The following is a 144,179-nucleotide window of genomic DNA, read 5'->3' as shown; positions in this document are numbered from 1 at the left end:
CTAGCCAGACTACCCTGGAACATTTCACCCAACATGAATGAGAACCCCTGAGTACTCAACAATGTCTTCAAAATGTTCCTTATAAAGGGACCACAACTCAAATACTGGGGGAATATATCTGCCATCCTGGACACATTCCTGGTGTCCTGTACACCCCCCATCCTTACTACCAGCAAACCCATAGACATCTTCACCACTTTAGCCCTTCTCTTATCTACTCTGCAACCAAATACCTTTTATTACCAAATTGTACCCCTATTCTGGCCTGACCTTGCCAATTCTGTCTCCAATAGCTCAGTCTCACCATCCCTGGAAACACTGCCTCCCTCCCCCCCACCACCACATACAGAATTAGTGGTAGTATCACTACCACCACCACTCAATGACAAACGTGTGACAGCTTGTTTTAAATTGTCAACAAGTCAGTGGGGATTCTCATGTTGTTGGTCAAATGGTTTCATCATCATATTTGGCTCTCTGTGACAAAAGACTATCCAAGTCCAGAGACAGGAAAGAAGCCCCAAACCAAGATATTACCTTCACCATGCTTCACAGAAAAGTTTTGGTAGTGATATGCTTTGTTTTTTGAAAAAGCATTTCATGTTCTATTATACTGTCCTTTATTACATTCATTCATAGAATAGTGCTCTGTGGTCATTGTGACCATTTGAAAACTTTAGGAACAGTTGTTAAGTTGCTCTTAAAGTAGAACTAGAAGCAAAACTTTCTTTTTCCATTTTGGATAAAGTAAGGGAGGATTCTAACTCCTGTCATATTTTTTTTGCCATCTGTGTCCCATTGTGGAGATTTCCCTTCACTTCCTGTCTTATAGCCAAACAGTAAGTGAGAGGAAATCCCTGCAAATTAAATTAATTCCTTGGGGAACCCCAGGTCACCAGAACTAGTGTCCCCTTTGGAAAATTCCCCTTCTATTACTTTTCTGGGGACAACCCAAAAATGTGAGATTTTCTATTACTTTCACTTTCAATGATAATGGTAAACAGGACAAATAGAGAGGGGGAATCTCCCTAATCGGGGCACAGACAGTAATAAAAACTGACAAGCATTCTAATCCCTCTCCACTCTATCCAAAACTAAAAAAATAGTTTTTCCTTTAGTTATACCTTAAGACATCTCTACAGGTCTTTTACTGACATCCTATGTTTTGCTGTGAACTTTGCAGCAAATTTCCTGTATCTTCATTTTAACATCAAGGCCTTCAGATATGCTTTTGTGGCCCTTTTGTCTTCATGTATCTTTACAATTCTTCATCCAAAATCCTCTCCTACGTCCTTTGATTATGGCTTGAGTCACATGAACAGAACCTTCTTTAGTAGACTAGACTCTACCAGACATTGATTTGTCTTTTTAATTGGGCAGCACAGCATTAAGCCACACCTCCAGCTTCTCAATGATTGGGGTAATGGAGACTAATTGCTATCTAAGAGGTTCAGACATACCAAATATTTTTCTATGAAGGACTTTGATTGCTTCAACTAGTTGATCAACAGTATATATGACCATGTAAAAAGCAATGAGTGATATTTTGTTCGTAGATTTTTTTATTTTTATTTGACCACATTTTAGGAGTCACTTATACAGAAATCCAGGTAGCTAAATGTTTTTTTTTGGGTTTTTAATGTATATAGAGTAACTGCAAATTTCTGATCAGGGGAATTACTACTCAACATTGTTTTTCTTTCTCTTTTTACAGTCAGATGAAATCAGAAGGCCTGGGTAGAATCTGGCTATTGGTAATACTGGTGGTCATTCCCCTCCAAAGTCTTTTATCTTCTTCTTGTAGCGCTCTGGTGTTTAGGCAGGGTTGCTCCTAAATTTACCTGCCAGGTATAGCTACTTTGGCTAATTGTTGAGGATCAATTGATTTCACTCTAAGTCTGTAATTGCTGCACTTCTCTCTTTTGTCGGTAGGTGGCCGGGTACCTGGTGGCATTAGATATGAGAAGGGCAATGCAAGGTCAGGTTATGGGTATATGGAGTATCCCAGCCAATGGGCAGGGGTTTTCTTAAATCTCTTGACCTGCTGGGAGAACCTATATATTCGGGTGGAGTCAGGTGATCAGTGTTCTGTGCCAACCGGACGGCTTTCTGGGTGGAAATGTGTTGTATTGCCCGGGCTGCTAGGCTGGAGTTTGGGCCTATCCCGGGCACATTTGGCTGCTGGGCTGTCTGAGGGCCTGTCCAGAAGCAAGAGAGCAGCGTAGGGTTGGGATTGCAGCATGCAGTCCAGCCAGAGGTGACAGTTCTGCCAGCCGGAGAACCTGATGTGGTTGGAGGTAGAGGGGAAGCTGTCGCCACTAAGGGACCAACCACCTTATTACCGGGGGCCACAGTGAGTGGCTAAAGCATCAACCGGGGACGAGGAAGAATCTGGAAACTTCAGCGGGTGTCACGTCAGGGACCCAGCCAGCTTAGGTGATGCTTGCAGTGCAGCCTTATGTGTCAAGCCAGGGACTGAGCAGGCCCGTGGGGTGAAGCTTGAGAGGTATCTTGAGTGCCAAGCTAGGGACCCAGGAGAGACGGGGTGACGCTTGAGGAAGATAATACCGTGAAGATTGGCGGAGCTCAATAGATTCAGTGTCAGTAAATCATCTAGTCTAGAGAGAGAGACTGGGAGCTAAGTGGGCTGAGGAACTACAAGAAGTGATTGTAGTGGAAGTGAAGGAACTGTTACACCTTGTATTAGAAACTGTTAAAGACTGTTACCATAGGAGACAGCATTCCTACACATGCAGAAGTGGTGTCTTACTGGATGCCTTTCCCTGCATGGCTGTCTACCAGTAGAGGTCTCGGAGTCTGACAATTAATCTTGCAACTACCAAAGGGTGTCCTGACCATAACCCTCTCTCCCAAAGTTCTGTTAAGAGAAATAAAATCTCTTTTGCATTCAAGAAGTGTCTGGCGCCCAATGAATCTAACACCTTGGCACCCACTATGCCTCACAACCCACCATATATAGAAGGATGTCAGCTATCTCTGGCCCTGGAGGTTTTTATTAGACCAAAGGAGGCCGGAGACCTTGCTACATTCTGTACACAGGAGTCAGGGTCCTTCTATAGATGTCTATGTCCCGGGTCTGTGAGATGAGGAGGGGGGAGGTAATAGTAGTAGTCAGTCACATTTAGCTGAACTTGTTCTGTAATGTTTTGTATGTTTTGTAGTTTATCCACTTCTTCAGGTATAATGAGTGATGGGAACATATCCCGACATATATATCCACACAGCCAGCACTGACACCTTCATCTAATCACCATGGAATGAGTCATGGCAGATGTTGGATGTCTATGAACAGAATGGGGGGGAGGGGGTTAGGTTTTGTCTGGAGATGGGCTTTAGGGTCAAAACTAGTATGTTTCTTGTATAAGTTCTGGATCATCTTCCCCAGTGTAACTCACCTTGTCTCCTTTCCATGATATTCGCTCTGGTTCTAGTGTAAGTTGCTGAACCTCTGAGAGGGACCCATCAAAGTGACCCACATGCATCCAATCAGTGGTATTTGTACCATTAGTCCTTGTAATCCAATTTACAATTTCCAATGGGCTGGGCAGTTCTCCTTTATCATTAAAAATCATGACCTTGCCATTCGGATCCTTGTACTGGACTTCTTTTACATAGTGGGACAGCTTAAAAAATGACAGAAATGATTATGGGTAACAAGTATATAGAACACTTAGTCATTTTTTTTGACTATAGATTGTTTATCTAGTTATATCTCAATCAGGGAATGTCATTGGGATGAGATGACCTGTTTGCTGATCACTTATAATCAGATACATTTTAATGGAACTATTTATAAACAATTTGCTTTGCGGATGCGATCGTTCCAGCGATAAATTAGAAAATTCTACCTCTTTACAATACACTGGCTCAGCCTCATCTTGGATATACAGCTCAGTTTTGGTCACCAATCCTCTGGAAAGTTTGAAAACCCCCTATCGGGGCTTTTAAGCAGCCAATAAAGTGCAATATAGGTGGTTGAAAAAATTGAATTTTATTGGTACAAAAAATATAAATAACATATTAAAAAAGAAAATTCACTAGAATGAATACTGACTGTTAGAGTCAGGACATGAACTGAATGTGGCGTACAATTGCAACGGACAAAAGCCTACAATTAAAACCAATGCAAGACACAATGTATACGGGGGCAGCCAAAATTCCCCCAATAATGAATCCTTGAGGTTGGATGACAATAAATGCCTATAAATAAGGACAATATGCAATACAGTATATGTGGAACAACGAAGATTATATGTAAAAATCCTGACGCGTTTTGACCCTTCCCGGGTCTTCTTCAGAGGATGGTTGTCCACTATAAAAAAGTTAACATATATCAAACATAACATCAGATTTCCACAGTGCCAAAACCATACATGCATACCCTGTAGTGTAACTGAATAAGTTGTATAGTTACCTATCGCAGAATTTGTGACGTTACAATGTCGTTTCTAACATTGCAAAATGTTTGGGGTGATGCGATTTCTCCTCCACTTCTACCCCATTAATTCTTTCATATATTCTTATGTCGCATGGTGATTAATCGGCAGCAGGGCATTTGCTATTTTCCAGTTGATTTCTGTCTCACTCACTTATTCTTTGTTCACTTTTTTCTTTCCCTTTCTTTCCACTCTTTCCTCACATGCCTTCCCCTTCCCCTTCTCCTCCCTTTCCTCTTCTCCCCCCCCCCTCCCTTCCCCCTCCTTCCTCTCTTTTTCTTCCCCCTCCCCTTTTCATTCTTTAGCAATGCCCTCCTGCATACCCATGGACTTATAATCTAGTAACCGTATGGAACTCCATGGTTGGTAAATTTCCCAACCATGTGGATGAACCAACTGACCCTTCGTTTTTCATTTTTTATTTTTACTACTAACGTGAATTCATCTGGGTGCGGTTTGGATTGCCTATCTTGCTCCTTCCTTTCCCTCCCTCTCCTGTATGGGGGGTTGGTAGACGTGATCTCTCGTAAGATACATTCAGTCCACCGCCCGCCCCCTGGGGAGTTGGTCCGACACGGGGGAAACAGGGTAGTGGAGGAGAAATCGCATCACCCCAAACATTTTGCAATGTTAGAAACGACATTGTAACGTCACAAATTCTGCGATAGGTAACTATACAACTTATTCAGTTACACTACAGGGTATGCATGTATGGTTTTGGCACTGTGGAAATCTGATGTTATGTTTGATATATGTTAACCTTTTTATAGTGGACAACCATCCTCTGAAGAAGATTCGGGAAGGGTCGAAACGCGTCAGTTTTTTTACATATAATCTTCGTTGTTCCACATATACTGTATTGCATATTGTCCTTATTTATAGGCATTTATTGTTATCCAACCTCAAGGATTCATTATTGGGGGAATTTTGGCTGCCCCCGTATACATTGTGTCTTGCATTGGTTTTAATTGTAGGCTTTTGTCCGTTGCAATTGTACGCCACATTCAGTTCATGTCCTGACTCTAACAGTCAGTATTCATTCTAGTGAATTTTCTTTTTTAATATGTTATTTATATTTTTTGTACCAATGAAATTCAATTTTTTCAACCACCTATATTGCACTTTATTGGCTGCTTAAAAGCCCCGATAGGGGGTTTTCATACTTTTTCATGCACTTTATGGGGTGTGCGGCCTATCCGTCTACACTCATGTGAGTACTTTTTGCTGTTTGAATCCTCTGGAAAGTTGTAGATGAATTAGAAAGAGTTCAGCAAATGGCAACAAAATGAACAAGGAGGACAGAGGATGTCAGCTATGAGGACTGATAGATTACAGGTATTCACTCTGGAGAAGAGGCACTTAAAGGGCAATTCCACTTTCATGAGAAAAAAAATGAGCACATAAAAAAAATAATATAGCATATACAAATATTGTAATTGAATGTTATTTAAAATGACCTTTTCTTTCAATCTGCAGCTCTGTAATGTTGTGTAAAATGCAATATGGCCACCTGGAGGCGTTCTATACACAGATGGTGTACAGAAAACCCCTCCCCCAGAAATGTAATTTCCTGCCCTTATGATTGGCTCACTTCCCAGAAGTCAAATACAAATCAGTCAGATACAATTAAGATAAAAATCGGATTTTGTGCACCTCCTTCAATAAAAATTTAATTTTTGGTGAGGAACTCCCAAAGGGAAATCACATCTAAAGGGATGCAGACCCTCCCACTTTCCCCATTAAAGCCCTGCAGGTGCAGCAGCAGATTGACAGTTATGTAGCACATCCCCTAAGGAGCCACAAGTGTAAAAGGGTCCCCCACCCTGCACAGCCAGGCACACCGCATCTTCACAGAACACTTAAGTCTGAAGAACAGTCCAGTGCTTTGTTTTAGATTGAATTGAGGAAAATAAACTGGGATATGAATATTATAGGATGCCCACTTGTTCAAAGCAGTAGAACTCTTCAGAGACACAACTATATACAGTCTGTAGATACACTTCTCCTTTACCACCAGCACAAATCTTGCTTGTAGAACTACAACTCCCAGGACCAGCTGGCACTGTTTGGATGAACTGACAAAGGCTCAGTCAGACGAGTAGTAAAAACCCTTTACAGGCGAGGACCATGGGCCCCTTGTTTGTGTAGCAAAGCCCTAGTGCCTAGCTGTCCTCCTCTTGGGGCTACTGATCCCAGCACCACCTCTTCAGGCACTGCCAGCCCACCTGGCTGCAGCTGCCCCTTTCTCCAGCCCTCCTGCCCAAGACTCCACAGTCCTCCCAGACTGACTCTACATCCATCCCAGACTGCTCTCTCCCAGTCCTCTCAGACATGCCTCTCACACCCCTGTGTGTCGTGAAGAGGGTCCCTTTCACACATGAGCCCAGGCCCAAGGTCACCCCCCAGACTAGGAGGCACCCTCAAGGGCCACCGAAAGGCCAAAAATGTAATCTCCAGCTTCAACCCGAACTTCTTTGCCCAACCTGGGTTGACCCAGAGTATTTGAGGGGACCTGCCCCCTGCCATCTAAACTGTTGGGGATTGGTCAGGGCCCTCATGAATACTCCAGGCAGCTCCTCCTCACCTCTACTCCCATTATTCTGGAATCTTCTGCAAGTTTCTAGAAGTAGGGGGAGGCTGCCAGCTAAGCCTGAACAATTTTCCTACACAACAAAAATCCTACTCTAGCACACCAGAGGGAGCTACAATTAGTAAACCCAAAAAAAGGAAATCCTACGAGCCACAATGAACCTAGTGCTAAAAAAAAGCACTACACAGCCGCATGCATATATCACGCCTTGTACTACGTGTGAAATATCAAATAAATAAAAAAATAATGCGCTAGAGTGTGCTGAACTTGCCCCTATCATGGCACAAAAAGATACAGTACATATACACCAAAGTGCAAAGGTATCTACCACGCTATGTACTATATCCCATAAAGTAAACGAACGTAATGTGCACAAATAAACCATGCAATGAGCATATAAAATGATAATAGTAATATTATTAAATAAATTTGCTCCAAAATAAATAAGTGCAAAACAGGTGCTAAAAAAGTGCAATTAACAAATAAAATAATGATAGTAATAATAATAAATATTAAATAAATATAATTTCTTCTGTAGCGCCCACCAGTTTGGGTGAGGGCTACAATAGAGAGTTTAGTGTTAAAATAGGCCAAAATTGCCAGAATCTCACTCTGCAGTGTAATCTGGTGGGGTTTGATTTCTGGGGAGGTTTATTAGTGTAGCAGAGGGTGTGACCCCCTGCACTCTGCTTGGACAGTTTCCTTTGTTTTCTGGGGTTTGGCCTAGAAGACAGGAGGAATACAAGCGTGAGTGACAGGTAGCTTTTGGAAGACGCCTCTGGACCAATCATTAATTTGTTGGGACAGGGGCGGGACTTCTATTTAAGGCCTGGTCACATGCTTCCGGGAGTTCGTTCTGCATGGGAAGTTTAGAGATACAGTTTGGAGGATGTAGAGATCCAGGATTCGTGCGGGTGCTCTCCCCTATGGGGGGAGGGGAAGCACGCGATGGAGGAAGTATCCAGGAGTAAGGATATAGCCACTGATACAGCGCTGATGTTCTCCCCTGTGTGAGGAGAAGGAAAACAAAGCTATGTGGATGGAGAGGAACTGAAGTACTTTCTTCCAAAAGGCTGCCAATACTGACATCCAGGACTGGGCGAGGATTTTCCGTGTGTGACATGGATCATCACTCAGAAACACAAGTGAGTGTAACCCAGAGGGAAACAGAACTTCTGCAGAGACTTTAGAGGGGTTAGTGTGTGGGGTTCAGGGTAATAGAGCTGAGCCCTAGAGGAACTAATACGCTGGAGGAATCCGGAAAGTCACCCCCTGAATGCTATTCAGAGTTTCATTCAGGGAGTTCTAACAGAAGTTCTTCCAAGTCAGGAAGTGGTGGTAAAGAGAAAGAAGGAAAGATGCATTGCACTAGGGAATATTATTCAAGATGGAAGTCTACTACTCGGGGCTTCGTATAATCTGAAAATAATATTGTATTGCATATCATTCAACCCTACTGGAAGTTATTCAGAGTGACTTTCCAGCATAGTGCTGCATTTCATATGGAAACCGCAATAAACTTGTACATAGTTCACTTTTAATGACTGTCTGTGTATTCTATTTGGTTGGGGAAAAAGGGGTGATAGAACAAGCTCCAGGGTAGAACGAACCTTTAGCCGCCCCTATGGGAGTAGGGCGCTTCACTTCAAAAATAATCCATACATGCAAACAAATACTGAAAAGTGGCATGTGCCAACCAAAAAGTGCAAAGTATCACACAATGCATATACTTAATAGTCCATCATGAACAAGATATATATTGAACACAAAAAGTCCTTCACAGAAGTGATGACAGATGATCTTCATTGGTTCCTTTTCTTTTCTCCTTGCTTAATGTTTGAGCCTTATTTTGGAGCCTGCTTTCCTGTGATCCATATAGAGCCCTGGGTGGCTCAAAAGCGTTTCCTGACTCTGTCTAGTGACTTAGTCACATTCTCTAAGGTGAGCGGATTACCTTGGGGGGTCACCTTTTGATTCACCATCACATGATCTGTGGCACATGGAATTTTAGCATGTTTAAACACATCATTAATGAAGATCATCCGTCATCACTTCTGTGAAGGACTTTTTGTGTTCAATCTATATCTAGTTCATGATGGACTATTAAGTATATGCATTGTGTGACACTTTGCACTTTTTTGGTTGGTACATGTCACTTTTCAGTATTTGTTTGCATGTATGGATTATTTTTGAAGCAATTATATTTATTTAATATTTATTATTATTACTATCATTATTTTATTTGTTAATTGCACTTTTTTAGCACCTGCTTTGAACTTATTTATTTTGGAGCAAATTTATTTAATAATATTACTATTATAATTTTATATGCTCATTGCATGGTTTATTTGTGCAAATTACGTTCGTTTACTTTATGGGATATAGTACATAGTGTGGTAGATACCTTTGCACTTTGTTGTATATGTACTGTATCTTTTTGTGCTGTGATAGGGGCAAGTTCAGCACACTCTAGCGCATCATATTTTTATTTATTTTTTATTTTAGTACATGGACATGGAGAAACAAACAGCTATTTCTTCAGAGTAACAAAAGATAGAAATCTGCAACAAAGTTTGTAAAATCCATGTGATGTACAAAGACCATCCAGAGGGGAGGGTTTTTTCTCAACAAAAGTGGAGTTACTCTTTAAGAGAGGACATGATTACAACGTACAAATATATTTAAAAGTGATTTCAGTAACTGTGATAAACTGTTTATTGTAAGGTCCCCGAAGAGGACATGTGGTCATGATTTGTGGTTAGAAGAAAGGAGGCTTAACCTTAGATTGTGGAAAGTGATCTTTACTGCTAGAGAAGTAAAAATGTACAATTCCCTTCCCTAGGAAGTGGTACAAGCTGAGAGTGCTGACAACTTTAAAAACTTTTTAGATGTCTTCCTCAGAAAGCAGACTATATGAGGCTATGGGAACTTTCAAAGAATAAAAATCGCACACATACACACACACACAGGATGAAATGGATGGACCTGTGTCTTTTTTTCAATCTTATAAACCATATAAACTATGAATGTCTTAACATTTGTATAATGAATAATACCATAATTTTTGTAATATGTGTGTAATGGTATCTTTGTTGCTTTTCACCGGGTGAATGTAACATTCTCTAACATTTGTGAAAAATAGCCATGAGAACATTTGACCATGAAAGTTACCATTCATCAATAGAGAAAATGACCTAACATTATAGGCTAATGCCGTGTACACACAAGTGGAATGTCCACCAGGAAAAGTATGACAAAATCGTTTCATCGTATAATCCGCTCATGTGTATGCCTCATCTGACTTTTTTTTTTTTTAATTCTGACGGACCTAGAAATAGAACATGTTTCAAATATTTCTGACAGAACCCATTCCTATCGGGAAAACTGATCGTCTGTATGCTGGTCTGACCAAAAACGACGCATGCTCTGAGGCAAGTATGGGACAGAAGCTATTGGCTACTGGCTATTGAACTTCCTTTTTCTAGTCCCGTCGTACGAGCTGTACGTCACCGCATTCTAGACGGTCGGACTTTGGTGTGATCGTGTGTACGCAAGACAGTTTCAGCAGAATTCCGTCGGAACTCTGTCAATTAAACCGTCAGAGTTTATCATAATGGGAAAACTGGTCATGTGTATGCTGCATAAGAACATTGGACCAGCAGGGAAAATAATATGAAGAAGCCCTCTGCACTGTGTACAGTCCATGGAGAATCCTGTGTGAATGGAAAAACAAATGGATTTTCAGTCAGGATGAGACAATGGTCTGGTATAAACATTGGCTGTTTGGGCATTCAAACAAGTGGCCAAACTTTTGCCCATCCAACCTTCTTTTGGATTGGAGTCAATAATCTCATATAGAAGCAATATTTCTACAGTTTATATATGTAACAACCTCCTGCTGTCAGTGATTCCTAAGGAAGCTGCGTATGCTTGTCCCGAGGCATCCCTAGGAACCAATGACATCACTGGAAATCCCGGCCACATAAGAAAAGGGGTGGGAATAGTAGTGACATCACTGCCCAAATATGGTCACTGGCCATATTTAAGCATTTTTCATTTACAAGAAAAAAGCCACTGTGATTCTGATAAACCAACCCACCAACAGACCCCCACAATCATCGGCCAGGGTTGTGGGGAAGAGGCTCTTGTTCTTATCAACAAGACATTGTCCTCATGTTGAAGGCATGGGCACGCTCAGAATAAGGGTTTGGTATGGATTTTAAGGGAGACCTCCCACATTTTTTGTTTTGTTGAGATCTGAATTTAAATTTCCAACAAATTACATTTCACTGCCACTGCTGTCAAAAAAAGAAAAAACAAACATACACATAGAAGGGGCCCATGAAGTGACTGAGGAGTGTGGATCCTCGAGTAATATTAAGGTCGAAAAAACAAATGGTTTCCACAGGATGCCATGTGTAACTCTTTTCCATGCCAAGCCAAGCTCCAGTTGTCCCGGGAGGCCCCCCCGGCACCCCTAATGGGAACAAACTGTGCCGAGGCAGACCCCCCGAGACCCCTGGAGCACGGCCAAGATTATTGTCAAACACAGGGCATCGCAGTAGATAAGTGTATAAAAGTTTATGTCCTAAAGGGTCCTGTGGGAGGTTGTAACACTGTAGAATGGGAGCATTCGTACCACATTGACATATGGAGCGTATTATCTGTTCGTAACATAATTAAAATAGTAGTATCCAGCAAATCAAAAGAAAGCATAAGGCATACTAGAGGGGGGGGGGAAGAGGCGGAGAGCCACTCAGCAAGCATCATGAAGGAGCAAGGGTGTTGACGAATACTTGGTTTGTTTGCATCCCAGGTATGAGGGAAATACCTATGTGAGTAGCCCAGGGTTCCCAGGTGGATTCAAACTGTGCCCTGGAATTTAGCAAGGCACTGGTCAATTTCTCCTGGGACATCAACCAGGAAATTTTTCGCTTGGCCGCAATATAAGACACCTTGGGCTGTTTCCAGGCCTTTGCAATTGTTAGTTTGGCGCTTAGGAGGATAAAGTGCATTAATTTGTGATTCCATTTAGAAGCGCCTGGGACATTTGCATTCAAGAGGGCTACTGCGGGAGTTCTGGGAATCTGTTGTCCCATCACTTTATGAATTAGAGCAAACATCCTTCTCCAGAATGACCTAATTTTGGGACATTCCCACCATATGTGGGCCATAGAGCCGATCAGTTCACAACCTCTGAAACACGGGGGGTTGACAGAGGGGAACATGTGGGCCAATTTAGAAGGAGTGAGATACCACCTGGTCATCACTTTGATATTTGATTCTATTAGGGAAATATTTTTAATCCCCTGATAGGCTCTGGAAAAGGATATCCGTCATTTGTCAAGATCACATTGGATTTGGAAATCATTCTCGCAAGCAGTCATATATGGGGTTTTGCCTTCCTGCTGAGCTAGAGATTGGTATATGACAGAGATTCCACCCCTCTGATTCGTGGCCTGGCCTATCCAAGCTTCGTAAGGGGTGAACCTAGAAGGGGTGGGTTTCCCTATCCATATTTTATGAAGAAAGTGTTGTATTTGAAGTAACCTAAAGTGTTCCCTCTCCGGGATGTCCAGTTGTTGTTGACAGAATTTTAAGGTTAAAGGGCCTGATGCAGTAAAGAAGTGACCAATCCGATACAGCCCCTTGTCCAACCACCATTTGAAGGAAGATACGTTTAGGCCAGGAATGAAATCTGGGTTATTAAAAATGTGGGCCAGAGGTCGGCAGATAGAGGTTAATGAAGGTAGAGTCATTATTTTGCCCCAAAGGGTCATGGATTGTGAAAGGATAGGCGAGAATATGGGAGGGTCTGTCCCTGGGAGGGATCCATAATAAGTAATCAAGAGTATGATTAGGGACCAACTGTCATTCAATTTGAATCCAATCAGGTTTTTCTGTTCTGGAAAATACCGTTGAGAGTTGGGCAATTCTCGCTGCCTGACAGTACCATAAGAGTCTTGGTAATCCCAGGCCCCCCTGTGTACGTATCCTATAAAGAGTGTTATTTGGTAGTCTATGACCCTTTCCTCCCCAGACAAACTTGTTGATTTTCCTTTGGAGGGATTGCAAGTGATCCTTTTTAAAGTTGATCTGAATAGCTCTAAATAAATATAATAGTCTGGAGAGGAGTGTCATTTTTATTGAGTGGATCTTTCCTAGCCAGGAAAGCTCTTTACTGCCCCAGGACTTTAGTTCCGACTCCAGTTTCTTGTATGTGGGTGGGAAATTCATTGAGTATAGTTGGTCAATTTTGGCGGTGAGATGAATCCCTGGATACTCTAGTGACGCGTTGTTCCATTTAAATTTGAAAGAGTTTTTCAATGATTCTACTGTGGCTGGTTTCAGAGATATGTTGAGAGCGTGGGTCTTGTCATAGTTAACCTTTAGGCCTGACACATTAGCAAAGTCATTAAGGAGGCTACATAGATTGGGTAGAGATGTGATAGGAGAGGTTACGAACAGTGGCGGCTGGTGCTCCATTTTTTTAGGGGGGCGCAAACAAAATCCCAACCAACCCCCCCCTCAACGTCACTCGCCCGTGATGGGGCCTATAGACAGACAGGGGGATAGAATGGATAAGATAGATAGATAGATAGATAGATAGATAGATAGATAGATAGATAGATAGATAGATAGATATGCAGTTATACAGATAGGAGAGAGAGAGATTAGATGATAGAATGCACAGCATGACTCCAGGACGCAGTGCTGGGATCCCTCGTGATATACACATACAGCAGATGTGTAATGAAGGCTCCAGCAGATTGTCGGGTGAAGGGCTGGAGCAGAGGTTGATTCCTGGCAGGGCATAGGTGAAGCACAGCTCCCTCCACCCTCTGATCACAGACTAAGAAGAAAATAATACAGTGGACAGACAGGCTGTCAGTAACACAGTACCTTGTCTTCTCCATTCACACAGAGCCGAAACAGGAAGTGACATGCCGCTGGGAGACAGCACCGCCCAGACATGAAGACATGAAGGAGAATGCCCCAATCAGCGTGTAGACGCACACTGCACAGCGCCACAGGGCATAAAAAAACCCCGCAAATGAAGCGTCTTGCCTGCAATCACGGGATTGCATTGGCATGACGCTTCCATAGTGCACCGTGTCCGCCGTCCGCCCGGAACACAGTGCACTCAAAGGAAGTTTTATATTTTTAAAGGCACATTTTTTTTTGGGGGGGGGGCGCCCATGCACCCCCTATGGACAGGCCGCCACTGGTTACGAATATTAGCATATCGTTGGCAAAAAGACTGCATTTATGAGTTTGGGACCCACAGGAAATTCCCTGAATATTGGGGTTAGAACGAATCGCCACTGCGAGTGTCTCAATAGCCATGGCGAAAATTAAAGGGGATAGGGGGCATCCCTGTCTAGTGCCACTAGCCATATTAAAGGGTCTGGAGTGGTGTCCGCATACTCGAATCTGTGCCGATGGGTTGGAATAGAGGGAGTGAAGAAAGCCCAAAAAGCGTTTTCCAAACCCCCACCTCTCTAATAACCCAAACAGGTAAGGCCATTCAACTGTGTTGAAGGCTTTGTGTAAGTCTAAAGATAACAGCATCCCTTCCTGTTTGGGACCCCCATCCCATCCCGCTTGTAGAAGGGAGACTAAGTCAATGGCCCTTCTAATTTGGTCAGGTCCCTGTCTCCCTGGTATAAACCCAACCTGATCTTTATGGACGTATTGACTAATGAAAGAAGATAAGCGGTTGGGCAATATTTTCGTTAAGATCTTGAGGTCGTTATTTATGAGGGAGATTGGTCTATCATTTTCAACTGCTTCGGGATTTTTATTTGGTTTGGGGATTATCGTTACGTAGACCGCATTGAGTTGTGGATCTAAGGGGGAACCGTGGGCTTTTGTGTTGAAGAATTTAGCCATGTGCGGAGCTAGCGTGTCCACGAAGGCCTTATAGTATGGCACTGAAAGGCCATCGGGACCAGGGGCCGAGCCTGTTTTTAGATGTTTCACGACTTCCTTTATTTCCTCAATAGATATGCTTGCTTCCATAATCTCCCTATGTTCCGCAGATAGTGTAGGTATCGGAAGGTCCTGAAGAAAGCTTGGAATCAAAGGATCTTTGTTCTTTGTGGGCTTGGCATATAGGTCAGTGTAGACGTCACAGAAAGCCTCTAAAACCTTGTTGGGGTCAGCCGTCGGAGGGAGACCGGCTACCCTTATCCTAGGAATACAGTGAGAACGAAGGCGCGTCGATAATTTCGAGGCTAGCATCAAACCTATTTTGTCTTTTTGATGGTAGAATCAGGCTCCACTCCAGCGGATATGCTTCTCCGCTTTTACCGTGAGGGCCAGATTCAGTTCAAGCCTAGCTGCATCCAGTTGTGCCAGCAGGGTTTTAGAGGGATTTTTCTTGTGTCTAATTTTTAGGGCAGCAAAGTTCTTTTCTAGCTTTTGAATGTTTATTAGTCTTTCTCTCTTCATTTGAGTTGCAATGCTGATAATTTTGCCTCTAATGGTAGCTTTGTGGGCCGCCCAGAGGGTCTCGGGGGATATTTTGTCAGTGTTGTTAAGAAGGAAGTATTTTTTCAGTGAATTTTCCAATTCGGAAGTTTTGATGGGGTCATTCAGAATAGATTCATTTAAATGCCAATGAGTGCCCGAGGGCCTGGAGAGGGCATTTTGAATATATAGTAGAACTATGGAGTGGTCCGACCAAGCAGTGTCAATTATGGTCACCTTATATGTAGAGGGAATAAGTGAGGGGGGTATCAGAATATGGTCTATTCTTGTGTAAAACTGGTGGGGAGCCGAGAAGTGGGTATAGTCCTTTTTGGAGGGATTTAGTTCCCTCCATATGTCAATTAGCCCATGGGCGTATAGGGTTTTCGCTATGTTCAAGCTAGCTTTGGTGGGGCGCGATAGTTGGGCTTTGGGGGGCTTTGATTTGTCAAGTCCTTGAGCAAAGGCTATATTTGTGTCGTGTCCAAAGATAACCTTGCCTTCCACTAGGGGAAGTAGGGTTTTGAAAAGAGATTGAAAGAAAGCAGTTTGGCCTTTATTGGGGGGCGTAGTATAAAATTATAGAATAAATATTGCCTTCTATAGTGCCCTTAACCAGGATAAACCTCCCCTCAGGGTCTTTGTGATCAGAAATGTAAGAAAATGTACTGTTTTTAGAAAATAACACTGCTACTCCTTTGGTCTTATTAGCTGCATTCGCCACGTAAAATGAGGGATAGTGTGAATGGAGGAATCTGGGGCTGTATCGGATTGGAAAATGAATCTCTTGTATTAAGACTATATCTATCTTCAAGGATCGGTAGTTTTCAAAAGCAATTCTACATTTTCTAGGGGAGTTCAAACCTTGTGTATTATGAGAGGCTACTCTAAAGATCCTTGTGTGTCACGTTCCCTACAGACATTTAATCAGAGGGGTGGAATGCTGCTGAGGAAGACGTCACTTACCCTTGGAAGACTTTTCATCCTGGGCCCTTGACACTGGAAAAGCTGTGAGCGTAACAGAGTTGGTGTCATAAGCTTCGCGAATCCTGCTGAGCAGCTCAAAAGAGAGAAGAGGTTAGTGAGGAGGGGGGAGAGGTAAAAAATGAAAAACAAAAAACATTGTCTTCTAAGAAGACTAATGATGACAGACGGGGACGAACCCCATCTGACATCCACAGTGTGGCTTCGGTAGCCTCTAGGAGGGGCCCGAAGTCTCATGGCACAGAGGAGTAAAAGCCTCATCTGTGGAATGAGTGAATGCACAGGGGTAGCACCCCTGGCCCTTACTTAAAAGATAACATTAGTTTAAGTAAACTGACACAGCGAAATTTCAACATGTCCTAGCAACCTTAGGGATATTAAAGGAGCCCTTGGGACTCGGAACCTGATATGTTAAGTGGTCTGCTACAGAGATTAATGACCCAAGCCCTATCCCCCCTATTCAGGGAGATAGGGGGGACCTGGGGATGCCTCAGGTGAAACCAACTGTTTGAAAGCAGAACCGACTCCAGGTCCGGGTTCCTGTGTCACATACTGTCAAAAGATCCTGAGATTAACAAGTTCTCTGTTCGGCAGCTCTGTAGGAAGATCTCCACGAAGATGGTCAGGGCAACCCGGATGGCAAATTTTAGAAGGAAAACTCTTGAAGTCTGAAAAGTCACGGACCATCATGTCTCTCAGAGCAAGATAGGGGTTGAGACCTAAAGCGGAGGCCCCTAGTCCATAATTCAGACTGGCTGTGATGTGGAAAAACTAGTGAGAAATGGGGAACTGTGAATAGAAACTTCGGAAGGCCTTAAAATTGTCAACCCTGGTGTAGAAAGGAGTCCTAAACTCCAACAACAGGGGAAAGTGACATCCCCTAGTGGAAGGCCCTAATGAGGGCTAGAAGGATGAGAGGTACCCCAAGAGCGACTTATGGTGGGCGACCTTCTTTGGGTTTCTTGGACTTACCTTTGTTCCAGAGATGGGAAACTGGACTATCCGGCGTAGGTCATTTGGAGGATCCTCCTGGAGCCGCAGTGAGATGGGTGCTTCCTGGGAAATCAGCTTAAGGTGAAGGAAAAGTTTCTCTGCTTCTGGTAGGGAGGAGAAAGAATAGGCTTTGTCTTGGATGGAAAATTTTACTCCGAATACTTGATGTCCCGTTGGGACAGAACCATCAGGAGCGGTTTAAGGGACCTTCTCTTCTGGATGGTCGAGGGAGCCAAATCTGCATATATTTGAATTTGATGACCTCTTCATATAACTTGCTGTTTAAGGTTTGACAATGATGTCCCTTGGGGAGCTATTCCTTTTGGGGGGCCAAGGGCTGTATGGGCCCTGTCCAGTTCCAGACAATGAGGGGGCGTGTTAGGGATCAGCTCCTTGATGAGATCCTGGATTGCGGGGAGAATATCTGTGATGTTTTCAGGGAGACCTCGGACTTGGAAATTATATCTCCTTGACCTGTTCTCAAGGTCATCTATCCTGGCCAAGGCTGTATCCAGTTGTTTCTGGAGGACCTGTATGTGTGCAGCATTCTGGTTGGTGTGGGAGACAGTGATATCCAGTTTGGTTTCTATAGCTTCCATTCTGGAGCCGAGGTTGGCAAAGTCAGACTTAATGTCTCTGGTAATCTGGGCAGCTGTGCTGGCCAGGCCCCTCTCCAGTAAGGCTGAAAATTTCTGGAAAAGATCCCCCTGCACTGATGACTGATCCTGGTCCTGCTGATAGGGAGAGAAATCTGCCTGGAAAAGTGAAGGAGCAGGCCCTGCAGGGGACAGGTTATAATCCTCCAGCGTTCTGCTCAGGAGGAATTCAGTGGAGGCTGGAGAGTGAGCTGGGCGGCTTTGAGGGGCTCCCTGGACTACTTGGGAGAAGGTTAGCATGGCTGGTGCAATCACTTGTCTGTATTCTGGATGCTTCTCCCCGCAGGCCGCGTGTTGCTGTGTGGAGGTGATGCCGGCGGCCATCTTAGTACACCCACCGCGGCCTGCTCGTTCGAATTCCGGCCCCAGATCACGCCTGGCGGCTGGTATAGACATTCAGGGGGAGACCCAAGTTCGGCTGGACTATTGGGGGCTCAAATCCCCGGGTGCTGCAGCTGCTGTGAGGCTCGGAGGGCAGAGGTGCTGCGGAGCTCCCAACTCAGGCAGCCATCCTGGAGCTCGTACGTATGCGCAGTCTGGTCAAGTGGAATTTTAAAAATGTTTTTGTATTGGTACATGTTCCCCAGGTCAGTGCCCACCCACCATGCTATTTTTACATCTCCTTGCCTAGTAGCCTAGAAAATTGGCATTTTTAATTTGTTAGCTGATGAATGCTCAAACAGACCCAAGGACATGTAGTTCTGACAGCACCACTCCAAGCCTACTGTGTGTAAAGTCCAATCAGCTTCTACCTCTGCTACAGGTGCTAGTCCCAAAAGGAGCAGATCCCTTTTATTACCACTGCTAAATGTGACAGCTTCTTCCTGGTTGTTAGGGAACTAGTACCTGTTGGCATCCTAACAACCAGTGACTCGTCCCCTTCCAGCACATTCAGCTGCCAGACAGGGATTCCAGACTGACAGTTGAATGGTAACATACAGCAGGGATATAAATAAAAAGGCTTATGCCGCATACACACGAGCGGAATGTCCGACAGAAAAAGTCAGACGGAAGCTTTTCATTGTCTATTCCGATCGTGTGTAGGCCTCATCGGACTTTTTTCCGAAAATTCTGACAGACCTAGAAATGAAACATGTTCTAAATATTTCCGGCAGAACCAATTCCTATCAGGAAAACCAATCGTCTGTATGCTGTTCCGATGGACCAAAAACGGCGCATGCTCTGAAGCAAGTACGAGACGGAAGCTATTGGCTACTGGCTATTGAACTTCCTTTTTCTAGTCCTGTCGTAAGTGTGGTACATCACCGCATTCTGGACCGACTTTGTTCGGACTTTGGTTTGACCATGTGTAGGCAAGACCGCTTGAATGGAATTCTGTAGGAGTTCCGTCAGAGAAACCTTCGGAGTTTATTCTGACGGCAAATCCAGTCGTGTGTACAGGGCATTAGAGTCCCCCCAAAATTTATACCGGGCCCTTTAGTCCTGGTATAAATCTTCAGTGGAACCCCACAAAAAAATATTGCAGTCTCCTCAAAATTTTACACCGGACCCTTATCCAAGCATGCACCCTGAGTGGCAAGGATGAGGAGGGATGGGCAGTGGTCTGCCCCATTCTGAACCATGCCAGGCCACATGCCCTAAACATGGGGGCACCTTTCAATCCCAGGGGGACCACCTGCCCACAAACCTGGCTCTGTAGTTGTGGGAGTCTGTGGATGGGGGGCTTATGTGCCTCTTGAAGACCCTTTAAAAATAAGGAGAAAAAATATTATCTTCTAAAGAACAAAAGTATAGTTGCAAGTTTTTACATGTTTGTGTTTGAGGTTTATTATTGAAAAATGTAAAGTAATACACTTGGGGGCTAAGAATATGAACACAAGTTACTCATTAGTGAAAGAACCCCAGGAGGAATTGAGAATGGAAAAGGATCTGGAGAGTCTCATAGACCCCAGGCTCAAGTTGCAGCAATCAAGGCTAACAGATTATGAGCATGCATTAAAAATGGTATCTACTCAAGAGATAAGACTTCAATTCTACCACTTTACAAAACTCTGGTTCGGCCACATCTGGAGTATGCCATCTAGTTCTGGTCACCAGTCCTCAGGAAGGATGTGCTGAAACTGTAGAGAGTTCAGAGAAGGGGAACAAAGCTAATAAGGGGGCTGGAGGATCTCAGTTATGAAGAATGACTACAAACATTAAACCTATTCTCCCTGGAGAAGCACTTATAAGTAGATATGATCACAATATGCTAATTTTTAAATGTTGATTCTAACATAGAGAGTAAACTATTCAGTCTCAGGTTTCTTAACTTCCCTGGTGGGTTTTCCCGAGTGTGGCTCGGGGTTAAATTTCAGCACCATTAGTGGTAGCCCCCTAGCCACACTGGGGATTGCATTGCAGGATCCTGGTGTAGTATACTTACCTTGTCCCCAGGATCCTGCGATGTCCCCTCGCTGTGTTTGTGGGCTCTGTCCTCCGCCGATGCCTCTGTGTGCCGGGCTCTGTTCCCTGTGAGCATCAAGATGCATGGGGGCGGACCCTGGTGACAAATTCAAAAAATTGAAAATAAATAACACATACAGTACACTGTAATCTTACAGATGTATCAAATCATTTTATATCCCTTTTGTCCCTAGTGCTTTGTCCAGTGCCCTGCATGAGGGTTTTATATTATATATACTGTTCTTTCTGCCTGGAAACTGGAGATTGTCCATAGCAACCAAAAAGTGTCCCTTTACAACAAAAGTGGTTTGAGACCAGCTAGAAAACAGCAATAGTAAATTAGAACACTTGCAGACTTGAGTGACAGTGAATCATGGGGAAATTCATTTTATTATTATTATTATTATATTATTATTTTTAATAATTATTTATAGTTATTTATTATATTATAATTCAGGATTTTGTGTTTCAAACTTTATCATACCCGGGATATCTTCTAGACTCTTGTTTCGACAGATTTAAGTGTGTTATTGCTAAGAATTACAGGCCTACAATATAAAACGCCAAATTTCTATGCAAAACAATTGTACCGCTTTGAGACGCAAAAATCGGACATAATCATACCGCCAGGGAGGCTATGAAGATATGCAACCACTCAAAGAAGTTGGATGAGAAATGGTTTAACCTTCAACTCTGTAAGGGTTCTTTACTATTGGATTGTTAAGGATGTAGAACTCCCTTCCAGAGTTGGTGGTGCCAGAGAGTGTTAATAAAACTTTGAGATGGACACCTTAGTGAATGCAATATACAGGGATATGGTAGTGACATAAACACACACACAGAGGTTGAACTGGATGGACTGGTGTCTTCATTCAACCTTATCAAATATGTAACTATGTAACTATGTAATGAGGTTTATGTGTCTCTATAAGACTGTGGTTTGTTGCAAAACAATTAAAACACATTTTTGGGGTACAAAGTACAGCAAGTCGGCTCATGTCCTGTTTAACAATTGTCTCTTTAAAACACAGTTGGCAGTGGAAAGTTATGTGTATGGAATCATTGTGTCCCTCTGGGTGCTCCAGGTCCTTCACAATACCAGCAATGATCTGGCTTTCTAGAACAGAATGTGGATCTCCTGCTCTTCATTTAACATTTTTAGGTGCCAAACTATTAACTTAACTTTTCCTGCCAGCCCACTGCATATATACATCCTGGTGAGACGAGTGTCATTCTGGGAGGATGTACCCACATGGCATCCCAGTTTGGGTGTTCCTACCATAAACAATGTCTGTCAATCATGATTGGTCACAACAATTACATGGTTCAAGGCAAATCACAGCAACAATGTACTATGTGATAGCTGCAGCCAATCACAGCTATCACAGTAGTAAACAATGGCATCATGAATGATGCCAAACACAGTTAGAAATGGTTGCTTATACAGTGTACATGATTGTATAAGCAATCATAATGTTTACAAAAAATTAAAAAAATCCCTATCACCCTCCCCCAGCAGTACAACATCACTATGGTGACAACATCACTATGGTGACACTGCACTGCTCTGGTGACATGTTAAAAAAAAAGAATATTTTTTTTACACACTGTTACCATAGTAAGTGCAATGTCATTATGGCAAAAAAAAAAAAAACTTTTTGAAACACTAACCATGCCACTTAGAAATACATTGTAGTGTTTTCTTTCCAAAATGCGGTGATTTTGTTGGTGATTGTCCTGTTCTGGCACTTCAGGGACTCAAGAAATGTAATTGTAAGTATGCCTATGCTGTGTGAGAAATAACTTGTTAAAATGACATCTTTGTGAAAAAAAATATTAATTTTCCAAAAAAATTTAACAAAAAATACAACTTCAAAATCTCACCATGCCTCTTAAACAAATACATTTGGGGGTATTGTCCTGTCATTTTAGGGCCTCAAGAAATTAGTCCATCAGTACATCAGGACTGATCAATTTTCAGATTTATATCCCATAGTGTGTAGACTTTCCCACAGAATAAATAATATACACTGATTTGGGTTATCTTTACCCAAGAAATGTAGCAGAATACGTGTTGGTCCAAATCCATGAAGAAAATTTTTTTTTCTCATTTATATACATAAAAACTTGGCTGTGATTAAATCCTATCAATATAAGTCTCTATCTGTTTAAAAAAAATGCTAAAATGTAATTTGGGTACATTGTTGGATGACTGAGTAATTATCATTCAAAATGTGACAGCGTTAAAAACTGAAAATGGCCTGGGCAGGAGGGGGGAGGGGGGACAGACCGTTCTTGAGGTGGTTAAAATAGAATAACTGATGGAAAAAAAAGAAAACCAAAACAGAGCACCACTGCTGGTCAGATCTCTCAAGAGGACTTCAAATGCACCCAATGTGCTCAGAATTAATATATCATCTTGACTTTTTAAAATAATCCTCCAACTTGCTGATTAAGCACTTTTTAAAGAGAAGAATGGATGACTGCTATTACACATTTACCCCAAAAACTTATAGATACCTTGCTGTGTGTGACTTCAGGAAATCAGTGCCAGAAATATTTCCTGTATAACTAAAGTCAGACAACTCTGATATGAAAGACGCTGAACAGCCAAAGAACTATTATTCTCCAAGGAGAGTTCAGCAATGGCAGCCTCCATTAGGGAGACCAGTGAATGTCTGTTTGTTGATCTCCCCAATCTATTTGTAACCCAGAAGTGATCTGAAAAATGTGACTTTGGGGTCCTGGGAAGAAGCTAATGGGGCGTGATCTGAACTCCATTTGTTTAATGGAGGGCAGGGGAGACATCAGGGGTCTCATTAAAGGGAACCTGTCCCAAAAAATGATCACATAGGGGACTCGTGTCCTCATGTGATAAAAATGAACGTGTAAGAAAATAAAGTCAAATCCACGCACTTTAACCTCTCACAATACATATATATGAACCTCCCCCCACCCCCACATACACACATATACAATAATAAACACAGATGGGAGAGGCGCCTGCACACTAAAGCTTTAATTTTTCTGCACATGTTATCAACACGCAATCTGGAGTGAGGACAATCATTTTAGACCTGTTATCAGTTATCTGCTATGAGTGGATCATGGGTGCAATGTCAGGCTCCTGCAGACAAGTCCTTCAGCTTTCAGCCCATACATCTGTACAGGCTTTTTGTTAGAAAGCTGGAGGACTTGTGAATGGACTATGAGTGCACGGATCAGCACAATCACAGGCCATTGATACTACAATTCTGTCTGCCACGATGGAAGACAGGACTTGTAGTTTATTCATTCACAGATTCATGTGAATTAATACCATGGCTGTGTGGGTGGAGCTGATTTTTAATATGGCTGTGGTTTTGGGGGAGAGGAACCCCCTACCCACTGGCACAGGGGGGTGAGGGAACATGTGCTGGAACATGTTACATCCTAAATACTGATGTGCCATGTAACATGTTCCAAAAGGTGAACTTAGCCTTTAAAGCATTACCTATGGAAAAGTGAAGGTACTAAAGTGTGTCACCGTGTCTGGTTGACCAACGGCCATTCAGAAATGAACTGAAAAGCAAGAAATGAAAAGTGCAAATCAACACTCACCAAACTTCTACTAACACAAAACTAGCAGAAGGAGCCCAAACGGTGGCGCAAAAGAGCTGAAAAACCACATAGTACGTCTTGTACGTCACTACGTTCGCAATTGTTGGCCAACATTTGTGTGACCGTGTGTATGCAAGACAAGTTGGAGCGAACAACGTTCAATCAAAAATCCACAGTTTGGTTGTTGGAAAGTCCGACCGTGTGTACGAGGCATAAGACTTGACATAATGACTATCTATTTATTCAGTGCAACCTCATCTTTTATATTTTACCAAATAATTGGGTAATATATTACATTTGTATGCCCTAAAATGAACTTTGTGTATCTTTTACTGAAAACAAAAGATTACATTTGGTAAACCATTGAACTAATATCATGTGACAGAAAAAGATGATACAGCAAGCATTGTTTCTCCAGGGTCTCTGCTTTCAGAAAATATACTGTATACTGTTTGGGGGTTTTATATCATCTTCAGGCCTAAAATATTTTTTTTTAACATGGGTGCAAAAATAAAAAAAACAGCTCCAGAAGGGAAAGGGTTAAACACCTCTAAACTAAACATGAACCTAAACTGGGTGTAATTTTTGTCTGGGCACATTGTGTTCCAGTACTGAACTGACCGTGTATAAAAAGATACGAGTAAACTTTCATTGGACGCTCTCACCTTATACTTTAGTGTGTGTGGATTTATTTCAGATTTTTTGTTATTTTTTTTTAAAGAGAAATCCATGTCATGTAATGCTTGAGCCAAAATGTAGACTGAGATATACACTCTATAGGATGTTTTCTCATCAGGATGAGATGAACCAAGTGGAAGTGTCTCCAAACTTCTGTTCCTAAGAGGATGTCTAGGTGTGAGTGTGAGTGGAATAAGTAAATTTTTCATTTGGTTTTTTGAAAAGCACTGATATTGAGTTATGAGAATATCTTCTATCAGGGGGTCATTTGGGCGGCTGGATGGATAAATATTATAAAAATATTCCAGCAATTCCTTTATGTAAAGAAGGGGGAACGTAAACACCATGCTGCAATTACTGATATAAGAAAACACTCCACTCCTTGACCAAGAATCTGGTAGAATAAATGTTTTCTCCGTGTGATAAGGGACATTATTATACAAAAACTTGTAATAATTCATACTAACTGATCCACAAATAATAAGAACTTCCGTAGTTGAGGTCCGCAGCTCTGGATACATTTTATCACAATTCTTTACAGACACCAGAATTTTGAATTCAATACAAATTCCATGATTAGATAAATGTTTGCTGAGTTGTTGGATCTCCCTCTCTCCGTATTCATCATCAGATGTAAGGATCCCGACCCAGTTCCACTTCAACCTTTCCAGTAACTTTGCTATGGCCACATATTGCATCTCATCATCCGGAACTGTCCGGAAGAAGTTTGGATACCTCTTTCTATCACTCAGTAAAGTATCTCTGGCTCCATAACTAATCTAGAAAGAAAGAAAACAGTCTGTATTAGACATGTGCAATTTGTTTAGTTCCGAATTTGTTTCTGAATTTGCAAATTTTCAAATTTCCGAATTTCAGAAATTTTGAATTTTTGAAAATTTAAATTTTCAGAATTTCGGAAATTCGGAATTTGGAAATTCGAAATTTGGGAAATTGTAAAATTCGAAATTTCAGAAATTCGAAATTTCGGAAATTCGAAATTCGGAAATTGGAAATTTGGGAAATTCAAAATTTTGGAAATTCTAAATTTCGAAAATTCGAAATATGGAATGTGGAAATTTCGGAAATTCTAAATTTCTGAAATCGAAAAATTTCATAAATTCAGAAATTTGAAATTTCGGAAATTCAGAAGTTCAGAAATTAGAAATTTTGGAAATTCGTAAATTTGAAAATTCGAAATTAACCACTTGCCGACTGCCGCATGATGATGTATGTCGGCAGAATGGCACGGGCAGGCAAAAGGACTTACAGATACATCCTTGCCTTCCCGCGGGTGGGGGGTCCGATCGGACTCCCCCCAGTTCCTGCGGCGGTCGGATGAGAGGTGAGGGGGAGGCCACTCATTCGTGGTTCCCCCTTGCGATCGCTCCTGGCAAATGACAAGCTTCCTCGGCTTCTGCATAGTAAACAGAAGCGGGGGAAGTGATGTCATCTCTCCTCGGCTCGGTATTTTCCTTTCCGGCGCCGAGGAGGGAAGACATCGATATGTGTGCACAAACACTACACACACAGTAGAACATGCCAGGCATACATTACACCCCCCTTTAACCCCGATCCCCCCGATCACCCCCAAACACCTCCCTGTCACACTGACACCAAGCAGTTTTTTTTTTCTGATTACTGCATTGGTGTAAGTTTGTGACAGTTATGCCCCGTACACACGGTCGGACTTTGTTAGGACATTCTGACAACAAAATCCTAGGATTTTTTCCGACGGATGTTGGCTCAAACTTGTCTTGCATACACACGGTCACACAAAGTTGTCAGAAAATCCGATCGTTTTAAACGCGGTGACGTAAAACATGTACGTCGGGACTATAAACGGGGCAGTGGCAAATAGCTTTCATCTCTTTATTTATTCTGAGCATGCGTGGCACTTTGTCCGTCGGATTTGTGTACACACGATCGGAATTTCCGACAACGGATTTTGTTGTCGGAAAATTTTATCTCCTGCTCTCCAACTTTGTGTGTCGGAAAATCCGATGGAAAATGTCCGATGGAGCCCACACACGGTCGGAATTTCCGACAACATGCTCCGATCGGACATTTTCCATCGGAAAATCCGACCGTGTGTACGGGGCATTAGTGTGGTAGGGCAGTTAGTGTTAGTCCCCTTTAGGTCTAGGGTACCCCCCTAACCCCCCCTAATAAAGTTTTAACCCCTTGATCGCCCCCATCGCCAGTGTCACTAAGCGATCATTTTTCTGATCGCTGTATTAGTGTCACTGGTGACGCTAGTTAGAGAGGTAAATATTTAGGTTCGCCGTCGTCGCATTTTATAGTGTCAGGGACCCCCATATACTACCTAATAAATGTTTTAACCCCTTGATTGCACCCTAGTTAACCCTTTCATCAGTGATCACCGTATAACTGTTACTGATGACGCTGGTTAGTTAGTTTGTTTTTTATAGTGTCAGGGCACCCGGCGTTTATTACCGAATAAAGGTTTAACCCCCTGATCGCCCGGTGGTGATATAATATAGGGTCAGATAGGGTCTTCATCACCCCAGGCAGCGTCGGCAGCGACCCCAGGCAGCGGCGGTACCGCTAACACCCACGCACGCAGCATACACCTCCCTTAGTGGTATAGTATCTGAACGGATCAATATCTGATCCGATCAGATCTATACTAGCATTCCCAGCAGTTTAGGGTTCCCAAAAATGCAGTGTTAGTGGGATCCGCCCAGATACCGGATAACACCTGCGTTTTGGCCCCTCCGCCCAGCCCACCCAAGTGCAGTATCAATCAATCACTGTCACTTACAAAACACTAAATGCATAACTGCAGCGTTCGCAGAGTCAGGCCAGATCCCTGCGATCGCTAACTGTTTTTTTGGTAGTGTTTTGGTGAACTGGCAAGCACCAGCCCCAGGCAGCGTCAGGTTAGTGCCAGTAGCGCTAACACCCACGCATGCACCGTACACCTCCCTTAGTGGTATAGTATCTGAACAGATCAATATGTGATCCAATCAGATCTATACTAGCGTCCCCAGCAGTTTAGGGTTCCCAAAAACGCAGTGTTAGCGGGATCAGCCCAGATACCTGCTAGCACTTGCGTTTTGCCCCTCCGCCCAGCCCACCCAAGTGCAGTATCAATTGATCACTGTCAAATACAAAACACTAAATGCATAACTGCAGTGTTCGCAGAGTCAGGCCTAATTCCTGCGATCACTAACAGTTTTTTTTGGTAGCGTTTTGGGGAACTGGCAAGCATCAGCGGCCTAGTACACCCCGGTCGCAGTCAAACCAGCACTGCAGTAATACTTGGTGACGTGGCAAGTCCCATAAGTGCAGTTCAAGCTGGTGAGGTGGCAAGCACAAGTAGTGTCCCACTGCCACCAAGAAGAAGACAAACACAGGCCCGTCGTGCCCATAATGCCCTTCCTGCTGCATTCACCAATCCTAATTGGGAACCCAACACTTCTGCAGCGCCCGTACTTCCCCCATTCACATCCCCAACCAAATGCAGTAGGCTGCATGAGAGGCATTTTCTTTACGTCCTCCCGAGTACCCCTACCCAGCGAACCCCCCCAAAAAAGATGTCGTGTCTGCAGCAAGCACGGATATAGGCGTGACACCCGCTATTATTGTCCCTCCTTTCCGGACAATCCTGGTCTTTGCATTGGTGAATGTTTTGAACGCTACCCTTCACTAGTTGAGTATTAGCGTAGGGTACAGCATTGCACAGACTAGGCACACTTTCACAGGGTCTCCCAAGATGCCATCGCATTTTGAGAGACCCGAACCTGGAGCCAGTTACAGTTATAAAAGTTACAGTTACAAAAAAAAGTGTAAAAAAAAAAAAAGACACAAAAAAATATAAAATAAAAAAAAAAATAGTTGTCGTTTTATTGTCCTCTCTCTCTCTATTCTCTCTCTCTATTGTTCTGCTCTTTTTTACTGTATTCTATTCTGCAATGTTTTATTGTTATTATGTTTTATCATGTTTGCTTTTCAGGTATGCAATTTTTTATACTTTACCGTTTACTGTTTTATTGTTAACCATTTTTTTGTCTTCAGGTACGCCATTCAGCTGCAGCGCGGATTTATTTATCTTGACAGCAACAGTGTTTGCTCCCATGATATATAAAGCCAGCAGAGGTGATATATGCCGAAGCATGGGGGCAGCAGGGGCAGAGGAGCGATTTGCTCCTACCTTTTGGGGGAGGATGCCCCCATGCTTTGGCATATATAAACGGTGCATGTATTTATTTATTTATTTATTTATTTCAGGTACTTATATAGCGCCATCAATTTACGCAGCGCTTTACATATATATATTATACATTCACATCAGTCCCTATACCCTCAAGGAGCTTACAATCTAAGGTCCCTAACTCACATTCATACCTATACTAGGGCCGATTTAGACAGGATCCAATTAACCTACCAGCATGTCTTTGGAGTGTGGGAGGAAACCGGAGTACCCGGAGGAAACCCACGCAGACACAGGGAGAACATGCAAACTCCAGGCAGGTAGTGTCGTGGTCGGGATTCGAACCAGCGACCCTTCTTACTGCTAGGCGAGAGTGCTACCCACTGCGCCACTGTGCCGCCCATCATTAGAAGTGGGTGGATGAAGGGAGGTATTCTAATGGTGGGCATACCCACCGATCAATATCTTTTTTTCATTTACCCCACAGGCTGCATGAAAAAAAAAGATTACAATATATGCCCAACAAGGACCAGCAACGTACTGGTATGTTTCTGGAATTTGAGTGGTTATACCAGAATGATGCCTGCAGGTGTAGGTATCATCTTGGTATCATTTTTTTCAGCCAGTGGTCGGCTTTCATGTAAAAGCAATCCTAGCAGCTCTATTAGCCTCTAGACTGCTTTTACAAGCCGTGGGAGGGAATGCCCCCCCACCACCGTCTTCCATGTTTTTCTCTGGCTCTCCTGTCCCAAAGGGGAACCTGAGAATGCAGCCGGTGATTCAGCCAGCTGACCATAGAGCTGATCAGAGACCAAAGTGGCTCCAAACATCTCTAGACTGCTTTTACAAGCCGTGGGAGGGAATGTCCCCCCACCACCGTCCTCCATGTTTTTCTCTGGCTCTCCTGTCCCAAAGGGGAACCTGAGAATGCAGCCGGTGATTCAGCCAGCTGACCATAGAGCTGATCAGAGACCAAAGTGGCTCCAAACATCTCTATGGCCTAAGAAACCGGAAGCTACAAGCATTTCATGACTTAGATTTCGCCGGATGTAAACAGCGCCATTGGGAAATTGGGAAAGCATTTTATCACACCGATCTTGGTGTGGTCAGATGCTTTGAGGGCAGAGGAGAGGTCTAGGGTCTAATAGACCCCAATTTTTTCAAAAAATAGTACCTGTCACTACCTATTGCTATCATAGGGGATATTTACATTCACTGAGATAACAATAAAATTGATAAAAAAAAATGAAATGAACAGTTTAAAAAAAAGATAAAAAAGCAAATAAATAATAATAAAAAAAAAGCACCCCTGCCCCCCCTGCTCTGGCGCAAAGGCGAACGCAAGCGTCGGTCTGGCGTCAAATGTAAACAGTAATTGCACCATGCATGTGAGGTATCACCGTGAAGGTCAGATCGAGTGCAGTAATTTTAGCAGAAGACCTCCTCTGTAAATCTAAAGTGGTAACCTGTAAAGGCTTTTAAAGGCTTTGAAAAATGTATAGTTTGTCGCCACTGCACGTTTGTGTGCAATTTTAAAGCATGTCATGTTTGATATCCATGTACTCGGCCTAAGATCATCTTTTTTATTTCATCAAACATTTGGGTAATATAGTCTGTTTTAGTGCATTAAAATTTTAAAAAGTGTGTTTTTTCCCCAAAAAATGCGTTTAAACAATTGCTGTGCAAATACTGTGTGAAAAAAAAAAATGAAACACCCACCATTTTAATCTGTAGGGCATTTGCTTTAAAAAAATATATAATGTTTGGGGGTTCAAAGTAATTTTCTTGCAAAAAAAAAATTTTTTTTTCATGTAAACAAAAAGTGTCAGAAAGGGCTTTGTCTTCAAGTGGTTAGAAGAGTGGGTGATGTGTGACATAAGCTTCTAAATGTTGTGCATAAAATGCCAGGACAGTTCAAACCCCCCCCAAATGACCCCATTTTGGAAAGTAGATACCCCAAGCTATTTGCTGAGAGGCATGTCGAGTCTATGGAATATTTTATATTGTGACACAAGTTGCGGGAAAGAGACAATTTTTTTTTTTTTTTTTGCACAAAGTTGTCACTAAATGATATATTGCTCAAACATGCCATGGGAATATGTGACATTACACCCCAAAATACATTCTGTTGCTTCTCCTGAGTACGGGGATACCACAAGTGTGAGACTTTTTGGGAGCCTAGCCACGTACGGGACCCCGAAAACCAAGCACCGCCTTCAGACTTTCTAAGGGCGTAAATTTTTGATTTCATTCTTCACTACCTATCACATTTTCGGAGGCCATGGAATGCCCAGGTGGCACAAATCCCCCCAAATGACCCTATTTTGGAAAGTAGACACCCCAAGCTATTTGCTGAGAGGTATAGTGAGTATTTTCCAGACCTCACTTTTTGTCACAAAGTTTTGAAAACTGAAAAAAAAACAAAAACATTTTTTTCTTGTCTTTCTTCATTTTCAAAAACAAATGAGAGCTGCAAAATACTCACCATGCCTCTCAGCAAATAGCTTGGGATGTCTACTTTCCAAAATGGGGTCATTTGGGGGGGGTTTTGTGCCATCTTGGCATTTTATGGCCTTCAAAACTGTGATAGGTAGTGAGGAGTGAAATCAAAAATTTACGCCCTTAGAAATCCTGAAGGCGGTGTTTGGTTTTAGGGGCCCCGTACGCGGCTAGGCTCCAATTAAGTCCCACACATGTGGTATCCCCGTACTCAGGAAAAGCAGCTGAATGTATTTTGGGGTGCAATTCCACATATGCCCGTATGAGCAATATATCATTTAGTGACAACATTTTGTAATTTTTTTTTTTGTCATTATTCAATCACTTGGGACAAAAAAAAAATAATATTCAATGGGCTCAACATGCCTCTCAGCAATTTCCTTGGGGTGTCTACTTTCCAAAATGGGGTCATTTGGGGAAGTTTTGTACTGCCCTGCCATTTTAGCACCTCAAGAAATGACATAGGCAGTCATAAATTAAAGGCTGTGTAAATTCCAGAAAATGTATCCTAGTTTGTAGGCGCTATAACTTTTGCGCAAACCAATAAATATACACTTATTGACATTTTTTTTACCAAAGACATGTGGCCGAATACATTTTGGCCTAAATGTATGACTAAAATTGAGTTTATTGGATTTTTTTTTATAACAAAAAGTAGAAAATATCATTTTTTTTCAAAATTTTCGGTCTTTTTCCGTTTATAACACAAAAAATAAAAACGGCAGAGGTGATCAAATACAATCAAAAGAAAGCTCTATTTGTGGGAAGAAAAGGACGCAAATTTTGTTTGGGTACAGCATTGCATGACCGCACAATTAGCAGTTAAAGCGACACAGTGCTAAATTGTAAAAAGTGCTCTGGTCAGGAAGGGGGTAAATCCTTCCGGGGCTGAAGTGGTTAAGAAATTTGAAAATTTGAAATTTCACAAATTTGAAAATTAAAAAATTTGGAAATTTGAAAATCCAAAAATAAGATCTAATCTAATAATAATAAATAACAATAATAATTATAAACATTTTGATTATTATTATTTTTATTATTTTGTTCCATTCCACTTGTTTAGATGTGGCATTCGTTATTTCGGTTAATCCGTAACTTTGGATAAATTTGTACTTGTACCTGAAACCATGCACCTAGTAGGCGGGGACTTTAACTCTGTCATGTCCACACTAGCATACCATACAAGCGACCCAACTCACAGACCGCATAAATCTATCCCCTAACACCTGATTCTACCCTTCTAGCACAATCCATCGCCTCCATGCGCTATATAGACTCATGACGGATCAGGAGTATACTTTCTTCTTGCCCCCACATATCTCCTTCTCCTGCATCAATTACTTTTTGCCTCCCCTGCACTAATGACTGCCCTATGCGATTCGGACATTACAGACGTCAGAATTTCAGATCACAGTCCCATCGTAATACATTTGACTCAGGCTAAACCTTCATCCCCCTCACCCACGTGGTGCTTTCCCTCATATCTGGCAGACAATGAAGACTTCCGCCACATGCTATAAGAAGCATGGAATGAATACACCTCCACTAACGGAGCTCACATCACTGAACCAAACCTCTTTTGGGAAGTTGATAAGGCTTTCTTGAGAGGGAAAATCATCTCCTATACCGCTCAATTTAAAAAAAAACCCAGGCAGCAATACAAGCAAGCCAGTGAAGCTCTACGTTTGGCACATGAACACCTAACTCTGAACCACACACCTGATAATATACAAACGTGGCAGCAGGCTAAAAGTACATTTGACTATTGGGCAGAACAACAGGAAGCAGCTAAAACGTTGTACTCTAAATTACATTATCACAGGTTTGGTAACAAGGCAGGCAAACTACTGGCTAAACTGTGCTCGGGACCAAGGCGACCCACTCATATCTCTACCCTGAGAAATGCGACTGGCTCCCTGGTTACCTCAACTGCCAAAATCAGCAACCTACTTGCAAAGTATTATACAGGTCTATACGCAGCCGACCAGAGTGACCAAGCTACTGCGGAAACTCTCCAGTCTAAGATCCATCTGCCCAAACTTAATGCTCCTATCACTACTGATGAAATCCAGCTGACAATCAAAAATATGATATCTGCCAAAGCCCCAGGCCCAGACGGCTACACAGATGAATTCTATAAATTGACCAACGACTTTATGCCCGACACCCTTAAACATGTCTTTGCAGCCATGTGGGATGGGGGCCCCTACCTCCCTACTGAAACACAGGCACACATCAAATTGATATCCAAAAAAGGGAAAGATCCCCTATTACCGGGCTCGTACCACCCAATTTCCCTAATTAACGTGGATGTCAAAATCCTCTCTAAAATCGTTGCATCGCGCTTAGCCCCCCTACTCCCCTCCTTACTTCACTCGGCCCAATCCGGCTTTGTTCCAGTACGTTCAGCCACTCTAAACATACGCAAGGTTTTAATGGCACTAAATCACGCTAAAACACACCCCAATCAAGACGTCGCTATTATATCATTCAATGCCGAAAAGGCCTTCAACAACGTTAATCTGTCCTGGTTGTTCAGACTAATGGAACAACTCGGCTTCTCTGGCCCAATCATGCGATTCCTACAACAAATGTACGCATCTCCAACTGTGCGCCTTTTCACTCCTGACTTCATCTCTGACTCGATACCCTTAACAAAGAGAACGAGGCAGGGATGCTCCCTATCCCCCTTACTTTTTAATATCACCATTGAGCCCCTATCCAGAATAATCAACTCACATGACGAGATCAGTGGCATGACCATGGGTAACCAAGTACTCTGTTCCGCTCTGTTTGCAGACGACATACTGTTGTTCTTCACTGAACCCCTCTCTGACTTTGACAGACTTCGAGAACTTTTTGTGGCCTTTCGAATAAGCTCTGGCTTTCAAATTAATTTTGACAAAAGCGAAATGTTAGCACTCCACCCACGGTTGTCTGCCAAACGGAGACTTTTATCCCTGATTGCCATGGCGACCCAATATATCACATACTTAGGCTACCGTATAGGCTGTGAGCCCTCCTCTCTATATGTACTCAATTATCCCCCATTAATAACTAAAATTGTAAGGGAGTTGGAAGCATGGGCAGCATTCCCCTCTCGCTCTTTGGGAGATGCCACCTTTTTAAAAATAGTGTCATTTACACGCCTACTCTACCCAATGCAGACCATATCTCTATTATTAAAACATTCTGATGTACAAAACATCCACTGGGCATTAACTACTTTCATATGGTTCTGCAAAAAGCCGTGCATTGCATTACAAAAATTATGCCTCCCAAATTCAGAGGGTGGGGCGGGTCTGCCCAATATTCATTTCTATAAACTCTCATGCTTACTTAGACAAGGCCTAGACTGGCTGGCTGGAAAGTCTAAATACTGCAATATTCTGCTTGAAGGTGCTTTGACCTCCCCACACTCCCTTTCTGCCATCCTTCACTCTAATCCCAACGCCATCTCACCTCAAATCAAATGTACTCATCAGAGATACAGTCATCGCATGGAGGGAGGTACGGAAACTACTGGGGTTACCATTGAATATCTCACGTCACCTACAAATCCAAGACAACACTATGTTTCTCCCATCCACTCTCCACAAAGCATTTGATCAATGGTGAACCAAGGGCCTCATGAAAGTAACCTTCATATACCATGACATACCTAGCAAGTTCAAACCTTTCCAAACCCTGTCGAGGGAATTTTCCTTGCCACCGACACACATCTTCTTCTATCATCAATTAACTGACTATCTGAGGTCATGTTGTGGACCTAAGTCCGATCCCTTTCAGAAGTCATTCATTGACACTGTGCTCCAGAGAGAGCTGCTGCTAACAAAGCAAACAGAATATTGGCATGCATTAAAAAGGGGATCAACACCAGAGATAAACGATAATTTTCCGGCTCTACAAGACTCTGGCCCGGCTGCACCTAGAGTATGCTGTCCTGTTCTGGGCACCAGTCCTCAGGAAGGATGTACTGGAAATGGAGTGAGTACAAAGAAGGGCAAAAAAGCTAATAAAGGGTCTGGAGGATATTAGTTATGAGGAAAGATTGCGAGCATTGAACTTATTCTCTCTGGAGAAGAGAAGCTTGAGGATATGATTTCAATATACAAATACCATACTGGTGACTAGGGATGAGCTTCGAGTTCGAGTCGAACTCATGTTTGACTCGAACATCGTATGTTTGACCGTTCCTCGAATTGCAAACATTGTGGGCCGTTCACACCAAATTCGAGTGGCGTGTCACGGCCCATAATTCACTGCGGCATCACAGTGCATTGCTGGCTGATGATTGGCCAAGCATGCACTATGACCGCTTGCTTGGCCAATCACAGCGCTGTCTGTACAGAGAGCCGTAATTGGCCAAAGCCATGGTGGCTTTGGCCAATTATGGCTCAGAGGGTACACGCCCCACACTATATAATGCCGCCTGCATGGCGGCCTTGTGTAGTGTGTTGCAGCAGTGGAGAGATAGACAGAGAGACAGTGTCATTTGATTTAAGTTAGAGTAGGCAGGTGAGTCAGTTAGCTGCACTTACAGTGTATTGGGTATATATATGCATCCTAGGTGTATATATACTGTATTCAGTTTAGCTAGATCCTTTCCTGTTATTCTCTTCCTACTGACAGGCAGGCAGGTGTTTTTACAGTATTTACAGCTACCTGAAGAAAAGTGCTGGTGTTCTTTTGATCCTATTAGTACCACAGGCAGGCAGCTACAGTATTTACAGTTAGTGTAGTGCGTCCTCTGCACAGTGTGCACCTAAAGCTACCTGAAGACAATTGCGGTTGTTCTGATCCTATTAATACCACAGGCAGGCAGCTGCAGTATTTACAGTTAGTGTAGTGCATCATCTGCACAGTGTGCACCTAAAGCTACCTGAAGACAATTGCTGTTGCTCTGATCCTATTAATACCACAGGCAGGCAGCTGCAGTATTTACAGTTAGTGTACTGTGTCCTCTGCACAGTGTGCACCTAAAGCTACCTGAAGACAATTGCTGTTGTTCTGATCCTATTAGTACCACAGGCAAGCAGCTGCAGTATTTACAGTTAGTGTACTGTGTCCTCTGCTCAGTGTGCACCTAAAGCTATCTGAAGAAAATTGCTGGTGTTCTTCTGATCCTATTAGTACCACAGGTAGACAGCTACAGTATTTACGGTTAGTGTACTGTGTCCTCTGCACAGTGTGCACCTAAAGCTACCTGAAGAAAATTGCTGGTGTTCTTCTGATCCTATTAGTACCACAGGTAGACAGCTACAGTATTTACGGTTAGTGTACTGTGTCCTCTGCACAGTGTGCACCTAAAGCTACCTGAAGACAATTGCTGTTGTTCTGATCCTATTAATTCCACAGGCAGGCAGCTACAGTATTTACAGTTAGTGTAGTGTGTCTGCTGCACAGTGTGCACCTAAAGCTACCTGAAGACAATTGCTGGTGTTCTCATACTAATAATACTACAGGCAGGCAGTTGATTCTGCTAGCTGCACTATCAGTATATATATACATCCCAGCTTTGTGCAGCTACATCTCACTGCGGGCCATTAGTATGTCTGGAAGGCCAACAAGGAGAGGCAGACAGTCACAAGCCAATAAAAGAGGGCAAGCAGGGTCTGTGTCTAGAGGCAACAGTGCTGGTCCTGGACACGGTGCATCCTCACCAGCACATGGCTGTGGGACACGCTTGTCCTTTTTTTCGGCAGCTGGCCGTGTTGAGCCACAACATGCTGAAGACTTGGTAGAGTGGATGACCAAGCTGTCCTCATCCTCCTTTTCTTCTCTCACCCAGGCTCAGGGTTCTTTGTCTGGTAAAAAGCAGCTGCCAATGCTGCTCTTCCCTCGGCTCAATTGTATCAGTCACTCCTTCTCCTCCTCTGTTTGACCACAGTGTTGGGTACATGCTCCAGGAGGATGCCCAGCGTTTTGAAGGCTCCGATGAAGGTGCCCAGCTAGAGGGAGGCAGTAACGTGAGCCCAGAGAGAGGGGGTGCCCAAGAAGGACAGCAATCTGGCAGTCATGTTCCCCCAGCTGCAGCATACTGCCAGCTTTGCTCCAGTGATGAGGAGGGAGGGGATGATGAGATCACTGACTCCATGTGGGTGCCTGATAGGAGAAAGGAGGAGGAGGCACAATCGCCAATGAGGCAGGATGCCCTCCAGGGGCCAGCTTAAGGACAGCACACCGACTGCATCACACAGAGCTCTGCATGTGCAGGGCGCTGCTGTCTCTGCACGTTATTCCAAAAGTTCTTTGGTGTGGGCCTTTTTTGAGACAAGTGCATCAGATCCCACCACTGCTATTTGCAACATATGTCTCAAGCGTATCTCGTGTAGCCAAAACATCACTCGATTGGGCACCACATGCTTGACCAGACATATGTTGACCTGCCATGCAGTTCGCGGTCAAGCGTAACTAAAAGACCCACGCCAAAGAACAAAGCGGACCTCTCCTTGCTCCTCATCAGCTGGCATCTCCAACCCCACTATACCTTCAGTCCTCTCTGAAATCTGCACTGAGAGGAATGAAGGTGTAGAATTAGGTGTGTCACAGCCAAGTACTTGCGGGCATTCTGCTATCGCTACACCGAAGTCAGATTGTACCAGGCAAATTTCCCTGGCCCAGCTGCTGCACCGCCGAAAGAAGTTCGCTCCCAGCCATCCAGGGCAGGACCCTACTTTCAAACTACTTACAAACGACTGCTACTTGCAAACGGAAGGAGACAACAGGAAGTGAAATGAAATCTACCCCTAGGAAGGGAAATTCTCTCCTGTAATAGTTAATATGGGAAAAACGTCTCTCCTCTTCACTGATGCTTTATCACCAATCCTTGTTTCACTAAAAACCCCACATTTTCAAAAAACATTTGTCATTGGGACAGAAAGTGAGGTGAAATCTTCTGAAGAGGTGCACAGACAGCAAAAAAAATGTCACAGGGGTGATAACCCCTCCCTATGTTTTCCAAAAAGCTTAAAAATAGATTTTTTTGGCTGGAGCTACACTTTAAAAATGTACCAGTTCAAAATTACAAACAGATTCTACTTAACAACAAACCTACAGTCCCTGTCTTGTTTGCACCGCCTGTATACTGCTGTTCAGAGTATATAGGGCCTGGGGGCCCCACGCCTTTCTTTTTTTTTAATTTGGGTGCGGGGTTCCCCTTAATATCCATACAAGACCCAAAGAGCCTGGTAATGGACTGGGGGGTACCCATGCCGTTTGTCTCACTGATTTTCATTCATATTGCCGGGACCCGACATTACATTAAAGCCGCAAGCAGTTTTAAATGACTTTTATTCCTTTAAAAATGTCATTTTGTGCAGGGACTGTTCTAAGCATGGGAAACATGCGCCACTTTACAGGCATACTATAGACACCCCCCAGGTACGATATTTAAAGGAATATTTCACTTTTATTTTTTCACTTTAAGCATCATTAAAATCACTGCTCCCGAAAAAATGGCCGTTTTTAAAACTTTTTTTTGCATTGATACATGTCCCCTGGGGCAGGACCCGAGTCCTCAAAGCCTTTTTAGGACAATAACTTGCATATTAGCCTTTAAAATTAGCACTTTTGATTTTGAACGTTCGAGTTCCATAGACTTTAATGGGGTCCTAAAGTTTGCGTAAACTTTCTGTCCGTTCGCAGGTTCTGGTGCCAACTGAACCGGGGGGTTTTCGGCTCATCCCTACTGGTGACCCCACAATAGGGATAAAACTTTTTCACAGAAGGGAGTTTAACAAGACTCGTGACCACTCATTAAAATTAGAAGAAAAGAGGTTTAACCTTAAACTACATAGAGGGTTCTTTACTGTAAGAGTGGCAAGGATGTGCAATTCCCTTCCACAGGCGGTGGTCTCAGTGGGGGGCATTGATATTTTCAAGAAACTATTAGATAAACACCTGAAAGACTGCAACATACAGGGATATACAATGTAATACTGACATATAATCACACCCATAGGTTGGACTTGATGGACTTGTGTCTTTTTTCAATCTCACCAACCAATGTAACTATGTAACTATTCCATCTCTAATCTATACTCCTACCTTATTCAACACCAATCAGAAAAGTACCATCTCAAACCATTCCAAAAATGGTCCAACCTATTCGGTGACAATGAACTGCCGGAAACAATCCTAGAGGGATACAGACACGTTCGCAAACTTACGATATCAGAAACGTGGCATGAAAAACAATTTAAGATCATACACAGAGCCTACTACCTGTTCCGCATCAACAAAGTGGACCCAACTCAAGCGCAATGCCCTTGGTGCTCTCTACCTCATCCCACATTGCTCCACTGTCTCTGGGACTGCACAGCCATCACCACCTACTGGGACTCTATACTGGCCCACATCTGCAAAATCAATAAAACACAGATTCCAAAAGACCATTTACTATGTCTATTTGGCTACACACCCCCAGCATCCTCTTTGCCAGCAAAGGGACCCCTAAATATTCCGCAGTGGGCCCATCTGTGTCTCCTAGTTGCCCGCAGGACTATTATGTCCCACTGGATTTCAACGACTCTACCCACTCTACCGGCAGTGAAAAGAGCTCTACTATTGTTCTTCTACTTGGAGAGGCCAGAAACCATTACACTGAACTTTCGTTCTACCTCACGCTTTTTCACAAGATGACGTAAATATATAGAAGCCACATTAACTCAGAAAGTCCTACAAGATGTCATGCAACCATTCCGCTATACAGACTGGTACTTGAAAAGAGATCTCACCAATTCACTGGGCAACCTCAAAGTATCCAATCTGTCCGATCCCTCTGCCTTTCTACCGCCATAGGACATCCACTGACTCCTGCATCTCTTTGACGTCCATGACTCTGGTATCTCTAAAACTAGTAACTCCCGTAGCTAATATTGTTATGACTAGGCCATTATCTGAGATCACCGGTCAATAGTATCCAAAGTATGCTTTCACTCCTGAAGGTAATATGGTATAAGTTCTCACTTCTATATGCACCACTGTTGTATAGGTAAATTTGAACCACCTGTTCCACTCCCCCCCTTTTTTTCCCCAACCACCCCTACTTAGAAGTCCACTTTCTTTGTTAAACTGAATATATATATATATATATATATATATATATATATATATATATATATATACTCACTTTAGAGCTACTGTACTCTACATGTTTGTACTGTGAAAAACCCAATTTTTTTTTTTTTAAAAACAAATGAAACTAAAATGAAGACAAACAATTTTTTTGTCAGTGCTCATGTCTAGTCTTTATAATTAATGTGGAACTCTTAACATCTAAATGAACAGAAGAAAACCTTAGAAAATGTTTTAATGGTTTTTAGAGCGCAACAAACATGTCATCTGAGCTGTCTACAAGAGATCTATAAGCAGATTTTAGTGGTGCTTTTATTTCACCGGACCAATCAGATAAAGATGTAATAATAAATGTATTATTTCATAAATGATTACAGTCATCAGTGAAAGCTGATAATATGACATTAACCACTAAGCCACCGCCCACCGTCATATGACGGCGGGACGAGGCTTCTGTTGTTCTGGGAGGACGTCATATGACGTCCTCGCCCTCCTGAGCCACTAGGGGCACGGCCCGGCAGCCGCGATGTCCGCCGGGCACCCGCGATTGCCGGGTAACAGAGCAGGAGCGTGGATCTGTGCATGTAAACACAGATCCACGTCCTGTCAGAGAGGAGAGGAGACCGATGGCGTGTCCCTTGTACATAAGGACAGCGATCGGTCACCTCCCCCAGTCAGTCCCCTCCCCCCACAGTTAGAATCACCTCCTTAGGTCATACATTAACCCCTCGAGCGCCCCCTAGTGTTAACCCCTTCCCTGCCAGTCACATTTACACAGTAATCAATGCAATTTTATAGCATTGATCGCTGTATAAATGTGAATGGTCCCAAAAATGTGCCAAAAGTGTCCGATGTGTCCGCCGCAATATCGCAGTCACAATAAAAGTTGCAGATCGCCGCCATTACTAGTAAAAAATAAATAAATAATAAAAATGCTATAAATCTATCCCCTATTTTGTAGACGCTATAACTTTTGCGCAAACCAATCAATATACGCTTATCGCAATTATTTTTACCAAAAATATGTAGAAGAATACATATCGGCCTAAACTGAGGAAAAAATTTGTTAAAAAAAAAAAAAAAAATTGGATATTTATTATAGCAAAAAGTAAAAAATATTGTGTTTTTTCAAAATTGTCCCTCTTCTTTTGTTTATAGCGCAATAAATAAAAACCGCAGAGGTGATCAAATACCACCAAAAGAAAGCTCTATTTGTGGGGAAAAAATGATAAAAATGTAATTAGGGTGCAGTGTAACATGACCGCGCAATTGTCATTCAAAGTGCGACAGCGCTGAAAACTGAAAAATTGCTTGGGCAGGAAGGGGGTGTAAGTGCCCTGTATTGAGGTGGTTAAGGGGAATTTATCAAAACTGGATTAGCTAGAATGGAGCAACAAATCAGCCTCTATCTTCAGCTTGTTTAGTTAAGCTTTGAGGATGAAATATGGAAGCTGATTGGTTGTCATTCACAACTGCCCCAGATTCTGCCTGCTCCAGTTTTGATAAATTCCCCTCTAAGAGATCTTCCTCCTGTAATCCCACCTAGGGGTCTCCTGATCATCAGTTTACTGGCCAGACACTCCCACTGCAAGACTGATTTTGGCTTTAGCTAGAGGTGGACAACCGAGTATAAACACAATTACCAGCTCAGCTCCTGAACCTGTATATCCTTTATGGACCAGATCAATGTTTACATTTCCACTAATTATTCAAGTTATAGACAAAACTATAAAAAAAACACACACTTTCATCTACTTTGATCAGTCTTTTCAATACTTTCCTTGCACTGTGTACAAACATTGTGTCAATCCCCAAAAACTACTTTGGCAGCAACTACAACACATATAACATTCAGACCTACAAGGCTTGATACTCTATATACAGTATACAGTATACATGCTAGAATTATGCAGTGCTTCCACATCTCCAATATATCCATCCAACCACCATTTGCACAGTAATCTCCCCAACTGCTCAGTGGAATATGAAATAATACAATAATTCAATAAAAAAACAAACTTATGTTAAAAGTCCTCTTTCAATTATAGTCAGGTCCATAAATATTGGGACATCGACATAATTCTAATCTTTTTGGCTCTATACACCACCACAATGGATTTGAAATGAAACAAACAAGATGTGCTTTAACTGCAGACTTCCAGCTTTATTTGAGGGTATTTATATCCAAATCAGGTGAATGATGTAGGAATTACAACAATTTGTATATGTGCCTCCCACTTTTTAGATTAGAATTGTGTCAATGTCACAATATTTATGGACCTGACTGTATATGTGGGTTCCAAGATCCTCTCATAGAGGTTCCTTCTCCCCATAACCCTGGTCCGGTGGTTGTGGGGGTCTGCAGGCGGTAGGCTTTTAAAAATAAAGGTGGCCCTCCAGATACCGGCCCCCTTATGTGAATGAGTAAGAGGGACATAGTACTCCTACTCATTCACAAAAAAGTTAACTATAGATAGAAGACACCCAAATGTTTGACAAGTCCTTTACTTAAAAAAAAAGAACCAAAGAAAAGCCCCTCACTGTAAACCCATCATTATTTATGATGTCTGCTACCTGCCAACCTGTCCACACTAAAACCCAACAGAACCGGTACATATGACAGGGAAGGGATGGGAATAGCAATGACATTATTAACCAAATTTGGCCATGGCCGGTGATTATTGGCCATGTAAGCCAATTACATTGGTGACTTTGGTGGTTTCTAGCTTCCTGAAATATTACTTCAATATATAATCATCAGTGGACTGAATGGGCAAAAGTTCAGGCATTTGTCCAAATGCCATAACAGCCAAATATTGGACTGAATCATTGGCCCATCCCTACACAGTCTTGTTTTAGAACAATGTTATACTTTATGATACTTTTCCACAAAGGTTATTTGTACCCTTTTGACCCATCTCACCATAAGATGCCTAGCTGTCCTGATTTTCTTACCTGGGTGTAATCATATAGATTCAGCAGTTGTGCCATTTGGAGGGTGGTGTCAGAATTGAGATCTCCAATGAAACCAGCGAGGGCACCCCGCTCCATACAGGAATAATTTGGAGCTTCCTTTGTATGTCCAGACAATATCTGCAGAACGTCTTTTATAGCTTTATTCACATGTCCACAAGAATCATACACATGGTATCCCAGAGTTACGTTGGGAAGAACATCTGGACTGCTGTTTATCGCATCAATAGCAAATATAAAAGCCAGGAGATGTCTGTATTCTCTGTCAAAAACCCTGCAGAAAATGGATAGTTTTGCATTGTGGTCTACAGTAGAAGGATTCAAGCAGAAATTCTTTATGGCAAAATGTATAACACATTTCAACAACAGATCTATGGTGGGATTGGTGGCCGTGTGCATTGCTCCATGAAGCATATAGAGAAATTCAATAATTCCTGCACTTATATGAGTAATATCAGTGGTTGGCAATTTTCGAGGCATGGAAGACCTCATCTTCAGCCCCTGATATCACCAAGTAGCCACACATAATATTCAGTATATGTATTGCTACAGAAGAAGGTCAGAAAATGCAAACTTACTAGAGGAAATGGTCAGAGACTTCAAACTTGCTACAAGACTGGTTGGAGCCTACAGACATGCCATAGGAGACAGTCAGGACCAGAGATAAGACAATCTTCCTGGGTTTAGTTTGTGAAAAGTTTCTCAAATCTTGCTTAGATTCTGAAGTTTGTGAACTGTCAGTAAGCCCCCTGAAGTTTATGGGGGTGAATCTTGTTTTTTTAGTTCTGCCCATTTCTAGAGCTAATAGGCAAACTATTGTCAAAAAAAAGGCATGGGAACTGGCCACTGCCATGATGGGGGGGGGGGGGGACATGTACCAATACCATAATAATAAAAAAGTGTCTCTCCCTACACAGTATTTTCAGCTCTCTATAACAGATCCCAAATTTCCCCTTAAAATCCATACCAGACCCTACTGGTTTGGTATGAATATTTATGGGGCAGGCCACATGCCATTTTGTGGGTACCCCTTGACATCTTTATCAGACCCTCATCAGGGATCAGGGTCATTTATGCATTCTTTGGGGCAATTATACACATTTTTGTTTTGTGTGGGGTCCACCATTACCATCTATACCAGATCCCCTCACCAGGGATAAGAGTCTGCTATAGATTAGGTAAACCCTCAGCTGTTTGGTAGGTGGCTGAAGCTGTAATTTGCCATTAATATAAATATTTGTTTTTCACGTGTAAATGTTAATGTTGCTGTAGTAGGTTGTGTACATCATGCAGATGCACCACTTCACAGGCAGGGCCAGGGCACCCCTTAAGGCGTGTTATTTTTTTGTATTCCTGTTTACTCTGCTATGTTACCTCAAGGAGTCTAATCAACAAAACAATCTCCCCATGTTGTAGAGTTGAGGAGAAGGAGAAACATTCTTTAGTTTAGCAAAAGAAAATTCACAGGGCTGACACCATTCCTTGTTGTTTCATTTAACAAATAGAATGGTATTGTCAGTCCACAACAAGAACAGATCAATGGGAATTTTTCTGTGACTGCGTTGTCTTTAATCCTTTCACTGCCAGAGTCACTTTTGTGTGAAATATAAAAATGCCTGATGATTAGTTAAAACCCCCAAACATTATATATTTTCTGAAAGCAAAGACCCTGCAGAATACAATGGTGGTAGTTTGAATTATTTATGATCTGAGAGGAGCTGTTTATCAAATGCATATTTTCAGTAAAAAATGTACTAAAAGTAATGTTACTGCACACAAACAAGATGCATTACCCAACTTTTTGGTAAAATATAAAATATGAGGTTGTTTTGAGTAAATAGAAACCCAACATGTAAAGCCTTAAAATTGTGCATGCCGGAGAAAAGGTAAATGCAATGCCAGCCATCAGAAACAGAAATACTATATAATGTTATTGTGGTGCCTTAAAATTCATGTCCAACCAAAACCTTTTTTCTTTTGGACAGCCACTGTCCAGGGCTCCATTAGAGAGATTTTTCCTCACTTCCTGTCCTACAGATAACAGTTTTACCAGACAGGAAGAGAGGAAAAATCTGCAATAGGACAGAAATACAAGACTGACAGGGATTCCAGCCTTCCAGTACTTTACTAAAAATGGTGTTTATATCTGTGCTGCTATTGGAGAGATTCCCTCACTTTCTATGGTAAAACGTTATCTGCAGGACAGGAAGTGAGGGGAGGGAATGTCTCTAATGAAGCCCTGGACAGTGGCTGTCCAAAAGAAAAAAATGTTTAGTTGGACATGCATTTTAAGGCATCATAATATTATATAGTATTTCTGTGAGGGGATCTCTTTTATGGAGCACCAGATAGCAGTAAAAATCTGACAGGGATTCTATATTCTTCCCCACTCTATTCAAAGGTGAGAAAAAAGATATGGAGTCATTAAGGGCCAAAGTCATTGAAGGTCCCATTAACACTTGTGCATTGTGGTAAAAATTGACACCTTAACACATAACAATGCATGACAAAGCACCTTCTCTATGGGCAGTGCAATACGGTGTCATTCATTGTGAATTGCCCCCCAATACATTGTACAGTAGATCCCAACACACAACACATCTCTAGGCACCATAATACACATACCATGCTCTGCGGTGTGCTGTTTTAATAAAAAGAGGGTCATGCGTTTTTTTATCCATTGTGGTGCATTGATAGCTATTCATAATGAATGAATGTGAGCATAAACACCCGGCAATGGAACACCTAAATGTGAATGGGCCATACGTGGTTTTCATTGACATATTCAAGGATATACTTTAATTTTATATTAATGCAGTGTAACAGATTGAATGAGTCCTGCACATTATCACACATATCTCCTAAAGACACAGCTCTGTAGATCAGATTGGAAGCTTTACACTTCATTTTTCACTTACGCTGAACACATGAGATATTCAATAAAACTTTCCTTCTGCCTCCAAAATGACACTACAGAATGTACAGAGAATATCCCTCCTATAATAATGTCTCCATCCTGAGAATACTTGTACTCAAATATATAATTCCTCATAGTCATATCACAGCGGTGAGCAGAATTCTGGGTGTCAGATGTGCAGGGGGTCACACACAAAGACATCAACCACAATATTCTAAGTGTATATCTGAAGACAACATGGCCAAGTCTCTGATAGACTCCACAAGTTCTTCTCCCAACCTCATCATCACTGACATCAGCCCAGGATCCTGACACTGACTTCATGGCTCAGCTGAAGGCTGTGAGAGTGTCAGGTTTATAAAGAATAATTCTGTCATTTATTACTGATAGACTGGAATATGAATCTACTTATAGAGTAGGAAAAAAAAGCCAAACATAAAATACACAGAATCCATCTTTGTCAGCACTGTAGAAAGTGAAGGTTATAAAAATACCATTATGAGATATTGTACATGAAACAGTAAAACTGAGAAGTTTGATGGCCAAGAATTACATGTTTATTATTATTATTATTATTATTATTATTATTATTATTATTATAATACTGTATAAATACAGGTGCAGGGATAAGGTTCAGCAGTTACTATAGATTTGAGATGAATCTCTGGGATATGTAGAGTTTGTGACTTTTGGCTGAAAAGTTTGCAGGTTCGCTACCAAAATAGAGAACAACCTCTAATGCAGTGCAAAAAGGAATGGATGAAGGAATGGATGACCTATCGATGAAAAGGTTGGGTCACAGCAGCTTTATTATCAGTGTTGTTAGGGACAGCTGACAATTCTTTGTAGAGAGAGGTTATTATTATTTTTTTTTCATCTGTACATGTCCCCCATGGCAGTGCATATTTCAGAATATTAGCATGTATTAGCAATATCTGCTCTTTAAATTGCCTTTTGTTTGGAGCATACAATTGAAAGACTAAGTGCAAGAACAGTGTTCACCTAAACCACCGCCCATCATTCACCAAACCCCCTATCCCAACTGATAAGATAAAAGTCAGGCATACACCAGTCTGGCCTATTATCCATGATTAAAACTATCCTGCTGCTGGACAATTTTACATTGCTGTTTGCTGTGCAGTATCCTAATTACCAATGAAAATTTGACAATTTGAAATCAGTTTAGAAACCTCTCCATGTGAGGCAAGCCAAGGTCTCTATATTGATGTCTGACTTTTTTGTGCCTTCTATTTTGACAATAAATCTGTGATCCAGCAGATGATATTGTAGACCTGTTTTTTTATTTGATATCACATTGCGTAGTGGGACAAGGCAAGGTCTACAATGGGATTTAAACTACTATCATTAAAGAAGCTCTATAGACTGACGCCTTAAAGTTTGGAAGTGACATAGTATGCATCCAGGAATCACATTTTGCTAAAAACAATTCACCGAAGTTCACTCACAACAGATATCCACATATTTTCCACTCAGACAATCACAAAAAGAAACAAGGAATAATTATTGCAGTAAGAGACACCGTAACATTTAAGATGCTGGATTTACAAACAGACGACCACAGAAGATTTATTATATTAGTGGCTACCATAAACAACATAACATATACAATTGCCAATGTCTATGCACCCAACACACATCCTCACCAATTCTTGCAGAAAATATTTTAAAAAATACGTAAAATCCAAAAAGGTAACATTATCATTTGTGGTGACTTTAATGCCCCTATGGAACCAAATATTGATACGACCAAGAAGAACCACACCATCAGATTGGGACTAAGTGATCTTTTTTTTCAAGAAGACCTGTATGACCCCTGGAGGTGTCTTCACTCCACCGAAAGGGATTATACATTCTTTTCCAATGCACATAAAACCTACTCAAGAATAAAATTTTCATCACAGACAAAACTCTCTTTCAAAAAACAATAGACGCCAAAATTCATAACATTACCTGGTCAGACCATGCACCAATTACATTAGAAATACAGGTGGACCAGCAATGTAACAACACATTTCTATAGAGAAATAATACTTATATTTTATCACAAGAGAAGCACGTCTGTGATGAAAGAAAAGCTACAGGAGTTCTTTATGGTAAATGATAATTATTCTGTGTCTAGCACTACTCTTTGGTGTGCCCACAAAGCCTACATTAGAGGTTTGCTAATTTAACTAGCCCCTAGGGAGAAAAAGAGGAAATCTACCACTATAAATAAACTAATGAAGGATCTTAAACCCTAGAAAAAGATCATAAAATGCGACCTAATGACCCACAATTGTTACAGCAACTTAATAACTGTAGAAACTAATTAAGAGATACTCTAGTAACTAACCACGATAAATATTTTAACCAGTTGCCGACCGCCTAACGCAGATATACTGCTGCAGAATGGCATGGGCAGGCAAAATCACGTACCTGGTACGTGATCTGCCTCCTGCGGGCTGGGGGCGCATCACACCTCCCCGGTGCCCGAGGAGGTCAGCATCAGTAGGGAAGCTATACAGGCTGAGGGGGAGGCCACTCATTCGTGGCCACCCCCTCGCGATCGCTCCCCACGAATGAAATTCTTCCTCTGCTGCTGTATGTAAACAGCGGCAGAGGAAGTGATGTCATCTCTCCTCGAGCCGGTCTTTTCGTTCCGGCGCCGAGGAGAGAAGACATCAATGTGAGTTGCACCTACACTACACTTTCAGTAGAATACACTAGGCACACTTTTCACCCCCATCACCCCCCAATCACCCCCCAATCACCCCCCAATCACCCCCCTGTACCCCCTGTCTAGGGATGAGCCGAACACCCCCCCGGTTCGGTTCGCACCAGAACCTGCGAACGGACCGAAAATTCGCACGAACGTTAGAACCCCATTGACGTCTATGGGACTCGAACGTTCGAAATCAAAAGTGCTAATTTTAAAGGCTAATTTGCATGGTATTGTCCTAAAAAGGGTTTGGGGACCCGGGTCCTGCCCCAGGGGACATGTATCAATGCAAAAAACTTTTAAAAACGGCCGTTTTTTCGGGAGCAATGATTTTAATGAAACAGGTAAACTCTCAGAAATTAGTGTAAAGAATTGCCACCATCCCTAAATAGTATAAAAAGAACCTCATATAGAGGTGATTTTAAGGGCAAAATTACTAACAAAAGATTAAAAAAAGAATAAATTTTTATTTATACAAAAATTTAAAAGGACAAATTTATACAAAAAACACGTGCACAGACAAGTACAATTATGGTGTATTACAGAAATGACAAAAAATTATTAAATCCAACGCGTTTCGAAATAATTGATTAATTGATTGAATTTAATGATGCTTAAAGTAAAAAAAAGTGAAATATTCCTTTAAATATCGTACCTGGGGGGTGTCTATAGTATGCCTGTAAAGTGGCGCGTGTTTCCCGTGCTTAGAACAGTCCCTGCACAAAATGTCATTTTTAAAGGAAAAAAAGTCATTCAAAACTGCTTGCGGCTTTAATGTAATGTCGGGTCCCGGCAATATGGATGAAAATCAGTGAGACAAACGGCATGGGTACCCCCCAGTCCATTACCAGGCCCTTTGGGTCTTGTATGGATATTAAGGGGAACCCCGCACCCAAATTAAAATAAGGAAAGGTGTGGGGCCACCAGGCCCTATATACTCTGAACAGCAGTATACAGGCGGTGCAAACAAGACAGGGACTGTAGGTTTGTTGTTAAGTAGAATCTGTTTGTAATTTTGAACGGGTACATTTTTAACGTGTTTAGCTCCGGCCAAAAAATCTTTTTTAAGCTTTTTGGAAAACATAGGGAAGGGTTATCACCCCTGTGACATTTGTTTTGCTGTCTGTCCTCCTCTTCAGAAGATTTCACCTCACTTTTTGTCCCAATGACAAATGTTTTTTGAAAATTTGGGTTTTTTTGTGAAACAAGGATTGGAAAGCATCAGTGGAAAGGAGAAATGTTTTTCCCATATTAACTCTTACAGGAGAGAATTTCCCTTCCTAGGGGTAGATTTCATCTCACTTCCTGTTGTTTCCTTCCGTTTGCAAGTAGGAGTCGTTTGTAAGTTAGATGTTTGAAAGTAGGGGCCTGCCCTATATACTCAGCAGAAATTTGGGCCTTAGGTGTTGTTGTGGCCACAACACTGTAAGCCCTCACAGGGCCCTGCTGTGAAATATTAGATCAAGAATTGTAATTACATGCCCCTGTTGAACAAAGGCAGAAACATTGGGCCTTTGGTGGTGATGGTGGTGCTGGTGCCACAACACTGTAAGTCCTCACTCGCTCTTGGTGGGTGCAGAAATGGGCCCTGCTGTGAAATATTAGATCAAGAATTGTAATTACATGCCCCTGTTGAACAGGGGCTGAAAAATTAGGCCTTAGGCACTGGTGCTGGTGCCACAACACTGCAACCCCTCACAGATTCTCTAGTTTGAATGCAGGAACGAGCCCTGCTGCAAAGTATTGCATCAAAAATTGTAATTACACGCCCCTGTAAAACAGGGGCTGAAAAATTGGGCCTTAGGCACTGGTGGTGGCGCCCAGAACCAAAAATGTTCTTACAAGCTATCAGCGTGATCATTGAGGAGGAAGAGGATCATTACTCAGGATAATCACTCAGCATCAGCAGAGGCAGTCTTTGAAGAGATCTGAGATTTAAAAAAAAAAATATTCGGTTACATCAGCATCAGTTGCTTGGTAGCTGGTGGTGATCCAAGACTGATTCATTTTTATGAAGGTCAGTCGATCGACCGAGTCGGTGGACAGACGCACCCTGTGACAAACGGAACACACGAACCAAACTTTTGAACAGTACCTTTGTTGTTTATCCACCTTTGTCCAAGACAATTGGGCATCCCTACTTCCTTGTGCAGAATTTGCATACAACAACGCAATACATTCTACCACTAAGCAATCACCGTTCTACGCCAACCTGGGTTACCACCCTTCTTTTTCCCCTGTCCTACCTGCTTCAGCTTCGGTCCTGGCTGTCTGGAGCAGAGTGGAATTTCTACACAGCAACATAGAGCTCCCAAAGGATACCATGGCCAAGGCACAGCTGGATTACAAGACCATCTATGATTGAAGGTGGTGCGGGGACCTGGATCTTCACTTGAAGATGGCCTGTCCCTCCAAGAAATTGGGCCCTAAGTTCATTGGGCCCTTCCTGTCCTGTCGCGATTCAACCCTGTTGTCTACAAACTCAAAGTGCCCTCAACTTACTGGATTCACACTGTCTTCCATGACTCCCTCCTGAAGCCTGTGGCCCCAAACCCCTTTGGTGAACGTGGGGCCCATCCTTCACCTTCCTCTATGATTAAAGGGATTGAGGAGTATGAGGTGGAGGTCATCCTGGACTGCCATAGAAGGGGCCCCGGATGCCAATTTCTGGAACAGTGGAGGGGTTACGGCCCTGAAGAGAATTCCTGGGAACCACGAGTCACATATTCATGCTCTAGATTTTCTCCAGCAGTTATTTCAGCGAGCTTCATCCCGGACAGGCGACCGTGGACCGCCACTTGGGGGGCTCTGTAAGAGTCCAGGGCTTACTACGCATGCACCAATGGCGCTTTGCCACATGAGGAAATCTGTGCCAACTGAGCATGCACCGAAGATGCCTCGGTGCGCCAACCCGCACCTACACAGAAGACCTGGTGGAAAAAGGCAGGAAAATGCCCAGGAGGCGCACAGGAAGTGACCTCAACCTAATGGAAAAAAGGCAGGAAAAATGCCCAGGAAGTGCACAGGAAGTGACCTCAACCTGATGGAGAAAGACGGGAAAATGCCCAGGAGACACACAGGAAGTGACCTCAAACTTCCCTATATAAGCTCAGCCCAGACACTGCCAAATTGCTGGATTATCTTCAGTCCCCCTTGTTCCTATGCTAGTGTGTTATCTGTCTGAACTTGTTGTGACCTGGAAACCTATTTGACTACTCTTAATTGCTGATTGCCATTGACCTCAGATTTATACCTTGACCATTCCATTTCTTTGCCCCTTTTGTACTCAGCTGCCAGATTGGAACCGACCCTGGCTTGGATCTCGACCATTCTATACCTGATTTACCCTTTTATACTTTGTTACCAAACTAGACTTGACCTCGGCTCGGATTTCAGACTAATGCCGCGTACACACGAGCATACTTTCTGGCGGACTAAAAAAGGAAGTTCAATATCCAGTAGCCAATAGCTTCCCTTGCGTCGTATTTGGTCCGTCGGACCAGCACACAGATGAACAGATTTCCCAATTTTAGTCCGTCGGACTTTGAGTCTGTCGGACAGATTTGAAACATGTTCTATTTCTAGGTCCATTGGATTTTTATCCCGAAAAGCTATTGGACTAGCCCACACACTATCGGATCGTCTGCCGGACTAATCCCGTCTGCTCATGTGTACGCGGCATAAGGCTTGCACAGTGCTCTGCACCACTGGCACCCATGCCACTCAGTGTCCACCAAGTCTCTGTCTCCATCTCCAGAGGCTTCAAGAACCTGAGGTGCAAGGGAGGCTTCCCCACTTCTTCGGTCTCATTACAGGTATGTGGCTGCATGACTCTATGTTACTTACCTCTTTAGTGAACCATATTGTTTTTCTCTTCCTTTTATTCTTAATAACTTGCCTGACATATAATCTAGTTGCCTCCAGGATGGTAGACTTTAATAGTGCCCACTGATTACTAACTCCTGTCATTTTACTCCAACCTTTCAATTTATTTTTTAGAAATATCCCCATTTCAGCAAAACGTGTCCTTTTAAAATCTAAAACTTTTGTTTTTGTAAATGATTTTTCAGTTCTTGTTTTAATATCACACCAAAGACATTGGGGATCACTAGAGCCCAAATTCTCTCCCACCTCAACATCATACAGTCGATCCCCATTTGTCAGTACTAGGTCTATGACAGGGATCCTCAAACTATGGCCCTCCAGTTGTTCAGGAACTACGATTCCCATCATGCCTAGTCATGTCTGTGAATGTCAGAGTTTTACAATTCCTCATGGGATGTGTAGTTCTGCAACAGCTGGAGGGCCATTGTTTGAAGATCTCTGGTCTAGAATATGGTCATATCGGGTTGGGCTTTTTACAAACTGGTTTAGGGAAGCCCCATTGAGTGTTTCCGTTACACTACATTATATGGTGAATAAATTACTGGGAGAGGCTGGGCATGACCCAGCTGTCTTGGTCCACGTTGGAACCAATGACAGTATACATGGAAGGTGGAGGCTCCTTAAGAATCAATTTAAAGAACTAGGCTGCAAGTTGAAGGGAAGGCCCTCCAAGGTGATATTGTCTGAAATATTGCCTGTGCCATGCGCAACACAGGAAAGGCAGGGGGTGATTAGAGAGCTGAATGCATTTTCTAAAGACCTGGTGTAGGGAGGAGGGATTTGGATTTCTAGAGCACTGAGCTGACTTTTCATTGGGGTGCAAATTATATGCTAAAGACGGTTTGCACTTGAATGGAAGGGGGTCTGCTGTGCTGGGGGAGAGGTTTATGGGAAGGCTGGAGGAGTATTTAAACTAGGATTGAGGGGGGTGAACTAGAATTACATTGGGCAGACAGGTCAGTTAGGGGTCAGACATTAATGAAGGGTGGAATGGGGATAGATGGGGGAAGGGTTATGGCAGGTGATAAGAAAGTTCCCATGTTGCAAACAGCCATTGGAAACTATAGTGCCATTTGTACTACTAAAAATGATATGAAAAACATCAGAGCAAAATGTAATAATGCATTAAAGTGTTTGTACACCAATGCCAGAAGTCTGCCAAGCAAAATAGGTGAGTTGGAAGCTCTGGTGCATGAGGAGAGCTATGATGTAATCGGTATTACTGAAACTTGGCTTCAATCCTCTCATCACTGGGCATTCCTGGCTATGCACTCTTTCGGAGAGACAGGGTAAAAGGAAAGGTGCCGGGGTCTGTCTCTATGTGAGAAGTGATCTCAAAGTAAGTGTGAAAGAGGACCTGGTTGATGGAGAGTGTGATGAGTCTGAAGCATTATGGGTGAAACTGCATATAGAGGTGCGTAGTTCAAAGTTAATCATTGGAGTTTGTTACCACCCAATGTTATTGAGGAGGTGGAGGCTCAGCTCCTTGCGCAGATGGAAAGGGCTGCAAGGGCTAGGACGGTGATAATAATGGGGGACTTTAACTACCCAGAAATTGACTGGAGTAATGGCACTGCTGGGACAGTTAAAGGGCAAACATTTATAAACCCTGTTACAAGACAATTTTATGGTGCAGTTTATTGAGGCCCCAACTAGGAATGAAGCTCTGTTAGACCTGGTAATCTCAAACCATGCAGAGCTTATTACTAATGTTCAGATAAAGGAACACCTGGGTAGCAGTGATCCTGACATGATTTCATTTGATGTTAGCTGTAAACAAGAAATACATACGGGAAAGATAAAAACACTTAACTTCAAGAGAGCAAATTTTCCAAGGATGAGGGCTGCTCTCCAGGATTTAGACTGGGAGGGAATATTGGCATCGATAAACACAGAACAGAAATGGCAATTCTTCAAAAAGACTGTTTGGGACCTCACTGCAAAGTATATTCCGATGGGCAATAAGTTTAAAAGGCTAAAAATAAAACCTCACGGTCATAGTTAAAAAAGCTATTAAAAGAGTTTTTGAAAAATATAAAATGAAGAAACACTAGTGTCGTTTAAATGTTACAAAGAATTTAACAGAATATGTAAAAAGGAAAACAAGGATGCAAAAATTCAAAACGAACAACAGATTGCAAAAGATAGTAGGACAAACCCCAAAAAATTCTTCAAATATATTAATAGTAAAAAGGTCAGGTCTGAGCATGTAGGCCCTTTACACAATAATCTAGAGTGGGTGACTGGGGACAAGGAGAAGGCTAATTTATTAAATACTTTCTTCAGCTCTGTGTATACAAAAGAGCATAGGGGAGCTCATGTCCATAATGGGGGTGGTAGTGACACAGCCCCGAATGATCCACAATGGCTCAAAAGTGATATGGTCCAGAAATATTTAGACAGAATAAAGGTGGATAAAGCACCTGGACCTGATGGCATCCACCCACGGATCCTAAAAGAATCGAGCTCTGTAATTTCAAAGCCATTGTATCTAATTTTTAGGGACTCATTAATGACGGGAATAGTACCACTGGATTGGCGTAGGGCAAATGTGGTGCCTATATTTAAAAAGGGATCAAAGTCTTTACCAAGTAACTATAGACCTGTTAGTTTAACTTCTATAGTCTGGAAGATACTGGAGTGTTTAATAAAAGACCACATAGACGAGTTCTTGCTGGAAAAAAACGTTTTAAGCAACAGACAGCATGGATTCATGAAAGACAAAAGTTGTCAGACAAACCTGATTTCTTTTTATGAAGAGGTAAGTAAAACCTTGGACAGAGGGGTGACTGTGGATGTGGTATACTTGGACAGAGGGGTGGCTGTGGACGTGGTATACTTGGACAGAGGGGTGGCTGTGGACGTGGTATACTTGGACAGAGGGGTGGCTGTGGCCGTGGTATACTTGGACAGAGGGGTGGCTGTGGACGTGGTATACTTGGACAGAGGGGTGGCGGTGGATGTGGTATACTTGGACAGAGGGGTGGCTGTGGACGTGGTATATTTGGACAGAGGGGTGGCTGTGGACGTGGTATACTTGGACAGAGGGGTGGCTGTGGACGTGGTATACTTGGACAGAGGGGTGGCTGTGGACGTGGTATACTTGGACAGAGGGGTGGCTGTGGACGTGGTATACTTGGATTTTGCAAAAGCGTTCAATACAGTTCCGCACACACGGCTCATGTGTAAGATAAAGTCTACAGGCTTGGAAATATCAGTTTGTAAATGGATAGAAAACTGGCTAAAAAGACAGAATTCAAGGAGTAGTGGTAAATGATTCTTACTCTGAAGGTCTAAGGTTATCAGTGGTGTACCCCAAGGTTCAGTGCTGGGACCCTTACTTTTTAATATCTTTATAAATGATATTGGGTTTGGGATTAAAAGTAACATTTCTGTCTTTGCAGATGACACCAAAGCAATGCATCGAATAAAGTCCTTACAGGATGTCTCCAATTTACAAGCTGACCTCAGTGCACTGTCTAATTGGGCGTCTATGTGGCAGATGAGGTTTAATGTTGAGAAATGTAAAGTTCTGCACTTGGGGGCTAAGAATATGCATCATACATACTAGGGGGGGTACAACTGGGGGAATCTGTGGTGGAGAAGGATCTGGGGGTTTTGGTAGATCATAAGCTCAATAATAGCATGCAATGCCACGCTGCGGTTTCCAAAGCGAGCAAAGTCCTTTCTTTTATTAGGAGAGGTGTGGACTCCAGAGAGAGAGATATCATTTTGCCCCTGTTCAAATCATTAGTAAGACCTCATCTGGAATATGCAGTTCAGTTTTGGGCATCAGTTCTCAAAAAGGATATCGGGGAACTGGAGAAAGTGCAGAGAAGGGCAACCAAACTGATAAGAGGCATGGAGGAGCTCAGCTATGAGGAAAGATTAGAAGAACTGAATTTATTCACTCTTGGGAAGAGGAGAATAAGGGGGATATGATCAACATGTTCAAATATATAAGGTCCATATAGTGAACTTGGTGTTGAGTTATTCTCTTTACGGTCAACACAGAGGACAAGGGGGCACTCTTTACGTCTAGAGGAAAAGAGATTTCATTTCCAAATACGGAAAGGTTTCTTCACAGTAAGAGCTGTGAAAATGTGGAATAGACTCCCTCCAGAGGTGGTTCTGGCCAGCTCAGTAGCTTGCTTTAGGAAAGGCCTGGATACTTTCCTAAATGTACATAATATAACTGGGTACTGACATTTATAGGTAAAGTTGATCCAGAGAAAATCTGATTGCCTCTTGGGGGATCAGGAAGGAATTTTTTCCCCTGCTGTAGCAAATTGGAGCATACTCTGCTGGGGTTTTTTGCCTTCCTCTGGATCAACTGAGGGTATAGAATTGGGTATATTGGATTGTACAATATTTTTTATTTTATTTATTTATTTATTTTTATGGTTGAACTGGATGGACTTGTGTCTTTTTTCAACCTGACAAACTATGTAACTATATACCTCTCTCTTTTCTGTACAGTAGCTAATATAATGCTCCCTGATTGGTCACTACACCTAGCAATTGTATATATGGTGCAGCCTGATTGGAGGATTCAAATAAGGCTCCTGTTTACAACCCATGTGAGATGTGATAAGGAAAAGCAATGGCGGGTCTTTGAAGTAGAAAAATATTGACAGTAACACCAATTGGGGAAGCTAGGAGCAGAATAATGGAAGGACACACTCAATGGTCAAATATATTCCCAATTACAATATTATTTACATCTGTTATTGGAGATTTCACATCAACTCACATGTAACAACTCTATTCAATTATGTGCACTAGGCTAGAAAGTTTAATTTATTCACAAAAAAATCTATAAAAGATTGTATCATGTATATGTGCCGTATTCAATTATTTGGACTAGGCTGCAATCTTGAACAGGACCCCCGATATCCATTCTAAGAGCGAGAAATCAACATGAGAGTCATTTTTTTCATGTAAAAATCTGCCCATAAATTGTAATTCCTGAGTGCACAGTATTCAATGATTTGTACTACGGTTAGTCTGAACATGACCAGACATTTTAATATCTAAAAAACAACATTATAGTTTCATTTATTCACACAAAATATCACAAATACAATTTATTGTGGCCCCTATGTGTGCTCTATAAAACTATGTGCATGAAGTCCCAATTTATACAGGACTCCCAACACACATTGAAAAATGATAAAATCAACATTAAAGTTTAATTTACTTACAGAAAAAAAGATGATAAAATCATTGAGTTCCCTACGTGCGCAGTATTACATTACTTGCACTACGGCCCATTTTCAACAAGACCCCAACATCCATATTACAATCTAGAAATCAACATTTCATTGTCATTTATTAACAGAAAAAATGCCCCCAAAATGTTCTACCTTTTTTTGGGCCAGAATAAATGATTTGTACTAGACCCCAAAATGAACAGGACCTCTAACAGACATTAAACAAAATGTAACTTAAAAAAAAAAAAGTAAAATAAATTTACATTTTTAAAGTCAAGAAACCAACATTAGATTGTCACTAAATCACAGGAAAAATCCTCCAAAAGATTGCTGTGTTTATGTGCACAGTATTCAATTATTTACACCGGGGCCCAAAAAAATCTAAAAATCAACATTAGAGAGTCATTTATTCACAAACAAGAACTCTAAAAAGATTGTTGTTCCTTTATGTGCTCAGGACTAAATTATTTTCACTAGACCCAAGTTTTGAACAGGACCCCCAACATCAATTCTAAATTCTAGAAATAAATATTAGAGTATAATTTATTTTAAAAAAGGCCCAAAATGATTGTAGTACCTAAGTGCATAGTATTCCATTATATTGTACTAGAGATAGTTTGAATGGTCCCTAATATGAGCCGTGATAACATATACTAGGGCTGGGAAAGAATGGACTTTATAGACAGACTTCAAAATGTATAAGAAAATCTATAATTAGAATGATAAGAAGAAGATATTAGACACACATGAGATAACATACATGTAAAAGTGATGAAAGCCTCTCCCTGGTCCACCATCCATCCAGAAACCTGGACTTCAAGGATACAATGGGGGGCCGAGGGAAATTCTGAGTACAGCAAATAACCCAAAGGTAATAGTATAAATGGTGACCTAGACAGGTCAATTCCTAGAGGGGGTCAGAAATGGTCACATAAGACGACTCAGATGAGGTCAGAACTGATTTTATAGATATACGGAGCTTGCTGGACTTCACACCAATAAATGAGCTTCTTCTGGAGATACATCAATACATATTAGACATGAGCACTGCCCAAAAATGGGTTTGTTTTCATTTTTGTTTCCATCAAAATTCGAATTTTTGAAAATCTGAAATTTTCCGGATTTTCTTTCTTATTTTAGACTTTTCTAATTTCTGGATTTTTGGAATTTCTAAATTTTGATTTTACATATTTTCAAATTTACAAATTTTCAAATTTCTGGATTTTTGAATTTTGATTTTCTGAAATTTGCATTTCCACATTTTTTAATTTACAAATTTTCAAATTTATGAATGTTCGAATCTTAAATTTATGGATTTACAAATTTACAAATTTTTGGATTACAAATTTACAAATGTACAAATTTTCAAATTTACGAATGTACAAATTTTCAAATTTCCGAATTTACCAATTTACCCATTTTCGAATTTCCAATTTACAAATTTACAAATTTTTGAATTAATGAAATTACGAATTTTCAAATTTTCAAATTTCCAATTTATGAATTTTCAAATTTTTGAATTTACACATTTTTTAATTTTTGAATTTACTAATTTTCAATTTTTTGAATTTACACATTTTTTAATTTTTGAATTTCAAATTTATAAATTTACACATTTTTGAATTTTCGGATTTTTGGAATTTCTAAATTTCGATTTTCCAAATTTTCAAATTTCTGGATTTTTTAATTTTGAATTTCCAACATTCGCATTTCCACATTTTTTACAAATTTTCAAATTTATGAATGGTCGAATCTTGAATTTCTGGATTTACAAATGTACCAATTTTTGGATTACAAATTTATGAATGTACGAATTTTCAAGTTTCCGAATTTACAAATTTACGAATTTCCAATTTAAAATTTACAAATTTTTGAATTTTTGAATTGATTAAATTATGAATTTTCAAATTTTCAAATTTCCAATTCATGAATTTTCAAATTTTTTAATTTAATTTTTTTTAATTTTTGAATTTACTCATTTTAAATTATTTGAATTTACAAATTTATGAATTTTCATGTTTCAAATTTATGAAATAAAATTTTTCAAATTTCCAGATTTTTGGACTTTCAGAATTTCTAAATTTTGATTTTCCAAATTTTCAAATTTACAAATTTTTGAATTTGGAATTTCTGCATTTTTTTATTTATGAATTTTCAAATTTATGAATGTTCGAATCTCGAATTTCCGTATTTACAAATTTACCAATTTTTGGATTTCAAGAATTTATGAATTTTCTAGTTTTTGAATTTACCAATTTTAAAATTTCCAACTTACAAATTTACTGATTTTTGAATTTTTGAACTGACAAATTTAAGAATTTACACATTTTTCAAATTTCCAATTTAAGAATTTTGAAATTTTTGAATTTACAATTTACGAGTTTTTAAACTTTAAATTTACGAATTTACAAAATTTTTAATATTCAAATATATAATTCATTCAAAAATTTGTTAAATGGGTTTTTTATTAATTTGGATATTTACGTATTAATTAATTTGTCAAAAGGTATTAAAAAACAAATTCTGAACTTAACAAATTGCACATGTCTAATATATATTAGAACAGTGTCCTTGCTGCCAAGGAGGCAGAACACTAGAGCTGTGCACTGACAAAAAATTGTTCATTTTTGTTTCATTCTTTTTTTGCTTTTTTTCGGAAATTCAAAAATTCAGAATTCGTAAATTCAGAAATCCAAAAATTTAAATTTTAGAATTTCAGAATTTTGAATTTTCATATTTCCGAATTTCGAATTTTCGAGTTTCTGAAATTTGTAAATTCAAAAATTTTAAAATGTGAAAATTCGTACATTCGTAAATTCGAAAATTCGTAAATTTGTACATTTTAGAAATTTGAGATTTGAAAATTTGTAAATTTGTAAATTAAAAAGTTTGTAAATTTGTAAATTTGAAAATTACAGAGTTTGAAAATTCGTAAATTAAAAATTGCGAACATTCAGAAATAAGAAAGAAAATCTGGAAAATTTCAGATTTTCGAATTTTGAATGACACAAAAATGAAAACAAACCCATTTTTGGTCAGGTCTCATGTCTAATATGTATTGATGTATCTCCAGAAGAAGCTCATTTATTGGTGTGAAGTCCAGCAAGCTCCGTATATCTATAAAATCAGTTCTGACCTCATCTGAGTCGTCTTATGTGACCATTTCTGACCCCCTCTAGGAATTGACCTGTCTAGGTCACCATTTATATATTACCTTTGGGTTATTTGCTGTACTCAGAATCTCCCTCGGCCCCCCATTGTATCCTTGAAGTCCAGGTTTCTGGATGGATGGTGGACCAGGGAGAGGCTTTCATCACTTTTACATGTATGTTATCTCATGTGTGTCTAATATCTTCTTCTTATCATTCTAATTATAGATTTTCTTATACATTTTGAAGTCTGTCTATAAAGTCCATTCTTTCCCAGCCCTAGTATATGTTATCAAATTAAAGGGCGTGGCATAGCCTGTTCACACTGTCCACAGCGCCCCCCTGTGGTGGCCACATAGGAGGAGGGAGGAAAAGGAAGCCGCCGCCGTCGCCATGATGACCTGTGGACAGGAGGAGAACTGGAGGCCGCTGACAGAGGAAGCTCCCGGCGATGGGGTAAGTGCTACTGACCGACCGACCGAGGGGGGTGGCATACTGTTTGCCACCCCCCTAAAAAATGTTTCTGCCAGCCGCCCCTGGTCTGGGGTATACATAGACATCTCTACCCTTCCATCTGTCTTCTACAGTACATACTGTATATCTGCTGTGATCACATGGACGGGGGATGGGAGACAGGATTCCTCTTTATGGAAACATTATAAATACACAATTCCTTTAACCATTTCCCGTCCATACATTCCTTATAAACAGCCTGCGTGTAAGAAGATAAAACAATCTCATGGCTGCAGCTCTATCTGTGATCTCAGTAGAAGTTTTTCGGCCAGTAACTGTTTTTTGATGAAAATGATCGGTGAGGCTGTAGAGCCATCTGATCACTTTTACTGCACTTGGAAGTGCCCCTCCCCCTCCACCTCCATTCACCATGGCCTCTGGGCTCTACTGTTCTTCCACGGAGCTGGGGGGGCCACAGAACTTTCAGTACCAAATCTCCTCCGTGACTAATGAACCAAGAAGAGACGAGCATTTCATCACCACAGGGGGCGGAGCTGTCATTCCCCGGATTCTATAGCTGGGAAAGGGGCTACTCAAGCATGGTCTGTGCTTTATTAGCTGCAGTGGGGGGAGGGGAGATATTAGAGGTCTAATAGTCCCCTGATGTCTCCATAATGAGAACCGTCATCTCTTCATACTATCACACTGGGACTTGTTAGCCCCCTTGTGACAGCAATAAAGGTAAATAAAAAACATTGTTAAACAATTCAAAAGATAATAAAATGTAAAACAATTACAAAGCAGCCCCTCCCCCCTGTGCACACATGAGGATGGAAATGTACTGTAAACACTTTTGAAGGGCCCCCTATGGACAATTTGAGGTTCCATGACTCTTCACCTTTCCACAAATACAGTAAGTTTTAAGGGGTGACATGTTTGGTATCTGTTTACTCGATGAAACCCGTTCCTTTATAATGTTTACAAAAAATTGGATATTATATTGGGATTAAGTGCATTAAAATTAATTTTAACAGCGACCCCACGCCATGTTTTTTGTAAAGGAAAAATATACAAGTTTAGTAAGCAATGTGTACTGTCCTTTCAATGGACTGGTTTGAGAGGACTCCACAGGACCCTACAGGTTTGGGTTTTGAGGGGACCCCACAGGACCCTACAGGTTTGGGTTTTGAGAGGACCCCACAGGACCCTACAGGTTTGGGTTTTGAGGGGATCTATTTTTGAGCAGTACAAAGCCAAGTCAGGAACTTAGAGGTCTTATTATAGGAATTATTTTCACTTTTTCAGGAGTGCTTCGTCCTGGCGCACAGCGTCACACGCAGAGATAAGACATCCCACAAAAATGTTATTTCCAGAGATTTGTGTCATTATAATGTTGCCCTTTGACCCCTTCATGACCCGGGTTACAACAAATCTCATACCTGTGATGTGTTAGTAAATCTGTACATATCATCGCAACTACTTTGTGTATCCAGGGGAATTATACCGCATTTTTATCAGAAAAGATCGATTCATTTGGTGGGAAATGTTAATGGATATCTCCTGATTTTGCTTTAAAATGTAAAAAAAAATTACCATAAATAGTAAAAAAAACTTTTTTTAATGTAGCTGTATATTTTTATGTCATTACCATGACCCACCACCCAAAATACCCCAAAAAATAAATGTTTGTACCCCCGATGATCATGAAAATATCACGTAGATTATTTGTTGTTTGTATATATACCGTTTTTTATATCTTTTCATCATGCTGAAAATTTTATATTTTTTACCAGACAAATTTCTTAAAAGGAAGCCTTTATATTACTAGAGGAGACTGTAAAAATGTAATTTGTTAAAAAAAATCCCCAGTAAACCATACATGGAGTGTATTGCATGGCTCCTGCATGTATACTAGCCAATGTATGATAAACACTTGTGTATTTGTTTTTTTTTGTTTTTGTTTTTGCTTTTTTCTATGACATCATAGTGTACAGAATTGTTTCTGACATGTCATTTAGCTTAGTGCAGAATTTACTACACAGAAAGCCACTCACATTGTTTTATTTATTTGTTGATGAATTCATGTTAAGTAAAATCTGCATTATGTACTGCATCTTATAGGGGCAAAATGTCCAAAATCATCAATTATTGGAAATTCAATGTTAATAGCAAACCAGAGCTGCAATGTTCACACTAAGCAGCACTGTGCAATTCATTAGTAATTGTAACAATAATAATAATTGTAATAATAATAATAATAATAATAATAATAATAATAATATTTTAATAATACTTAATAATAATTATTTGCATAGTGCTAGTTATTTAAAAATACAATAATAATAATAATAATACTAAAATTATTCTTTTAATTCATATTAGTTGAATTATATGTTAATTTATTTATTTAATTATGCTTTAAATTCTTTCATTTATTATTATTATTATTATTATTATTTATTTTTTTGCATGTTATTACTATTCACCTAAACTACTGTACATAGGTCAATGAATAGTTAAGGTAAAGAAAACATACTAATGCCCCGTACACACGGTCGGACATTGATCGGACATTCCGACAACAAAATCCATGGATTTTTTTCCGATGGATGTTGGCTCAAACTTGTCTTTCATACACACGGTCACACAAAGTTGTCGGAAAATCCGATCGTTCTGAACGCGGTGATGTAAAACACGTACGTCGGGACTATAAACGGGGCAGTAGCCAATAGCTTTCATCTCATATTTTATTCTGAGCATGCGTGGCACTTTGTCTGTGGTATTTGTCTACACACGATTTAAGGGATCGGATTTTGTTTTCGGAAAATTTTATAGCATGCTCTCAAACTTTGTGTGTCGGAAATTCCGATGGAAAAAGTCCGATGGAGCCCACACATGGTCGGAATTTCAGACAACACACTCCGATCAGACATTTTCCATTGGAAAGTCCGACCGTGTGTATGGGGCATTAGACATAGTAAGTAAATGGTTTGTTATATTTTTTCATCATGCTGAAAATTAAAAACCTTTTGCCAGACAAATTTCTCAAAAGGAAGCCTGTCTATTACTAGAGGAGACTGTAAAAAAAGTAATTAGTAAAAAAACACAAAAAAACCCTAGTAAACCATACATGGAACATTTTGAACCGCTCATGTATGAATATGTGTGCTATAAAGTAGCCAATGTAAGAAAAACACTCATACATTTGTTTTTTTTTTGTTTTTCTTCTTTTTTATGACATCATAGTGTACAGCATTTTTTCTGACGTCATTTAGCTTAGTGGATGCATTACACAGAAAGACACTCACATTATTATATTTATTTATTGATGAATTAATCTTAACTAAAATGTTGATCTGCATTATGTACTGCATCTTATAGGAGATAAATGTCCAAAAGCAACAATAATTGGCATTTCAACATTAATAGAAAACTAGAGCTGCAATATACCCACTAAACAGCACTGTATAATTATTTAATACATTTAATAATAATAATAATATCTGAATAAAAAAAATATAAATTATTTGCATAGTGCTAGTTATTAAAAAATAATAATACCAATAATGTTGTTGTTCCTAAAATTGTATTTTTAAAATGTATATTAGTTTAATTATACTTTAATTCATTTAACTTAATTATACCTTAATTCATTTAATTTATTATTTATGTAATATTATTATTATTATTATTATTATTATTATTATTATTATTATTATTATTATTATTATTATTATTTACGTTTTATATTTGCAAACATAGATTAGTATACAGTTATATTTTTCATCATGCTGAAAGTTAAATAACTTTTGCCAGACTCATTTCTCAAAAGGAACACTGTAAAAAAGTAGGAGACTGTAAAAAAAAGTAATTTCCTACACAGAAAGCCACTCACATTGTTATATTAATTTATTTATTGATGAATTCATCTTAAAAGAAAAATGTTGATCTGCATTATGTACTGCATCTTATAGGGGCATTGTGTCCAAAAGCATCAATAATTGGAATTTCAAAATAATAACAAACTAGAGTTGCAATGTACACACTAAACAGCATTGTACAATTTATCAATTATTTGTATAGTGCTAGTTATTAAAAAAATAATAATAATGTTGTTACTAAAATGTTATTTTCAATTACATTTATATTAATGTAATTATACTTTCATTTATTTCATTTAATTATAATTTAATTCATTTATCTTATTATTATTTACATTTTTTATTTGCGTTTTATTACTATTCACCTAAACTAGGTGGGTGAATGAATAGTTAAAGTGAAGAGACATAGTAAGACTTGTATGATGACAGTCTGTATTGGAAAGCAGATGGTGATCAGTAAATTCAGCGTCTGTTTCCTGGGGAATCCGGCAGAAACTTTCATCCAATAAAATCTCAGGTTTGTTGTTCTTTGGTGACTTTTGTTCTATTGTGAATGGAGCGGTCCCACCACTGTAATCATGTGCCGGTCTTGTGGTGTCTCTAGGGGGCGCTCAGCTCAGGTGTCAGTAGTCCCGGGAGAACGGCACACAGAAGGTTTACAATCGCTCTAATAATGAAGAATGATGTCACCGGCTTTACTATTCTCTACAATCTGCTGCCATGTGTGAGATATTGTCACAACATTCTAAATGTGACTCTAAACTTTCATCCAATAGAACAAACTCCGGCTGTTCCCTGAAGAAGATGTCTAATAATACTTTACTAAAGAACTGCTTTCCAGGATCAGCAATGCTGAGGAATAAAAGTTATAAAGTTTAGTAGTTTCTTTTGCTGGATATTCAGGATAAATTACATTTAAAATATAGATGCAAGATTACAAAATAATTTAATTTGTATTAGCATGTAAAATATTAAGAAAAATGTATATTATAATTAAAGATTAAATGTACTGTTCAATAAAATATTAATAATAATAATAATAATAATAATAATAATAATAATAATAATAATAATAATAATTATTATTATTATTATTATTATTATTATTATTATTATTATTATTATTGTTGTTATTATTTGTGAAGTAATGTTATGTTACATAGTAGGTGAGGTTGAAAAAAGACACAAGTCCATCAAGTCCAACCTATGTGTGTGATTATATGTCAGTATTACATTGTATATCCCTGTATGTTGTGGTCGTTCAGGTGATTATCTAATTGTATTTTGAAACTATTGATGCCCCCCGCTGAGACCACCACCTGTGGAAGGGAATTTCACATCCTTGCCGCTCTTACAGTAAAGAACCCTCTACGTAGTTTAAGGTTAAACCTCTTTTCTTCTAATTTTTATGAGTGGCCATGTGTCTTGTTAAACTCCCTTCTGCTAAAAAGTTTTATGCCTATTGTGAGGTCACCAGTACAGTATTTGTATATTGAAATCACATCCACTCTCAAGCGCCTCTTCTCCAGAGAGAATAAGTTCAGTGCTCACAACCTTTCCTCATAACTGATATCCTCCAGACCCTTTATTAGCTTTGTTGCCCTTCTTTGTACTCGCTCCATTTCCAAGACCAAACCTCTTGCTTTTTTTTTTAACCACTTCCTCTCTCACACCTGTACCCCACCTATGGACCAGAGCAAAGTTTACATTTCTCTATGAACCTATTGATTCAGCAATAACATTGTAATAGAAAAGTGATACATTTATCATTTCTCTTAGAGCAAAAAAATATTTTTATTGCTGATATTGCCTTGCAAAAATGTCTTTATTTTGTAAGCAAGCCATAGACAGAAAAGTGCCAAACTTAAAGCCGTACTCCAGGATAAATGTTTAGAAGCAGTAAAAGTACCACTTCTACCCTGTTTCCTGAAAATAAGACCTAGCGTGATTGTCAGTGATGGCTGCAATATAAGCCCTACCCCCCAAATAAGCCCTAGTTAAAGTCCTTGTAGGTCTTATTTTCAGGGTAGGGCTTATTTTTGGGGAAACAGGGTAGGGCTTATATTGCAGCCATCACTGACAATCACGCTACGTCTTATTTTTGGGGAAACAGGGTATATATGATGTTTGGCTCTCACGAAACAGGAGGCTGAATGGACAAAGGTTCAGATATTTGGACAGTTGCCCAAACAGCCACAGGTCAGTCCAAATCTAAGTTCAGACCAAAATGTTGGACCTATTCTTTTCCCATAAGACCATCCCTGCCCCCACCATCATGTGGAAGGTAATATTAATAAGTCACTCCACCGTGGGGTCAACAGAAGGGTCCACCTGACCACAGACACATGCAGGATGGCATCAGTTGGCTACAAACTCTTCTATTCTGCTTTAAAAGATCCTATAGGTCAGGGTACCTATCTAGGAATAGTTGCACCACCAAGTTGGGGACATATGAGGACCTACCCTGCTGAAGGGCAGACAACAGGCTGGTGCTGTTGTCATACATGACTTTTCCTGGCACAAGATGGAGTGCCCCTGCAGAGATTACAGAATCTCTGCCCCAGTGTGGATCCTGCCCCCTAGACATACCAGCTATAACACTGCATGGCATCATTTTGCCTAAAGCCATTGTATAATCTATTGAACACTTGTGGGGGACTGCTGTTTCAGAGGACAACTCACCCGATGCAATCTGCTCATTCTATGGCCAGCATATAGTATCCTGCCTAAACAGGCTTAAAAGTTGTGGTGAAAATCTGATAACATGTACCACCCTGATTCATTGCTGGAAAAAAATAAAATATAATGTCTTAGTTCTAGCTGCAGTCTACTTGCTCTCTCCCTCAAAAAGGGGGCCTGACCAAAAAGGATTACACGCTTAGCAGCAAAACTGTCACATTTTCCTTTATTCAGTCTGTAAAAAAGGAAGCCATTTATTTATTTGCACAAGTAAAATGTTTAAGCTTTCCTCATAAATTGTCACTTATCCAATGAAGGCCTGAAAAGTGTGGTGCAATTCTGTTCAATGTTTATGTTTTCAATTTAAAACAAAAATTATCCAACTTTTAGTTCTAGATATAAGATGCCCATTCTGTCACTCAGAAATAGAAGCCTCCCCTCCCCCCTAATATCTGATGTGCAAATCTTTAACCTTTTACCATTTTCAGTCTCCAAAGCAGGACACTCATTTTTTAAAATCTGCATGTAATTGTCTTGCTCTCTCCCTCAGATATTGCGGTCTATCCAAAAAAAGCTTCAAAGTTGTGCTGCAAGTCTTTACATTTTTTTTTATATTTGAAACAAATAGGCACTGACTTTTTTTTTCTAGATGCAGTTTTCTTGCTTTTTCCCTCAGAAATTGTGGCCTGACCAAAAATGCTAAATAGCTGTGGTGCAAAATTGTTATTTTTCCCTTTTCAGTCTCTAAATTAAGACACCCATACATGCTTTTATTCCTACACAGCCACTCAAAATTTGCAATCTGCTTTATATCTTTTCTATCAAACTGTAACATTTTGCCTTGTCAGTCTCCAAATTGACTCACTATTTTTTATTTCCAGATATATTATTCCTGCCTAACCACTCAGAGAGTGCAACCTGTCTATACAGACTTAATATCTGTGGTGGTAACGTATAACATTTTTCCATCTTCAGTAGAGTTGGGTGAACAGTTTGGCCCAAGCATGAGTTTTTGCCCGAACATTGGTTGTTTTCCTCGTTCAGGGAAAACCCACATTTGCAGGGTATTCGGTAGGTGTATGTGTGCTGCACAGTGCATTCTGCGCCCTGACTGGGCAAAACTTTGCCCAATTAGGGCACAGTAAAACCTGATTGTTAAGGAGCAAGGCCGGGAAGCCGATCGTAGCGTCCTTAACAACTGATGAGTCATCAGCTGTCAATGGGCTTCCCCGCTGATACCTGAATAAAAAAAACATTTGCAGGTAAAAAAATAGTTAAAAAAAAACACGTGGCCCCCGCAATCTATACCAGACCCTTATCTGAGCATGCAGCCTGGCAGGCTCAATCCTCCTTTAACAAGGGGTCAACCAATGTAAATCCATTGTCAATCACACCACCCACCTGTAAAAAAAAGCTCTTGCCATCCATGAAGGTCGACCAACTACTGCAGGCTCTGCCGTTTGACAGTTATTATATAGGTAAGGGCAGGGCCACCTGGTGAGGTCACCTGGTGGCATCACCCCACTTGTGATGAAGCCGACACTGCATGCAGTGGTCTGTGATGTCACAAGGGGGGCAGTGCCACCAGGTGATATCACAAGGTAGCCCCGCCCTTACCTACAGTATATAAGAACTGTCAAACAGCGGAGCCTACAGTAGGCAGTCGGCCTTCGGGGATGACAGGAGCGTTTTGTATTTATTTTTTGGGTGCAGTGTGTATTGTGATTGACAATATATTTACATTGGGGACACTGTTTTTTTATTTTTTAATAAAGGAATTGTCAAAAATGGTCTCTGTGTTTTTTTTACTTTTTTACACTTTTTGGTAAATGGGTAGGGGTTCTATGTACCCCATACTCATTCACGGGGGGGCATGATCTGGGGGACCCCTTGTTAAAGGGGGATTCCAGATTTTAATAAGGCCCCTGCCTGTATACCCCCACGACCACAGCCCAGGGTTGTGGGAATGAGGCCCTTGTCCCCATCAACATGGGGACAAGGTGCTTTAGGGTGTGGGGACAGAGCCCCCCTGTCCCAAAGCACCCACCCCCCATGTTGAGGGCATGTGCCCTGGTATGGTCCAGGAGGGGGGCACTCCCTTGTCCCCCCTTTCCTGACTTGCCAGGCTGCATACTCAGATAAGGGTCTGGTATGGATTTTGGGGGTGACCCCACAGTTTTTTCCTCTCTTATTTTTTAATACCTGGGTGCCAGCAATTGCAACTGTGAGTCATTTTAAATGGGATTTGACTTTTTCTTTTTTCTTTAGGAAAGTCAGTTTTGCTGCAGCAGGTTCTATACACACGGTATACATGTGCCACTTTACAGGCAGACTAAGGGGACCCACCAGGCACTATATTTAAAATATTTTTTGTTTTCATTGTTGCACTTTAAGCATCAATAAAATCATGTCCCCAGGGCAGTACCCAGACCCCTATACCCCTTTTATGGCCAATAACTTGCATATAAGCCTTTAAAATTGACACATTTAATTTTTTCTGTTCCGCTCCCATAGACTTCAATGGGGTTCACAGTTTGGGTTAGAACTTTTCCCCTGTTTGCGAGTTCTGCTGTGAACCGAACAGGGAGGTGTTTGGCCCATCTCTAATCTTCAGTGACCTAAAATATTCATTTCTAATGTACAGATGCAATGTGCTTGCTCTCTCCCTCAGAAATTGCAGTTTGTGCATACAGGTTTAATAACTGTGGTGCAAAACTGAAAATTGTTTGCCTTGCCAATCTCTGAATAAAGACACTTTTTTTTCTTTCTAGCTATAATATGGCTGCTCAGTCCCTAAGAAATGACAGCATAAGAAAAGGCATAATAGCTTTGGTGCATAACTGTAAAATGTTTGCCTTGTCAGTCTCTGAATCAAAACACTATTTTTTTTGTATTTCCAGATATGATATTCTCATCTAATAACCCAAATATTGCAATCTGTCCATACAGGCATAATATCTGTGGTGCAAATCTGTACTTTTTTTCTATCTCCTAAAAAGTACATCATTTTTTTATTTCCACACTCAATATGCTTACCCTCTCCTTCAGATGTTTCGGCCTATCCAGGAAAGCCTTAAAATCTAAAAAGGCTGGAAATCTTAAGTTTTTCGGTCTTAGTAGATAGACAATAATAGACCATTTTTAGACATACAATCTGCCTTCTCTGAAATAGCAGATTCTGAAAAAGATTTTAACTGTAGCCTTGTAAAAACCCTTATATGAGGGTTCCTCGTATGGAGCAGAGAGCCAGTACTAGCGTCACTCATCCTTCTGGTGAACTGGCAAGCACCAGTGGCCTAGTACATCCTGGTCATACATCTAGCACTGCAGTAACACTTGGTGACGTGGCAAGTCCCATAAGTGCAGTTCAAGCTGGCGAGGTGGACAAGTAGAGCACAAGTAGTGTCCCGCTGCCACCAAGAAGAAGACAAACACAGGCCCGTTGAGTCCATAGTGCCCTTCCTGCTGCATTCGCCAATACTAATTGGGAACCCACCACTTCTGCAGCACCCATACTTGCCCCATTTACTGGCCAACCCAGAATTCAGGTGGAAACAGTTGATTTTATTTCACTTGATTTTTATTCACTGTTTTTCGCCGAAGATCTCTATAGATCTATTGTGGACCAAAGCAATTTGTATGCTGGTCAATTAATCGCCACTAATCCCCAGCTGACCCTTGCCAGAGATTGGAAACCAATTACGGTTTCTGAATTTACGACCTTTCTGGGCCTATTCCCCCTCATGGGCATAACTAAAAAGAGTGAGTTGCAGCCATATTATTCCACTGACCCAATTCACCATATGCCCATGTTCTCTCTCCTCCATTACCAGGACACGGTACAAGCAGATCTTGTGGTTCATGCACTTCAGCGACAATGAACTCTGTCGTCCTTGGGGTGACCCTGGATTTGATCAGCTCTACAAAATTCAGCCCCTCGTAAACCACTTCAACCAAAGTTTTGCAGCCTTGTTTATTCCCGATTAAGTTGTCTGTGTTGATGAGTCCTTGATTAAGTTTTCTTGTCTATCAAACAGCATCTTCCCAGCAAGTGTGCCAGATATGGGGTCAAGATGTATAAGCTCTGTGACAGGGCAACAGGCTATACATATATGGTTTTATGGTTTATGAGGGAAGAGATAGTCACATAGCGCTGGAGAACTGCCCAGACTACATAGGGAGCGCTGGTAAGATAGTGCGGGACTTGATGTCACCCTTATTCTGAAGGGGGTACCACTTGTACGTGGACAATTATTACACGAGCGTGCCACTTTTAAGTCACCTTTATGATTATGGAATTGGTGCATGTGGCACCGTGCAATCTAATTGCCGGGGCTTCCCCCAACGGCTTGTAGAATACCGACTTGGACGGGGGAGTCAGCCTGCTTGAGGTGTAATAATTTGTTAGCAGTGAAGTGGAGGGATTCACGGAATGTTTTTGTTCTGTACTCGCTTCACGCAGACATGGTAGTCCAAATTCCTACGGCGACTGGTGTTGTGTAGAAACCCCTCTGTGTCCACGAATACAACCTTAACATAGGAGGGGTGGACCTCAATGACCAGTTGTTGGTGCCGTACCTAATTGCCCGTAAGGCCAGATGCTGGTATAAAAAAGTTTATATTCCAATTGGCTCTTCTGAATGCTTTTGTGCTATACAAAGCTTCAGGACGGACAGGAACCTTCCTTAAATTCCAGGAAGAGATCATCACAGCCCTTCTCTTTCCAGTCAGTGCTCTTGCCCAACTTCCCAACGCAAATGCAGTGAGCCGGCTGCATGAGAGGCATTTTCCTTTTGTTCTCCCTGGTACCCCTACCCAAAGAACACCCCAAAGAAGATGTCGTGTCTACAGCAAATGTGGATTTAGGCGTGACACACGCTTTTATTGTCCCTCCTGTCCTGACCAATCTGGTCTCTGCATTGGTGAATGTTTTAAACGCTACCACACACTAGTTGATTGTTAGCGTAGAGTACAGCACCACACAGTCATAGGCACACTAACACAGGGTCTTGGGGTCTTGAAAGATGTAATTGCCATCACATTTTGAGAGATCCTAATCTGCAATGTTCAGTTTGAAGTTTTTTTACAGTTTTTATAAAAGTGAAAAAAGGTAAAAAAATAAATAAAAAAACACACACAAAAACACAAAAATAAATAAAAAATAAAAAAGCCAAAAATAGTTGTGGTTGTATTTTTCTTCTCTCTCTCTCTTTCTCTCTCTCTCTTTCTCGTTCTCTCTCTTATGTTCGCTCTCTACTGTCCACTCTACTGTTCACTCACTATTGTTCTATATCTATCGTTCTCTCTCTGTTTTATTTTTACTATGTATTTGCTTTGCAGGTATGGTATGTCATACTGTAATGTTTGTTTTATTGTTAACCATCATTTGCTTAGCAGGTACGACATTCAGCTGCAGCACGGGTTTATTTATCTTGACAGCAACAGCGTTTGCTCCCAAGATACATAAAGCCGTGACTCCAGTGCTGTCAGAGGTGATTTCCCCACCACAGTTTAAAAAAAGAGCATATATGGCGAAGAATGGGGGCAGGGGTGGAGGAGCGATTTGCTCCTAACATTAGGGGCGGATTGCCCCCATGCTTCGGCATATATTTTTTTAGGCACAGATTGCAATGTTTTATTTTTACTATGTTTTATTGTATTTGCTTTGCAGGTATGGTAAGTCTTATGCCCTGTACAAACGGTCGGATTTTCCGATGGAAAATGTGTGATAGGACCTTGTTGTCGGAAATTATGACCATGTGTGGGCTCCATCACACATTTTCCATCGGATTTTCCGACACACAAAGTTTGAGAGCAGGCTATAAAATTTTCCGACAACAAAATCCGTTGTCGGAAATTCCGATCATGTGTACACAAATCCGACGGACAAAGTGCCACGCATGCTCAGAATAAATAAAGAGATGAAAGCTATTGGCCACTGCCCCGTTTATAGTCCCGAAGTATGTGTTTTACGTCACCGCGTTTAGAACGATCGGATTTTCCAACAACTTTGTGTGACCGTGTGTATGCAAGACAAGTTTGAGCCAACATCCGTCGGAAAAAATCCTAGGATTTCGTTGTCGGAATGTCCGAACAAAGTCCGATCGTATATACGTCCTATTACTGTTATACTGTAATGTTACTTTGTTTTATTGTTAACCATCATTTGCTTAGCAGGTAAGCCATTCAGTTGCAGCATGGGTTTATTTATATTGACAGCAACAGCATTTGCTCCCACAATATGTAAAGCTGTGACTTCAGCACTGTCGGAGGTGATTTCACCACCACAATTAAAAAAAATGGTGTATGTATGCCCATCATTAGAAGTGAGTGGATGAAGGGTGGTATTCTAATGGTGGGCATACCTACCGATCAATCTCTTTTTTTCATTCAGCCCACAGCCTGTATAAAAAAACATTACAATGTATGCCCAACAAGGACCAGCAACGTACTGATATGAGTGGTTATACCAAAATGATCATCTTGGTATCATTCTTTTCAGCCAGCGGCCGACTTTCATATAAAAGCAATCCTAGTGGCTAATTAGCCTCTAGACTGCCTTTATAAGCAGTGGGAGAGAACGTCCCCCCTCCCACTGTCTTCAATGGTCTTCTCGGGCTCTCCTGTCCCAACAGGGAACCCGAGAAGGCAGCCGGTGGTTCGGCCAGCTGACTATAGAGCTGATCAGAGAGCAGAATTGCTCCAATCATCTCTATGGCCTAAGAAACCGGGAGCTACGAGCATTTCATGACTTAGGTTTCGATATAAACAGCGCCATGGGGCAATGGCTCCAAGATGGCTGCTTAACCACTTCAATACAGGGCACTTATACACCTTCCTGCCCAGACCAATTTTCAGCTTTCAGTGCTGTCGCAGTTTGAATGACAATTGCGCGGTCATCCAACACTGTACCCAAACTAAATTTTTAACATTTTGTTCCCACATATAGAGCTTTCTTTTGGTGGTATTTGATCACCTCTGTAGTTTTTATTTTTTGCTAAACAAATAAAAAAAACTGAAAATTTTGAAAAAAATAAGTTTTGCTTTTGTTTCTGTTAAAAAAATTGTAAATAAGTAAGTTTTCTCTTTCACTGATAGGCACTGATAAGGCAGCACTGACAGGCACTGATACAGTGGCACCAATGAGCTGGCACCAATGAGCAGGCACTGACGGGCACTGACGATGGACACTGATGGGCACTGGTAGGCAGCACTGATGGGTGGCACTGATATGCAGCACTGATGGGCATTGAAAGGAGGCACTGATGAGAACTAATGGGTGGCACTGGTTGTCACTGATGGGCACTGATAGGGGACACTGATGGGCACTGAAAGGCAGTACTGCTGGGCACTGCTGGGCACTGATAGGGTGGCACTGATAGGGTGGCACTGATAGGTGGCACCGCTGGGCACTGATGGGCACTGATAGGCGGCACTGATGGGCACTGATACACGGCACTGATATGAGGCACTGATCCCTGGTGGCACTGTCAGTGGTAGGCATTGGAGTGGGCACTTATTGGCAGCTGCCTGGGCACAGATTGGCAGCTGCCTGGGCACATATTGGTATTTCCCTGGGGGTCTAGGGGGCATACCTGTTGGTCCAGTGTGGTGGTCATCCTGGTGGTCCTGGGCGGCTTCCCTGGTAGTACTGGGTGGGATCCAAGGGGGAGCTGTGCTGATAAACAATCAGCACAGACCCCCCCTGTCAGGAAAGCAGCCGATCGGCTCTCCTCTACTCGCGTTTGTCAGACTCGAGTGAGGAAAAGCCGATCAATGGTTCTTCCTATTTACATCGTGATCAGCCATGATTAAACACGGCTGATCACATGGTAAAGAGTCTCTGTCAGAGACTCTTTACCTAGATCAGACTGACACACCGCAACAACGATCGCCGCGATGCGCGCCCCCCATATCCTGATCACATCATATGACGTCCGGACAGGATAATGAAACCACTTTGCCGCCGTCATTTTGCTATATGGCGGGTGGCAAGTGGTTAATCTCAGAGCTCCGTCTATCCAGGGTCAGAATTCAGCTATAATGGAGGACCCCTCTCAATAGAAGATGAGCAGCACACACCGAGGGGACCGGGAACACAGCTCAGCGGCACCATTCCGGAGCTTTTCCGCTCTCATCAGCAGAGAGATGCCATGTTGGCTCCCTTTAGGAGATCCCGCTCACCAAGTAGAAGCCTGCGTTTGGCACAAGCTGCTCTGACTACTGGTGAGACCCGCTCCATTAACTTACAAGATATGCAGGAGATTGCCGCTAACATTAAGAATACCCTGTCATCAATCTCAGACCTGAGGAGAGACAAACAGGCAATTAACCTCTGAGTGGAGGAGATAGAACACACAGCTGCCCGCCATGATGCTTCCCTATGCAAGGTACAACAGGTCACTGAGTCACATTCTATACACCTCAGAGAACTACACCAACACTTAGAGGATTTAGACAGTCATGGCAGACGCCACAATCTGAGAGTGAGGGGATAACCTGAACATTTTGAACCCAATAGACTTACCCAGTCTAATTTCTCCTCAGTCTTCACGAGTGAATCAGGGGGCTTCAGTAACCAAAACTGCAGTGTTTATCCTCATGACACAACACAGGAAGCACCTCCATGGTTAACAGAGGACAGAATTAAAATTAAACTTGAGAAACTTAACATTAATAAATCACCGGGACCAGATGGCTTGCATCCAAGGGTACCTAGGGAACTCAGTCAAGTGATTGCCAGACCGTTGTTCCTAATTTTTACAGATAGTCTACTGACTGGAATGGTACCAGTTGATTGGAGAAAAGCCAATGTAGCACCAATATTTAAAAAGGGCCCAAAATACATCCCTGGGAATTACAGACCAGTTAGTCTAACATCAATAGTATGTAAACTCTTGGAGGGGATGATAAGGGTCTATATACAAGATTTTAGTAATAAGAACGGTATCATTAGCAGTAATCAGCATGGATTCATGAAGAATCGTTCTTGCCAAACCAATCTATTAACCTTCTATGAGGAGGTGAATTGCCATCTAGATAAAGGAAGGCCCGTAGACGTGGTGTATCTGGATTTTGCAAAAGCATTTGACACAGTTCCCCATAAACGTTTACTGTACAAGATAAGGTCCATTGGCATGGACCATAGGGTGAGTACATGGATTGAAAACTGGCTACAAGGGCGAGTTCAGAGGGTGGTGATAAATGGGGAGTACTCAGAATGGTCAGGGATGGGTAGTGGGGTTCCCCAGGGTTCTGTGCTGGGACCAATCCTATTTAATTTGTTCATAAATGATCTAGAGGATGGGATAAACAGTTCAATCTCTGTATTTGCAGACGATACTAAGCTAAGCAGGGCAATAACTTCTCCGCAGGACGTGGAAACCTTGCAAAAAGACCTGAACAAATTAATGGGGTGGGCGACTACATGGCAAATGAGGTTCAATGTAGAAAAATGTAAAATAATGCATTTGGGTGGCAAAAATATGAAGGCAATCTATACACTGGGGGGAGAACCTCTGGGGGAATCTAGGATGGAAAAGGACCTGGGGGTCCTAGTAGATGATCCGCTCAGCAATGGCATGCAATGCCAACCTGCTGCTAACAAAGCAAACAGAATATTGGCATGCATTAAAAGGGGGATCAACTCCAGAGATAAAACGATAATTCTCCCGCTCTACAAGACTCTGGTCCGGCCGCACCTAGAGTATGTGGTCCAGTTCTGGGCACCAGTCCTCAGGAAGGATGTACTGGAAATAGAGCGAGTACAAAGAAGGGCAACAAAGCTAATAAAGGGTCTGGAGGATATTAGTTATGAGGAAAGGTTGCAAGCACTGAACTTATTCTCTCTGGAGAAGAGACGCTTGAGAGGGGATATGATTTCAATTTACAAATACCGGGCTGGTGACCCCACAATAGGGTTAAAACTTTTTCGCAGAAGAGAGTTTGACAAGACTCATGGCCACTCATTAAAATTAGAAGAAAAGAGGTTTAACCTTAAACTACGTAGAGGGTTCTTTACTGTAAGAGCGGCAAGGATGTGGAATTCCCTTCCACAGGCGGTGGTTTCAGCGGGGAGCATTGATAGCTTCAAGAAACTATTAGATAAGCACCTGAATGACCGCAACATACAGGGATATACAATGTAATACTGACACATAATCACACACATAGGTTGGACTTGATGGACTTGTGTCTTTTTTCAACCTCACCTACTATGTAACTATGTAACTATGTAATTTAGCCCTCTTCAATTACATATTGGAAAGGCCCCAGGATGCCCCAATTGTGATTGAACGCTTACACAGGGCCCTCAGGCCTCGCGGGAGGGAGGGACACTGACCTGCCTCGAGATGTAGTTTGCTGTCTGGTGAAATTCCCATTGAAGGAAGAGATCCTACATAAGGCCAATAACAGAGGTGTATAATATCACACGGAGCAGAAGTGAAAATATACCAAGATCATTCTAACATCACCCTACAAAGAAGGAAAGAGCTGAGACCCCTCCTGGATCTTCTACGAGCCAGATCCATTGCATACAGTACAGATGGAAGTTTCCCTTTTGCCTTTCGGCGTCAAACCAATGCTGCACCGCAGCTTTAAGAGTCCCTGAAGACCTGGACCATTTTTGTAATGCTCTGGAGATTACAAAGATAGACCTTCCCGACTGGTACAGTAATTCCAGCTTTCCATCAGCAAGAAATGCAACCTCTATGGAAGGTGTTCATGAAGCTGAACAAAGACATCAAAGTTGCCGCCGCTCTCTGGCTCCACAATACACTCCCTTGACAACTCAAAGATCTCTGAGAAACAATAGCCCAACTGCATCCCCGGCACATCTGTGTGCACAGATTTCTGCCTAAAGAAGACATCTAATACATTCAGAATGTTCTCTATAGATCAAGGTTAGTGCTTCTCTGATTGAACTGCCCACCCACTACAAGACACTTATTACCCCACATGCTTCTAATGGTATGCAATGACTTAAGGCACAACCTCATATTGCTCTCCCCATGACTCTTCTTTCAACCCCCACAAGGGTATCCAACCCAACAGCTACAGCTCCCCAATTCACCCAACAAATGGGGCCAACAATTTACTACAGCCCTAAATCGTCCTGCGAGACTTGACTTCTCTAAACCCACCGCCCCCCTACCGACGGGCCTTCAAATTCCCCACAATCATGGAACTTGCAGCAAATAAAACCCCTGTCCAGGGAATACTGAAAGAAGCACCAGGAACAAAGCAACACCAAGCGCCAATAAGGACAAGGAATCAAGACTCCTTAACTCTACTACTCGATGCCCCTCCCAAATCTTGAAATACTAAAGAGAACATTCTGCTGGGCCACATACTCACCCTCATGGGTAAATCACTCACCCTCCCACCACCTTCCCTTGTTCCCCTTACCCTCCTCCCCTCCATCTACCCTGCTCCTACTCTTACCCTTATCCGTGCTACATCCCATTAGAGTGAAATGGGACAGTACCACCTGTGATAGTAAGTGTACCTAATACATGATTGTTAATATCTGCCTTATCTGCCCAAATGCCTTGATCCACAGTTTGAACTGTACTGTTACGTTTGGGTTTATTTCATTGCATGTCTGAATCTGTGTTCATTCTTTTCATCTTTATTGTTCTCATAAGAGTTAATGCTTAAACAGGTAGGTGTTAAGGGTAGCTGTCGGTAAGATAAAGCCTAACATATGCCACATTTCAGTACTCCCTATCTTTTTTGCTTTTTAGGGAGACTTAGACATCTGCAGGCCCACCCTCGGGACCTCCCTTTAACAGTTTTACAAGTTTTGACTGGTCATTAATGTTATGGATTTTTATGTTTATATTTTCTATGTTTCTAGGTTTTTCTGTTCATGTTCTTAACTATGCTAAGTATACAACGATAAAATGCTTGCCTTATAACACCATACCTAGGAGGACATAACAGTCCTTTCTCAATGTCAATTTATCTAGCCCTCACCTGTAGAGGTGAACCCTTTGCCACACAATCCCTGATAGCTCATCTCTCAGGAATCCCTAGAAGCACCCTCCTCCAACCTAGACACAACCTCTCACGTCAAACATCTCATTTTCAAATACCCTCTCTCCACTCACCATCTAAAATGTTTCAACTCCTCACACCCTCATACAACCATTGACCATCAACTCGCTATGACAACAACACCATTCTCAGCCTGAAATCTATCTCTTGATTCATCCCTCCAAACCGCCCATGCGCCTTCCCAATTTTGAATATACACTGCCTTCTATCATCTTCTATGCCGCATAGTCTAGCTATATGCCTCCATAGTAGCATCACAGACCTCACAGGTAGCTGAGACCTTAACCACCTCGAGACCCCTACCTACCACCCCCATACCTCCCTACCCTCTCGCCCACCCCTTCACACTCACTTCCACTCCCACTCACCTCACCATCCCTCCTTAATTGCTCACACATCTCTCTCTCCCTCCTAATCCTACATTGTATTAACCATTGAGGATAAACAACACTGCCTCAAATCCATACGTTGTTAACATCTGACTCACACACCACATATGACATCAACCATGTCCTCCCACCAATCCACATTCCCACCTCTATCACTCAAAATTGTTTCCCTAAAGACGAAAGGACTTAACAAGCCTGAAAAAAGGTCCCAAGTATTAACAAGCATGCATAACATGAAGGCGGACATAGTATTTTTACAAGAAACTCACTTCAAAGTACACTCCATTCCCAAACTTGAAAACAATCGCTACCCACTGGCCCTCTATGCAACTGCTCCAACTTCAAAGACGAAAGGGGCCTCCATACTTCTAGATAAAAATCTCCCCTTTCAAATATCGGACACTCAAATAGATGACCAAGGGCGATACATTTTCCAGAAGGGCACGCTATGGAATAAACCTATTACACGGGCCAATATATACAGTCCAAAAGGAAGGACATCTGGTTACAAAGTATGGGAAGATGGCGAAGGTATTGAATTTATTCTTCTCCTCAGTATACACGAGTGAATCGGGGGGCTTCATTAACCAAAACTGCAGTGTTTATCCTCATGACACAACACAGGAAGCACCTACATGGTTAACAGAGGACGGAATTAAAATTAGACTTGAGAAACTTAACATTAATAAATCACCGGGACCAGATGGCTTGCATTCGAGGGTACTTAGGTAATTCAGTCAGGTGATTGCCAGACCGTTGTTCCTAATTTTTACAGACAGTCTATTGACTGGAATGGTACCAGCTGATTGGAGAAAAGCCAATGTAGCACCAATATTTAAAAAGGGCCCAAAAAACATCCCTGGGAATTACAGACCAGTTAGCCTAACATCAATAGTATGTAAACTCTTGGAGGGGATGATAAGGGACTATATACAAGATTTTAGTAATAAGAATGATATCATTAGCAGTAATCAGCATGGATTCATGAAGAATCGTTCTTGCCAAACCAATCTATTAACCTTCTATGAGGAGGTGAGTTGCCATCTAGATAAAGGAAGGCCCGTAGACGCGGTGTATCTGGATTTTGCAAAAGCATTTGACACAGTTCCCCATAAACGTTTACTGTACAAAATAAGGTGCGTTGGCATGGACCATACTGTGAGTACATGGATTGAAAACTGGCTACAAGGGCGTGTTCAGAGGGTGGTGATAAATGGGGAGTACTCAGAATGGTCAGGGGTGGGTAGTGGGGTTCCCCAGGGTTCTGTGCTGGGACCAATCCTATTTAATTTGTTTATAAACGACCTGGAGGATGGGATAAACAGTTCAATCTCTGTATTTGCAGATGATACTAAGCTAAGCATGGCAATAACTTCTCCGCAGGATGTGGAAACCTTGCAAAAAGACCTGAACAAATTAATGGGGTGGGCGACTACATGGCAAATGAGGTTCAATGTAGAAAAATGTAAAATGCATTTGGGTGGCAAAAATATGAATGCAATCTATACACTGGGGGGAGAACCTCTGGGGGACTCTAGGATGGAAAAGGACCTGGGGGTCCTAATAGATGATAGGCTCAGCAATGGCATGCAATGCCAAGCTGCTGCTAATAAAGCAAACAGAATATTGGCATGCATTAAAAGGGGGATCAACTCCAGAGATAAAACGATAATTCTCCCGCTCTACAAGACTCTGGTCCGGCCGCACCTGGAGTATGCTGTCCAGTTCTGGGCACCAGTCCTCAGGAGGGATGTACTGGAAATGGAGCGAGTACAAAGAAGGGCAACAAAGCTAATAAAGGGTCTGGAGGATCTTAGTTATGAGGAAAGGTTGCAAGCACTGAACTTATTCTCTCTGGAGAAGAGACGCTTGAGAGGGGATATGATTTCAATTTACAAATACTGTACTGGTAAACCCCACAATAGGGATAAAACTTTTTCACAGAAGAGAGTTTAATAAGACTCGTGGCCACTCATTACAATTAGAAGAAAAGAGGTTTAACCTTAAACTACGTAGAGGGTTCTTTACTGTAAGAGCGGCAAGAATGTGGAATTCCCTTCCACAGGCGGTGGTCTCAGCGGGGAGCATTGATAGCTTCAAGAAACTATTAGATAATCACCTGAATGACCGCAACATACAGGGATATGTAATGAAATACTGACACATAATCACACACATAGGTTGGACTTGATGGACTTGTGTCTTTTTTCAACCTCACCTACTATGTAACTATGTAACATATCACAGGTCCCGTTCTTCAGATCAATTACCCGCCCACTCACCACCTTTAAATTCGAAATTCTAATCCTGGGGAGTGACTTTAACATCCCTCCTGATCCCCTCCTTGACTCCTCCACGGGCACCTCCCATCTCCCATTCTGTGCATTAAGACAAATCAGACTATCCCTACAGGAACTCGTCCTTCATGATACATGGAGAACCCTACACCCTCAAGTCAAAGACTACGCTATCTTCTCAGCCCCTCACAACAAATACACCCATCTAGACTACCTCTTCATCAGCCAGCAAGACCTGCCTCTCCTATCTACCTCCTCAATTGAAGCTATGACTGTCTCTGACCACCACCCGATCACCCTCTGACTTACCCTTCCTGAGACCACTCACAGTTCTAAAATCTGGAGACTTGACCCTAACATACTAAAAGACAAAGACAGTGTAAATAAGCTAAATATGACCATCACCAACTATTTCCAGGACAATGACACACCAGACACCTCCCCTTTAACTCAATGGGAAGCACATGATACAAGTGTATTTCATCTCCCTTGCTTCATCTATAAAACGCGACAAACAGAAACAAATGAATGACCTACTTTCTAAACTACAAGTACTTGAAAGGAAACATAAACACAATTTAGCCCAACATACCTTTGAGGAACTCACTGCGACGTGGAAAAATCTCTTAAGAGATATTGGATCAAAGGACCAGAAGAAAACAGAAAACTCTCACAGAAGCTCTTTTATGATCACAGCAACAAAAGTGGTCACTTACTAGCACAGACCTTACGCGCTAAAAGGACCAGGGAAACTGTCCACCAATTAAAAACCCCAAAAGGGAATATATTACAGAGTAACCCAGATATTGCACAGGAATTCAAACATTTTTATATGAACTTTTATAATCTAAAAACCTCAGAACCACAACAAAAAGGATCTTCACCTAGGCCGACCCTCATTGACAGTTTCCTACATGCCCATTGCCCCAGATCGCTCTCCCCAGACTAGACCTCCCCATTTTGAAACTTGAATGGGCCCTCAAAAATGTAAAACTCTGGAAAAGCCCTGGCCCTGATGGCCTTTCGGCAGTATATTATAAAACTTTCACATAAATACTCCATATCCCCTACCTCAAAGCTTTCAATTCTCTATCTCCAGATCACCCACTTACCCCCTCTATGCTGGAAGCTCATATTTCAGTTATCCCAAAGAAGGAAAAGACCCCCAAACAAACGGCAAACTTCCGACCAATATCCCTTCTGAACCTTAACGTCATAATCTTCACCACCTGCTCCCCCTCCTTTCCCACATTATTGATCGTGACCAAGAGGGCTTTATCCCTGGCAGAGAAGCCAGGGATAACACCACTAAAGCAATAAACCTACACCACTACTTGACATCCACCAACACAGCAGGATTCTTCCTCTCTCTAGACGCGGAGAAGGCATTTGACAGGGTAGCCTGGGACTACATAGAAGCGGTCCTTAAATCCCTGGGCATAGGATGTTGCCTATTAAGCTCTATAATTGCTCTATACTCCGACTCAGTCACACAAGTCCAAGTTAATGGCTTCATGTCAAATGCCTTCTCCATTCATAATGCAAGGCTGTCCTCTCTCCCCAATTCTGTTCGTGCTCACCTTAGAACCCTTCTTGCGATGCCTAAGAAACAACCCAGATATCAGAGGAGTACGAACCACCACTAAAGAATACAAGTTAGCTGCTTTCACAGACTATATTTTCCTATTTCTTACCGATCCACATACCTCTCTCCCCAACCTCTTAAAAGAATGCAACCAATTTAGATTAATCTCCAACCTTAAGATAAATTTCTCCAAATCCTATGCTCTTCACGTTTCTCTGCCTAACAGAATAGTTACCCAATGCAAAAGCAACTTTCCCTTCATATATCTTATCTAGGAATTCAACTCACCCAACAACTTAAAGACCTATACAGTAAAAACTACCTTCCCATTTTACAAAGCCTCATCAATGATTTCAAACGGTGGCACAAACCCATTTTTTCCTGGTTCAGCAGAGCAGCCATTCTAAAAATGATTGCTTTGCCCCGCCTCCTATACATTATGCAAGCAGCACCAATCCACATACCCACCACTTTTTTCAAAGTTACAAGAGGCTTTGCACACGCTTCCTGTGGGGAGGCCAGAAACCCAGAATAAGCTATCAGCAACTCTCTCTACCCAAGCTTAAGGGTGGGATAGGCCTTCATGACATCAGAAACTATTATCGAGCATGCCAGCCCACCAGAATAATAGACTGGAATGTCCACAATGAAATCAGAGACTGGGTCCACCTTGAAGCCTCCTTTACTCCACTCCTGCTATACTTATTACCATGGACACCCCACAAGCACATACCTATTGACACCTACCTCCATCCCCTCATTGGTCCAACACTCAGAAGTTTCCAAGAAACTTGTAAATTGACATCATTATTATCAACACCTGGCCCTCTCACTCCAGTACATCTGAACCTCCCGGATTACATAGAAACTTCTTAAATGATTCATGGCCCCACAAAAATGCTTTAGCATACCATTTCTTTACACAAGGTAAACTCCTACCCTACGACAAATTACCCTCTGACAGAGACAGCCCCTCCATCTCCCCATGGTACTACACTCTACTGGCACACTATCTAAGCGAGCTAGACATAAAATTCAAGGTCTCTAGACCCCTATCCCCTTTTGAGTCCCTATGTCTAACACAAACTCCCCAACACCACCTACTCTCTGTAACACACGTTTTCCTATTCACAAACATTTCCCCAAATACAAGCAAAGCATGCTTGATTTGGGAGAAGGAACTATCTCTATCACTTACACCTGAAGACTGGGAACAAATCTTTCTGACTATACACAAAGGATCGGTTAACGTCAATACACAAGAAAATGGATTCAAAATCCAAACAGGTTGGTACCGCACACCTACACTGATCCACAAATACCAACCAGATCTCCCGGATACCTGTTGGAGATGCCAAAGTGATAAAGGGTCTATCCAACACATTTTCTGGAGCTGCCTTAAAATCCAATCGTTCTGGTCCAAGATTCACCACATCATTGCCAAGGTTACCACATACTCACTTGAGTTCACAAAAGCCCAATTCCTCCTACACTACTCCCCCTCTACAAACAAAAGATACTTCAAGTAACTTTCCATGCACATGGTAAACACAGACAAACAGTGCATACCAGTCCATTGGGGAACTTCACACATCCCCACTACCAAAGAATGGCTTTCTAGAATTGCCAAAACAGCAGAAATGGAACGACTCATGTGCATAGCCAATGACACATCTAAAATATTCTCTTCCAAAGTGTTGGACTCACTTTCTAACAAAGACAGAATACCATAACCTAATCATCCCTAACGCAACGCAAGCATACACCTCAGGAGACAGCCCATCCTATAAAAGCCCAGACACCAACCCCCTACCCAACATCCACCACAATGCACAACTAAAACACAGAATCTCTAAAACTCATATCCCCCATTCCAAACCTCTATATTCCCACTCCCATGGAGGGAGAGAGAGATGGTACCCAATTCACCCTCTCCACCCCCTCTCCCCACCCCCCATCCCCTATCTCCCCTCTTTACTCTCAATACCTTTTCCTGCCACTCCCCCTACCCCAAAATTTCCTTCAAACCACCCCTGAACATTACTCTTATCATGGAAACCCAGAAGCATGATACCCTACTCAGGCACATTCCTATCACAATAATTTTGCCCTATTTTGGATGCTTCAGATGGGTAAGAAGACAAGACCGTCTATACCTCATCATCCACTTTTATCACTTACTTAATAAAGAGACACCAAATAAACACCAAATCGCCTACCAACCATTATACATTCATCCGACTATAATGGAAATAACGCCCAAACCTTCCTTAATGGACTCTCATGTCCCTCCTAAAATACATCCCTCCACGACATCCATTACAAATATCTAATAGTGATATTACTGCGATCACTCTTAAATCGACCTAACTCAAACCCTCTCCCATTTACAGTATATCATCAAACCTATACTGTACTTTTATGTACTGTGCTCTTCTTAGGTTAACTGTTACCTGCACTTCTATGTGATACTAGTTGCTTCTGTAACATACTCTACTATGTTGTAACTATTTTATTTTCAATAACATTTTTCATGGAAAAAATAAATAGATAAAAAATAAATAAACAGCACCATTGAGAAATTGGCAAAGCATTTTATCACACCAATCTTGGTGTGGTCAGATGCTTTGAGGGCAGATGAGAGATCTAGGGTCTAATAGACCCCAATTTTTTTAAAAAAAGAGTACCTATTGCTATCATAGGGGATATTTACATTCCCTGAGATAACAATAAAAAAAATGAAAGGAACAGTTTAAAAATATAATAAAAAAGCAAAATAAATAATAAAAAAAAAACACCCCTGTCCCCCCATGCTCACGCGCAAAGGCGAATGCAAACGTAGATCTGGTGTCATATGTAAACAGCAATTGCACCATGCATGTGAGGTAAAGGCTTTTAAAGGCTTTTAAAAATGTATGCAGTTTGTTGCTGCTGCACGTTTGTGCGCAATTTTAAAGCATGTCATGTTTGGTATCCATGTACTCGGCATAAGATTATCTTTTTTATTTCATCAAACATTTGGGCAATATAGTGTGTTTTAGTGCATTAAAGTTAAAAAAGTGTGTTTTTTCCAAAACAATTGCGTTTGAAAAATCGCTGCACAAATATTGTTTGAAAAAAAATTGCAACACCCACCATTTTAATCTGTAGGGCCTTTGCTTTAAAAAATATATAATGTTTTGGGGTTCAAAGTAATTTTCTTGCAAACAAAAATATTTTTCATTTTTCAACAAAAAGTGTCAGAAAGGGCTTTGTCTTCAGGTGGTTAGAAGAGTGGGTCATGTGTGACATAAGCTTCTAAATGTTGTGCATAAAATGCCAGGACAGTTCAAACCCCCCCCAAATGACCTCATTTTGGAAAGTAGACACCCCAAGCTATTTGCTGAGAGGCATGTCGAGTCCATGGAATATTTTATATTTTGTCATAAGTTTCGGGAATATTACACTTTTTTTGCACAAAGTTGTCATTAAATGACATATTGTTCAAACATGGCATGGTTATATGTGGAATTACACCCCAAAATACATTCTGACGCTTCTCCTAAGTACAGGGATACCTCATGTGTGAGACTTTTTGGGAGCCTAGCCACGTACAGGACCCTGAAAACCAAGCACCGCCTTCAGGATTTCGAAGAGTGTAAATTTTTGATTTTACTCCTCACTACCTATCACAGTTTTGAAGGCCATAAAATGCCAAGATAGCACAAACCCCCCCCCCAAATGACCCCATTTTGGAAAGTAGACACCCCCAGCTATTTTATGAGAGGCATGTTGAGTCCATGGAATATTTTATATTTTGCCACAAGTTGTGGGAAAATTAATCCCGTTCGCATCTCCAGCAAGACTGTCAGAATAAATCTGTGGAGTAATTCCGGTGTCTTATCCTCTTCCCGCCGACCGTACGCATATGTGCGTATTCAGCTTTCTGGGGTTATACCGGGATGATGCCCACAGCTGCAGGCATCATCCTGGTACCATTGTTTTGAGCGGGTGATTGGCTACCCATATATAACAACCGATGCGGCTAAAAGCCGCTCGGCTGTTATACTGGAGGAGCGGGAGGGGACATCCCCACCTCCCGCCGCCTCCCACCGCTCTTACCGGGCCTCCCGTGCGATCGGGAGGCCCGGTGTCCAATCGGCTGCCTCCGTCGGCTGTGGGCAGGCTGGAACGAAGCTGTGGGTGGCTTCGTTCCAGCCTTCTCAATGTAAATGCGGAAGCGACATCATGATGTCACTTCCCGTTTACTCGGCTGCCAATGGTGCCGAATTTAAAAAGATACACAGTATTCAGAATCGACGGTTTCAGCGATCTGAATACTTTGAAGTGCAGAGGAGGGATCGGGGTCTTTTAGACCCCCGATCTCTCCATAAAGGCTACCTGTCACCACCTATTACTGTCACAAGGCAATAAAGGTAAATACAATTTATAAGTCTAAAAATAAATAAAATAAATTAAAAAAAAAATGTTTAAAGTGCCCCCGTCCCCGCGAGCTCGTGCAGCAAAGAAAATGCATACGGAAGTAGCGCCCGCATATGTAAACGGTGTTCAAATCACACATGTGAGGTATCGCCGCGATCGTCAGAGCGAGAGCAATAATTCTAGCCCTAGACCTCCTCTGTAACTCTAACCTGGTAATCGTAAAAAAAATTTAAAGCGTCGCCTATGGAAATTCATAGCTACCATAGTTTGTCGCCATTCCACGAGTGCGTGCAATTATAAAGCGTGACATGTTTGGTATCTATTTACTCAGCGTAACATCATCTTTCACATTATACAAAAAAATTGGGGTAACTTTACTGTTTGGATTTTTTAAAATTCATGGAAGTGTCCCTTTTCCAAAAATTTGCGTTTAAAACACCGCTGCACAAATACCGTGTGATATAAAATATTGCAACAATCTTCATTTTATTCTCTAGATTCTCTGCTAAAAAAATATATATAATGTTTGGGGGTTCTAAGTAATTTTCTAGCAAAAAATATGGATTTTAACTTGTAAACACCAAACTTCAAAAATAGGCTTAGTCATGAAAGGGATAAATTATACCATCTTGTTTTAATTTTAATACCCATTTTCCTGAGTGTGTAGATTCATAGAGCCTTTATGCATATATAGGTGAACGCGGTCCCAACTGGTGTCCTCGAGCACCGTGTTCAGCTCAGTCTCCCAGAACGTATGCTCTGAGCGCAAAGAAGCATATGGTTCCCTGAACATTGAAGCATAGAGCACTGAGATCACATGACTCTGGGGAGACGAGCTAGAACACAGCGATTCAAAGACAGTAGGAGTCTTCGTGACGTTTCCTCTGCTCACCGCATTGTCCAAATAGTGCTTAACCACTTCAGCCCCGGAGGATTTGGCACCTCAATGACCGGGGGACTTTTTACAATATGCACTACTTTAACTGGTAATTGCGCAGTCATGCAATGTTGTACCCAAAAGAAATTTATGTCCTTTTTTTCCCACAAATAGAGCTTCCTTTTGAGTGCCTCTTCGATTTTTATTTTTTGCGATATAAACGGAAAAAGACCGAAAATTTAGAAAAAAAATGATATTTTCTACTTTTTGTTATAAAAAAAAATATTAAACTCAATTTTAGTCATACATTTGGGCCAAAATGTATTCAGCCAATGTCTTTGGTAAAAAAAAAGTCACTAAGCGTAGGGCAGTACACCCCCCCCCCCAATGACCCCATTTTTGAAAGTAGACACCCAAAGGAAATTGCTGAGAGGCATGTTGAGCCCATTGAATATTTTATTTTTTTGTCACAAGTGATTGAAATATGACAAAAAAAATTACACAAAGTTGTCACTAAATGATATATTGCTCACACAGGCCATGGGCATATGTGGAATTACACCCCAAAACACATTCTGCTGCTTCTCCTGAGTATGGGAATACCTCATGTGTGAGATTTTTTGGGACCCTAGCCACGCACAGGACCCAGAAAACCAATCACTGCCTTCAGGATTTCTAAGGGTGTAAATTTTTTATTTCATTCCTCACTACCTATCACAGTTTTGAAGGCCTTAAAATACCAAGATAGCACAAACCCCCCCTAAATGACCCCATTTTGGAAAGTAGACACCCCAAGCTATAATATTTTATATTTTGCCACAAGTTGCAGTAAAATGATTTTTTTTTTCACAAAGTTGTCACTAAATGATATATTGCTCAAACATGCCATAGGCATATGTGAAATTACACCCCAAAATACATTCTACTGCTTCTCCTGAGTACGAGGATACCACATGTGTGAGACTTTTTTGGAGCCCAGCCGTGTACAGGACCCCGAAAACCAATCACCGCCTTCAGGATTTCTAATGCTGCATACACACGGTCAGAATTTCCATCAAAAAATGTGTGATGAGAGCTTTTGGTTGGATATTCCGACCGTGTGTATGCTCCATCCAAAATTTTCTGTCTGAATTTCCTCCAGCAAAAGATTGAAAGCTGGTTCTCTATTTTTCAGACGGGAAAAAGTTCTTGACGGAAATTCCGTTCATCTGTATGCAATTCCGACGCGCAAAAAAAAATCCATGCTCAGAAACAATTTGACGCATGCTCATTTTCTCGGCTCATTGTAATGTTGTATGTCACCGCATTCTTGATGGTTAAAAGTTCAGAGAACTTTTGTGTGACCGTGTGTATGCAACCCAAGCTTGAGCGGAATTCTGTTGGAAAAACCATCCAAGATTTTTCCGACGGAAATTCCGCTCATGTGTACGGGGCATTAGGGCGTAAAATGGTGATTTCACTTACTCACTACCTATCACAGTTTTGGAGGCCCTGAAATTTCAAGATGGCACAAATCCCCCCAAATGACCCCATTTTGGAAAGAAGACACTTCAAGCTTTTTACTGAGAGGCATGTTGTGTCCATGGAATATTTGATATTTTGCCACAAATTGCGGGAAAATTACAATTTTTTTTTACACAAAGTTGTCACTAAATGATATATTCTTCAAACATGGCATGGTTATATGTGGAATTACACCCCAAAATACATTCTGCTGCTTCTCCTGTGTACAGGGATACCTCCTGTGTGAGACTTTATCGGAGCCTAGCCACATACAGGACCCCAAAATCCAAGCACTCCTCACTACCTATCACAGTTACGGAGGCCCTGAAATGTCCAGATAGCACAACCCCCCCTTAAATTACCCCATTTTGGAAAGTAGACACCCCAAGGTATTTGCTAAGAGGCATGGTGAGTATTTTGCAGATCTCATTTATTTTTGAAAATGAAGAAAGAAAAGAAACATTTTTTTTTTCTTTTTTCAATTTTCAAAACTTTGTGACAAAAAGTGAGATCTGCAAAATACTCAACATGCCTCTCAGCAGATAGCTTTGGGTGTCCACTTTTTTAAAATGAAGTCATTTGGGGGGGGTTTGTGCTAACTGGGCATTTCATGGCCTCTGAAACTGTGATAGGCAGTGAGGAGTGAAAACAAAAATGTACGCCCCATAGAAAGCCTGAAGGCAGAGCTTGGTTTTTGGGATCCTGTACGTGGTGTGGGAGATTAATTTGTGGGGATCACCTTTTCTGAACGACAGTCAGCAAACGGGCACTTTCTTAAAAAAATGGCAGATGCCAGGTTTATTTACAGGAGGTTTGCAAAATAAAAATAAACAAAACAGTAAAGTAAATCCTTGCTGTCCGGCGCTAACTAAACAAATAGTCTCCTCTCTAGACAGTGCGGGCTGGTCCCCATCACCAACAAAACATGCGGTAAAGCAAACCATTTTTGTCCAACACCCAGAGCTCCCCTCACTCAGGTTCCTTCCTGAGTCACAAAACCAGAGCCCTGCTGTGCTCTCTTCCTGGATATTTAAAGTCCAGCTGACTGTGGACTCCAGTGGACCCGAACATCCGGACCAGAACCCAGCCTCCCACAGAGGCTGGAAAAACCATGCCGGATTCTGCGGGGTGAAATGTACCTATTATCGTATATCTCACCTCGCATACCGTCACAGCGGGTAGACTGCCAAAAAGTTCCACACATGTGGTAGCCTCATACTCAGGGGAAGCAGCAGAATGTATTTTGGGTTGTAATTCCTCATATAACCATGTCATGTTTGAACAATATATCATTTAGTGACAATGTTGTGTAAAAAAAAAAAATCGTAATTTTCACAAAACTTGTGGAAAAATATAAAATATTCCATGGGCTCAACATGCCTCTCAGCAAATAGCTTGAAGTGTCTTCTTTCCACAATGGGGTCATTTTGGGGGGGGGGTTGTGCTATCTTGACATTTCAGGGCCTCCGAAACTGTGATAGGTAGTGAGGAAGTGAAATCACCATTTTATACCCTTAGAAAGCCTGAAGGCGGTGTTTGGTTTTCGGGGATCTGTACACGGCTAGGCTCCCAAAAAGTCTAACACATGTGGTATCCCCATACTCAGGAGAAGCAACAAAATGTATTTTGGGGTGTAATTTCACATATGCCCATGGCATGTTTGAGCAATAGATCATTTAGTGACAACTTTGTGCAAAAAAAAAATCATTTTCCTGCAACTTGTGGCAAAATATAAAATATTATAGCTTGGGGTGTCTACTTTCCAAAATAGGGTTTGGGGGTCATTTGGGGGGTTGTGTTATCTTGGCATTTTAAGGCCTTCAAAACTGTGATAGGTAGTGAGGAATGAAATAAAAAAATGTAAACCTTAGAAATCCTGAAGGCGGTGATCGGGGGCCTGTACGCGGCTAGGCTCCCAAAAAGTCTCACACATGAGGTATCCCCATACTCAGGAGAAGCAGCAGAATGTATTTTGGGGTGTAATTTCACATGTAACCATGCCATGTGTGAGCAATATATCATTTAGTGACAACTTTGTGTATTTTTTTTTGTCATTTTTCAATCACTTGTGACAAAAAATAAAATATTCAATGGGCTCAACATGCCTCTCAGCAATTTCCTTGGGGTGTCTACTTTCCAAAATGCGGTCATTTTGGGGGGCGGGGGCTGTACTGCCCTGCCATTTTAGCACCTTAAGAAATGAGATAGGCAGTCATAAACTAAAAGCTGCGTAAATTCCAGAAAATGTACCCTAGTTTGTAGACGCTATAACTTTTGCGCAAACTAATAAATATACGCTTAGTGACTTTTTTTTCACCAAAGACATTGGCTGAATACATTTTGGCCCAAATGTATGACTAAAATTCAGTTTAATATTTTTTTTATAACAAAAAGTAGAAAATATCATTTTTTTCTAAATTTTCGGTCTTTTTCCATTTATATCGCAAAAAATAAAAATCGCAGAGGCAATCAAATACCATCAAAAGAAAGCTCTATTTGTGGGGAAAAAAAGGACGTAAATTTCTTTTGGGTACAACATTGCATGACTGCGCAATCACCAGTTAAAGCAGTGCAGTGCAATATTGTAAAAAGTCCTCCGGTCATTGAGCTGCCAAATCCTCCGGGGCTGAAGTGGTTAAGCAATATTTGGACAATGAGGTGAGCAGAGGAAACGTCACGAAGACTCCTACTGTCTTTGAATCATTATGTTCTAGCTCGTCTGCCCAGAGTCATGTAATCTCAGTGCTCTATTCTTCAATGTTCAGGGAACCATATGCTTCTTTGCGCTCAGAGCATACGTTCTGGGAGACTGAGCTGAACACGGTGCTCGAGGACACCAGTTGGGACCGCGTTCAACTATATATGCATAAAGGCTCTATGAATGTACACACTCAGGAAAATGGGTATTAAAATTAAAACAAGATGGTATAAGACACCAGAATTACTCCACAGATTTATTCTGACAGTCTTGCTGGAGATGTGAATGGGATTTGGGCACTTTTCTCCACATATGGTGGAAATGCCCACTGATCCAGCCTTGCTGGCGAAAGGTGCACAACGCAACCACTGCAATCTCTTCTCTCCCATTGGAGTTTTCAACAGCACAGTACCTTCTTCATTATACCAAAATATCCCCAAAAAGATACTATAAGTCGTTAGCTATGCACACAATCAATGCATCCAGGCTTTGCTTGCCGACTCATTGGAGGTCTAAATCCCCCCTTCAATGAAAGAAAAGGCAACACAAATTAACCATATAGCAGCAATGGAGGAGCTGATATACACCACCCAAGATAGAATTTCCAATTTTTCAGCTACATGGGCTACCCGGTTTGAATATCGAACCTCTCAGCAATATCAGGAACTGATACAAGATAACATTTGACTTGCGATCTACTGCTCTTGACAATCCTTGAGGATACAACCTGAAAGCATAATGGACTGGGGGTCTCGTGTGTCGCATCTGGAAGTGAGTGGAGAGGGTAGCTGGTGGTCACCCCACCCCCTCTCCCTACAAGCCCCTTATACTCAACACCCCTCCTCTCTACTCTCACTCTTCTTTCCCTTTCCCTTTTTTTACTTACCATAACAGGCGGGGGCTATGGAGAAGGGAGCTGATATAGTAGTCGGCTCATTTCTCCATCTCCCTCATATCCTGTGGAGCAATCAGAAACCGGATTGGTGGTACCTTTGACTACCCAATCTTCCTGGTTACTCTGACATGGTTATAAACAAAGGAGCTAACAATTCTAGCAATGATTATGCATTGACATCTTTAAGAAGAATTTAAGACTTTACATGTCAGGCACATAGTGTGCAATTAATGCAGGAAAAGTGCTTGTGGGTTCTGTTATTTGTATGCAATTGTGTATTGTACTTTGAATGGAACCACGTCCCGATTTCTTGATACCTTTTCATAGATACTTTCTGTATTGTCTGTTAAAAATTGTAATAAAAATTTATGGAAAAAGAAAAACAGAAACAGGTCTACAATACCATCTGCCGGATCACAGGTTTATTGTCAAAGTAGAAGTCACAAAAAGTCAGACATCAATATAGAGACCTTGGCTTGCCTCACGTGGAAAGGTTTCTATACTGATTTCAAATGATCAAATTCTCATTGGGAATTAGTATACTGCACAGCAAACCACAATGTATAATTGACCAGCAGCAGGATAGTTTTAATCAGGGATAATAGGCCTAACTGGTGTATGCCAACTTTTATCTTATCAGTTGGGATAGGGGGTTTGGTGAATGATGTGCGGTGGTTTAGGTTCACACTGTTCTTGCACTTAGTCTTTCAAACGATCCAGTGGCATAATTCAAACAAAAGGCAGCTTAAAAAGCAGATTGGCAGAAACACGCTAGGGTTCTGATTTATGCACTGCCATGGGGGTCATGGACAGATGAAAACTTAAAAAATTAAAAATAATAATCTCTCTCTACGCAAAAATGTCAGCTGTCCCTAAAAACATGAATAATATACTGTAGCTGCTGTGAGCCCACCTTTTCACCAATAAGTTATCTATTCCTTCATCCCTTCCTTGTGTGCTGCATTATAGGTTGTTCTCTATTTTGGTGGTGAACCTGCAAAATTTGCAGCCAAAAGTTTATGATTCACAAACCTTACAAATCCCACAGATTCCCCACAAATCTATGGTAGCTGACAAACCTTATACCTACACCTGTATTTATGTAATAATAATAATAATAATAATAATAATAATAAACATGGCATTCTTGGCCATCAAACTTCTAATTTTTAGTGTTTCATGTACAATATCTCATAATGGTAATTTTATAACCTTCACTTTCTACAGTGCTGACAAAGATGGATTCTGTGTATTTTATGTTTGGCCTTTTTTTCCTCTCTATAAGTAGATTCATATTCCAGTCTATCAGTAATAAATAACAGAATTATTCTTTATAAACCTGACACTCTCACAGCCTTCAGCTGAGCCATGAACTCAGTGTCAGGATCCTGGGCTGATGTCAGTGATAATGAAGTCAGGAGAAGAGGAAGAACTCATTGGAGTCCATCAGAGACTCGGCCATGTTGTCTTCAGATATACACTTAGAATATTGTGGTTGTTGTCTTTGTGTTTGACCCCCTGCACATCTGACACCCAGAACTCTGCTCACCTCTGTGATATGACTATGAGGAATTATACATTTGAGTACAAGTATTCTCAGGATGGAGACATCATTATAGGAGGGATATTCACTGTACATTCTGTTGTGAAACTGTGGATTCACGATAGTCGTCTTATTACAAATCTCCTGTGTTCAGCGTAAGTGAAATATGAAGTGTAAAGCTTCCAATCTGATTTACAGAGTTGTGTCTTTAGGAGATATGTGTGATAATGTGCAGGACTCATTCAGTCTGTTACACTGCATTTATATCAAATCAAAGTATATCTTTCAATGTGTTAGTGAAAATCATGTATGGCCCATTCACATTTAGGGGTTCCATTGCTGGGTGTTAATGCTCACATTCATTCATATTGAACAGCTGCCAATGCACCACAATAGAGGAAAAAACACACATGACCTTTTTTTTAATAAGACAGCACACCGCAGAGCATGGTATGTGTATTATGGTGCCTAGAGGTGTGTTGTGTGTTGGGATCTACTGTACAATGTATTGGGGGCAATTCACAATGAATAACACCGCATTGCACTGCCCATAGAGAAGGTGCTTTGCCATGCATTGTTATGTGTTAAGGTGTACATTTTTGCCACAATGCACAAGTGTGAATGGGACCTTCAATGACTTTGGCCCTTAGTGACTCCATATCTTTTTTTCACTTTTGAATAGAGTTGGGAATGATAAAGAATCCCTGTCAGGTTTTTACTGCTATCTGGGGCTCCATAAAAGATATTCCCCTCACAGAAATACTATATAATGTTATTGTGGTGCCTTAAAATGTAAAAACCAAAACCTTTTTTCTTTTGGACAGCCACTGTCCAGGGCTCCATTAGAGAGATTCCCCTCACTTCCTGTCCTGCAGATAACATTTTACCATAGAAAGTGAGGGAATCTCTCCAATAGCAGCACAGAAATAAACACATTTTTAGTAAAGTACTGGAAGGCTGGAATCCCTGTCAGTCTTGTATTTCTGTCCGTGTCCCTATTGCAGATTTTTCCTCTCTTCCTGTCTGGTAAAACTGTTATCTGCAGGACAGGAAGTGAGAGAAAATCTCTCTAATGGAGCCCTGGACAGTGACTGTCCAAAAGAAAAAAGGTTTTGGTTGGACATGAATTTTAAGACACCACAATAACATTATATAGTATTTCTGTTTCTGATGGCCGGCATTACATTTACCTTTTCACCGCCATGCACAATTTTAAGGGCTTTCATGTTGGGTTTTTATTTACTCGGAACAACTTCATATTTTATATTTTGCCAAAAAGTTGGGTAATGCATCTCGTTTGTGTGCAGTAACATTACTTTTAGTTACATAGCTACATAGTAGGTGAGGTTGAAAAAAGGCACAAGTCCATCAAGTCCAACCTATGTGTGTTATTATGTGTCAGTATTGCATTGTATATCCCTGTATGTTGTGGTCATTCAGGTGCTTATCTAATAGTTTCTTGAAGCTATCAATGCCCCTCCCCCTGCTGAGACCACTGCCTGTGGAAGGGAATTCCACATCCTTGCCGCTCTTACAGTAAAGAACCCTCTACGTAGTTTAAGGTTAAACCTCTTTTCTTCTAATTTTATTGAGTGGCCACGAGTCTTGTTAAACTCTCTTCTGCAAAAAAGTTTTATTTCTATTGTGGGGTCACCAGTACAGTATTTGTATACTTTTATTGTATTTTTTACAGAAAATATATATTTGATAACCAGCTCCTCTCATATCATAACAGTTTTAAACTACCACCATTGTATTCTGCAGGGTCTTTGCTTTCAGAAAATATATAATGTTTGGGGGGTTTAACTAATCATCAGGCATTTTAATATTTCACACAAAAGCTGCTCTGGAAGTGAAAGGATTAAAGACAATGCAGTCACAGAAAAATTCCCACTGATCTGTTCTTGTTGTGGACTGACAATACTGTTCCTTTTTGTTAAATGAAATAACAAGGAATGGTGTCAGCCCTGCCAATTTTCTTTTGTTAAACTAAAGAATAGCAGAGAAATGTATGTGTTATCCCACGCTGTCTCCTTCATTGTCAAAATATATTTGTGTGACAGCTGCAAAACCAAAATATTGTGTTCCCACAACTGAAAAGTGAAAAAATATACTATGTGTTGGTTGTCCTTATCAGAATAAAAACCCAATCCTGCATTAGTGACATCAATACACAATCCTTCAGAGTATAACAAAACAAAAAAAACCATATAGTTTGTAGTACATTTTCTTACACACAGTGCTCCCTAAATATGAACCTTTACCCTACGTGGGTTCAAAATAGCATGTATGTGCATCAATCCCCGGCACCGATTCACCACTGCGCTCCCCTCAATAATAGACCTGTGTAGGTCCAATCTCGTATTCCCCAACTTGGGTATAATCCGGGTTGCTGGGACATCTGTTTGGTGTCCTTCTCCTCCTTTCCCCTCTCCGAGTTATGTTAGAGGCTTTATGTGAGCTTTGTGGAAAAACTTATTTTTTCATCCATTTCCCTTCGATCAAAGCAAACAAGCTCCCATAGTGTAATATTTAAAGTGGAGTTCCACCAAAAAAATAAAAAATAAATAAGTCAGCAGCTACACATACTGCAGCTGCTGACTTTTAAAATAAGGACACTTACCTATCCAGGGCACCTGCGATGTCTTCACCCGAAGCCGACCCATCCCTCGGCTCCTGGTGCAGATGCCGCATCTTCAGTAAGGGAGTTCACAGCCTGGTTCCCTACTGAACATGTGTGAGGCACGCTGCACATACTGAATGGTCCCTGCTGTATTCTAGGACCTGTGTGTCTCCCAGAAGACAGCAGGGGGACGGAGGAGGGGCCGGACATGGTGTAGTTCACCGCAGATTTTGCTGTGTTCTTTCGTCAGCAGTGGGAGCAAATACCTGTATTAGACAGGTATCTACTACCCCCTAAAGGGTGCCAAATGTGATACCGGTGGGGGGAGGAATGGATCAGTGGAAGTTCCATTTATGGGTGGAACTCCGCTTTAAAAACACATAGAAATTTATTGAAAGTATCCACTTACATTTAGGGTAATAACTGTGCATTCAATCTCTATCTCCAGCGGGGTCGTGGCTCCTGTGTGCTGCCTGCGCTATGTCATCCGACTCTGCCCAATATGTATAGTCACTATCATGTGACTTCCTCTGGGGTCAAAGGTCAGGTGTCGGGTGACAGCTTTTTAAAGCCCATATGCGTGGTCACCTGACCTTTGTGGATGAACTCCACTTCTTCTGGAGCTAACACATAACATGTTCTATGAAAAGCAAAAATTACCAACATGATCCAATGAAAAAACGCAATAGGTGGTGACTTCCTCAGGGGTTAAAGGTCAGGTGTTGGTTGGCAGCTTTTTAAAGCCCAAATGTGTGGTCATCTGACTTTTGACCCTTGAGGAAGTCACCGCCTATAGGGTTTTTACATTGGATCATGCTGGTAATTTTTGATTTTTCATAGAACATGTTATGTGTTCGCTCCTGAAGAAGTGGAGTTGATCCACGAAATGCATTGACCTTATGAGATGCAGTCATGTTCATAACATTCAATTCATTTTTCACATTGATACAACATATTTGTTTTTCCAATGGATTTTATGATACCCAGTATTTATGGTCTACATTACCGGGTACTGCAATATGTCCCCATATGATCCATGCCCATATATGATTATGCTAGAACTACATTTATGTGCCACTATTTTACCCATGTGTACATATATGAATTGCCTTTATGCCATTTTGCAATGTGTGTATATATATTTTTTTTTACTATCTAGTTATGTATCAAATGCTACATGCCATGTCATGTTTTGATGATAATAAACATGTTTACACTTTTTCAAGCTGCTGGCCCTATGCTTTATTCAAAGTCCCACTAACCCTCCTATGTTCTAGAAACAGAGATGGAGGTGCATCATATATACACTTCATTTAACTACTTAAGAACCGCCTGCTGTCATTGCATGTAAGCTGTTTGAAGAGTAGGGATGAGCCGAACACCCCCCGGTTCGGTTCGCACCAGAACCTGCGAACGGACCGAAAATTTGCACGAACGTTAGAACCCCATTGACGTCTATGGGACTTGAGCGTTTGAAATCAAAAGTGCTAATTTTAAAGGCTAATTTTTATGGTATTGTCCTAAAAAGGGTTTGGGGACCCGGGTCATGCCCCAGGGGACATGTATCAATGCAAAAAAAACTTTTAAAAACGGCTGTTTTTTTGGGAGCAGTGATTTTAATGATGCTTAAAGTAAAAAAAAGAGAAATATTCCTTTAAATATCGTACCTGGAGGGTGTCAATAGTATGCCTGTAAAGTAGCGCGTGTTTCCCGTGCTTAGAACGGTCCCTGCAGGGGGGCATGGCCAACTGGCGAAGGGGACAGATGTGCTTCAGTGGAGCTTTGCTAGGCCCGCTGTTATCCACAGCCATCCTGAGGATTCCGGAGGCAGGAGAGCATAGAAACTCTCCCCAGCCATCCCCATCGAACACCTGTATCGCTCCCAGTGGGGATTATTCAAGCTGACAAGCCACTTTGGTGTCCTCGGGCCCGTGGCTGGGCCTACAACTATACAGCGGCCCACCGCCATCTTGAGGCCTACTGGGCCTCCTGCATCCCCGGCCTCCGGTTCCGTGATCTGCGGGCGGAGAGGCAGCGGATCGCCACACAAGGACGCCGGACATCCCTAGGAAGGTGCTGCAGGGCGAGGGGGCCTGAGCGGACGTCGGGAGATACACGGATGCCGTTCTTAGAGGCCCGTGGCCGCTGCCATCTTGAGGCCTTCTAATCCGGACAGAGCCTCAAGGCCCAGGTACTTTATTTCCTCATAGTGGCGCCGCTCTCTCCGCACCATAATTTGGGTCCTGGGGGTCTCCTACTGCCCCACTTGTGCCGCCATCTGGGCTTCTGCCTCTCCCCTCCAGCCCCCCCACCCCCCTGAAAGCTGGGCCCAGATAGAGAGAACCCGATCATGGATGGCTGAGGACACCCATCCCTGAGTCCCATGCCATCCCGACAGCTACAGGCTATTTTTACAGCACAGCGCACCCGAGACCTACATGGCGACAGCTAGCTCACACTCCTCAGAGCTCACTGACTCTCATCAAGGCACCATACAGGGATATCTTCTTAGAACGGCGCCCATCGATCCTCGGACTCCCAAAGACAAGATGGCACCCGGCCGTACCACAGGGAAGACCAAACCTCCCCCTACCACTTCAGCCTGCACGGTAGAAGACAACAATACGAGACTCAAAGATCCCAGGGGAGAACCCTCAGCCTCATCTGTGAGCTCAGTCACATCGCTAGACACAGGCGCTGGGGCATCTCAGTCAGACACACATCCCCTGCCAGGAGAGCCCATCAGAACGGAAGCTACAGCCCTCCTTTCTGCCTTCAGAATGGATTTCGACTCATAGGCAAGCAAAATGGAAGATTCCCTTCATGTGGAGCTAAATGCTCTGAGGTAAAAAGTCACAGCTAATGAGGAAGCAGTGTCAGTCTTAACCACTGCTCAAGATGACCATGAAGCACGTATAACAGCACTTGAAACCTCAAACGCGACACACCTCCGTCGCCTACGTCCTCAGCAACTCTGCATAGAAGACAGCGAAAATCACAGTCGCCAAAATAACATTAGACTGCAAGGCATACCGGAGGCAATGTCTGGAGCAGAGCTGAAACCCACTGTCATAACTATCCTCAATAAAGTACTGGGGAGAGAGGCAACATCACCAATTGAACTAGACTGTGTTCACAGAGTGGGAGGACCGGAGGGGGCACGAGATGGTCGCCCCCGAGATGTTCTTTGTCGGGTCCACTACTTCACCTTGAAAGAAGAGGTCATGTGAAAGGCATGGAGCCTGGGTTCAGTAGATTTTTTTGGCGCCCCTATCCACCTGTACCCGGACTTGTCTCACAATACGCTGTACATGCGTCGAGTGGTGCGCCCTCTCCTTGACCTTATACGACAAGCCGGAGCTTCATACACATGGGGTCACCCCTTCAGCATCAAGGTGCCCAGGGGAGTCAGCAGGTTCACGCTATCAGACCCAGATAAACTGCCAGACTTTTTCCTCTTTATTGAGCAAGAACCGGTGGATGTCTTGAACTGGCTGGATCCTCCGGAAGATCGATCATGACAGATGGGACTTGGCCCACTCCCGCAGCGCCGTAGACATCCTAGGTCTAGATCAGTCTCTTCTGGCCCCGGGATAAGAGGACCTACCTCTCCAGAAGATTGATACAACAGCTCGCTGGGGACTGATGTCTTGTATCGCCTTGACTCGCCTCCTATCTCGCAGAGGGGTCCCGGTAGCCTTGCCACATTTCTAGTGACATGTTATCTTTATTGACCCTCTGACTGTGACTTTCTTCTTTAAAACCAGAGCTCTCTAGTAAGCCTGGAAAGTGATTCTGTAAGTACAGGACTTGGAACTACTAGTTCTTTCCCTGCTCTTTGCCGATTTAATAACTGGCTGGGGTTCAGGAGAGAGCATAGGCAATAGTCACTCTGTGACCTTCACTGTGATGAGCGTCAGGTAATGCCAATATGCACTAAATGTTTTTTTCTTTGATATTGTGTTCTATTTCAGATTGTTCTCTCCCACCCACTTCCTATACTGTATGTGCTGGGGGGTTTGTGGTGGGGGTGGGGGATACTGCTCTGGGGAGCTTTGACCACCGGCTTTAATTAATCCCTGCTCCATGAGATACAGGTTTAAAGGTGCCACCCATGGGGTGGTTGATTGCCTCCGTGAGTGGATCCTCCGCTCCCCCCTGCCCTCCATATATGTATATTATAGTTTTGGCTAAATAATTTCTCTACACACAGGAGCTAATATAATTGTCCTAGTTATGTACCCCTAGGTTAACTACCTGAATCCTATCCACAAATTTAGTTGGCTGTTCCCAACTGTAATCGTTAACGGTAGTTCACATGACTGGGTTTCTATAGTTTTGGTTAATAGGTAAAGACGAACGCATCCACAAATCTTAACTCACTGGTCTTGTATATATGATGAGATTTAGAAATGGAGGCTCTGCCTCAGAGCGGGCATAACAAACATAGCAAGGATTAGTCTACAGACCCTCACCCCTCTCATGTTCTTTTATGTTGCAGTGGGAGTCATTTCAATCCCACCCAAAAGGTTCTGTCTTTATTTTTCTTTATAGGAAAAAGCTGTCGCTTGCTTCACATATGGCTCAAATGTTAAGTGTGCGACATATACTCTATGTATGCCTGATTCGCTGTTGGGACCATGACTCAGGTCCATTAGTCTTGACTTCTCCCCCATGATAGGACGGGGACTGTTTGTGCCTAACGCGTGATGTCTCACGCAGTGTTTTGCGTTAGCAGACGCAATAGTCTCTCAGACACATATTTTTAGGTATCCTTTCTTTTACACCTTACTTCCCTTTTTTTTTCCTTCTCTTCTCTTTAATCTCACAAATTGCTCTTATTCCTTTCTCCCCCTCACCCCCCTTCCCACACTTTCGCATTTCACTTCTTTTGTCATTTTGCTCCGTACTGCTCTCTACTCTACAACCTTCTTCTTTATACAACCTATAGCACACCAGCATGGCTCACACGGTGACCTCACGCCCATAGGTGAAATTTTGTTCATATAATGTAAATGGGCTTAACATTGCTTCAAAACGTGGGCACATTCTGTATCAGGTGCACAAAAGACAGGTTAATGTGCTTTTGTTGCAGGAGACCCACTTCCAATCTGGCTCCACCCCTTCCTGCTCCAACAGATACTTTAATAGATGGATCCACAGTACCAATCTGACACAAAAATCTAAGGGAGTATCTATTGCATTTCACAAAACACTCTCTATTGAATTGCTTGACCATATGACAGACCCACAGGGCGGATACGTCTTTGTGAAAATCTCCCTTTGGGGGACTAAATTTACAATAGCCAATATTTATTTGCCTAACACACATCAAGTCCCATCGGCCTTGCAGTATTTAAAGACTGGCGGGTTTTGCAGAGGGCAAGCTCATACTTGGAGGGGACTTCAATACTCCCCTGGATCCACTATTGGATTCCTCAACATCCCGTTCCTGTGTTTCCTTTCCTAAACTACGGGCTCTAAAACGTGCCATGTATAACATGCATCTTGTTGATGTATGGCGGATACTATATCCTGACTCTCGAAACTACACACATTTCTCCAACGTTCATCATTCTTACAGCCGTCTAGATTACTTTTTAAAGGAGCATGGCTGCTTAGACTGGTCCCCAAAATGTGAAATAGATTCTATGGTTTGGTCTGACCACTCACCAATATCCCTGACGCTTGCGGTCCCCTCTACCCCAATAAAAGAATGGACATGGAGGTTAAATGACTCACTCCTAACTGAACCAGGGTACGATACATGGATAGCAGAGACTATAACAAACTTTTTTGCGGACCACGCCTCTGACGACACTTCACCACCTATTCAATGGGAGGCATTAAAGGCGGTTTTGCGGGGTAGCTTTATCCAATTGGGCGCTCGCCTGAAAAAAGAACGCTCAGCTGCGATAACTACGGCGGTACACAAACTTAAGACGCTTGAGACTGCTCACAAGCGTTCCCCCACGGCGGAGGTGCTTGCGGAGGTTTCTTCCACTCGCACTCAGCTTAGGGAACTATATGAAGCGTCAGCACGTACATTTGCGAACAAACTAGCCTTTCATCAATACAAATTTAAGGATAAATGTGGTAGATCGCTAGCTCGCACCCTACATACCAAACAACCTAACACCTTTATACCTTATATACAAGACAAGTCCGGGAAGACTGTCTCAGCGCCAGCTGAGATGGGACAGGTATTCCGAGACTTCTATCAATCCCTATATAACATACCTTCAGCAAGCCCCACTGAACCTCCCTCTATTACAGCGGAAACACAGGCCTCATATATTGCGCAAACTGCACTTTCTACTTTAGATGATGCAACGATAGAGGACCTCGAGGATCCGATATCGGAAGATGAGGTCGCCCGCGCCATTGCATCTACCCCATCTGGTAAAAGTCCGGGCCCTGATGGCTTCACTCCAAAATTCTACAAACAATTTGCTCCCCTCCTTACCCCTTTCTTAACAAAAGTGTTTAACTCCATCTCTGAAAGCTCAGTATTCCCGCCGCAAACACTAGAGGCTCATATCACCCTTATCCCAAAACCAGACAAAAACCTGACTATATGTGCTAATTACGACCCATATCGCTGATAGGAGTAGATCTGAAGATGTACGCGAAGGTGCTAGCTAATAGACTACAACCATTATTGCCCCGCTTAATACACCTAGATCAGGTTGGCTTTGTGAGTGGAAGAGAGGCAAGGGATAACACCCTGAAAACACTTCTCATTATGGATTATGCTCGGACCCACAGTGTCCCATTGTGCCTCCTTACAGTCGACGCAGAGAAGGCATTTGACCGTGTCGACTGGCAGTTTCTTCGCCTCTCACTACAGCAGTTAGGCCTAGGCCGGAACATGATCTCCAGAATAATGTCCCTCTATACAATGCCCTCCGCTAGGATCAGACTAAACGGTTCCCTTTCGCCAAAATTCCCTATCCACACTGGAACGAGACAGGGGTGCCCCTTGTCCCCCATTCTCTATGTTCTGGTTATGGAACACTTGGCCATTGCCATTAGAAACAACCCGGCTATTCATGGTATTAATGTAGGCCCTATACATACCAAAATGGCCCTATTTGTAGATGACCTGCTTATGTTTGTTACCCAACCGCAAGTTTCCCTGCTTGCTATTATTCAAGAGTTTAGGAGATATAGAGATGTTAGTAACTTTAAAGTTAATCATACTAAGTCAGAAATTCTCAACATTTCACTCCCAAAAGCGGCTCTCCAACAGCTCTCATCCTCTTTCCCTTTTAAGACAAGCTCTACATCTATTCGGTATCTGGGAATCCATATTCCAACGGACGCATCCCAACTATTTTCCAGTAACTTTACCCCTTTACTTCTTAGAACACAAATGGATCTGGCTTCATACGCATCTAAACAGCTCTCTTGGTTAGGTAGGGTAAATGTCTCGAAGATGGATGTTCTCCCTAGATTCCTATATCTTTTTCAAACCATTCCCATATATATTCCCACCTTGTTCTTCCAAAAGCTTTGTCAGATTTTTTCTAAATTCATATAGAAGGGAAACCGCCCCAGGATAAAATACGACACAATGACCCTCCCGAAGGTCTGGGGGGAGCGGGGGTCCCGGATGCCTCTACATATCATAAGACAGCGTTACTCATACGTATTGTGGACTGGTTTCATCACCCCTCTTGCAAGCTCTGGGTCCAATTGGAGAGGCATCTCAATTAAATTGATCTTTGCGCCCTGCCGTGGACCCCTACGACCCAGCAGGATAGTTCACTCTCTACTGCTCTTACTCATCAAACCCTTCAGATTTGGGACCTCCTGACTTTAACTGGTAAATTATCTAAACCTCAGGGCCCAATGACCCCTCTCTTTGGGATTCCGGCCTTCCCCCCAGCAGTAAACAGAAGCAGATTTGGACCCTGGAATAGGGACAGTCATAGACGCTTAGCACAGGTTTTACGCGCTGACCCATCTCTGAGAACAGACATACCCCCCCAGACGAACATAGGGCCCCCAACAATGTGGTTACAGAGGGGTCAATTAATTTCATATGTACGTACTTTTTCCTCCATCTCTGAGATCCTAGCTGACCCATCAGACTTTGACGAGCTACTTTTACAATCAGACCCGCCCACCCACGTAGTATCGTTGTTATATTCCATACTACTAAACATCTCTGCCCCAGACCTTCCAACATACACGCAGAAATGGGAAACAGACCTACAACACTCCATCTCCCCTGCTGTCCTGACGCATAGGATTTCATTAGCAACCAAGTCCCAAGAAAAAGGATTTAGTTTTTTCATAGAACATATTATGTGTCCGCTCCTGAAGAAGTGGAGTTGTTCCATAATACGCATTAAGCTTATGGGATGCAGTCATGTCCATAACATTCAGTTAATTTTTCACCTTGATACAACAATTTAGTTTTTTCAATTGATCTTATGATATCCGGTATTTATGGTTTACATTACCGGGTACTGCAATATGTCACCATATTATTATTATTATTATTATACAGGATTTATATGGCACCAACAGTTTACCCAACGCTTTACAACTTGAGGGTAGATAGTACAAATACAAAAAGCTGCAAATAAATCCATAAGCGCTTGGGCCCAGATTTGGCTATGTGGTTTGTGTTATCTAACATAAACCACGGAAGTACCAGTTTTGATAAACAATAAATGGTTGTTGTGACGGGAGGGCCCGTGGAACTCAGAATCCCTTGGAAAGTAGGGGATGCCCTTGTTTCAGCTCCCCATACACCTCTTATGTCTAAGTCACTCTGTGCTATCCTGGCACAGGGTGAGTGAGAAAATATATCTTGGACTACTTAAAATGGGACAGTAATAATTGTCCACAATATCTCCCAGGATGTATGTAGAGACTATTATTGGTTTGTTTGATTCTGAATTCAACATGTTAATTGTGTGAGCTGATCACATTGGCCTCCAGGACTGGCTAGGAGATGAACAGTCTACTCCTACTATAGTTTGTTGATGACTAGGCTGAGGAGGGTGGAGATTGTTGTTTGTATTGTTAATTGTAATTAGCTCCTGCTATTGTGTTTATACTACTGTGTGAAGGTCGGTGACCACAAGTCTGTGTCCTACAGGTCATGTCTCTGAGTCATCTGGTTTGGGTAAATGATTTAGTAAACTAGCTCATGTTAATTAGGTTAATTAGGTTACAGGTGTATTGTTAGAGTAATATGAGCAGGAGGGGGAACCTCCTCTTCTACTGTATATAAGACTGTATTCTGGTTCTAATAAAAATAGTCCATGTTAGCAGTGAACCAAGTGTCACCTTGTTTTGTGCTTATGAGCGGTTGGAATATCGGATATCTGAGTCCAGACTGGGAGGAAGTGGTATACTGACGGAAGCACTCAAGCGGAGTGTGGGATGTTCCGTGACATTGGTGGCAAGCAGCGGGACGCTTCCTGCAGTCTGGGACATCCAAACTTCCATCTGGATCATAGGTCCAGATAGCAGGAGAGGAGAGGTACAGATACCAGCCGCCATGGAAGAGGAATTCAGAAGAAGGTTGCGAGAGATGCCGATACAGCACAGACGACCAGTATCAGAGCAGGTCCTGCTGGGGTGGTGTGATTCTATTTGCTGCAAACTCTGGAAAGAAGCGCTAGCCCATGAGCAGTGACACCAGGGAAAAGTTCTCCCCTTCATCCAGGAAAGGTACTGGTCACAGTACGGACTGCGGGTGCGGTTTTTGGGAGAAAAACCGCACAAGAACAGACAGACAGCTGAATTAAGCAGGCTGGTCTGGGCAGAGATAAAGCTGGATGAGAGCTACAGAGCCCTCCGGTGGCATGTATCCCAAGCATGCACCTGGATAGCAGATGACAGCCCAACGGAAGGCTTAAGCTACGGTGGCTTGGGACTGTTGTATGTGAAGCTGACAGGGGACACTAACTTTGGGACTGATATGGAGTGGCGGTTGGATGAAATCATGGATTTCCGAGAAGGGCTACTGAACATCTTGGAAGTGCACTGGGCACTGGAAGATATAGAGTTTCTGGCCGTTCAGGAATGGGAGCTGGAGATCGCCTACAGACGGCTGCTAGACGTTGCTTAGTGCCAGGGCTGGGCTCCCTTTGCCTGGGACTATCAGGAATTACCAGTTGACAACTCTGAAATCCTGGCTGAAGAGTCGGCAATGTGGCAGAGTAATAGTGTGCTTTGCCAACCTGCCCCAGCAGCTATGGTGGTGGAGGTCTTATGGCGGATGCAGCAAGTGCTGACTGACCTTGATGATCCTGTTTCTGTATGGGATGATCTTGGATGGAAGAATGTGCCTGTCCAGCAGCATGCCAGAGAATCGGCAGTGGAAAATCTGGAGATTGCCATCCCCAAAGCTGAAGTGCTGACAACAGGGCAGAGCTCTGCTAACCTCTGCCCTGCACTGATAGCATCTTCTGAGCTCCATGGACAGGAGATGGTGGATCTCAATCCTCAGACACCAGTCGCAGAGACAGGGGATTTGATAGACTTTTCTGCTGAGGAAGAACAATCTGATGAGTAGGGATGAGCTTCACGTTCGAGTCGAACCCATGTTCGACTGGAACATCGGCTGTTTGATCGTTCATTGAATTGCGAATGATATGGGCCGTTCGCGCCAAATTCGTTTGGCGCATCACGGCCCATAATTCACTGCGGCATCACTACCGCAGGCAGCTACATAAGCTACAAGTTATTTTTTGGCGAGCTCTGCACAGTGTTCACCTAAAGCTACCTGTAGAAGGTTGGTGGTGTTCTCTACAGGTAGGTAGACAGGTACTACAGGCAGGCAGTTGATTTTGCTAGCTGCAGTATCAGTATATATATATATATATCCCAGTAGGGATGAGCCGAACACCCCCCTGTTCGGTTCGCACCAGAACATGCGAACAGGAAAAAAGTTCGTTCGAACATGCGAACACCGTTAAAGTCTATGGGACACGAACATGAATAATCAAAAGTGCTAATTTTCAAGGCTTATATGCAAGTTATTGTCATAAAAAGTGTTTGGGGACCTGGGTCCTGCCCCAGGGGACATGGATCAATGCAAAAAAAAGTTTTAAAAACGGCCGTTTTTTCAGGAGCAGTGATTTTAATAATGCTTAAAGTCAAACAATAAAAGTGTAATATCCCTTTAAATTTCGTACCTGGGGGGTGTCTATAGTGTGCCTGTAAAGGGGCGCATGTTTCCTGTGTTTAGAACAGTCTGACAGCAAAATGACATTTTGAAGGAAAAAACTCATTTAAAACTACCCGCGGCTATTGCATTGCCGACAATACAAAATTTAAAAAAAACAATGACGTGTGGTTCCCCCTAAATTCCATACCAGACCCTTCAGGTCTGGTATGGATTTTAAGGGGAACCCCGCGCCAAAAAAAAAAAAAAAACGGCGTGGGGTCCCCCCAAAAATCCATACCAGACCCTTATCCGAGCACGCAACCTGGCAGGCCGCAGGAAAAGAGGGGGGGACGAGAGTGCGGCCCCCCTCCCTCCTGAACCGTACCAGGCCACATGCCCTCAACATTGGGAGGGTGCTTTGGGGTAGCCCCCCAAAACACCTTGTCCCCATGTTGATGAGGACAAGGGCCTCATCCCCACAACCCTGGCCGGTGGTTGTGGGGGTCTGCGGGCGGGGGGCTTATCGGAATCTGGAAGCCCCCTTTAACAAGGTGACCCCCAGATCCCGGCCCCCCCCCTGTGTGAAATGGTAAGGGGGTACATAAGTACCCCTACCATTTCACGAAAAAAGTGTCAAAAATGTTAAAAATGACAAGAGACAGTTTTTGACAATTCCTTTATTTAAATGCTTCTTCTTTCTTCTATCTTCCTTCATCTTCTGGTTCTTCTGGCTCTTCTGGTTCTTCTGGTTCTTCCTCCGGCGTTCTCGTCCAGCATCTCCTCCGCGGCGTCTTCTGTCTTCTTCTCCTCGGGCCGCTCCGCACCCATGGCATGGGGGGGAGGCTCCCGCTCTTCTCTTCTTCTCTTCTTCTTTTCTTCTTTTCTTCTTTTCTTCTCTTCTTCTCTTCTTCTTCATTTTCTTCTCCGGGCCGCTCCGCAATCCATGCTGGCATGGAGGGAGGCTCCCGCTGTGTGACGGCGCTCCTCGTCTGACAGTTCTTAAATAACGGGGGGGGCGGGGCCACCCGGTGACCCCGCCCCCTCTGACGCACGGTGACTTGACGGGACTTCCCTGTGACGTCACGGGGAATGCCACAGGGAAGTCCCGTCAAGTCACCGTGCGTCAGAGGGGGGCGGGGTCACTGGGTAGCCCCGCCCCCCCGTTATTTAAGAACTGTCAGACGAGGAGCGCCGTCACACAGCGGGAGCCTCCCTCCATGCCAGCATGGATTGCGGAGCGGCCCGGAGAAGAAAATGAAGAAGAAGAGAAGAAGAGAAGAAAAGAAGAAAAGAAGAAGAAAAGAAGAGAAGAGCGGGAGCCTCCCCCCATGCCATGGGTGCGGAGCGGCCCGAGGAGAAGAAGACAGAAGACGCCGCGGAGGAGATGCTGGACGAGAACGCCGGAGGAAGAACCAGAAGAACCAGAAGAGCCAGAAGAACCAGAAGATGAAGGAAGATAGAAGAAAGAAGAAGCATTTAAATAAAGGAATTGTCAAAAACTGTCTCTTGTCATTTTTAACATTTTTGACACTTTTTTCGTGAAATGGTAGGGGTACTTATGTACCCCCTTACCATTTCACACAGGGGGGGGCCGGGATCTGGGGGTCACCTTGTTAAAGGGGGCTTCCAGATTCCGATAAGCCCCCCGCCCGCAGACCCCCACAACCACCGGCCAGGGTTGTGGGGATGAGGCCCTTGTCCTCATCAACATGGGGACAAGGTGTTTTGGGGGGCTACCCCAAAGCACCCTCCCAATGTTGAGGGCATGTGGCCTGGTACGGTTCAGGAGGGAGGGGGGGCCGCACTCTTGTCCCCCCCTCTTTTCCTGCGGCCTGCCAGGTTGCGTGCTCGGATAAGGGTCTGGTATGGATTTTTGGGGGGACCCCACGCCGTTTTTTGTTTTTTTTTTGGCGCGGGGTTCCCCTTAAAATCCATACCAGACCTGAAGGGTCTGGTATGGAATTTAGGGGGAACCCCACGTCATTTTTTTTTTTTAATTTTGGCCGGGGTTCCCCTTAATATCCATACCAGACCTGAAGGGCCTGGTATGGAATTTAGGGGGACCCCCACGTCATTTTTTTTTTTTAATTTTGGTTCGGGGTTCCCCTTTGGGGAATTCCCATGCCGTTTTTATCAATGAACTTCTATGTGTATTGTCGGCAATGCAATAGCCGCGGGTAGTTTTAAATGAGTTTTTTCCTTCAAAATGTCATTTTGCTGTCAGACTGTTCTAAACACAGGAAACATGCGCCCCTTTACAGGCACACTATAGACACCCCCCAGGTACAAAATTTAAAGGGATATTACACTTTTATTGATTGACTTTAAGTATTATTAAAATCACTGCTCCTGAAAAAACGGCCGTTTTTAAAACTTTTTTTTGCATTGATCCATGTCCCCTGGGGCAGGACCCAGGTCCCCAAACACTTTTTATGACAATAACTTGCATATTAGCCTTTAAAATTAGCACTTTTGATTTCTCCCATAGACTTTTAAAGGGTGTTCCGCGGCATTCGAATTTGCCGCGAACACCCCAAATTGTTCGCTGTTCGGTGAACTTGCGAACAGCCAATGTTCGAGTCGAACATGAGTTCGACTCGAACTCGAAGCTCATCCCTATATCCCAGCTTAGTGCAGCTACAGGCTATTAGTATGTCTGGAAGGCCAACAAGGAGAGGCAGACAGTCACAAGCCAATAAAAGAGGGCAAGCAGGCTCTGTGTCTAGAGGCAACAGTGCTGGTTGTGGAGATGGTGCATTCTCATCAGCACGTGGCCGTGGAACACGCTTGGCCTTTTTTTCGGCAGCTGGTCGTGTTGAGCTGCAACATGCGGAAGACTTGGTCGAGTGGATGACCAAGCCGTCCTCATCCTCCTCATCCTCTCTCACCCATGCTCAGGGTACTTTGTCTGGCAAAGCAGCTGCCAATGCAGCCTCTTCCCTTGGCTCAATGTCATCAGTGACTCCTTCCCTAGCCCCACCATATCCTCCTAAGGAGTCCCTCGAACTGTTTGACCACAGTGTTGGGTATATGCTCCAGGAGGATGCCCAGCGTTTGGAAGGCTCTGATGATGATACTGAGCTAGACGAAGGCAATAACGTGAGCACGGACAGAGGGGGTGCCCAAGTAGGACAGCAATCTGGCAGTCATGCTCCCCCTGCTGCAGCATACTGCCAGGTTTGCTCCAGTGATGAGGAGGGAGGGGATGATGACGTCACTGACTCAACGTGGGTGCCTGATAGGAGAGAGGAGGAGGAGGCACATCACCAATGAGGCAGGATGCCCTCCAGGGGACAGCCTAAGGGCAACACACTGACTGCATCACATCCTAAAGCTCTGCATGTGCAGGTCGCTGCAGTCTCTGCACGTTATTTAAAAAGTTCTTTGGTGTGGGTTTTTTTTTAGACGAGTGCATCAGATCGCACTGCTGCTATTTGCAACATATGTCTCAAGCGTATCTCGCGTGGCCAAAACATCTCCCGCTTGGGCACCACATGCTTGACCAGACATATGTTGACCTGCCATGCAGTTCGTTTGCAAGCATATGTAAAAGACCCACACCAAAGAACAAAGAGGACCTCTCCTTGCTCCTCATCAGCTGAGATCTCCAACCCCACCATACCTTCAGTCCTCTCTGAGACCTGCACTGAGAGGAATGAAGGTGTAGAATTAGGTGTGTCACAGACAAGTACTTGTGGCAATCTGCTTTCGGTACACCGACATCAGATTGTACCAGGCAAATTTCCCTGCCCCAGCTGCTGCACCGCCGAAAGAAGTTTGCTCCCAGCCATCCACATGCGCAGCGGTTGAATGCTAGCTTGGCAAAATTGCTAGCACTTCAACTGCTGCCTTTTTCAGTTGGTAGACTCTGCCCCCTTCCGTGAGTTTGTGGAATGTGCGGTTCTTCAGTGGCAGGTACCCAAACGCCACTTTTTCTCATGGAAGGCGATTCCGGCTCTCTACCGGCATGTGGAAGGCAATGTCCTTGCCTCGCTGGACAGGGCGGTCAGCGGTAAGGTGCATATTACCGCTGACTCATGGTCCAGCAGGCATGGACAGGGACGTTACCTAAGTTTCACCGCGCATTGGGTGACTCTGCTGACAGCTGGGAAGGATGCAGGACAAGGTGCAATAGTGTTGGAGGTTGTTCCGCCACCACGCCTCCAAAATGCCACTACTAATGTGACACACCTCTCTCCTCCACCCCCTCCTCTTCTTCTTCCTCCATTGCCTCTTCCTGTGCTTTGTCCTCAGAACCAGCCGTGCTTCGTAGGCGTTCAAGGGGTTACACAAGTGCGCAGGCCAAAAGATGCCATGCGGTGCTTGAGCTGGTGTGCTTGGGGGACAGGAGCCACACTGGGGCAGAGGTTCTGTCAGCTCTGCAGGGGCAGGTTCAGAGGTGGTTGACGCCACACCAACTTAAGGCAAGAATGGTGGTTTCCGACAATGGCACCAACCTTCTCTCTGCCCTCCGACAGGGAAAAATGACCCATGTGCCCTGTTTGGCTCACGTCCTTAACTTGGTGGTGCGGCGATTCTTGGGCAGGTACCTGGGCTTACAGAATGCCCTGAGGCAGGCCGGGAAAGTCTGTGTGCATTTCCACCGGTCATATAATGCCAGTGCTCAGCTGGCGGACCTCCAAAAGGAGTTTAAGAACCGCCTAATCTGTGACATGCCCACCAGGTGGAACTCAACGTTGGCCATGCTGCAGCGGCTGCACACACAGCAGAGGGCCATCATTGAGTACCTGTGTGACTATGGCACCAGGACAGGGTCAAGGGGGCTTGTTATTTTTCCCCACGCCAGTAGGCCATAATCAGGGATGCATGCACTGTCCTGTCACCATTTGAGGAGGCCACAAGGATGGTGAGCAGTGACAGTGCATGCATCAGTGACACCGTCCCCCTTGTCCACCTGTTGGAGCACACGCTGCATGGAATAATGGACAGGGCACTTGAGGCAGAACAGAGGCAGGAAGAGGAGGACTCCCTTAGCTCTCAAGGCCCCCTTTATCCAAACAGTGTTCCTGCATGCCCGCCGATCACACAGGAAGAGGACAAGAAGGAGGAGGAGGAGGTTTGTGTCAGTATGGAGGTGGAGCCTCGCACTCAGCATCAGCAGCAGTCTTTAAGGGATCAGTCCCAAGAAACACATGGACTTGTACGTGGCTGGGAGGAGGTGGCTGTGGACCATGTCATCCTTAGTGACCCAGAGGACTCTGGACCGAATGCCTCAGCAAACCAATGCTGCATGGCCTCCCTGATCCTACAAAGCCTGCGTAAGGATCCTCATATTCATGGTATCAAGGAGAAGGACCAATACTGGCTGGCAACCCTCCTTGATCCACGTTACAAGGATAAGGTTGCGGATCTTATCTTGCCATCGCAGTGGGAGCAGAGGATAAAAACATCTTCGGGAGGCCTTGCAGAAAGGTCTGTGCAATGTGTTGTGCAGAGAGACTGGGAGGTTACAAACTCCTGTTTCTGGACAACGTCTTGCTGAGGCTTCGGCCAGTCAAAGAAGGAGTGGTGGAGAAGGTGGCCGTCTGACCAATGCGTTCAGACAATTTTTTAGTCCGCAGCCCCAAGGTATGATCGGTTCCAGCAACCATCGCCAGCGTCTGTTTTACATGGTGCAGGAATACCTAGGGGCAAGATCTGACTTGGACACCTTTCCCACCAAAAATCCTCTGGGTTACTGGGTCTTGAGGATGAATCACTGGACAGAGCTTGCACAGTATGCAATTGAGCTACTGGCCTGTCCTGCATCCAGCGTTCTTTCGGAACGCACATTCAGTGCTGCTGGAGGCTTTGTAACCGATCACAGGGTGCGTCTGTCCACTGACTCGGTCGATCGACTGACCTTCATAAAAATGAATCAGTCTTGGATCACCACCAGCTACCTGATGCTGATGTAACCGAATCATTTTTTTTAAATCTCAGATCCCTTCAAAGACTGCCTATGCTGATGCTGAGTGACTATCCTGAGTAATTATCCTCTTCCTCCTCAATGATCATGCTGATAGCTGTTAAGAACATTTTTGGTTCTGGGCGACGCCACTAGTGCCTAAGGCCCAATTTTTCAGCCCCTGTTTAACAGGGGCGTGTAATTACAATTTTTGATGTAATACTTTGCAGCAGGGCTTGTTCCTGCATTCCAACTAGAGATTCTGTGAGGGGTTGCAGTGTTGTGGCACCAGCACCAGTGCCTAAGGCCCACTTTTTCAGCCCTTGTTTAACAGGGGCGTGTGATTACAATTTTTGATGCAATACTTTGCAGCAGGGCTCCTTCCTGCATTCCAACTAGAGTTTCTGTGAGAAGTTGCAGTGTTGTGGCACCAGCACCAGTGCTTAAGGCCCAATTTTTCAGCCCCTGTTCATCAGGGACATGTAATTATAATTCTTGATCTAATATTTCACAGCAGGGCCCGTTTCTGCTCCCACCAAGAGCGAGTGAGGACTTACAGTGTTGTGGCACCAGAACCACCACCAAAGGCCCAATTTTTCAGCCCCTGTTCAACAGGGGCATGTAATTACAATTCTTGATCTAATATTTCACAGCAGGGCCCGTTTCTGCTCCCACCAAGAGCGAATGAGGACTTACAGTGTTGTGGCACCAGCACCACCATCACCACCAGAGGCCCAATTTTTCAGCCCCTGTTCAACAGGGGCATGTAATTACAATTCTTGATCTAATATTGCACAGCAGGGCCCATTTCTGCACCCACCAAGAGCGAGTGAGGACTTACAGTGTTGTGGCACCAGCACCACCACCAAAGGCCCAATTTTTCAGCCCCTGTTCAACAGGGGCATGTAATTACAATTCTTGATCTAATATTTCACAGCAGGGCCCGTTTCTGCTCCCACCAAGAGCGAGTGTGGACTTACAGTGTTGTGGCACCAGCACCACCACCACCACCAGAGGCCCAATTTTTCAGCCCCTGTTCAACAGGGGCATGTAATTACAATTCTTGATCTAATATTGCACAGCAGGGCCCATTTCTGCACCCACCAAGAGCGAGTGAGGACTTACAGTGTTGTGGCACCAGCACCACCACCAAAGGCCCAATTTTTCAGCCCCTGTTCAACAGGGGCATGTAATTACAATTCTTGATCTAATATTTCACAGCAGGCCCGTTTCTGCGCCCACCAAGAGCGAGTGAGAACTTACAGTGTTGTGGCACCAGCACCACCACCACCACCAAAGGCCCAATTTTTCTGCCCCTGTTCAACAGGGGCATGTAATTACAATTCTTGATCTAATATTTCACAGCAGGGCCCTGTGAGGGCTTACATTGTTGTGGCCACAACAACATCTAAGGCCCAAATTTCTGCTGATATATAGGGCAGGCCCCTACTTTCAAACATCCAACTTACAAACGACTCCTACTTGCAAATGGAAGGAGACAACAGGAAGTGAGATGAAATCCACCCCATAGGAAGGGAAATTCTCTCCTGTAAGAGTTAATATGGGAAAAACATTTCTCCTTTCTACTGATGCTTTATCACCAATCCTTGTTTCACAAAAAACCCCAAATTTTCAAAAAACATTTGTCATTGGGACAAAAAGTGAGGTGAAATCTTCTGAAGAGGAGCACAGACAGCAAAACAAATGTCACAGGGGTGATAACCTTTTTCTATGTTTTCCAAAAAGCTTAAAAAAGATTTTTTGGCTGGAGCTAAACACGTTAAAAATGTACCCGTTCAAAATTACAAACAGATTCTACTTAACAACAAACCTACAGTCCCTGTCTTGTTTGCACCGCCTGTATACTGCTGTTCAGAGTATATAAGGCCCGGTGGCCCCACACCTTTCCTTTTTTAATTTGGGTGCGGGGTTCCCCTTAATATCATACAAGACCCAAAGGGCCTGGTAATGGACTGGGGGTACCCATGCCATTTGTCTCACTGATTTTCATCCATATTGCCAGGACCCGACTTTACATTAAAGCCGCAAGCAGTTTTAAATTACTTTTTTTCCTTTAAAAAATACATTTTGTGCAGGGACTGTTCTAAGCACAGGAAACACGGGCCACTTTACAGGCATACTATAGACACCCCCAGATACGATATTTAAAGGAATATTTCACTTTTTTTTTTACTTTAAGCATCATTAAAATCACTGCTCCCGAAAAAACGGCCATTTTTACATATTTTTTTGCATTGATACATGTCCCCTGGGGCATGACCTGGGTCCCCAAACCCTTTTTAGGAGAATACCATGAAAATTAGCCTTTAAAATGAGCACTTTTGACTTTGAACGTTCAAGTCCCATAGACGTCAATGGGGTTCGAACGGTTAAGCAAATTTTCGGTCCGTTTGCAGGTTCTAGTGCGAAGTGAACTGGGGGGGTGTTTGGCTCATCCCTACTGATGAGCCTCCAGCAGAAGAGCTGGTATTGGGGACAAACTTCACTGTGCTCTGTCCAGCACCAACAGTAGTATCTGTGGAGTTACAAAGAAGGGGCAGTCGGCCTACCTCCCCAACAGTTAGCCGGAGCAGATGGTGTGGGGTTTCCAGCAGAAGGGCTGGCAACAGGGCCGAGTACTGCTGGACTCTGCCCTCAACTAACAGAGGATGGATTTCCTGTGAAGGTGGATGGGACTTCAGTCTCCACCTGTATACCCCAGGGATGCTGGGCAGTCGGCCCAGATCCCCAACAGCATGATGGAGTGAGCCCAGTCACCCTGTCTTCTCTCCAGTGGCAGAAAGGACTCCAGGGAGAAGGGCCAGTCCAGTTGTTTATTGAGTAAAGACATTAAAAGGCCATGCAATCACACATGTCAGATGTTGAACCAGCCTTCGAGGTCAAGTGGTACCTGCTTGTCTGCAATTGGAAGGGTTCAAGATGTGTCTCGCCACTCGCAAGTTCCAAGGATGGTGTGTAACAGCTAGGCTGAAAGGACCGCTAAGAGCTGTGGGGGGAGTCACTAAGTGGATGGCCGTAGTGGTGCTGTGGAGGTAAATGACCGCAGGATGTGGCAATTCACCCTGTGGAGACAACACCGGAACACTGGTTCAACATCTGACATCTGACAATCTGTGATTGCATGGCCTTTTAATGTTTTTACTCAAACAACTATTTCTTGTTTATCAAAACTGGAACTTCCATGGTTTATGTTAGATAATACAAACCACATAGCTACATCTGGACCCAAGCACTTATGGATTTATTTGCAGCTTTTTCCATGATCTTCTCCCCAGGAGTCAATCCTAGCAGCTAGGGTCCACTGCTTTGACAATTTTTTCTCACAATGTTGTCCCCTTTATCAGGCGCCTGATCATTTTTTGTAGCTTAGTACAAATACAGTACACTTTAATACAGTAGGAATCGGAGGGCCCTGCTCATTACAATCTAAGAGGGAAGGTCAAGAGGTAATAACTGCGGGGGCATGTGCTGATTGAGAAAATAAAAGTACAGTTGTTAGGTGGGATGCAGTCATGTCCCTAACATCCAGTTAATTTTTCACTTTGATACAACAATTTTGTTTTTCCAATTTATCTTATGATATCTGTTTTTTTATGGTTTACATTACCGGGTACTGCAGTATGTATCCATATGATCCATGTCCAAATATGATTATGCTAGAACTATGTTTATGCGCTACTATGTGACCCATGTGTGCATATGTGAATTGTTTTTTTTGCATTGCCATTTTGCAATATCTATATATATATATGTAAAGACGACAAAGGGACACGTTCTCCAAATGCAATAAACTTTACTGTATCTTCAAATCATCAGGTATTGTCAAGTCTCAAGCAGCTACCGTATACAGTTGCGAGCATCCCTGCTCTTCTTTTTTACTATCTAGTTATGTATTAATTGCTATGTGCCATGCCATGTTTTGATGATAATAAACATGTTTACATTTTTTCAAGTTGCTGGTCCTATGGGACAATAAACACGGCCACCAATCCCACCATAGATATGTAGTTGAAATCTGTTATACATTTTGCCATAAGTAAATTCTGCTTAAATCCTTGTATTGTAGACCAATGCAAAACTATCCATTTTCTGCAGGGTTTACAAGAGAGAATACAGACATCTCCTGGCTTTTATATTTGCTATTGATGAGATAAACCGCAGTCCAGATATTCTGCCCAACATAACTCTGGGATACCATGTGTATGATTCTTGTGGACATGTGAATAAAGCTATAAAAGACGTTCTACGGATATTATCTGGACATACAAAGGAAGCTCCAAATTATTCCTGTATGGAGCGGGGTGCCCTGGCTGGTTTCATTGGAGATCTCAATTCTGACACCACTCTCCAAATGGCCCAGCTACTGAATCTATATGGTTACACCCAGGTAAGAAAAGATGCATTTTCTATATTACATAAGGTTAGAACAGCTAGTCATGTGGCAAAGCGTCGTAAAGTTTAACATTGTTCTAAAAAAGGAAGGCAGTGCTGTGTAGGGATGGGTTCATGGTTCAGTCCAATCTTTGGCTGTTATGGCATTTGCCCATTCAGTCCCTTGATGATCATACCCTACATTACCAAAAGTATTGGGACATTGCCCTTTACATGCACATGAACTTTAATGGCATCCCAGTCTTCGTCTGTAGTGTTCAATAATGATTTGGCCCACCCTTTGCCGCCATAACAGCTTTAACTCTTCTGGGAAGGCTGTCCACAAGGTTTAGGAGCGTGTCTATGGGAATGTTTGACCATTCTTCCAGAAGCGCATTTGTGAGGTCATGCACTGATGTTGGACGAGAAGGCCTGGCTCACAGTCTCTGCTCTAATTCATCCCAAAGCTGTTCTATCGGGTTTAAGTCAGGACTCTGTGCAGGCCAGTCAAGTTCCTCCACCTTAAACTCACTCATCCATGACTTTATGGACCTTGCTTTGTACACTGGTGCCTAGTCATGTTGGAACAGGCAGGGGCCATCCCCAAACTGTTCCCACAAAGTTGGGAGCAGAAAATTGTCCAAAATTCTCTTTCGAATAGGACATTTTTTTACCTCAAATGGACTGATATCATTAGGATATTGCCACTTGACATGCCAGATTCTGAGAAATTCAGACTTTCCCAGATTAGACACTTCTTTCATACACTTCATACACTATGGACTGGAAAGTCATACCCTCCCTATATAACCCTATATGAACAATGTTGCTCAGGTGACATGGATCAGAGGGGAGGCATTTCCATCATAAATTCTTCCCTGGCAGACAAGGCTAACACTCCAGCTTACGCACAATCCTGGGAAACAGACCTGGAAATCCAGCTAGACCCTGATGAATGGTTCCGCAGATTATCTAAAGGTATTTTAAATATCTCAGTGATAGAAGCTAGCATCAAGGTATTCATTAGAAGGTACTTTGCCCCCGCTAGTCTGTCCAAGATATACACAGACACCTCTCCCCTCTTCTACAGAGGATGCGGTCATGTGGGCACGATGCTCCATATTTGGTGGAAATGTCCCCAAATTAGAAGCTACTGTAAAAATTCCTGCATGTTCTGCGAAAGTTAATGGGGTCCAGGTACCTCGGGACTCCACATACATACTTCTGAACCGTAGGGTTAACAACACACCTAAGCACATACAATCGCTTATTCTATTTATTTGTCTAGGAGCCAAACTAACACTAGCGGAAGCCTGGAAAAAGCAATAGTGTCGATCTTAGCAACTAAGCGGAAAATATCTTGGATTATGGCCAAAGAACAAATAGTGGCTAAGCCATTGAACACTGTCCAATGCTTTGAAATGGTCTGGGATCCATGGGCCTCACATGTTAAGATCCCGCTTTACCCGGGTCACCTGCTCACATAAAGGAATCTCCAGAGTGACTGACTATCCCTCCCCCCTTCCCGACACTTCTTACCTCTTCTATCATTCCCCGTTTTCTCTTTTATCTTACATAACACCAGACTGGTTATTATTGTATGAAGGCTTTTCTCTCAGTTTCTTCTAAGGAGACTTACTAAACCTAATAGAGTACTAGGAATCACTGATCGACCAAAACTCCTTGGAACTATCTATACACAGCTTAATTGGAATCACCCTTCTCACCCTCCTCTGGGGTTTGTTGTGACCTATGGCCATGCCAGAACATACACCCCCCCCGAGAGAGAGGGAAGGTAACAGACACAACCTGTCATTGGGCCAGGACCAGGGGCTCTGTCACTCCACAGTGTGAACCCATAGGGGTGAAGTGATTATTCTGAGGTACTTGGCATGATGCGGGTCTTACATACTCCATTACACCAGGGTACTCCATTCGGAGTACCCTGGGAATAGTTTCTTTTTTTTTAATTGTTTATTTATGTAGTGAAAAAGGTCCACATGGACCACAAATGAACATTGTTACACATAAAAATAACATATATCAACAGGTATGCATCTTATAACATGACTACATACAAACATTGCAACCTAGCAGTTGTGTCGTGTATAGAAGGTAGGTTCTTTATTTCCTGATGAAACTCATAGAGCATTGTTGTGTAATGCTTATCTTGTGGTTACTGTTTCTAATCTTGTGGAGGCAGAGTTACTTGTAACCCTGCGAGGCATAGTTGTGATGTCAAGCAGCCTCTTGGGACCAATTCCACCTCTTTTTGTTATTTTTGGAAGTTGAAAGAGATAAAGGATATCAAGGTGTTAGAAGAAGAGAAAGAGGGAATAAGATGGAGAGAGGGGTGGGGTAGGGGGGGATGTTTCCAATTTCCTCCACCTTTGTGAACCAAAGTTCAATCGAGGGAGGGTTTGGGGATTTCCAGGTTAGAGGAATGCAGGCTTTGGCTGCATCCAATAAGTGTTGGATCACAGATTTTTTGTATGTTCATTCAGGTATGTTTGACACGTGTAGAAGAAAAAAAGCTGGATCATCTGGTATTGTACGTTCTGTAAATCTTTGAACCATCTCTCTAATTGTTTGCCAGAAATGTGTTAGTTTGGGACAAGTCCAGAAGATGTGTAGAAGGGTTCCCTTATCTGATTGACATCGCCAACATTGGTCAGATGTTGTTGGAAATAACTTGTGTAGGACTACCGGGGTTCTATACCAACGGGATATGATTTTGTAATTGGTTTCTTGAGTTTTAGCGCATATGGAGCATTTATGTGTGAACCTGAGTATTTGGTTTCTTGTGGTAATGTCAAACTGGCGGTCCAGGTCCCTTTCCCATTTGAGAAGTCCCGGAGGGGCTGAATCTGATGGGGGTGTAATCAGGAGTTTGTATGTCAATGAGAGAGTATGTGGTAGTACTCCGTTATCAGTGCAGAGTTCCTCCAGTGTCATGAGTGGTTGGTCATTTGCAGCCGGGGGTTCCATAGTATGGAGAAAGTGGTTCAGTTGATGTGATCTCAGGAAGTCCAAGCCGAACGGCCCCGCGAGGTCAGTGAGCTCCGTAATCGACTTTCATTGTCCTTCGGAGCTGAAATGCGACGCCTGGTATAGGCCCGCTCCACTTAAACCCTGAAATATCCCATCCGCTGAGGCCTGGGGCAAATTGAGGGTTACCCAGTATAGGGCGTAGTGGGGAGTTTTGGGTAGAGAGAGATGCCTGAGACAGGAGGCGAGCGCTGATTTTGGCAGTGGTGCCAATCAGAGGATGTCGTTTGATATCCGCTGGTAATGCAGTATAACACCATGGGGCTCTACCAAGGGGGATCTTGCTTTGTGCCTGTTCTAGTTGTGTCCACAGTTTAGTCTTGTGGTGTCGGCACCAGTCCACTAGTCTACCCAGGTGAATTGCATAGTAATAGGTGCGGATATCCGGCAGTGCCAGGCCGCCGTAAGGTTTAGGGAGGATGAGAAGTTTTTTAGCGAGTCTAGGTCGTTTCCGGGCCCAAATGAATTCTGTGAAGACTGATTGCACTTGCTTAAAATAGATCACAGGTATCTGAATAGGTAGGGCCTGCATGCAATACAGAAATTTGGGAAGGATGGTCATTTTTAGGATATTACCGCGACCCAGCTACGAGTGGAGTCCCATGTGCCATTGACTTAGTAGTGCTTTGACCTTTTTTAGGAGGGGCGGGAAATTAAGTTCATATAGTTTAAAGAAGTTTTGTGGGATAGATGTGCCTAAATATTTCAGTGCTGTATTGGTCCATTTTAGGTTGAAACTCGATTGAAGGTGTTTAAGTTGTGGTTGGGGTATCTCGACACTCATTGCTTCCGATTTAGAAAGGTTAATTTTTAGATTTGAAAGTTCTCCATAATTTGCAAATTCTCATAGTAAGTTTGATATGGATATGGTAGGATTTGTGAGTGAGAACATCAGATCATCGGCATATGCCGAAACCTTATGTGAGGTCCCGTCTATCTCAATGCCGGTGATGTCTGGATTCAATCTAATATGGCATAAAAAGGGTTCTAGGGATAGGGCAAAAAGTAAGGGTGAAAGTGGGCAGCCCTGTCTCGTCCCATTTCTAATCTGGAAAGAGTCCGATAGTACACCGTTGGCTCTGACCCTCGCAGTGGATTTGAGTACACCGCTTTGATCCAGTTTGTCATGTTGTCTCCCAAACCTATGTGTCTCAATGTAGCGAGCATAAGATCCCAGTTTACCCGGTCAAACGCTTTTTCTGCGTCTGTACCTATGAAGACACTTGGAAGTTTCCGAAGGTTGGCCGAGTATAGTAGATTTAGTACCTTAGTGGTATTGTCTCGGGCTTCCCTGGTAGGCACAAAGCCTACTTGGTCCAGGTGTATCAGTTGGGTCAGGTGTTGTTGTAGTCTGGTGGCTAATATTTTCGTGAACATTTTTAGATCGGTGTTGAGGAGAGATATTGGGCGATAGCTCCCACATTGAGTCGGGTCTTTACCCTATTTGGGGATAACTGATATATGAGCTAGTAAAGTTGAGTCGTGAAGTTTACCTGTCTTACAGAGATTGTTGAAAAGTTTAACCATTTGTGTACCTAGTGAAGGAAGCAGGGTCTTGTAATATTGTGTTGTTAGGCCATCTGGTCCGGGGGCTTTCCCAGGCTTGGTGTTACCTATTGCTGCCTGTAGTTCTAGCAGGGTGATGGGGTCTTCTAACTGTTCACGTGCTTCGGTCGGTAAGGCCGGCATAAGGGAGGATGTTATGTATTCCGTTATTCGCTCAAGGGGGGGTGGAGGTGTGGGTACGTTATATAGCGATGCATAGTATGATTTAAACGCTTGGGAAATTTGAAGGGTGGTAGTCTGTTCCGCAGATGTTGATATCTGCGGTATGTATGAAGCAGTTCTTTGTGTCCGCAATGTCTGAGCCAGGAATCTGCCACATTTATTCTCTGATTCATAGACCTTTTTGCGGCAAATTTGGAGTGTGGCTTTTGCTTTGAACTGGAGAAGGTCTGTGATCTGTTTGCGTGTGATGTCCAACTCACTCTCTAATGATCCGGTCTGAGTCTGTTTGTGTTTAGTCTCTAAATGTTGCAGTTTGGAGAGTAGTGAGGTAAGTTGGGCCGTTCTCTGTCTTTTGATTCTCGATCTGTGTTTAATGAGTATACCGCGTATTACTACCTTGTGAATTTCCCAAATCACTCCCATATCGCTGTCCGTAGTGTCATTGGTTTGGAAGAAGTGACCTATTTCCTTTGTCACATCTGCCAACACCTCTGGGTCTTGCAGGAGGCTCTCGTTGAGCCTCCATGGCTTCCGTTGCCTGTTTTGGTCGTCTGTCAAAGCATATATAAGTGTGACCGGGGCATGGTCCGACCATGTGATAGAGCCTATGCTGTAGGTGTGGTGGGGGCGGGAGTAAAATGTATAGTCACGCTCGCCTGGGTGGAACAGGCGCCATGCTTCAATCAATTGGGTGTTGTGGAGGGTTGTTTGAATCGTTTTCCGCAGGCCTCTGGTTATGGACGTCTTTCCTGTCGAGGTATCCTGGGAATAGTTTCTGTTCTGTTCAGATTGCCTCCGAAGGATTAACTTCTCAAAACTTTGCGTTGATGTGTACCAATTTGTAGCTCATGAGAGTCGACTGTTGTCCCTTCACCAACTACTTGTTATTTGCTAACTGTTATAGATGACTTTCAGGTCCGCACACTAGATTTATGCACTTCATGTCATATGTATTTAATGTTATTTCTTCTACATACAGTGGGGACGGAAAGTATTCAGACCCCCTTAAATTTTTCACTCTTTGTTATATTGCAGCCATTTGCTAAAATCATTTAAATTTATTTTTTTCCTCATTAATGTACACACAGCACCCCATATTGACAGAAAATCACAGAATTGTTGACATTTTTGTAGTTTTATTAAAAAAGAAAAACTGAAATATGACATGGTCCTAAGTATTCAGACCCTTTGCTGTGACACTCATATATTTAACTCAGGTGCTGTCCATTTCTTCTGATCATCCTTGAGATGGTTCTACACCTTCATTTGACTCCAGCTGTGTTTGATTATACTGATTGGACTTGATTAGGAAAGCCACACACCTGTCTATATAAGACCTTAACAACTCACAGTGCATGTCAGAGCAAATGAGAATCATGAAGTCAAAGGAACTGCCTGAAGAGCTCAGAGACAGAATTGTAGCAAGGCACAGATCTGACCAAGGTTACAAAAAAATTTCTGCTGCACTTAAGGTTCCTAAGAGCACAGTGACCTCCATAATTATTAAGTAGAAAACATTTGGGATGAACAGAACCCTTCCTAGAGCTGGCCGTCAGGCCAAACTGAGCTATCAGGGGAGAAGAGCCTTGGCGACAAAGGTAAAGAAGAACCCAAAGATCACTGTGGCTGAGCTCCAGAGATGCAGTTGGGAGATGGGAGAAAGTTGTAGAAAGTCAACCATCACTGCAGCCCTCCACCAGTCAGGGCTTTATGGCAGAGTGGCCCGACGGAAGCCTCTCCTCAGTTCAAGACACATGAAAGCCCGCATGGAGTTTGCTAAAAAACACCTGAAGGACTCCAAGATGGTGAGAAATAAGATTTTCTGGTCTTATGATACCAAGATAGAACTTTTTGGCCTTAATTTTAAGCGGTATGTGTGGAGAAAACCAGGCACTGCTCATTACCTGTCCCATACAGTCCTAACAGTGAAGCATGGTGGTGGCAGCATCATGCTGTGGGCATGTTTTTCAGCTGCAGGGACAGAATGACTAGTTGCAATCGAGGGAAAGATGAATGCAGCCAAGTGCAGGGATATCCTGGACGAAAACCTTCTCCAGAGCTCTCAGGACCTCAGACTGGGCAGAAGGTTTACCTTCCAATAAGACAATGACGCTAAGCACACAGCTAAAATAACGAAGGAGTGGCTTCATAACAACTCAGTGACTGTTCTTGAATGGCCCAGCCAGAGCCGTGGCTTAAACCCAATTGAGCATCTCTGGAGAGACCTAAAAATGGCTGTCCACCAACGTTTACCATCCAACCTGACAGAACTGGAGAGGATCTGCAAGGAGGAATGACAGAAGATCCCCAAATCCAGGTGTGAAAAACTTGTTGCATCTTTCCCAAAAAGACTCATGGCTGTATAAGATCAAAAGGGTGCTTCTACTAAATACTGAGCAAAGGGTCTGAATACTTAGGACCATGTGATATTTCAGTTTTTCTTTTTTAATAAATCTGCAAAAATGTCAATTCTGTGTTTTTTTCTGTAATTATGGGTGCTGTGTGTACATTAATGAGTAAAAAAAAAGCTGTTATAGCTGCAAAGGGTGGATTAACTCAATCCTATGGACTAAGACTGGGATGTCACTAAAATTCATGTGTGTGTAAAGTCAGGTGTCCCAATACTTTTGTTAGCATAGTGTATATGGAAATAATATTTTAGGAAACTAGAAGCCGCCAAAGTTACCAATGTCATTGGCTTACATGGCTGTTAATCCCTGGCCATGGCCATATTTAATAAATTATGTCATTGCTATCCCTATCTCTTCCCTGTCATGTGCACCGGGTCTGTTGGGTTTTTAGTGTTGACAGGTTGGCAGGTGGCCTACATCATAAATAATGATGGATTTACAATAAGGGGCTTTTTTTAGGGCTCTTTTTTTTAAATAAAAGACTTGTAAAATCTGTGTGTCTTTATCTATAGGTTACTTTTTTGTGAATGAGTAGGAGTACTAGAAGTAATATATGGAAATACCTGGGTGGACCTGCAAGTATACTGCAGGTATATAGATGATATGCTGTTGATATGGAAAGGGAATGAGACCACCCTGAACGAATTCATTAACCATATCAATGATAACATCTATGGAATTAAATTTACAGTAAAGGTCCATAGGCAACACACAGATTTCTTGGATTTACACATCTTCAAAAATGGTGACATGCTCAGTACAAAAACCTACTTTAAAACCACAGACAGGAATGATTACATTCCAATCAGAAGCTGTCACCACCCAAAGTGGAAGATGGCTATTCCAAAGGGCCAGTTCATGTGCATAAGAAGAAATTGCACAATGTACAATGACTATGTGGAACAGACGGATGTCTTAGTACAAAGATTTAGGGACAAAGGATACCCACACGACAAGTCGCTAGAGGTAAGAAATCTAGTAGGTAGAATGAATAGACGCTCACTTCTAGAAACTAAAGAAAACGATGGAAATGCCTATGATGTTACAGTCATTACTGGCTTTAATAAACAATATAAACATTTGGAAAAAAGAATAAAGAATTATTGGCCAGTTTTGCAAATCGACCCTATGTTAAATAAAATTGTACCAAGTAGGCCTAGGTTCATCTATCGTAGAGCTCCAGGACTGAGAACTAAAGTAATCAAAAATATACCAGACCCCCCAAAAAAACAACAAATCACCATGTTTAACCTTGAAGGCTTTTATAGATGTGGCAGATGTGGTCGCTGTAGAAGTACAAAAATAGCACCCAGAGGTGCATGCGCGGCAGCTCCTAAAATGGCCGCCGGCTGTTAGAGCTCAGCTCCACCACAGCACTGTGACAGCCACCAGAGCATACAGAGCAACCCCCCGAGCACCTTACCGGGTCACACGAATGGGGGAAACCCCAGAATCACATTCCAGAAAACGGCGCACATCCGAAGGAACCTGACGAGCCAAATGACCGCTGCAGGCATCCAGGTCAGCTATGCCAAGATGGCGGCGGCTCCACGAGGCCCGCACAACATGGAGAAGATGGAGCACTCCATTGCTGACCAGGACTCACAGCATCCGCAGCCACCACAGTCCCCAGGTACAGACTTTCCGCCCCTGCCCCTGGCTGCTTCCCCCGCGTCCACGGAGTCCCTCTTGGGCAGGATGGGATTGGGCCTCCCCTCCACACCTATGATGGACCCTCACACAGGACCGTTACTGTCTGTGTCGGAAGCCCACTCTGACATCCCTGTACCCTCCGATTTCCCCTCCATGATGGAGGCCTTCTCCCAGCTCCTCTCCAAGAGCCTGGCCCTGAATGCAGCACAAATTACCTCCTCCATCCATGCTGACCTGCAGCAAATAGGAATGAGGATGGATATAATTGAAAAGAAAGCTGACCAAGTGGTATCATGTATTAATCAAAACTCAGCAAGGATTCAAGATATGCAAGACCACCTTGAAACAGCCTTTGCAAAGATCGATAACCTCGAAAATAGATTGAGACGCTATAACTTTCACGTCCGAGGGCTCCCCGAATCAGAAAAGGATGTTCATGCTGCTGTAAAAACCCTTTTACGGAACCCCATACCAGATATCACAGAACAACAACAGGAGCAAGACAGAGCTCACAGAGCCCTACAACCCCCCCTGATCAGACGGTCTTCCCAGAGACATTATAGTGAAACCCCATTTCTTCTCTATTAAGGAGGAGGTGATGAGAAGATCTAGGGGCTCAGAAAATCTCAAATTGATGGGACACAGGATCCAGATCTTTACAGATTTGTTGCGATACACAGTGCAAAAAAGGCGCGCTCTCAAACCGCTGCTCTAACTTCTGCTGGAAAAAGAGATCACATATCGTTGGTCCTTCCCCCTCCGACTGAACTTTTCTTTCAGGAACAAAAATTACGGCCTCTCTTCGTTCGCAGAGGGAGAACATCTGCTCCTGCAGTTGGGTTTGATTTCTCAGGATCCCTCATCCTCACAGACCAACAGGACCTCCTCTTCATCCACAAAAAGGGCTCCGCCAGCAAGCCCGCTGCAACCCACCTGGCTTAAACAGAGCTCCAAATACTCTAAGGAAAATCTTCCCCCGTGATGTGCTGTCCTCTTTATGGATCAGGGACCTGAACTGGAACCCCCCTTGGATATCTTATGATGATCGGTGTCCTCCCCGGGACTTACATTTGTACCCCCCTCAACTATTCCACATATCGGTTGTGCCTTGTTCTTTTACAGCAGTTTCCATTCTTCCCATCCCTGATACCCCAGGCTTGGCAACAGCCGCTCCTATGAGTCTACAGGGCTGGGGCAGGGGCGGGAGGGGGCTTCCCTACTTATCTGAATCTGGACAGTACTTATGTATTTTTAATTTTAAAGTTATGTATTATCAGGCTCTGGGCTTTGTTGGATCCTTCTCTCACTGGTTGATCCTAAAGTTATTTTTACCTTGGTATCTTTAATATATTTGACCACATTTTAGTGACCGAATGGGCTTGCTACCCCCCTACAAAGATTCCACTGCTCCGCTATTGAAGCTTATGGCCCGGGCGGTGCAGTGCAATCATCTATCACACAACCAAATTATATGACCCAAACAGTACGTTTGTTCTGGGCCACATAACAGTTTTTTTTTCTTTTTGTTGAGCTGCACTCTGGGGCCCCTGGATGGGGAATCTGAGGTCTGGGGTGGTGGCGGGTACAGCTGAATGGTGCCCGGTTGAATTCAAGTTTTTCAAGTATTTTTTTCTCAGAGAATCAAAGTTGTTATATTCTAGGGTTGCGCTTTTTTTCTTTTATTTGTAGAAATGTTAGAATGTTTTATTCTCTTCAGTTATCCAGTTTTATAGATGGCAGGGCCGTGGTGGACCCAGTGCACCTCCAGTTGAAACCAGAAGCACCGACCGTGCCTTTGGTTTCTAGTCCGGTTGTCCTTCTGATTGAACACCGGCCCTCTCAGGTATAAGGGTAAGGCATGGCCAGTTCATCTTACCCTGGGGTTTGGGAGGGGTCTGGGGACCCCTGTATTATTATTTTCTGTCCTTGTTACATGTATGACAGTTTAATGGATCAGATTTCAGTAACTTGCTTACTCCCTCTACTACTCTCTCTCACCCCTCTCCTTTCTTTCTCTCCCTCTCTTCACATGAGCACTTCCAGGTTCCGCATTCGCTTCTGGCCTCTCCTCCCAGGTCTTATGTTCCCGGCAAGCTTACCCCTCGGGATCCTCGAGGCATTCTCCTCCAAACGTCCAGGTAAGACCTTTTTTATAAGCACGACCTTGCAACACCCAAATTATGACTGACCTCCCTAAAGTCCCTCCCACCCTCAAAATTATATCACATAATACCCAGGGACTGAACTCCCCCATCAAAAGGAGAAAACTGTTTCAACTCTACCATTCTGTGCACATGACATTCTCTTTTTACAAGAGACTCATTTCCCCATATCATACCAACCCACATTCCTCCATCGCAACTTTCCCCAATTTTTCTTATCCTCCGCATCCAACAAAACAAAAGGGGTAGCAATATGTTTTGATAACATTTTAATCTCTCTCAACCTCAGACGATTAGAGACCCTCTGGGACGTTTTATACTAGTATCGGGGAACATAGATGGTGAACTATATACCTTTGTTTCCTATTACTCTCCTAACAGAGGTCAAAGAGCTTTTTTTGAATCCATACTACACAAATTCCGACCTCACCTTAAGGGCACAACTATTATTGGCGGGGACTCTAATATAGCTTTTGACTTCTCCTTGGACAAGTCTGGATCTGGGATACCTAAGTCCAAACGCCCTACGAGACAGAGCATTAACATAGCAAAGATACTACATGAGGCGGGATTGGTAGATGCCTGGAGAGAAACTAACCCTCGCTCTAAGGATTACATGCATTTCTCAGCGCCCCATAACTCCTACGCCAGGATAGACCACATCTTCACACACACCACTATGATCCCTTTGATTGTACGGTCACGGATTGTAGATTTCACTCTGTCGGACCACTCAATGGTCACTCTATTCCTCCAAAGGCCCTCAGGACATAGGGAGTGCCATCGTTGGCGCCTGCAGGAATCCTTACTTAACGATCCCATACAGGCTTCTATCATAGAGAAATTTATTAAGGAATACTTCAGCCTAAACAATATGACTGACGTCTCCCCGTCAACAGTATGGGCTGCACATAAAGCAGTGATCAGGGGGAAACTAATACAATTATCAGCTAAACTAAAAGCGGAACACAAAAGTGACACAAACAAATTAACAGCAAACTTCCGATCTCTCGCAAAAGCCCATAAATCAAATCCCACTTCAGAATCCCTGGCTCACTTGGACAAGGCTCGGGCCCTTCTCAACCTGACCTTAACGACAGCTGCTAAAAAGCATCTCAGGTGGTTAGGGGCGTGTTTCTATTCTCAGAGGGATAAGATAGGGTCAAAATTAGCGGTAAAACGTAGCCCTAAACCTCGCCAACTGGCATTCCCCAAAATTAAACTAAACTCAGGTGACCTGACCCAGAACCCTACTAAGATTACGGAAGCTTTCCAACAGTTCTATTCGGAACTTTATAGACCTCAACATCCCCCATCAGGTCAATCACAGAGAGGTTTCCTTGACTCCTTGCCTTTACCTTCCTTGACTTCAAACCATAGGGATCTGCTTGAAAGCCCCTTCTCTGTAACGGAGGTTCTGGATACAATCAATTCCTTGAAAGTCGGCTCCTCTCCTGGACCTGACGGGTTCTCCACCGGGTATTATAAAAAATTTGGGGAAACACTGGCCCCACATCTCACAAAGTTTTTCAATTTTCTTAGGGAAGGTTCCCCATTGGGGCAGAATTAAATGCAGCATATATTTCGGTGATTCCCAAACCGGAGAAAGACACAAGCGAAGTTGGAAATTACCGGCCTATATCTTTAATTAACAATAACATCAAGATTATGACCAAGATATTAGCAATTAGATTAGCAAGTTTTATCTCCTCATATATCCATAGAGATTAGGTAGGTTTTATACCTGGGAGTCAAGGCCCTGATCAGATTAGACGGACAATAGACGTTATCTCTCTCCTTAAATCTCGTTGGGACAGAGGTCCACCCCATCAGGTTTCATCCTATCAATCGACCTACACAAGGCGTTCGATTCAATAGAATGGAACTATATTTTAGAGATCCTTAGAAGATGGAGCTTGGGCCCCTATTTCCTAAACCTAATCCACTCTATGTACTCCAATCCATCTGCCAAGTGAGATTAATTGGAAGGGGTACCAGACAGGGCTGTCCCCTCTCACCCCTTCTCTTTGCGATGGCCATAGAAACTTTGGCCATAGCAATCAGAACAAATCCCGATATCAGGGGCGTGGCCTGCGGGGACCAGGAGCACAAATGTGCACTTTATGCGGATGATCTCTTGCTATATATTACTTCACCTCTAATATCCACTATGGTTATATACGGAGTTCTGAGCTCATTCAGCAAAATTTCGGGCTTAAAGGTCAACATGTCCAAATCAATTGCTTTAAAGATTACTGTTCCTCCTGACTTATTAACACAGCTTTCTAACAACTTTGTGTTCTCCTGGGCCCCCACGGCTATCCCCTATCTAGGGATCTATTTAACCCCAGATATAAATTACCTCTTTAAAGCTAACTATCCCCCCATGATCACCAGGTGCAGAGGGGATCTCCAACAGTGGTCTAGGTGTGGTCTGTCCTGGCTGGGTAAAGTACACGCTGTAAAGATGACTCTCCTACCCCGTCTTTTATACCTGTTCCGCTCTCTACCAATCCCGCTTCCGAAGAGCTTTCTTCGTAAATTTCAATCAGAGATTACGCGCTTTGTCTGGGGCAACAAGGGTTATAGATGTCCATCCAAAATACTTCATCGCCTTAAGTCCCAGGGAGGCTTAGGCCTGCCGGACCTCTGGGGCTAATTCCAGGCGGCTCAATTATCGCAAATCTCGATCATTTTCTTGAAGGGCCCGAAGCCCGAGTGGCTCTCAATGGAAAGGTGGGCTACATCCCTCAACACCATCGATTTTCTCCTTTGGTGTGACCCCAAACAAAGACCAGCCATAATGGCCCCTACCCTTTCTCACTCTATTTCAATATACACTAAACTATTGAATCATTCCTCCCTTATATTGCCCCTAAAACCTTTATCCCACATCTTTCATAACGCTAAATTTCCTCCGGGATTAAACATCCAAGCATTCAGATGGTGGACTGACAAAGGTCTCTACCGGATAGGTCATTTCCTTTCCCCAGCTGGCCCTCTTACCCTGTCTTATTGTAAACGTAAACTAGACATGCCTGACATGGAACAGTTCAGATTTACACATCTCTCCCACTTCTTAAACTCTATTTGGATCACCAAACCAGAACCTCCCTCAATAACCCCTTACGAACATTGGTGCTCTAACATTTTGGATCAAAAGGGAGGAATCTCTTTGATTTATATCGCTCTACAGACAAATCTGGAGAAGCCGTCCTACGCAAAGACCTGGGAGGAGGACACGGGGGAAATGTGGTCTACGACAGACTGGTTACATTCCTGGACACGCTCCTATAGAGGTATTTGTAACATTTCCCTTATAGAGGCCAGTCTAAAGGTACTGACCAGGTGGTATTATGTCCCCTCTAGATTGGCATTGATTTACTCTGGGACTTCACCTCTCTGCTTTAGGGGATGTGGACTTGAGGGTACAATGCTACATACATGGTGGACTTGTCCCCGCATCAGAACCTTTTGGAAGAAAATCTTCCGTACAGTTGGTAAACTAATAAAGGTTTCCATAGCCCCCAACCCACACATTGCTTTATTTAATCACACTATACCCAAATTACCTAAACACCTACAGGTACTTTCCTACTTTATTTTGTTGGGTGCGAAAATCACCATAGCAAAGGCCTGGAAGAGAACCAAGGTTTCCTTCCAGTGTTGCAGGAGAAAGGTGTCCTGGATTATGTCACAGGAACAAATAGTAGCGAAGCTGTATGACAAAAATGGGAAGTTTTATACCGTCTGGGAACCCTGGGCCACGTTCTGCAACATAACACTCATACCGGGTTTTGAACCTGACACAAGTTTGACTCCTGTTATTAACTGAACCTCACCCTATCCTCCTCCTCTTTTCTCACCCCTTTTCACACGTTCCTTATCTTTTCTTTCTGGGATTACTCAGATCCTTCTACTCCTCTGGTACAATATGACCTATACTTACCCAGTGGGGAAATCTTGGGAGACTATTAACCGGAATGTCTGAGGGACCCCTTCTTCTCCTCCCTAGAGGTTTTCTAGTTATCTCAGTTGTGGACTGGAAATGGAGGGCTCCGCCTTTATAGCCTTTCCAACCAGTTCACAACGCTCCTGGGGGAGTCGGCTGATTCGAGCAGAACCTAAACACACCTACAGGAAGATCCCACAGGGGTGGTGTGTGAGGGTTCCCTGGAGTCATCCGGTGTTCATTCCCCAGAGATGAATCCCCACATCAAATTTTGCTCCTGCACAGATGGGTTCCCTCAGACAATTCAGTACAGGAAATACAGATCCACTGATTTGGACTTACCTCTCTTTCTCTTGAGATCTCCGACGGAAATCGCAGAGGGTACCTTCATTGTAATATTACCCTCATGGGGTTACCCTCTGATCCTTGAGTGCCTGTATAGCTCTCAGTCATACATGACTGTTCGTACTCTGTTCATCGGATTCATTAAACTTACACACCAACAGTTTTTATTTTTCTTTGCACAGAACAGTTTGCCACACTAACTGGTTAAGCTTGACTACAGGACATAATTGGGCTTTACCCAGTTGCTGTAAATTATATTTACAGTTACAGTCTTGCAATTATATTACTCAGTTCGGCATAAAGTTGATGCTCACAAATGTAAGACACTTTCTGTGTAACTTTTCTTTTCTTATTATGAATGTATGCAATTTTCTTTCTGTATGCAAAAAAACTCTAATAAAAATTATTTGAAAATAAAAAAAATTGCACCCAGGTAACGCACATTTTTCATGTCACACCAAACTCATAAGCAGCATTTCATTAGGAAATGTATTACATTTGGCAGTAAGAACATGGCATATGTTCTGGAATGTACCCTGCGGGTACCAATATGTGGGTAGAATCTCCAGAATGTTAACTAAATGTGTTAGTGAGGACATAACTAATATACATGTAGCACCTTCGTGTTTAGGCAGGGTTGCTCCTATATTGACCTGCTAGGTATTTTGTCTATTGTTAGGGATCAATTGATTTCACTCTAATGCCCCGTACACACGGTCGGACTTTGTTCGGACATTCCGACAACAAAATCCTAGGATTTTTTCCGACGGATGTTGGCTCAAACTTGTCTTGCATACACACGGTCACACAAAGTTGGCGGAAAATCCGATCGTTCTAAACGCGGTGACGTAAAACACGTACGTCGGGACTATAAACGGGGCAGTGGCCAATAGCTTTCATCTCTTTATTTATTCTGAGCATGTGTGGTACTTTGTCCGTCGGATTTGTGTACACACGATCGGAATTTCCGACAATGGATTTTGTTGTCGGAAAATTTTATCTCCTGCTGTCCAACTTTGTGTGTCGGAAAATCCGATGAAAAATGTCCGATGGAGCCCACACACGGTCGGAATTTCCGACAACGCGCTCCGATCGGACATTTTCCATCGGAAAATCCGACCGTGTGTACGGGGCATAAGTCTTTACTTGCAGCACCTTTCTCTTCTGCCGCTAGGTGGCTGGGTACTTGTTGGCATTAGATATGAGAAGGGCACTGCAAGGTCATATATGGGTATATGGGGTATCTCAGCCAATGGGCAGGAGTTTTCCTAAATCCCATGGCCTGTTGGGAGAACCTATATATTTGGGTGGAGTCAGGTGATCAGGGTTCTGTGCCACCTGGATGGCTGTCTGGGTGGATGTGTGTTGTATTGGCTGCAAGGCCAGAGATTGGGCCTATCCCAGGCACATCTGGCTACCAGGCTGTGTGAGGGCCTATCCAGAAGCAAGAGAGCAGTGCAGGGTTGGGATTGCGGCTTGCAGTCCAACTAGAAGTGACGGTTCTGCCAGCCAGAGAATATGTCGTGGTCAGAGGTAGAGGGGAAGCTGTCGTCTCTAAGGGACCATCCACCTTATTACTTGGGACCACAGTGAGTAACTGAAACAAGTACTGGAGCAGCATTCTCACCAACCCAGGGACGGTGAAGAGCTGGGAAACTTCAGTGGGTATCAAGCCAGTGACCCAGCCAGTGGAGGTAACGCTTCGAGAGTAGCCTTGTGTTTCAAGCCAGGGACCGAGCAGGCCAGTGGGATGAAGCTTGAGAGGTATCTTGAGTGCCAAGCTAGGGACCCGTCAGAAACCATGAAATCAGACTGAGACAGAAGTACAGTTAAATCACACTTGTTTAATAATAAAAGTAAATAGAACAAACATAGTCAAAACATAGCCAGAGTTCAGGAACCAGAACAGATAGTCAGACAAGTCAAACGTCAGGGAGCGGGAGATGAGCATAGTAAAACAGTAAGCAGGATCTGGAGCCAGAAGGGATGTCAGCCAAGCAAGTCTTTTAACAGGAATGCAGGAGAGAATCTCTGTGATGTTGACAAAGGCAAAGGCAGAGATCCTCTGGGCTGGACGGCTTAAGTAGGCAGATCTGACGAGCAGGATATCATCAACAGCTGAGTAAATATGGATAGATAGGAGCTGGCAATTAGCTGACAGCTGAGTGGCCAGGTCAGAGAAGGAAGGGTGGATCCTAGCCCTGGCAGGACCCAGCAGAGAGGCAGGGGTGACATTTGAGGAAGATACTACAGTGAAGATTGGAAGAGCTCAAGGAATTCAGTGGCAGTGGAATCAGTGGGTCTGGTGAGAGTCCGTGAGCTCAGTGGGTTGAAGAACTACAAGGAGTGATTGTAGTGGAAGGGAAGAGGAACTGTTAAGCTTTGTTTTAGGACAAGTTAAAGACTGTTGCCATAGGAGACTTTATCCCTGCACATGCAGATGTGACATCTTGCTGGATGCCTTTCCCTGCGTGGCTGTCCTCCTGTTGAAGTCTCTTTCCCGCAACTTGTGTCACAATATAAAATATTCCATGGACTCGACATGCCTCTCAGCAAATAGCTTGGGGTGTCTACTTTCCAAAATGGGGTCATTTGGGGGGGTTTAAACTGTCCCGGCATTTTATGCACAACATTTAGAAGCTTATGTCACACATCACCCACTCTTCTAACCACTTGAAGACAAAGCCCTTTCTGACACTTTTTGTTTACATGAAAATTTTTTTTTTTTTTGCAAGAAAATTACTTTAAACCACCACACATTATATATTTTTTTAAAGCAAATGCCCTACAGATTAAAATGGTGGGTGTTTCATTTTTTTTCACACAGTATTTGCGCAGCGATTTTTCAAACGCATTTTTTGGGGAAAAAACACACTTTTTACAATTTTAATGCACTAAAACACACTATATTGCCAAAATGTTTGATGAAATAAAAAAGATGATCTTAGGCCGAGCACATGGATACCAAACATGACATGCTTTGCAATTGCGCACAAACGTGCAGTGACAATAAAATGAATACATTTTTAAAAGCCTTTAAAAGCCTTTACAGGTTACCACTTTAGATTTACAGAGGAGGTCTACTGCTAAAATGACTGCACTCGATGTGACCTTCGCGGTGATACCTCACATGCATGGAATTGCTGTTTACATTTGATGCCAGACCACCGACGCTTGTGTTTGCCTTAGCGCGAGAGCAGGGGGGGACAGGGGTGCTTTTTTTTTTTTTTTTTTTTTCCTTTATTATTTTTTTGCTTTTTTATCTTATTTTTAAACTGTTCCTTTCATTTTTTTTAATCATTTTTATTGTTATCTCAGGGAATGTAAAAATCCCCTATGATAGCAATAGGTAGTGACAGGTACTCTTTTTTGAAAAAATTGGGGTCTATTAGACCCTAGATCTCTCCTCTGCCCTCAAAGCATCTGACCACACCAAGATTGGTGTGTTAAAATGCTTTCCCAATTTCCCAATGGCGCTGTTTACATCCAGCGAAATCTAAGTCATGAAATGCTTATAGCTTCCGGTTTCTTAAGCCATGGAGATGTTTGGAGCCACTCTGGTCTCTGATCAGCTCTATGGTCAGCTGGCTGAATCCCCGGCTGCATTCTCAGGTTCCCTGTTGAGACAGGAGAGCCAGAGAAAAACACGGAAGACGGTGGGGGGGCATTCCCTCCCACTGCTTGTAAAAGCAGTCTAGAGGCTAATTAGCCACTAGGATTGCTTTTACATGAAAGCCGACCGCTGGCTGAAAAGAATGATACCAAGATGATACTTAACCTGCAGGCATCATTCTGGTATAACCACTCAAAGTCGTGAATGCTGTACCTGAAGACAAAAAAATGGTTAACAATAAAACACAGTAAACGGTAAAGTATAAAAAATTGCATAACTGAAAAGCAAACCTGATAAAACATAATAACAATAAAACATTGCAGAATAGAATACAGTAAAAAAGAGCAGAACAATAGAGAGAGAATAGAGAGAGAGAGAGAGAGAGAACAATAAAACGACAACTATTTTTTTAAATTTTATATATGTTTTTTTTTTTTTTACACTTTTTTTGTAACTAACTTTTATAACTGTAACCGGTTTCAGGTTCGGGTCTCTCAAAATGCGATGGCATCTTGGGAGACCCTGTGAAAGTGTGCCTAGTCTGTGCAATGCTGTACCCTACGCTAATACTCAACTAGTGTACGGTAGTGTTCAAAACATTCACCAATGCAAAGACCAGGATTGTCAGGGCAGGAGGGACAATAATTGTGGGTGTCACGCCTATATCCGCGCTTGCTGCAGACACAACATCTTTTTTGGGGGGGTTCGTTGGGTAGGGGTACTCGAAGGGAAATAAAGAAAATGCCTCTCATGCAGCTGACTGCATTTGGTTGGGGATGTGAATGGGGGAAGTACGGGCGCTGCAGAAGTGGTGGGTTCCCAATTAGGATTGGCGAATGCAGCAGGAAGGGCATTATGGACATGACGGGCCTGTGTTCATCTTCTTGGTGGCAGCGGGACACTACTTGTGCTTGCCACCTCACCAGCTTGAACTGCACTTATGGGACTCGCCACATCACCAAGTGTTACTGCAGTGCTGGTTTGACTATGACCGGGGTGTACTAGGCCGCTGGTGCTTGCCAGTTCAACAAAACGATACCAAAAAAACAGTTAGCGATTGCAGGGATCAGGCCTGACTCTGCGAACGCTGCAGTTATGCGTTTAGTGTTTTGTAAGTGACAGTGATCGATTGATAGTGCACTTGGGTGGGCTGGGCTGGGCCGGGCGGAGGGGCAAAACGCAGGTGCTAGCAGGTATCTGGGCTGATCCCACTAACACTGCGTTTTTGGGAACCCTAAACTGCGGGGGACGCTAGTATAAATCTGATCGGATCAGATATTGATCCGTTCAGATACTTTACCACTAAGGGAGGTGTATGGTGCGTGCGTGGGTGTTAGTGGTACTGGCACTAACCTGACGCTGCCTGGGGCTGGTGCTTGCCAGTTCACCAAAACGCTACCAAAAAAACTGTTAGCGATCGCAGGGATCAGGCCTGACTCTGCGAACACTGCAGTTATGCGTTTAGTGTTTTGTAAGTGACAGTGATCGATTGATACTGCACTTGGATGGGCTGGGCTGGGCGGAGGGGCAAAATGCAGGTGCTAGCAGGTATCTGGGCTGATCCCGCTAACACTGCGTTTTTGGGAACCCTAAACTGCTGGGGACGCTAGTATAGATCAGATTGGATCAGATATTGATCAGTTCAGATACTATACCACTAAGGGAGGCGTATGCTGCGTGCGTGGGTGTTAGCGGTACTGGCGCTAACCTGACACTGCCTGGGGTGACGCATATCACCGCCGGGCGATCAGGGGGCTAAACCTTTATTAGGTAATAAATGGCGGGTGCCCTGACACTATAAAAAATTAACAAACTAACCAGCATCACCTGTAACGGTTATACGGTGATCAGTGGTGAAGGGGTTAACTAGGGGGCAATCAAGGGGTTAAAACCTTTATTAGGTAGTAGGGATGAGCCGAACACCCCCCTGTTCGGTTCGCACCAGAACATGCGAACAGGAAAAAAGTTCGTTCGAACATGCGAACACCGTTAAAGTCTATGGGACACGAACATGAATAATCAAAAGTGCTAATTTTCAAGGCTTATATGCAAGTTATTGTCATAAAAAGTGTTTGGGGACCTGGGTCCTGCCCCAGGGGACATGGATCAATGCAAAAAAAAGTTTTAAAAACGGACGTTTTTTCAGGAGCAGTGATTTTAATAATGCTTAAAGTCAAACAATAAAAGTGTAATATCCCTTTAAATTTCGTACCTGGGGGGTGTCTATAGTATGCCTGTAAAGGGGCGCATGTTTCCTGTGTTTAGAACAGTCTGACAGCAAAATGACATTTTGAAGGAAAAAACTCATTTAAAACTACCCGCGGCTATTGCATTGCCGACAATACACATAGAAGTTCATTGATAAAAATGGCATGGGAATTCCCCAAAGGGGAACCCCGAACCAAAATTAAAAAAAAAAAATGACGTGGGGGTCCCCCTAAATTCCATACCAGGCCCTTCAGGTCTGGTATGGATATTAAGGGGAACCCCGGCCAAAATTAAAAAAAAAAAATGACGTGGGGTTCCCCCTAAATTCCATACCAGACCCTTCAGGTCTGGTATGGATTTTAAGGGGAACCCCGCGCCAAAAAAAAAAAAAAAAAAACGGCGTGGGGTCCCCCCAAAAATCCATACCAGACCCTTATCCGAGCACGCAACCTGGCAGGCCGCAGGAAAAGAGGGGGGGACGAGAGTGCGGCCCCCCCTCCCTCCTGAACCGTACCAGGCCACATGCCCTCAACATTGGGAGGGTGCTTTGGGGTAGCCCCCCAAAACACCTTGTCCCCATGTTGATGAGGACAAGGGCCTCATCCCCACAACCCTGGCCGGTGGTTGTGGGGGTCTGCGGGCGGGGGGCTTATCGGAATCTGGAAGCCCCCTTTAACAAGGTGACCCCCAGATCCCGGCCCCCCCCTGTGTGAAATGGTAAGGGGGTACATAAGTACCCCTACCATTTCACGAAAAAAGTGTCAAAAATGTTAAAAATGACAAGAGACAGTTTTTGACAATTCATTTATTTAAATGCTTCTTCTTTCTTCTATCTTGCTTCATCTTCTGGTTCTTCTGGCTCTTCTGGTTCTTCTGGTTCTTCCTCCGGCGTTCTCGTCCAGCATCTCCTCCGCGGCGTCTTCTGTCTTCTTCTCCTCGGGCCGCTCCGCACCCATGGCATGGGGGGGAGGCTCCCGCTCTTCTCTTCTTCTCTTCTTCTTTTCTTCTTTTCTTCTTTTCTTCTTTTCTTCTCTTCTTCTCTTCTTCTTCATTTTCTTCTCCGGGCCGCTCCGCAATCCATGCTGGCATGGAGGGAGGCTCCCGCTGTGTGACGGCGCTCCTCGTCTGACAGTTCTTAAATAACGGGGGGGGCGGGGCCACCCGGTGACCCCCCCCCTCTGACGCACGGTGACTTGACGGGACTTCCCTGTGACGTCACGGGGAATGCCACAGGGAAGTCCCGTCAAGTCACCGTGCGTCAGAGGGGGGCGGGGTCACCGGGTGGCCCCGCCCCCCGTTATTTAAGAACTGTCAGACGAGGAGCGCCGTCACACAGCGGGAGCCTCCCTCCATGCCAGCATGGATTGCGGAGCGGCCCGGAGAAGAAAATGAAGAAGAAGAGAAGAAGAGAAGAAAAGAAGAAAAGAAGAAAAGAAGAAGAGAAGAAGAGAAGAGCGGGAGCCTCCCCCCCATGCCATGGGTGCGGAGCGGCCCGAGGAGAAGAAGACAGAAGACGCCGCGGAGGAGATGCTGGACGAGAACGCCGGAGGAAGAACCAGAAGAACCAGAAGAGCCAGAAGAACCAGAAGATGAAGCAAGATAGAAGAAAGAAGAAGCATTTAAATAAAGGAATTGTCAAAAACTGTCTCTTGTCATTTTTAACATTTTTGACACTTTTTTCGTGAAATGGTAGGGGTACTTATGTACCCCCTTACCATTTCACACAAGGGGGGGGCCGGGATCTGGGGGTCACCTTGTTAAAGGGGGCTTCCAGATTCCGATAAGCCCCCCGCCCGCAGACCCCCACAACCACCGGCCAGGGTTGTGGGGATGAGGCCCTTGTCCTCATCAACATGGGGACAAGGTGTTTTGGGGGGCTACCCCAAAGCACCCTCCCAATGTTGAGGGCATGTGGCCTGGTACGGTTCAGGAGGGAGGGGGGGCCGCACTCTTGTCCCCCCCTCTTTTCCTGCGGCCTGCCAGGTTGCGTGCTCGGATAAGGGTCTGGTATGGATTTTTGGGGGGACCCCACACCGTTTTTTTTTTTTTTTTTTGGCGCGGGGTTCCCCTTAAAATCCATACCAGACCTGAAGGGTCTGGTATGGAATTTAGGGGGAACCCCACGTCATTTTTTTTTTTAAATTTTGGCCGGGGTTCCCCTTAATATCCATACCAGACCTGAAGGGCCTGGTATGGAATTTAGGGGGACCCCCACGTCATTTTTTTTTTTAATTTTGGTTCGGGGTTCCCCTTTGGGGAATTCCCATGCCGTTTTTA

Source organism: Aquarana catesbeiana, unplaced genomic scaffold, assembly GCF_042186555.1.
Source record: "Aquarana catesbeiana isolate 2022-GZ unplaced genomic scaffold, ASM4218655v1 unanchor215, whole genome shotgun sequence".
Lineage (NCBI taxonomy): Eukaryota > Metazoa > Chordata > Amphibia > Anura > Ranidae > Aquarana > Aquarana catesbeiana.
The sequence above is the reverse complement of the archived record's forward strand: the minus strand, read 5'-3'. Positions refer to the sequence as shown.